This window comes from Mustela putorius, unplaced genomic scaffold (assembly GCF_011764305.1).
Source record: "Mustela putorius furo isolate JIRA1106 unplaced genomic scaffold, ASM1176430v1.1 tig00000129_pilon_pilon_pilon, whole genome shotgun sequence".
Classification (NCBI taxonomy): Eukaryota; Metazoa; Chordata; class Mammalia; order Carnivora; family Mustelidae; genus Mustela; species Mustela putorius.
In genome coordinates, this window is record NW_025421290.1 from 20,150,256 (window position 1) to 20,272,572 (window position 122,317).

Genomic DNA, 122,317 nt, shown 5'->3' on the forward strand with positions numbered 1-122,317 from the left:
CATTCTCTCTGCCTTCTACACCTGTTCCTCTGTCTGCATTTTGTTTTCTAGTCTACCCAGTTTCCCAAACCAGAAACCTCTGAGTCATTTTTTCTTCTCACTCCCCACATCCAGTTAGTCACCAAATTCTGTTAACTCTACCAACAGTTACTAAATAACCCTCTCCTTTCCATTCTCACTGCTACTACCTTGATCACTCCTCTGCCCCAAGAACTGCCCTCCCCAAATCCATCCTTCACACTGCTGCTAGAGGGATCAGTCCAGATCACAAACCTTCTCAGGCTAAGACTCTGTTAGAAAACTGCTGCAGCAGATGAGGGCCGAGCACCCAGTTAGGACATTCAAAGTCCTCCGGCGCTAGCCCCTCCCTCCTCCAACTCCACTGTTCGCCTCCCGCTCTATGTAACACTGGACCATTTGCAGTTACCCCTTCAAACCACGTCATTTTAAGCCTCCACGCTTTTGCCCAAGATGGCTAATCTTTCAAGATTTAGCTTGGACCTTCACTCTTCCAATCCCCAAATCTCCAAAATGGACTAAGTGCCCCCTCATCTGGCTCCCACTTATCACTGCATCTCGTTGGAATAGTCTGCTTATATGGCTACATTTAAAATATACCGTGATTTTTATTTCCCTCTTTTGTGATTTCTTCGCTTTTTAATACGCCAATAGCCTTAAAAAATGGAAGTGAGATAATACTGAAGAGTTTCATCAAGGTACATCAGAATTAATATCAACATGGAAAAGAGGAGAGAAGATTTATGCAAAAGTGTTTCCTGGCCTTGAAGCAGGAAGAACAAGAACATGGCAAAGGGTGATCATGCAATAAATTTGCTGAATGAAGAAATGGATGATTAGAAATCTAGTCAATGGTGCTCATATGATGAGAGGAAGAATGTTGCATGCGACAGAGGACATTCAGGATAGAAGACAGGAAAAGGAGTGTCTAATGCAAAGATAACAGGAAACCCTCTGAGCCTGCAGACTGAAGCAGCAGTTATATGCAGAGACCTCTCACTAGAGCCTGGTGCCTTTCAACATTCAAGTTATACATCCAGCCCTCAATTCTGCCTGCTATATATCCTACGAGTGTGGATGCCATAGCCTCCGTGACACCAACACCTGATCCCAAATTAAGTTATAGTTCTTGAAGAAATGGGAATACAGTCAACCTCTCAAAACCTAGCATGGTTCATGTTTATTCTGAAAAACTGAGTGTTCACTGGGCCTTGTCAAAAGCAAGTGTTTAAGTCTAGAATACGGTGACCCAAATGAAGTAAATTCACTAAGGTAGTGGGCTCCGAGGCCTGAGTGGTCAGTTAGTATCCTCCTGTGTCCCTCCATCCTCATGAGCAGGCAAGGGGGTGTGTAGGTAGGTGGGACTCTGAAACGCTTGGCTAAAACACAAGGATGAAGAGGATGTTCTGATAGGGAAGAGGAGAATCTTCTAACTATGCAGAAAAGCAGAGACGAGCAACCTAATCACATGTAGCAGTCTCTCCTTATCCTTGGGGGGTGCACCCCACCACTCCCTGTGGGTGCTTGAAAACAGGGACAGTACCACACCCTATATTAACTCTTTTTTTTCCTGTACATACATACCTTTGATAAAGTTTATCAATTAGGCTCAGTAAGAGATTAACAACTAATACTAAAAATAATAAAATACTAATACTAAATACTAAAATAAAATAACTAATTCTAGTTTTGCATAGAACTATAGCAATGTACATAATAAAAGTTATATGAATGTGGCCTCTCTCAAAATATCTTGTTATACTGTACTCAACCCTCTTGGGATGATGGGAGATGATAAAATGTCTACATGATAAGAAGGGAAGAGAGTAATGGCATTGTGATGTAGTGTTAGGCTACTAACACTAATCATCAGATGAAGAATCATCTGCTTCCAGACCAGACCACTGGTAACTGAAGCTGCAGAAAGGAAAAGAGGGATGACTGTAGCCTTGAGAAAGAGGAAATGTTTAGAGAGAAGTCCATGTATTCTTTCATATTCATTTTTTCATCCAACATATAATGACTGAGTGCCTCCTACAGCACATGTCCAGAATACACTGGATGCTGGAGACAGGAAGATGCCTCTGCTCTCTAGGAATGCTACATTCTCTCGAAGCTTTGCTTTATAGAAGCTCAAAGTGACTTGAATATGTTTAAGTCTCTGAAAATTGGGATCTAAGGAAATTGGTAAATTATGAATTGAGCACTAAATGATATAAGGTGTCTTCAACTTTCTCAGTATGAGATCTTTGTCTGCTAAGTTGACTTTTCTCTCCAAGGAAGCCTCTATAAACCTCACACCATGACCCGGATCAGAACTACCACTCCCGAGCCACCTGGGCTCCACATGAATGGGGGCAACACTTGATCTCAGTGGCTGAGGTCAGGGCTGCTGGGTCCCAGCAGTCTCCTCTTACTTCAGAGACTATGTCAGCACATTGTGATGCAGGAGCAGGAGCACAATGCCCAGAGCAGCCAGGCCTCCTGTACTTCTTTTACTAAGTGGTTAGCTGCCTGCCCAATAGACATAAACACCTTCTGCCAAAGAAATGTGAGAAGTGTTGGAAACCTGCTGTTGGGAGACTATTCTCCTGAGTAGACATCCAGGAGATCTCCAGAGATCTATTTCAGCCTCACGTCTATGTAAGTGACTGTGTGATTACTGCGATTTTTAATGTGAACCTGAAGAAGAAGGAAATGGACAACAGTTGAATGAATTCTAATCATTCAAGGACAAAAATGTCTATTTCCTTTCCAACTTTCTCTTTTCCTCTTAGTTTCATATCTTACACTGCAACTAAAACAAGCAGAAAAGCTCAGAGACTTATATCTATCCGGTTACTGCATCTTTCTTGAAAATGATTTCATTGAGAATTTGAGTTAAAATGAAAACAAATTTTCCAATTGTTTTTAAATTTTGGTTTTCCAAACCATTAACCCAATTTTCTCTCATGAGTGAGAACTGAATGAACTTATAGAAAGACAGTCATTTTTAATTATTCAAATGAGAGAGAAGATCCAGAATATAGGGCTTTTCTGTTCAAAGCTGAAAGGTTAGCGGGGTGGGGACCCATGGAGAAAGACGGGTCCAAAACTGCCAAACTTTCTCAAAAAGTTTGCACTCTAAAGTGCAACCAGAACTGCCACATCAAATTGCGATGGACCAATCCTGAAAATATGTTTATTGGTGTGTTAAAAATCTTGTGAAAAACTAAGGAAATGTCATGTTTCATAGGGCTATGCAGAACCAATCTCAAAGCACATGTACCACAGAGAACAGTTTTAACAAGTAATGGGTAAATACTGCCATTTAAGACCTTTTATGTAATTATGGGCAAGAAATAACACACAGAAGAAAAAGACAAGAGAATGTAGGTGGTCAGAATTCTCTCAATGCTGCTGTAGGTTTGAAAAAAACTTGATAATAAAAAATCGGTGGGAAAAAGCCAAATGAGAATGGTAAATAGCAAATAATTATAGACAACAGTTAAGGGGTGTTTATAGACACCCCACCAAATTAAGCAGTCAGAAAAGTCCCTGAAAACATTTCCATGTTGGCTCCCAGACTCCTTCACCCTCCCTATCCCAATTTCCGTTAAACTCAAGCTGTCACCAGTTCAAAAAAAAATTCCCAGTCTTTGGTGAGTGCTGTGAAGTGTGTAAACCTGGCGATTCACAGACCTGTACCCCTGGGGATAAAAATATATGTTTATAAAAAATAAAAAATTAAAAAAATTCCCAGTGACTACATTTAGTCCTGGGAAAATCAAGACATCCCACCACCGCCCACTGGTGAATATACTTCATATCCACACTATTCTTAGCCCTAATGGGGCCTTCGTGATTTTGAAACAATTACTCAGATAGGGATGTCTGGTGATGTCACGGAAAGTCTGGAGCAAAGCTGAAGAAGTTCCACCCCTGAAGTGTAGACAGCTCATTGCTTCTCTCTGCTTGGTTTCCCAATTAAACTACAGGCATTCGTTTCTGGCCTGTAATCAGATTTAATATGGGCTCTCCCTACCTTTTCCTTTACTGAAAGTAGCTAACAGTGCTTTTTTGAATGACAATAATAGTGTAATTCTGCAGGAAAAAAATGCAACCTTTTTTAAACTATCTGCTGAATTCATCTCCATTCAGTTAAAGCTGCTAAAGAGAGAAGAGGATGGGGAGGGGTGTTCTAATTAAAGGAAATAACAAAGAATGTAAAGAATCTGCCAGTGACCTAGTAAGCTGGGATCCATCTCAAATAGAATTAGATTCCTCTGTGCTCTGTAACACAGTTAAAAACCTTATACATGCTCTCTGGTACATTGCTGGCTTAATTAGAAGTATAAAACATTTAGTGAGCCCTAGTGAAAGGCAAAAAATTATTGGGAAAATATAAACTGTGATTGTGAAAACGAATACACAATTCTGGTAGAACAAGTTATAACAAAAGATTCTGTGTATCTGTGAAATGAAGCTAAGTTCCCAGGATAGCCTATAGCAACTCTGCTTTGTTCCTCTGTTCTAATTCATATAGTCACTCAAACCATATTTATTGTAATTCCATAACATATACATTCATTGGCCCTTTAATGTGATTAATCTATTTTAATACCTAAATTTACTTTTTCATTTATGAGTTTCATATTGCATTACTTTTCATTTATGAGTTTTTTTTTATTTTAATTTTTTATAAACATATATTTTTATCCCCAGGGGTACAGGTCTGTGAATCACCAGGTTTACACACTTCACAGCGCTCACCAAAGAACATACCCTCCCCAATGTCCATAATCCCACCCCCTTCTCCCAACCTCAGTTTGTTTTGTGAGATTAAGAGTCCCTTATGGTTGGTCTCCCTCCCAATTCCATCTTGTTTCATTGATTCTTCTTCTACCCACTTAAGCCCCCATGTTGCATCACCACTTCCTCATATCAGGGAGATCATATGATAGTTGTCTTTCTCTGATTGACTTATTTCACTAAGCATGATACGCTCTAGTTCCATCCATGTTGTCGCAAATGGCAAGATTTCATTTCTTTTGATGGCTGCATAGTATTCCGTTGTGTATATATACCACATCTTCTTGATCCATTCATCTGTTGATGGACATCTAGGTTCTTTCCATAGTTTGACTATTGTGGACATTGCTGCTATAAACATTCGGGTGCACGTGCCCCTTTGGATCACTACATTTGTATCTTTAGGGTAAATACCCAGTAGTGCAATTGCTGGGTCATAGGGCAGTTCTATTTTCAACATTTTGAGGAACCTCCATGCTGTTTTCCAGAGTGGCTGCACCAGCTTGCATTCCCACCAACAGTGTAGGAGGGTTCCCCTTTCTCCGCATCCTCGCCAGCATCTGTCATTTCCTGACTTGTTGATTTTAGCCATTCTGACTGGTGTGAGGTGATATCTCATTGTGGTTTTGATTTGTATTTCCCTGATGCCGAGTGATATGGAGCACTTTTTCATGTGTCTGTTGGCCATCTGGATGTCTTCTTTGCAGAAATGTCTGTTCATGTCCTCTGCCCATTTCTTGATTGGATTATTTGTTCTTTGGGTGTTGAGTTTGCTAAGTTCTTTATAGATTCTGGACACTAGTCCTTTATCTGATATGTCGTTTGCAAGTATCTTCTCCCATTCTGTCAGTTGTCTTTTGATTTTGTTAACTGTTTCCTTTGCTGTGCAAAAACTTTTGATCTTGATGAAATCCCAATAGTTCATTTTTGCCCTTGCTTCCCTTGCCTTTGGCGTTGTTCCTAGGAAGATGTTGCTGCGGCTGAGGTCGAAGAGGTTGCTGCCTGTGTTCTCCTCAAGGATTTTGATGGATTCCTTTCTCACATTGAGGTCCTTCATCCATTTTGAGTCTATTTTTGTGTGTGGTGTAAGGAAATGGTCCAATTTCATTTTTCTGCATGTGGCTGTCCAATTTTCCCAGCACCATTTATTGAAGAGGCTGTCTTTTTTCCATTGGACATTTTTTCCTGCTTTGTCGAAGATTAGTTGACCGTAGAGTTGAGGGTCTATTTCTGGGCTCTCTATTCTGTTCCATTGATCTATGTGTCTGTTTTTGTGCCAGTACCATGCTGTCTTGATGATGACAGCTTTGTAATAGAGCTTGAAGTCCGGAATTGTGATGCCACCAACTTAGGCTTTCGTTTTCAATATCCCTTTGGCTATTCGAGATCTTTCATTTATGAGTTTTATATATATATTTTTTGTAATATTAATAAAGCAAGATAGTATGGAAATTTCACAAACAATTTGCATAGACAGGCCTTGCTTTATTTTTAAAATATATTTATGTAGAGTCTACAAATGTTGTGCTTATTAATGTGAATAACATTGTGGCAAATTTCACACGCAACATTTATCTGCAGACTCCTCATCATAATGACTATGGTCATGTCATTCTCTATCCAGCAGTGGTCATGCAAAAGAAACAAATGCACTAACGCATTGTCTACATTTATCCTTATTAAAAAGGTATCCACAGAAATGGTGAAAATGTTCTAAGTTAGATTATGGTGGTGGTTGCACAACTCTATAAATACCCTAAAAATCATTCAAATATAGCCTTATTCTTTGTTGTTGTTCTTGAAGATTTCAGTTATTTATTTGAGAGAGAGAGCATAAAGGGAGAGGGAGAGGGAGAAGTAGACTCCCCACAGAGAGCCCAAGGCAGGGCTCAGTCCCAGGATAATGGGATCATGACCTGAGCGGAAGGCAGACACTTAACCCACTGAGCCATCCAAGCACCCCCAATTATAGCCTTTAAATGAGTGAGGTTGATGATATATAAATTATATCTCCCTAAAGTTATATTAAGAACTGATCCATAGATTAAATTTTTAAGAAAACAAAGCTATCTGTAAAAGTCCAGACACACAAATTGGAACTGTTTTTGAATCATCAAAATTAATAACAATTTCTCAGAAGGGGTTGCAGATTGGTTGGATAGGAGGACTGGGGAGCTATGAGCTGTCAGCTGCTCTTCCATGGTCTTCCCACAGGAAATCCCAGCAGAGCACGGGGAACTTGTCAGTTGAGGACCATGAATTACTTACTGCTTTGTAAGAGAAAATCATTTCTCAAGCATCAGTTTAGCCACTGGACACAATTAATTTTGGTACCTCTTAGAAGAGATAGTGATGTCCCAAATAGATTCACACCATGATTGGTAATTTCTGCTTTTAAAAATATTTAAAGTTGTAGGAAAACACTAATTATATATAACATCCAAGATATAGATAATATACAATGCTGTATATTTTATGTATTATATAACTATAATATGTATAAATTTATAAAACTAGAAAGACACATATATACCAAAACTTCAATACTATCTCCAGATACTGAGAGCAAACTAGTAAACAGTTAATTAAACAGGAGATAATTTTGCTTTTGGACTTTTGACAAAATGTGTAGTGGTGTGTGTGTTTAGCCAAAGTCGGTTTCAAAGCACAATTCATATGTCTCAAGAACAGTGCACTCTCAGGATATTACCAGACTAATTGGGGAGGTGGGAGCAGGGTTTGTGGTGTACAGATCAGTAATCTCAAATGGCAGTTACAATAAAAATAAAACTAGTTAAAATTCAGCACGCACTTACCATCTCTGCATGGAATTCAAAAGTGTCAAAATAATTCTAGAACAAATGTTTAGAAACAAAGAACCACCACACCAGTGAAGACAAAAGATTCTGTTACATGTTTAGCTTCTTAGCTGACCTCCCCTTTGTTCTGGAGTTCCAAAGGGATGAGAAGGGCAAGGCCTGATAAGGCTGCAAACTCACTGAAGCTTTTTCCTGTTCCTTCCCTGTGACCCTAAACCCACAGTAAAACTTCCTCCTTCAAGAGGTCATCCCTGATTGCTCTCTGGAGAGGCTGTTCTCACATGGAAGGGGTCCACATAAGGACTGTGCTGGGAAGGGGCATTCCCTAGTCCTGGTGTCCTTGGAACATTCACAGAGTAGCAAGAATTTGTGAACACCAGGCATACCACATGTGGTCACTTTCTTAGAGTGATTTTTTTTTTTAATATACACTATCACTCACTTCTGAATGAGCAAGAGTTGACTACTGCGTTTCCTCAAATCCAAGACCCATCAGTTAGTATACCCATTATGTTATGTACCACTGAGAAGGACAAAAATGCTGCCAATTACATAACTAAATGTTTTCTTATTACTTAGACGTTTTCCCCACAATGTCTCTCATATTCCACTCTATCATCCTCTGTGCATTTCAGTGCTCCACTCCAGTCTCTGGGCACTTCTTCCAAGCCTTTGACATGCCTTTTGAAAGTTTTGTACTGGAGCTTTCTTAACCACACCAGAAGGTGTCAACAAAAGGTTTTCAGGTTACTATTAGAAACACATTTTATTTTTATTTAAGTATGAATTAACATACAATGTTCTATTGGTTTCAGGTGTACAATAGAATGATTCCACAATTCTATACATTCCTCAATGCTCATTAAGATAAATAGACTCCTAAACTACCTTTATCTATTCCACCCATCCCCCACAAACACCTCTCCCCTGGAGACCACCAGTTTGTTCTCCATATTTAAGAGTCTGCTTCTTTGTTTTGTTTTGTTTCTTTACTTTTACATATGAGTATATGGTATTTGTCTTTCCCTGAGTGATTTATTTCACTTAGCATTTTACTCTCTAGTTCCATCTATGTTGTTACAAATGGCAAGATCTTGTTTCTTTTTTATAGCTGAGTTATATTCCATTTTATATATCTAGATATCACATCTTTTCTTTTAAAGATTTATTTATTTATTTTAGAGAGAGAGCATGCACTCTCAAGTGGGGGAAAGGCCAGAGGGAGAGGGAGAAAGACTCCCTGCTGAGTGTGGTGCCCAACATGGGACTCAATCCTACAATTTGGGATAGTAACCTGAGCTGACATCAAGAGCCAGCCACTTAAATGACTGAGCCACACAGGAGCCCATATATACAACTTTATTCATTCATCTATCAATGGGCACTTGGGTTCCTCCCACATCTTGGCTTTTATAAATAATGCTGCAATAAACATAGGGGTGCATATATCCTTTTGAATTAGTGTTTTTGTTTTTATTGGGTAAATACTCAGTAGCAGAATTACTGATCATATGGTAATTCTATTTTCAATTTTTTTAGAAGATTTTATTGAGTTATTTGAGATAGAGACAGTGAGAGAGAGCATGAGAGAGGAGATGATCAGAGGGAGAAACAGATTCCCTATGGAGCTGGGAGTCTGATGCAGGACTCGATTCAGGAACTCCAGGATCATGATTTGAGCCAAAGGCAGTAGCTCAACCAACTGAGCCACCCAGGTGCCCCATATTTTTAATTTTTTGAAAAAGCTCCATACTGTTTTGCATAGTGCCTGCACCAGTTTGCCAACAGTGCATGTGGGTTCCTTTTTCTCCACATTTTCACCAATATTTGTTATTTTTTGTCTTTGATTTTAACCATTTTAATAGGTGTACAGTGATATCTCATTGTAGTTTTTGTTTCCCTGATGTAATTTGTGTTTCCCTGATGACTAGTAAGGCTGGGCATATTTTCATGTGTTTGTTGGCCATGTGAATGTCTTAATTGGAAAAATGTATATTCAGGTCCTTTGACCTTTTTAAATTCAATTATTTGAGGGTTTTTGATGTTGAATTGTATAATGTTGAATTGTATAAGTTCTTCGTTTATCTTAGATATTAACCTCTTCCCAGATATACCATTTGCAAATAAATTCTCCCATTCAGTAGACTGCCTTGTTCTCCTACTGGTTTTCTTTGCTCTGCAAAACTTTTTATTTTAGTGTAGTTCTGACAGTTTAATTTTGTGTCTGTTTCCCCTGCCAGAGGAGACTTATCAAGAAAAAAATATTTCTACAGCTGATGTCAAAAAAATTACTGCTTATTTTCAAAGTAAGTTTGTAGTTCCAAGTCTCATATTTAGGTCTTTAATCTATTTTGAGTTTATTTTTGTGTATGGTAGAAGAATGTGGTCCAGTTTCATTCTTTTGCATGTAGCTGTCCAGTTTTCCCCACACCCTTTGTTGAAGAGACTATCTTTTTCCCATCTCATATTGTAGATTAACTGACCATAAAAGTGTGGGGATCAATTCTGTTCCATTGATCTATGTGGCTAGTTTTGTGCCATACTGTTTTGATTATTACAGCTTTGTGTAGTATATCTTGACATCTGGGGTGTGATGCCTACAGCTTTGTTCTTTTTCAAGATTGCTTTGGCTATTTGGGGTCTTCCATACAAATCCCATACAAATTCTGGGATTATTTATTCTAGTTCTGTGAAAAAACTTTGTTGGTATTTTGATAGGGTTTGGATTGAGCATCTGTAGATTGCTTTGGACAGTGTGGACAATTTAACAATATTCGTTCTTTCAATCCATGAGCATGGAATATCTTTCCATTTGTTTGTGTCCTCTTTGCTTCATCACCAGTGTTTTATAGTTTTCAGAGTTCAAACCTCTCACTGCCTTGGTTAAGTTTATTCCTAGATATCGTATTCGTTTTGGTGCAATTTGCTTTACAAATTGTTTGTTTTCTTAATTTCTTTCTGCTACTTCGTTAGTAGTGTACTGAAATACAACAGATTTCTGCATATTATTTTTTTACCCTGCAACTTTACTAAATTCATTGATCAGTTCTAATAGTTTTTTGGTGGAGTCTTTAGAGCTTTCTATTTATAGTATCATGTCATCAGCAAATAGTGAAAGTTTCACTTATTCTTTACTAATTTGAGTGCCTTTTATTTCTTTTTCTTGTCTGACTGGCATGGGTAGGGCTTCAGTACTATGTTGAAGAAAGTGGTAAGTGGTAACAAATGTGGTAACATCCTTGTCTTGTTCCTAATCTTAGAGGAAAATCTCTTAGTTTTTTTCACCATCAAGGATGATGTTAGCTATGGGTTTTGCATATGTGGACTTTATTATGTTGAAGCATATTCCCTCTAAATCAACTTTGTTGAGGATTTTTATCATGAATGGATATTGTACTTTGTCAAATGCTTTTTCTGTTTCTTTTGAAATAATCATATTTTTTATCCCTTCTGTTATCAATGTGATATATCACATTGATCGTTTTGCTAATATTGAACCACTCTTACAGTCCAGGAATAAATCCCACTTAATCATGATGAATGGTAAGTAATTTTAATGTGTTACTGTATTTGGTTTGCTTATATTTTATTGAGGATTTTTGTATCTGTGTTCATCAAAGACATTGTAGCTTTATTCTTTTTATAGTGTCTTTCATTTGGGTATCAGGATAATGCCAGCCTCATAAAATGAATTTGGAAGTTTTCCTTCCTCTTCTATTTTTTGAAAACGTTTGAGAAGAACAGGTATTAACTCTCCTTTAAATGTTTGGTAGAACTTACCCGTAAAGCCATCTAGTCCTAGACTTTTTTTGTTGGGAGTTTTTTTACAGATTCAATGTCATTGCTAGTAATTGGTCTGTTCAAATTCTCTATTTCTCCTGATTCAGTTCTGGAAGGTGATATGTTTCTAGGAACTTAACTGTGTCTTCTATGTTTTCCAATTTTTTGGCACATAATTTTTGATAATCTCTTACAATCATTCATATTTCTGTGATATCCATTGTTCTTTTTCCTCCATTTCTGACTTTATTTATTTATTTTTAAAAATATTTTATTTATTTATTTGATAGAGAGAGAGAGAGACAGTCAGAGAGGGAATATAAGCAGGAGGAATGGGAGAGGGAGAAGCAGGCTTCCCACCAAGCAGTGAGCCCAATGCAGGGCTGGACCCCAGGACACTGGGATCAAGACCTGAGCTGAAAGCAGACGCTTAATGACTGAGCCACCCAGGTGCCCCTGATTTTATTTATTTAAGTCTTCTCCTCTTTTTTGACAAATCTAGCTAAAGTTTTATCAGTTTTGTTGATAAGAACTAGCTCCCAGCTTCATTGATCTGTTCTGTGATTTTTAGTCTCTATTTCATTTATTTCTACTCTGATCTTTATTAATTCCTTCCTTCTACTGGATTTGAGCTTTGTTTGTTTAGGTTGGGTTTTTTTTTTTTTCCAGCTCCTGTAAGTTTAAGGTTAGGTTGTTTATTACAGATTTTTCTTGCTTCTTGAGGTAGACCTTTATTTCTATGATCTTCCCTCTTAGATCAGCTTTTGCAGCATTTCAAAGATTTGGGGATGTTGTTTTCATTTTCATTTGTCCCCATGTGTTTCTTTTACTTAAGGACACATTTTTTTTTTATATTTTATTTATTTGAGAGAGAGAGAGAGAGTATGAGAGGAGAGATGTCATCTGAAGAAGCAGACTCCCTGCCAAGCAGGGAGCCCAACCTGGGACTCAATCCTGGGATTCCAGGATCATGACCCGAGCCAAAGGCAGTCTCTTAACCAACTGAGCCACCCAGGCGCCCTTAAGGACACATTTTAAATGACAGTTAAATGCAACCTGTAGAGTACAATCAATGTACTTAATTTAATAGGAACAACCATGATTGAGTTTGTGCCTGCGCAGCCAAATAACCACCACCATGCAGTTCCCTCCACCCCTCACCGTCAGAGAGTGATCATAAGGAACATTCCATTTCAGAGTTGTTAAGCTGAGGAAAATTATGTTTCTTAGAATGAATAACTCAGGAAGTATGAAACTGTAAGTGAGCAAGAGGGAACCCAGCCTAGCAAATGCTGAGTAAATTATACCTTTTTTTTGATAGATGGGCAGGTGTTGGTAGACCAGTATAGATATTCAGGTGCTCACCATGGGATAGCCATGGTTTTCACTGTTTCCTATACATCACTGCTTTGAGTTGGGTCATTTTATCTTCATCTTACAGATGAGGAGATGGAGCTCAGAGATGTTAAGTAACGTGCCCAAGGTCTCAAAAGTAGGTGACAGAGCCCAAATATGAACCTAGATGTGTCTGACCCCAGAGTCCTTTATATTCCCACTATACCAGTTTCCATACTGGACTTATGGCACTTTAGTCCTGATCATGATTTGGTTGCAGTTCACCTGGCCCAGGTAATCCTGAAGGGATTATTTAAGCCAGAATTTTATGAAGAGGAAAAAGTATTGTCTATAGTGACAGCAAGCACAATATGGAGGACTCTACACAAGGGATAACATAGTGAGTATAAGCATATGTAAGTATATTCATTCATAAAACTATGAACACCAGCTGAAAAGTTAGTAATAGAGGCTACACTGGCTTTTTACAGGAAGAAGATAACTTGGGCTTCTTATGACCCTCCATTTTACAATAGTTATTTGAGTCTGTATTTCTTTCTTTGTCATGTTATCAAATGTCTTCCTTGGCCATAAGGGCCCAGGATTTCACTGTTTGACAGTTTCAGGCCGACCCTAAGCTATGAACTCATGATTGTCTGGCTCCACTCATCAAAATACTATGATTAGAATCATTGACAACAGCTTAGCTCAAATATGGACAGCAGCCCTCTGAGCATTTCACCCACACTGCTTAGGTAGGAAAATTCTTTCTAAGGCACGGACCTCTCGGATATGAAATAAAATTAAGGATTTGTACTGTTTTTCCTTTGTATGCACTTTATTTTCTATTTTTGTTCCCTTCACAAAAGACTTCATCATGAAAAGGAGGAAGCCCAAACTGAAATGAGTTAAGAACTTTGTCTCCAAGAGAAGACTGTGGCTTGGCCCTGCATTGAGGTGAGATATGTTGGTGTGTACTGATAAGACCAGATTAAGCTCTACCTTGTCACACCTTCTCCTTCCCTTTCTCCATTCTCTCTCCATTCCATCTTGACTTACTTTTCAAGCTTTGTTTGCCTCTTTCCTTCTTCTGGGAACTCAGTGTACCAAGGATGCTGCTTATAGTGATCAAGTTTTCTAGATCTCCAGAGGAGGCTCTTGAACTGATACGAGAGAGTCTGAGCTTCGAAGGACAAAAGTGTAAGAAATCACAGCTGTCCTGGAAAATGAAGGGCGGACAATTGCTGTGACTTTGCTTGTCACCCTGACCCAAAAGGCTGCTGACCTTTGTTCCCCTTCTGCCAGCATACCTTGCTCTCATCAAAAAATGTTCTTTTCTAATGATTTCTCTTGTTATGCTCCAGGAGATTCCCTATATATTTAGGCCCCAAAGGTCCATCTGATGCTTTGATCACTTGCTATGTCCTCTGGTTCTCTAAGGCACCTTCACTGTCTGTCTACAAAATGATGATAGAATAGATACCTTGTGCTATTGGGTAAGTCGTGAAGGAGAGAAAACATAGATGACAACAAGGCTTTCTGTCTTTTTTTCCTATCATGCAATCCCTATGAGGACTCTTCCATTGCTGTTGCAAAGCTCTTTTCTTGGAAACCTGAGGTGACTAAAGGCCTTTTCACATGTTACCCTCAGACCTTGTTTATCTCTTTCTTCCATACCCCCTTTTACATCCCCCATCCTCTCCTCCATATCTTTTACTTCCTCTTTCTTTATATTATTACTTCCATTAATTTCTTTAAAATAATCACAAACAATAGAAATATGGCAAGTACAGTACAAAAAACTTTCCCCCAAAATCTTTTAAGAGTAATTTGCCAATTTGATGCCCTATGACACCCAAATACTTGAGTTTCTGTTTCCTACAATCAAGGACATTCTCCTACGTAGCCAAAATTTAATCATCAACATGAGAACATGTGCATTGCATAATATCATCATTTAACCCTGAAAACCCCATTCGATTTTTAATATTTGTCCCCATAATAGACTTGCATAGCTAACAGATCCAGTTCAGAAGCACAGTTGCAGTGAACAACTACCTCTCTTTAGTCTCCTTCAGTCTGGAACGGTTTTTTAGTCTTTCTTTGACTTTCATTATGTTGACATTTTTTTTAAAGATTTATTCATTCATTTATTTGACAGAGAGAGAGATCACAAGTAGGCAGAGAGGCAGGCAGAGAGAGAGAGAGAGGAGGAAGAAGGCTCCCTGCCAAGCAGAGAGCCCGATGTGGGACTCGATCCCAGGACCCCGAGATCATGACCCGAGCCGAAGGCAGCAGCTTTACCCACTGAGCCACCCAGGCGCCCCTATGTTGACATTTTTTAAGATCACAGGCCAGTTATTTTGTCAAATATCCCTCAAATTGGATCTGCCTGATATTTCCTAATGGTTGGATTCGGGTCATGCATCTTTGGGAGCGATATCACAGGAGAATGCTCTGTGCTTGTCATTGCGTCTTACAAGGTGATGCACCGTTTTGATTTGTCCCATTATTAATAGTGTTCACTCATCGGTCCACAAGGAGGGTGTCTGTGTGACTTCTTCACTATACTTTTTCCTGCTTTGAAATTAGTAAGTATGCTGGTGGAAGGTGCTTTGAATTATGTAAATTCTCTGTTCTTCACCAAGCTTTTAATTTATTCCTTTATTTATATCAGTATAGATTCTCATGGTTTCCTATTTTACGTGATCAATTCCCCTGTATGGAACTAATTACCCTCCTCTTCTACCATCCTCTCTCCTGTCAGACACTCTCCCCACCCTGCTAGGCTCTGATTTCTTATACTGCACCTCCCGTCTGCCCAACAACAGAGGCCTCCTTGCCTCCTTTGGGGTCTGAGCTAAGGCTCCCCACCCTCCCCAGTACAGATTCCTGACTCTCTTTGTCCCAGCGAATCGATCTAGGACAAAACTGTTCAGGAATAAAAGAGTAGGAAGAAAAAGGACACCTTTTGGCTTCTCTGGTGCTCCCTCCCTTTCCCCCTTTCCATCTGTCCTGACCTGTTCTGGCACCTCTCACTCTTGCCACTTCTCACGTCCATCTTTCTAAGCACACAAGACAATACTGAACCATGGGCAAAGGCATAATCAGTCAGACTAATCAGACTGTGAAGGTTTGAATCCTGCCTTGGGGACTTGGGTAAGTTACTTCCCCTGTATAAGCTTCAGCTGTGTGGTGTATAAAATAAGCATTATTTTTAAAAGATTTTTATTTATTTATTTGAGAGAGAGACAGTGAGAGAGAGAAGCAGACTCCCCACAGAGCTGGGATCCCGATGTGGGACTCGATCCCAGGACTCCGGGATCATGATCTGAGCCGAAGGCAGTTGTCGAACCAAATGAGCCACCCAGGAGTCCCATAAAATGAGCATCTTAAGAGTGCTACTTCATAGTATTTTCAGAATTAAACAAGATAGTGCATGTAAGGTCTGGTGCCTGCCACATATCAAACACTAAATAAATTTCATTCTTTTTTTAAAAATATTTTATTTATTTATTTGACAGAGATCACAAGTGGGCAGAGAGGCAGGCAGAGAGAGAGGAGGAAGCAGACTCCCTACAGAGCAGAGAGCCTGATATGGGGCTCGATCCCAGGACTCTGGGATCATGACCTGAGCGGAAGGCAGAGGCTTTAACCCACTGAGCCACCCAGGAGCCCCTAAATAAATTTCATTCTTATTTCCCATCCCCTATGTGTGAGGTGGTGGTGGTGGTGGTGCTTTTATCTCCCCCTCTCTCTTTTCCTGAATGCTTTTTCTTTTTGTCTCATTCTTTTTATAATTAGCTTTACTGAACTATTTTACTTTCTTGCTTTTCCCGATTTTTCTTACTTTCCCTATGTTCATGTATAGCTGTGCTGAAGGGAGGCATTGAGTTGCCGCTAGCAGAAGGTCTGATGGGGAATTCCCATGCCAAGAGTCATTGCTCATAGGATGTCAGGTAGCTGTGGTCTCTGCTTTCTATGGCCCAGGCTGGGACAGCAACAAGACGTGTCCACTACTTACCCCGTAGCTTGAACAAAAGGGAAAAAAAAACCTCTGAGAAAGGACGGAGGTGGAACTATGTATTCGCAGTGGAATACAGGAGCAGCTGCTTGCCAGTTAAGGGCCCCTCCTCTAACTGGCATGGGATTTGTGAAGAGGGAAGGAGGAGATCTTTTGAAAATATAAACAGAATTACATTCTGAGGCCTTGTTCCCTTCTTGGAATTCTGTCATTTCTGGTCAATAAAAGGTAAAATCCAGTGATGCCAGCGCCACTATTTTTTTTGTTGAAGCAATTTCTGGAGAGAGTCAGAGAAACTGGCCACTATTTACCTCTCAACCAAGAGCTAAGCATCAGTCAGGGGTGAATGGTCAGGAAAACATGTTCTCAGTTTAGTATGGTTTGATACCCTATTTACCAAAAAATAATAATAATAATAATAATAATAAGGGAAGGGTGGTAGTACCATTAATTATGAAGACAGAAAATGATGGTTTGCGGAATGTGGCACACATGTTTCATGACCTTCTAAAGAGGCCTTTCCTAATTGCCTTCATTAATTAGGGTTACCAGCCCCACACCCCAGACTGTGTAGGGACAAAGATCTTACCAATCATGTTCAGATATATCCCCAGTGCCCAATGCAGTGTCTGGCATATCATAGATGTTGATAAAATTTGTTGACTCAAGGAGTAAGGAAGGCAAATTTATTATATTAAATTTTCTCTGTATCTGTTCATTGTGTTCCCATTCCCTCGACTCTCTGACGTTTGTATGTAAGCACCATGAAGAAGAACAAGAGGAACCCCACCACAAGGATCAATGAGCGAGACGCCATCTCTATCCCAACCTCCCAGGATCCAAGAAATCTTCAAAATATGTTGGATGGAGGAGAGTATGCCCCTTTTGTATCTCCTCCCATATTAGAGAGCAATTTTATCCAGGTAAATAATATTTGAGCCCTGAATTAAGTTCCAATAACTTCAGTGATTAATTTTCTCAAAGAAATTGAGAAGATTAAGAGGAGAATTATTCTAAATGTGATAAAGGAATGCATGAGACAATTAAAGGGAACAATTTGGGGACTTTAACCAACCTAAAATAATTATAATGTTAAAGGAAAATTCATTTCAAGTTTTCCCAGCAAACTCTCACCAATGAATTCTGTTCTAATGCCACCATAATTGTCATTCTATCATAATCTTCCCAAGATGTCATGAAGAGATTACAGTGAATTCAGAACATCCTGACAGGAAAGCATTCAGATAGCTCCTTTCTTAGATCTAGTAGACATTTTAAAGAATAACATCTATGACACAACTGAGTATTATAATGAATTTTGGCTCTAGCTCTGAAAGTAAAAATTGTCAAATTGTCAGAAGAGATTTCTTCTCACAGAAATGTACCAACATCATGAATGAAACTGCATTTCAACACAGTTGAGAGCAGTTTTGCTTTCCCTAGACATTCAACATGAAAATCTCCAGACAAAGAAATGGGGAAATGAGTTCACTGTTGTAGGCTGTACCCTTAAACTCCATAGTAAGGCCATGACCGAGACTAATACAAAACACCCATTCAAGCAGTCCCTCAGCTGATTCTACAGAGGGGAGACAGGGAAGACAACAGACACTTCCATAAACGTGTTCTTTGCCCTGATGTCTGGGTTCTAGGGAGACCTCTTCACCCTCCAGAACACCAGAGTCAGGTGTTTAAAGAACACTAATGTTTAAGTAATGCCCAGAATAGATGTGATAAGTAATGTTTTGATGATTTTACCTTCTATATGTTTCTTTCCTACTAATAATCTTCTTAATTTTTCACACTTCTTTCCTACCTGCTTTTCAAACATTTTGCATGTCCTAACGAACCCTGAGGGAGGGAGGTAGACATGCCCCTTATCATAATTGGGTGAGTTATTTCCTTCAACATACACAACCTTTTATGGTTAGTATGTCTTTGGAAGCAAGTTGCAACAGTTGCCCCTGACCCAACTTTAAACAAAAAAGAACAACAGTTATCTCAAAGTAAAAGAGCCACAGGGCATCGGCTCCCTTGCAGGGAGTCCTGGAGGACCCAGGTCCTCTCTTGTGCTCTAGCCCCCCACAAGTTAGCTCCCCTCAGGACATTACATGCAAACAGCTGCCAGAAAGAGAAGAGGTGCTTTCCTCATAGCAACTTTTTGTGAGGACTGAGAAACCTTTCCTGGAGCCACCAGGAGGCCCCCCACTGTGTCTGATTGGCTGGGCCTAGGTCACATGGCCCTGTTGAAAGCAAGCACTGGCAAGAGGATGAAACCACAATGACCAAGGTTCATCAGTATTTAACCCTTGGGCCAGAGCACCATCCCTCAGGGGCAGTACTGGATGGATTCTGGATTCTGTTAATCAGGCATGGTTCTGAGCGGGTCTTTAGTGTGGGCTACAATCTCTTTCAGAGGAGATATATATATAGATATCTATCTATCTATCTATATATATATATATATATATTTGTTTGTTTTTTAAGTGATTTTTTTGTGTTTTTGAGTTAACATACAACTGAGAAAACCACCAAGTTTTGCCCCTCTCTGGCTTCCTTCACATCCCTGTCTGGCACTTTCCAGCCTTCTTTTCTTCCAACTATCAGAGACTTTACTGGCCAAGATTCTTGGACTTTTAAAGATTTTATTTATTTATTTGACAGAGAGAGACACAGTGAGAAAGGGAACACAAGCAGGAGGAGTAGGAGAGGGAGAAGCAGGCTCCCTACTAAGCAGGAAGCCCAATGTGGGGCTCGATCCAGGACTCTGGAATCATGACCTGGGCCAAAGGCAGACGCTTAACAACTGAGCCAACCAGACACCCCACATATTATTAAAAATTAAATCACATTGGGGCACCTGGGTGGCTCAGTGGGTTAAAACCCATTGTGAACCAGAATGTCTGTGAGGTCAGATTTGATATGTGTTTGATCAAGATGATCCAATCCCATGGGGCGCCTGGGTGGCTCAGTGGGTTAAGCCGCTGCCTTCGGCTCGGGTCATGATCCTAGGGTCCTGGGATTGAGCCCCGCATCAGGCTCTCTGCTCAGCAGGGAGCCTGCTTCCTCCTTTCTCTCTGCCTCTCTGCCTACTTGTGATCTCTGTCTGTCAAATAAATAAATAAAAATCTTTAAAAAAAAATTAAATCACATAAGCTCATATACTCAAAACTTATTTTTCCTATTATATTACTACCTTTTACTGTTTTTATGCTCTTTAGGTTACAGACAAATGTCATTGAAGACTGCTGTGAGAATCAATTGACTACACTGAATTTAAAATAAAGTTTTGTGTATATTATTATTTATAAATTGTGTGTTACTCATCTTTTTTATCATTAAAATATATAATAAACGTGTATATCTTCCAACAGATATTTGTTACACATTTACCAGCACATCACTATTTGTATCCCCTCTTAAATCAAGTCTCTTGTTATATGCCTCACAGCACAGCACGCTGAACTTGTACTTGGTAATATTTCCTGCAATAATAATTAGTGACATACTTGTTTAATGTTCACCTTCCCTGATAGAATCCCCATGGTCCAGGGTCTGTGTCTGTCCATTCACTGTGATAATCTCCAGGAATTCGCATCAGCGAGTAATGGAACAAATGCATCATCACGGTTCATTTCTCCTTTATTTCCTGCACTGCTCAGGTAAGCACAGTTGTCAGGGCCATGCACTTTAGCAGAAAACTCCTCTTCCTGTTCTCTACCCTAGGTTAACAGGAGAGGTGAATCCATTTACCTTCATAACCGAGCCAACTGGGTGACTGTAGGCATCTGCTCTTCCAGTGAAACCCGCAAGACCCCCAACGTGATGCTTCTGGCACATCTGACACCTGAAGCTCAGAAAAATACAAAATCCCTGTTTCAGAGTCTCCTGACATCTCCTTCACCGCAGAACCTGGTGCTCACCAGGTGAGTTACAAAGGGAAGAGGTTAAGGATATCTCCGAAAAGATGCTTTACCCCTGAGAAGCTGAAAATAAAAACACCAATGACATTTGCTCCAAAGGAGCATCTCATTTGCATCCTGCTACAAATGGCAAAGAATCATGTCCTTAAAGTCTGGGAAGGACAGACAAGCTGGCAGTCAAACAGGTAGTTAATTTTTTAAAATCAGACCCAAGTAACAGTAACTGAAGAGTCATTAGAAACTGGCTGTCTAGAACATGCTCTTCCTTCCCCAGCATCCCAGTTTCCATCAGAATTCACTCTGGTCTTGTCTCAAGCCACTAACTTGCCATATGACCTAGAGAAGTCACTCAAATACTCTCAGTTTTGCAGGATTAACAAAGTGGGAAAACCCCTCACAATAAACAGTTGATACTCTGATTTTTTTTTTTCCAGTTCGTCAGAGTCTTAGGAGTATAATTTGAGTGAGATAGCCCTCAGCAGCCTGGCTCCATGTACTAAAAAATCAAAGTTTTGAGGCTCAAAACTAAAAGCCAGATGCAGGAACATGGTGGCCACAAGAAGGTTCTGCCCAACCCTATGCCTGCCCCAGCCCAGGCCTGTCTAGGAGAAGAGCCTGCTGTCCTTCATCTCACTCTGCAAACTGCTACACAACACAAAAGGAAAGGCCTTTCAGTAGGTCTCCAGTCAGGCTCCCAGATGACCTTTGTGATTCTTTTCAGGTTCCTCCCTCTGCAGTTTGTGACCCTTTCTGTGCACGATGCTGAGAACATGCGCCTCAAAGTAAAGCTGGTGAGTGGTCGAGCCTACTACCTACAGCTCTGCGCCCCTGCGTGTAAACAAGACACCCTCTTTTGTCAGTGGGTAGAACTCATTTCCCTCTTGAATGAGGAAAAAGCCAAAGTTTCCAAATTGTCAGAAGTCTCAAGCCTCTCAGAAATCACGAATAGCACCGACATCACGGGCTCCGGGGACATCATGGATATTGCAGCCTGCACAACCCTACAGAGCCCACCCTTGTGCTTGTGTTCAGAACCTGTACATGCTGTAGAAAGCACTGATTTCTCAGATTTCACCGATGTCACCGACGTCACTGATGTCACCGACGTCACAGATGTTCCAGAAAATGAGGACACAGAGGCCCCAGATATAAATATTGTCACAGAAGTCACAGAAGTCACAGACCTCTGTGACGACCCAAACTGCTCGGAGGTCACAGTGGTGTTTGAAAATGATGACATACTAAGGGCCAAGCAAGAGGAAAAGGTAAGGGACATAGCAGACATTCATTCCTTAATAATTAAGAATAAGAGTGATAACCAACATCACTCTTCTTGGTTAACTCCTGAATACTGCTTATCAAAATACTGTGGAATGTGCTCTGAGTAACCTAATTTTAAATAATGGGATATTAGCCTTAAGCACTGGTATAAAGGAGTTACAGGGGGTATCCTGAAAGAGGCAGGGACCATCCTTACCATCACATTTAACCCAGTATCATAAAGCTATGGTGAGGGGCGCCTGGGTGGCTCAGTGGGTTAAGCCTCTGCCTTCGGCTCTGGTCATGATCTCGGGGTCCCAGGATCGAGACCCGCATTGGGTTCTCTGCTTGGCAGGAAGCCTGTTTCCCCCTCTCCCTCTGCCTGCCTCTCCGCCTACTTGTGATCTCTGTCTGTCAAATAAATAAATAAAATCTTTAAAAAAAGGAAAGAAAGCTGTGGTGAGATGGAGGGAGCTTCGGGACCAGGGTCAGAAGACCCGGGCTGGACTCTTGCCCTGCTGCATAACTGTTTGGCCAAACCACTGGAGCTGTTTGAGCTGCATGAGTTTCCTCGTCTCCAAAACAAGGATATTAATGTCACATAAGGGCTATTTTAAGGTTCAAATGTGTATAAATGCACTACATTGAAGGATGGGGTGAAATTTCAATCGGTAAAAGTGAGGATGGAAATAGAAAAATAAAGTGCCAAAAGAAGTGAGTGGGTTTAGAAAAGGCTAGAAAGCGGAAAAACACAGCGGTATCTAAGAATGGTAGTTCAGTTCGGCTGGAGCATAATATATGTGGAAAATATTAGGTTATAGGATTGGAAAGTTGTTTGCAAACCTTGAATGCCAAATCAAGAAGTATAGACATTTAAAAAAAATTTTTTTTAACTAAATAAAATAAAAAAGAAGTATGGACATTGCTCTCTGGGAAAACTTTAACCACAAAAAACCCTCTGTGTGAGGGAGCGAAGGAACTGTGCTTTTAGAAAGATTACTCTGATGATAGCATGGATTGTAGATAAAGGCTTAAGTTTGAGGACCTACTGCTGGAAATCCTCCATGGGGCCCATCATAGAAAAATCACAAAGGGCAAGGATAGACAGTTTACAGAAGAAGAAGACTGCCAATAAATACACTGGAGAAAGTTTAACCTCACCAGCAACCAAAGGAATGCAAACTTAGAAAAAAAGCCTATAAAACTGTTAATTGAATGAATAAAGATAGTCAGCATTAGTAAAGGTGTGGTCAACTTGGAAGTCACATAGATTCATGGTAGAGATAAGAATTGGCCCAAACTTTTTTGAAATCATTATAATCAAGAGCCTAAGGGCACCTGGGTGGCTCAATAGGTTGAAGCCTCTGCTTTCAGGTCACGTCATGATCCGAGGGTCGTGGGATCGAGGCCGTGGGATCGAGGCCCGCATTGGGCTCTCTGCTTGGTGGGGGGTCTGCTTCATCCTCTCTCTCTGACTGCCTCTCTACCTACTTGTGATCTCTGTCTGCAACTAAATAAATAAAATCTTTAAAAAAAAAAAATAGCCTAAAAAAGTTTATTCCCTTTGCCCCAGTGATTCCATTTCTAGGAATCTTCCTTAAGGAATTAATCAGAATGAAGAGTGAGGATTTAGCTATAAAGATGTTAATAATACTGTATATCACGTTTGTCAAAATGAAATAATGAAAATTTAAAAGGAACCTAAACACCCACCACAACGGAGTCAATAAATTGATATAAATCCATGAAGGGCAGGTGCTGTATTAATCTTTTTTAGGAGCGATCATAGTATCTGGCAAGATCATAGACAGTCAACATATTTGTTAAGTGAAAGACTACTCTGTAGTTATTAAAATTGTTGGGAAAATTTTTCTTAACCTGGAGAAATTTTCATGATTGAAAAAAGTTGAGTGAAAAATTAAATATGATCCCTATTACATAAAAATACATGTATAAGCTCATAAGCAATGTGGGGGGGGAGAAGTCATATTATTAACAGCAGCTTATTTCCAGATCGTGGAATTATAGGCAATTAATGTTTTTCCTTTTTATGTTTTTCTGTTTCCTACAATAAAATAACTTTAAATCCAAAAAAATTCAAGCAGTTTTTCACACAATTTGTAATGACATGAGGAAAATGCTTTTAATAAATCAAGTGAACAATGTAGGATATAGAACTGAAATGTTATCACAAAGCAGACACATACAAAATAAAAGGACAAAAAGCCTGAATGAAGTGTGCCGTAAGAGTAGTTATTTCTGGCCAGTGGCCCCAAGAAATTAATAGTTTTCTCCCTTCCACTTTATATCTTAGAGGATCTTCTAAATGATCTATAATCAATGTGTAAATATGTGTTACTTTCATTGATGGAAAAAAAGTTTTTCCCTTAAGGAAGAAGAGTACTGTATTATTTTCCAGGGAAGTTAATAGAGGTGGTAAATGAGGCGGTGACCATGGGAGGAAGGAGGAGGTGAGAGGGGACAGTAGAGAGACACAGTGTTTAGGACCAGCTGACCCATTGATCAGAGGCCTAAGACAGATTCTGAGGAAGGCAGTGAGTGGCTAGAGAGGTGGTCCATTGATAGAACTCAGGAAACTAGGAGAACAGGAGAGATTTTACCGTTTTAGTTTTAGGTGTGGGTTCTAACTCTTTTGAAAAATGAACTCTTTTGCCTCAAAAAACATGACTCATGTCACCTATTAGATACTCTTAAAAAAAAAAAGATTTATTATTTATTTGAAAGAGAGAGAGAGCATGCATAAGCAGGGGGAGGGGGAGAGAGGGAGAGAAGCAGACTCCCAGCCGAGCAGAGCCTGACACGGGGCTTGATCCCAAGGCTCTGAGATCCTGACCTGAGCTGAAATCAGAAGCTGGACACTTAACTGACTGAACCACCCAGGCGCCCCCTCACCTATTTGGTACTCTTAAATTAAGAGCAACATCAGATTGGGGAGTAGGTGGCAAGGTATTTCTAGACAACCTTCTTTGCCCCAACAATTCAGAAAAAGGAAATGCTGTAATTAAGTACTAATATTCTGGGGTAAGCTGACAGGGTTGTACCCAAACACATGAGCTTCTGAATTTGCAGTGTCAAGTCCCAGACTATCAGCTTCCACACAACACCAAGCCTCATTCCCTCAACCTTGCACTTGTGAACTTGAGGGCACCCAGTAGATACAGAATGAAATGATTGCTGTATTAGGTGTTTTTGCTCCATAAATTATCTATTTTTGTGCAATGCTCTCCTGTTACCTAATTCGCTGCTATTTATTTTCAAAGGAAAAAATGGGAAACACTCTGAAGCCTGGGTGTCTACGAGATACAAAAATTAAGAACGAGTTCAGAGAACCCTCAAAACATGTCACCATCTCAAATGTAACGCTGACTTTCCAAGGTGAACGATGTTTTCATACTACCTTGACTCAAGAAGAAAGTGACACGAGTTCATCCAACCAGCTGAGCACCAGATCCTCTGAAATAAGGACAACTGAATTTAAAAACCTAGCTCTCAAGGCTGAAGAATCCAGGTATGTGAGGTGGGGAAACACCCGGGTGCTAAGACGTGAGGTAACATGAGTAAGTGTATGCGCTAACGTCTCTGCCGCTCTGGCATTTGTTGCTGAAGATTCTCAGCTATAGCTATGATGTAATCGAATGATGACCCAGTCGTCTCTTCATTCTCCACATTTGGTTTTAACCTTGCCTAATTTTTATCCTCCTGTCAACTTCTCACACCCTTCAGTTCACATTCTAGGCTCTCTGGTGTCAACTGCATGTGTTGAAGAATATAGGATAGAAGCAGAGTGTCCACATTTGGAGTAAAGGCACTCTCTCCCAGAGTGACTATGGGCACTCCTGCTTTTACTTTATACTTCTCTCCATGTTCTCTACATATTTCTTATGCTTTTCTACATTTCCAACAAATAACTTCATCATCAAAAAAAAAAATACTTTCATAATTTTATTTATTCTTTTTAAAGATTTACTTATTTAATATTTTAAATAGAGAGTGCAGGTGGGAGAGGGGTGGGAGGAGAGGGAGAGAGAAAGAGAGAATCCTGGAGCAGAACCCCCTCACCCCCCACCTCCCCACAACCCCCCACCAGCTGAGCACAGAGCCTGACTCACGCCTCTGTCTCACAACCTTGAGATCATGACCAGAGCTGAAATCAAGCATTGGATGCCCAACCGACTGAGCCACCCAGGTGCCCCTGTTTTCATCATTTTAATACTCAAGTGCAAGCTAAATATGTGAGAGAACTGTTGTATTATAAAGATAAAAGTTAATCCAGTCATTTCAATGTAACACTTGAAAAGAAACCACAGAAACACCTAGAGATTTAAATGTTTACTTGAGCAAGAATGAATTAGGGAATGTAATGAATTATGTCTAAAATCATTTTAAGTATAAAGAACAAACAGGAGAAAAAAAATTTTTTTAAAAAGAAAGAAATGAGAAAGATTAAAAGTAATTTGAAGTGCTACAGAGTTTGGTTGATTCTTCAAAAAGAATGACAAAACAGGCAAACCACTGGACAACTCTTTTAAAAAAATTTAAAAATTAGGGACGCCTGGGTGGCTCATTAGGTGTCTGCCTTCGGCTCAGGTCATGATCCCAGGGTCCTGGGATCGAGCCCCACATCGGGCTTCCTGCTCAGCGGGGGGTCTGCTGCTCCCTCTCCTCCCTGCTCATGCTTTCTCTCCCTCTGTTTCTCTCTCTCCCAAATAAGTAAATAGAATCCTCAAATAAATAAATGAATAATAAAATTAGAAATTTAAAAGGTCATCATATGAGAACAATAGTAAAATGTTACTGAGAAAGATTATATACAAGTTTTCTTCAATAACTTTGAAACCCCAAGTTAAATAAATGACTTCAACAAAAAGGCAAGGAGGAAAACTGGCACTTGAGAACAGAAAAAATTTATCCAAGAGCTCCCATTAAAGAAAAAAAACACAGCTGTGACTTTTACTGGACAGTGTTTTAGACACTCTAAGAATTACCTCTATTTAATGTAAAGTTTTCTTTTAAATATAGAAAAATTATGTTATATTCTCCTAATTTTTTGAAGCAAATAATTTGTCCGGATTATAAAGCCGGAAAGACAACACAAGAAAGAAAAGTCTCGATTAATCTTCCTTAAGACAATATATGGTAAATTCATAGAATCTTAGCATGCAAAACGTAGTGAGCTTAATATAAAATTAAGGAAATATAATTTCCTTAATATAAAATTAAGGAAACTGTCAGTATAAGTCATTATTCGAAAGAAAAGCAGAAAAAAATCATAGATACTTAAATACATTTGAGAGACTTTGATATTCTTGATAAAGATCCACAAAATGCAGAAGAGTTCTCCTTCAGCACAGTGAAAAATATTTATTCCAAACTGGAGCCAAAATTGTTTTTAAAGAAGAAATTTTAGAATTGTGCTACTTAAAACTTAGAACAAATTAAGGATGTTCTTATTAACATTTCTATGTGATATAATATAAGGGAGTCTAGCAGTTGCAATAGAACAAAGAAATATGATGGATAAATAAGAGGTTTTTTAAAAAAAATCACTCTTTGCAAATGGAAATTTGTATTTAGAAAATTTGAGAATCAACAAATATCTTGGTTTGTAAACAGTTTTAGGAAGGTCACAGATTATAAGATAAACTCACAAAATATTGTTCGTTTCATGATTTTTATTAACAAACAAAAAAAATGCACTGAAAAAGAATGTATTTTTCAAAAGCAGCAATAAAATTCAGATATTTAGTGAGAGTGATAAGAGACCTGTATATATAGAATTATAAAACTCTAATGGCAGAAGCACAAGATGACCTCAATAACGAAAATAAAGCTCTCTATCTGGGCAGCTATATTTAAGACAACAGAGATGACAAGGCCTAAATTAATTTATAAATTTAATACAGTACCAATGATCTAAATAGCATATCTCAGAGAAATTATACAATTATAGAAAGTATGTGGAAAAAATAGGGGTAAGAATCTCAAGGAAACCACTGGGGCTGGAAAATGTCTAGAGGTTATATAAAACCTTAAGCCATATTATAATTAAATGGCCACCAGTGAAAAGTTTAGGATATAGAAATTATGATAGTAAAATAGATTCAAACTGATAGAGGTCTGAAAGAAACATGAGAAAAAGCAAAACTCTAGAATATGTTGGTTAAAGATCTATGCTGTACTACAAAAAATAATTTCAGATGGGTAAAGAGTCAGATATTTTAAAACTAAAATAAACTAGAAGAAAATGGAATGGTTGAATTGCTTCAGTAGCAGAAAAAAGATCACTTTCCCTTTGAAATAACAAAAGATATTTTCGACAGCAAAGTTTGATCCATTCATTCAATAATATTAACTGAGCACTTTGTATGTGTTAGGCACTAGGGGTACAGCTGTGAAAACAAGTCAGAGGCTCTTTCATTCTAGTGGAGAATATAGATCACACACAAACAAAATACATTATGCCAGCTGGAATGTACTGTGATAAAAACAAAAATGAGTTACAGACTAGAAACAGGGATTCGAGGAGGAGGAGGAAGGATATCTCTCAGTGGACAGCTGTCCCTGGACAGCTTCTCTGAGGAAGGGCAGAGGTCTGAAAGAAGGGTGGAGCTCTTGGGGAACAGAGTTCCAGGCCAATTGATTATCTAACAATTATAAACATCTATCTCCCAAAAATCATTTTAAGTAAAGGAATACATAACAGTGGAACAAGGAAAGAGTAACTAGATGATCTATAATGGTTTTACCTCCAGAGCTAGATATAGCTGATGGGAATTTGTAAAGGATCCAATTAGCAAAGGGGCATCGCTTCTCGGCCTTTTGGCTAAGATCAAGTGTAGTATCCAATTAGCAAAGGGGTTAAAGTTATGAGTAGAAAATTTCCTCCAGAAGACAAACACTTAACAAGGAATCAATCTCACTAATAATTAAAGAAATATAAGTTAAGCAATTACCAGTTGGCTTCCAATTAGATGTTAACTGTAACACTGAGTGGGTCACTGTAAATGGTGGGAACTTTCTCAAGAGTGATGGCAATTCACACTACAAATGATTATTCAGCTTGACTTAAAGGAACATGTGTCAAAGAAGTAATTCAAAAGGGAAAATAACGTAATTGAACACGTGTTTTATAGTTAAAACCTGAAAACAATCCAAACCATGACTGGTAGAAGAAGAGCTAACCAGAAAATATTATGTTAATTTAGTGAAACAGCAGATCCCCATTAGGAAAAGAATAGAAAATTTCAGTAAAAGACCTATATGATTAAAAAGGAACTGCAAGCTAGAAAAGTGAAATTCTGAAAAATGTATATACAATGGTATTTTATTTCTACAAAAGGATGATAAGAAACCACAGTGCTTGGGCATAGTTGATGATTAATTAATATATGTTGTAGCTATTGATAGACGTTTCCATTAAACTTTTATTGTACATAACCATTATTATGATTACATGAATGTTTTAAAATCAAAACTGATGCTAGGAGGCATTAATTAGAGCATTAATTGGAAGACATAGCAGCTAGAGAATGAGCTTTGCTTTCAGACAACCCTGGGTTCAAATCCTGCTTCCTCTATTTTGGGGCAAGTTAAATTAATTTTTGTCAGACCTCAATTTCCTCATTTGTAACTAAACACAAAGAGGATTTACAAACAAAGCAAAAAACAAATTTTGGCTCCAAGCAATCCTCTTAAGCCCAACTTAATCAAGGATGGATTCTTTTTTATTGCATATTTGCATCTGGAACATAATTACCAGCTAGAGCCTAATTTGAGAATCTTCATTATTAATGAAAGATGTTATATCTAAGAACAGAATGGACTTCAGTTTATTCCTTGGATGTTTGTAGGGTTAAGACAATACCCTATGAAAGTGATAAGTAATTTCTTTCTATTTCTCTTCTCCAAGACCATGGATTTCAGTGACGTTTTATAATGGTATACTTTGGGAAAATGAAAAAGAAAAATTAAAGGATGACCTTGTTGAATATTTTTATCTTCAGATTTATTAGTATTTACAATGTAAATTTAACAGTTTCAATATAGATGAGTGAAAGACTACAGAGACATCTATAATATCACTTTAGGTCCTTTAAAAGTGAAGGATTTACTTTATGGAGCATTTATATTCCCTCTCATACCCTGACAATAGTGCTACTACGACTCTTCCCTTTGTTTTAAAGAGGATAATGTCAGGCATCACTTTAATCTGCACCTATTTTTTTAAAGTACATTTACTTAATATTTCCCAGTCTCTAAAAAACTTTTATCGGTAAGCTCAACCTTCATGTCAATCACCAGACCTATTTGGTGATGGCTACATGAACACTTATTTGCCAGCTCCTTAGAAAATTACTAATTTAACCTCTATTTCAGAAAGATCCATTGTAGACCTCAACCTGGATTTCTTTGCCAGGTCCCTTTTTTTTTTGAAGATTTTATTTATTTACTTGACAGAGAAATCACAAGTAGGCAGAGAGGCAAGCAGAGAGAGAGGCAGGGAAGCAGGCTCCCCGCTGAGCAGAGAGCCCAATGCGGGGCTCAATCCCAAGACCCTGAGATCACCACCCGAGCCGAAGGCAGAGGCTTAACCCACTGAGTCACCCAGGTGCCCTTGCCAGGTCCCTTAAAATGGATCCTAATTATGTCTTTATACATTAATCTGGGAAGCTATTGTATGAGGGTAATTATTCTTCCCAAGTGTTTTGTTTTACTCGAACAGAAATGCTTCCAAAAAATGTATTGAAATTGTAGCCAAGAAACAAAGATTTGGTGAAAATTAAATGACTGAAGTTTGTGTTTCAGATGCTAATGAGGTTAAGAAAACAAGTATTTTCATTATTATTATTAACTTTATAAAAATCAGGAATGCAGAAAATTTCTTTATCCAAAGGCATTTCTGAAAGTGAAATGATCTGAAAAACTGACAGCTAGCCTCTTATTTGATCCAGTGAACTATAAGAAATGCAGTTACTTGAGTAAATAGCTGGGCATGTTATTTGCCTGCAAAATTTCCTAATGCTGTCACCCTCCCATCAGGGCCTTAGAGATTATGATGAAGAAGCCAGCAGAAGTGGGCACCTTCTAACCCCAGGCATCCAGAATCTTGCCCACGTCTCTATGAGAACCTATATTCCCAACACAAGAGACTCTACGTAAACCCCTGATTAGCAGTAATTAGCTCAGTCTCAGCCTCAAATGAGTTTTTAGACACGGGAGAGGCAGTAGGAGGGTGATGCCCACAGCCTCACGGAGTGCCAGGTGATAAAGAAAATAAAAATAGGTATTGTGTTATTATATACTATTCACTTCTATGGCTTTTACAGGTTGGGTAGCTGGCATGTTAACAGAAATGTAGGTAAATTTTACTCTAAAATGTGTTATTAGGTAATACCTTAGGCTTGCTAAACATGTTTCATTACTACCTACAAAGCATTCAGAGAATGGCCAGTTATCTCATACCTAGTCATTCTCTTCTAAATATTTGTGGTTACACTGGCAAAATTTTGAAATGTGCTGTTTGCTTTTACAGGAGCATGAGAACTGACTCGGTCACCTCAGGTATGGAATGAATCCCTCTACGTTTCTTTGTGGCCTCTGGTATCCAGGAGTCACCTCTGGGTGCAGGAACAGAGTAGTTAAGAGCGAAGGAATGCGGCTGGATGTTTTAGTGCATTCCCTTTGCTCCACTCCGAGAGTCCCACAGTGCAGGAACCCGTCTTCAAAGCTTGTCCGCATACTATCTCTCAAGGAGTAGGCATCACAGTACTTTTGTCTGTCTGGGCAGAGTACTGAATCCGACTCACTGGGTAGGAGCCACTCCCAGACCAGCTCTGCAGGCAGAACCCCAAAAACAGGGCCTTTTGTCCTTGCTGATTTGGAAGGGGAGTGGTCTACAACCAAATTTCTTGGTAAATCTAAACTCATCTAGCCCCTCTTTTCTTCTTTCTTGTGTCTTTGGCCTCTGCTTGTTTACCTATTCTCATGACTCAGGATCTTTTGACTTCTTAACAAGTTTTTGACACAGGAGTTGTCCTATAGGCAGCAGTGGACATTGTGTCCTCTTGCTTGCTGCTGACCCACCTCTCAACTACTGTCTACGTCAGGGGTTGGGGAGGGGCGGGCCTCAGCTCCAGTCATACGCATCAAAGAACATCATGGAAGGAACAGAGAGGCCCATTTCACTGGACTTAAATGAAAAGAAAAAAATATTTCTTCTTTAAAACCCAAGACCATGGGAAGGGAATTCTTAGTCACATTTGCGAGAGTCCAACCCAAAAAGAAGCAAACAGTTAGAGGATAGGTGTTTCTATCAGTAGGATTTTTGTCTGTAGGCCTTCCCACTGGGCTTTAGTGTCCAAAAGTACCAGGTGAACTTCACTGAGATGTGGTTTTGCAGTCCAACCTACAGTACTGAACCTAAAAACACTGTAAGGAAATGCCATCATAGTTTAGAAGAAAAATGTAAAGTCTCCTTTGCAGTATATAGAATTTTCACCTATCAATTCCTACTCCAAATTTTATTTCAAAAAGAAATCGCAGTTAATTGTTAGAATTAGAAATTCCAGAGATGTCCAACAGGCAAGCATTTTCTTCTTGCTTCCTAAAAGCAAGGATTAGTCGTGCAGCAGCCTTATCACTAATAGTTAATTAGCATGTGAGCATGTAATTAGTACAATAGCATATAACATACATCCCAAAGCACTAGTTGTTCAAGCCTTGGGAATTTGAAATTAATGTAGAATGCTGATTTAGTTTCATTCTATATGTGACTGATTCTTTCACCTGTCTTCTGGCACAAACTCAATTTTGTTCAAATGAACAAGAATTTGATGCCCATCTAGTATATCTGAGGCTCTGTAGAGAGATTAAAAATAGGTAACAGGACATTGCCAGGCCTCAAGACATGAGCATAAATAACATAAAGTGGAATCTTATGGGTGCTTTAAGAGAAGAAAGTGGAGTGCCTAGTTTTAGCTCAAGAGAGAAAATCATGAAAGATTTCTGAAGGAAGGAGACAGTCTCTGAGTTAGGAAAGGGAAATAAGAGTATCCTGGATATTAGTGTGAGCAAAATCAAAGAATAGGACCATGCTGGGCATATTCCATGTAGGAATAGTGAGAGAGGCCACTGGAAAGCTAAGCAGGAGCCAGATTCCGGAAATCTTGAGCCATGCTGGGCAGTTTGGAAAGTACAGTTCAGTAGGGAAGGAGGAGCCACTGGAAAACAGAACTAACAAAATTAGTGCTGTATTTTGGAATGATTACTCTAACCGCCATCTCTAAGAGACCCTGAGGAGGCTACAGATAGGAAGTCATTAGAATCGTCCAGGGTGAAGGTGCCAAAGTCTTGAACCAGGTGTAAAGGAGTCGGACGGCAACAAGGACATGAATATGTAGTTAGCAAAGTTTGTTGACTGACTACCTGTGGGGACAAAAACAAACAAACCACAACAAACAAGCTAAACAAACCTGAGGATGACAGTTTGGGAAACAACATAAGCAGGAGGTAATGAGTCCATGATACATGCTGAGAAAATGAATTCCAGGAAATCTGGAAGGAAACTATGAAGAAACCAGCTGTTAAATACTTCATCTAGAATGAAAAGTCCCAGGTTTGAGTTCTAAATGCACTTCCTCTGTTCCACGGGTATGAGGTCTCTGGACCTCAAGCTTCTTCAGCTATCAAATATGTATGCATATAGATGAGGAATCTATATGTGCATGTTTAGCTGTCCCAAGGCCCTCTCAGCTGCTATGATGTCATAAGCTGATACGTGTGGGGTCCTGGTGACCCCTCTTTGTATATTCAGCAGGCAGCTTGAAATCAGGTTCTGGAAATCGGGAGTTAAGCAAAGATACAGCCGACATGCAGTGAACTTCCGCTCTCAGCTTGTTAAATCTCAAGGGTGGTACAATGTACAAATTTAGCTTGCAGTTGTCACAAAGTATTAATTATTTTCCCCGTTTGTTTTCTTTCACATACTTTCTCATTCTTCCCACTTCTCTCTCTGTCTTCCCATGTTTCCTGACTTAGGCTTACATAGTTTTTCCATTTTCCCTCTGATTAGCATTTCCTTACCTGTTGCCACACTCCTCTGAATCACTTCTTTCCCCTTTCATACTTACTTACTCACATTTTCCACTTCCTACCCCAAGAAGAGCAAAGATTAGTAGAATCTTACTTCCTTGTCCCTGGAATTTAGACTGAATGTAGATGAAAAATGAGTCGGTGAATCTGATTTCTATTCCAGGCAGTTCCCATAGCAATTAAACAAAACAAAACAAAACCAAAAAAATGGTACCATTAACCTATTCAGGTTCACCATCACCCAACTCCTTTACACCCATGCCTGGGGACCATGGTCTCTTATTCATGTCTCAAATCTCTCAGCAGTTTGACACTTTGCTCCTTTCTGAGTAAGGCTTCATCAAGGGGCATTGCGCACATACTCTTTTTATGACAAGCCTACAAGGCATAGCTCAGGCTGACACTGTCTCTCTGGATCTGGGCCCACCGCTCCCTTTTCTTGACTTTTAATTTCTTACCTATCTAGGTATTACTCACCTTAGCTCTGCTGATCTCTTTGTGGGAAGCCCAAATTTAGGTTTACCTATGGTCCAATGTTATTTTCCCAAGATGGTAGGCAATTGGACAAAAGACAGAGAGCTGAGAAAGACCCACAGGGGAAAATGGCTTATGAAATCTGGGGCATGTGCTCTCCATCCAAACCCATCTTTCTTTTCCACTTTTCTCTGAACTATTGCAAATCAAATTCCTTGAAATCCTAAATAGCCAGGTTCAGTCTCTGTTTATAAAACACCATCTAAAAAAAGAAAGGGTGGGGGGACCCCAAAAGGGAAGCTGTTTGTGAAATCTAACAATGGGCTCCATTGGAAAGAATAAAGACATTTTTTTTTTATTTAAGACCAAATTAAGTTGTCTCTCCTTCTGTGCTTTTTTTCTCTCCTGCTTCTGGCTTTTTCCTTTCTTCCTCACTTCCCTCTCTCTTTTCCACTCTCTCCACTATTTTTCATTTGCCCTCTGGCTCCCTCCTCTTATGTCAATCTACTTCCCTCAATCTCATGCCTTATGTGTGTCCCCTTTTCTCAGGGGAATGGATGTGAGGAAAGGAAAGTAAAACAGGAAAAGAAAAGGCCAATGGAAAAAACATGTAAGACAACCAAAAGGTAATTTTTTTTTTACAATTATAAATCACTGTAGCTATAAAGGTCAGATATGACGCTTGCACAAAAAGTTGTCAACAAATTGAATCTTTGAGCAGGGAATCTTATTACTTCTATTGTAGTAACAATAGAGGTGGAATGGGATGTTGAGGGTCTGCTGTAGTTTCTGCCCTAGAATCTTCCAAGGATCAAAAGGTAATATCAGCACAGAGGTTAGAGCCGCCCAGACACTCCAGAAATAGCTGTTAAAAACAAAAATTTTAAGAAATTAAGGAGTTTCCTTTAACATCACTTCAATATCTAGATTTCAAAAATGAGATCTTATCCGTCCAGAGGATCTTTATTGTTAGAATAAGAAGAGAAGCTATATTAAAGATGCAATTTTACTTATTTCAATCACTTATTTTACTCATATGTAGTTTTTAATGTTTTTTACTTACCAGTAATAACTTTTAAAATATTCTGTATTTTTAGACCTTTGAATTGAACTGACTTTTCCTTTTTTTTTTTTTTTTTGTTAGATAAATACAAACTACTAAACTAAAAAACAAGCATGGCTCAAGAAATAACAACCAAGACAAGAGGAAAAAAAAAGCAGTGTCTTCCATGTGGCAGAAATAAAGGCTACTACTAATCAATCACTGAGCATTTAAGTTCATGCTAATCTAACTTCTTAAATCTTGGCTATTATAATTGTGGATATCAATTTTAAAGGAAGGTAGAGAAATAGAACTATTAAGGTTTTCAATTCATAAACTCAATTTTTATCTGTAGGGCTTCTTTTCTTTGGGGTTGTTGGATAAATTTGTTACTCTCTTTGGTTTTCCTTTTCTCACTTGGACCTTAACCCAACACCTTGTTGTTTCTAACATTAAGCACTGTAAGGTTCTTGACGGTGGGGACTGTGTTCATTCTTTGTGTTTTAAGTGTTGAGCACCTGACCTGAGAGATAGAATTTGCTGAATCAGTGAATGCCATTTCCAAACAGGATTTTAAAAACATCTACTCCTTTTTTTTTTTAGATGATTTTATTTATTTATTTATTTATTTATTAGATAGAGAGAGAGAGCGAGAGCGAGCACATGTAGGCAGAGAGGCAGGCAGAGGGAGAGGGGGAAGCAGGCTCCCCTCTGAGCAGAGAGCCCCATGCAAGGTTTGATCCCAGAACGCTGAGATCATGACCTGAGCTGAAGGCAGGTCAGGTGAGCCACCCAGGTGCCCCACTTCTACTCCTTTAAATATAGAAGAAGAACTATACATGGTCCCCATCCAAAGAATAATTTGGATTTTTAAAAGCCACCACTTATTCCTTTTCAAAAAGCTGCCAGTCGTTCTACCATGTGCTTTGTGTGCCTTCTCAAGCTTCACAACAATCTGAAGGGTGTTATTACTTTCCTGTTTTACAGACAGACGGTGAAAGTGGAGTTACAGAGGTTAAGTTACTTGTTCAAAACAATGCAGCTAGGGAAAAAAGATATATATAGATATCTATTTCAAATTTCACACTAATAGCAAATAGTACTGGTATTTCTACTCTGACCTGAGTCACAGCAAGCAATAAGTCTCAGCTCCATCTTCTCCTTCCCGTCCCACAGACAAAACTCTAGAAATATATGGTAGCAACCGGGTATATGTCACCACTGAGCACTTGAAACGTGGCTGGTTCAATGGAGAAACTGAATTTTAAATCTTTTAATTTTAATTAATTCAAATTTAACTTTAAAAATTGAAGCAGTGCTGAATATTTTTTGCATTAAACATCAACGTGTTGTTTTGGTAAGGCTACATTTTTTTTCACTTCAGCTGCTGAAAATTTAGCATCTGAATTGAGATATACTTTTAGTATAACATATACAGCAGATATTGCAGGGTTGGTATAAAAAAATAGCAAAATAACCCAATAATTATATTGATAATGTGTTAAATTATAGTATTTTGGATGGATCAGGTTAAAATTTATAAATTAATTTCATCTGTTTCCTTGTAATTTCTTAGCTAGCTGTGAAATAATATCTCACAAAATTACTTATGTGACTCACATCATATTTCTGTTGGACAGGAAAATCCTCTACCTTTGGCCCACATTCCCAGGGAACTCCTCCTCCTCCTTTCTTTGCTCCAAAAATGAAAAGGATTTTTTTCCCATTTCCACAATCAAGAGTAAAATAGGAGTTTTCCACGCAACCTTTATGGGATCACCATTAGGGCCATTTTTAAGTTATGGGTATATATAAACCAACAGTTTCTAATTTGGAGATGGCTGTCTCATAATAGAAAATGTCTCCTTGAGAGAGATTATCTGGAACAAATTGATTCTGTGCTGAAGAAAATCACAACTAAGACTATTATTACCTAGTAACGGAGTCTGTCAAGAAGCAGTGCCAGTCCACACCAAGTGTAGATGACTATGTGGAACAATTAGATCTCTCATACATCATGGTAGCTAAACAACCACTTTGGAAAACAGGAAGTTTCTTACAAAGTTAAGATATCATATCATATGACCAAACAATTCTACTCTAGATATTTACTCAGGAAAAACTAAAACGTGTTCATAAGACATATGTTCAAAACAAGATTTGTACACAAATGTCTGCAGTTTTGTTCATAATAGCCCCACATCTGGAAACACCCTGAATGCTCACCGACAGGTCAATGTTTCAACAAGCTGTGGTATATCCATACAGTGTACATGTAGTATATTCCTACTACCTAATAACAACAAAAAACAAATAGTGCAACAACAACACGAATGACTCTTAGAAACATCCTACTGAGGGAAATAAGTCAGATATAAAAAGAAAACATTAGGGCACCTTGCTGGCTCAGTCAGCAGAGCATGTGATGCTTGATCTCCAGGCTGTGAGTTCAAGTCCCACAATGGGTGTAAATACATCCTATGTGATTTCATTTAAGCAGATCACTTTCCTTGTACCACTTTGCAATTAATTCCCTCCAGCTCGCCTTCACCCCATACAACCACTGCTCTGATTGGTCTTTATAAATTGGTTTCACCATCTTAAACAGGTCCTCTGACCCTCTCATTTTATTTTGGTTTCACCTTCTAAAGGTGAAGACTTTCCCATGAGAAAAATTTTGTAAGTCCCAGATATCGTTTCTACTGAGGCTTTGCAAATTCCTAGTTAGAACTATTTCCTTCATCTGATCTGTAATTTCCACTGGAAACTGGTTCTGACTGACTTCCATGGCAAGGGTATGTATGCTTTGAACCAACATGTCCATTAAAGGGTCACACATATAATAGTAATCTGTTAGATGTTAGAAACAAGATATGGTGGAAGTTCAGGAATAAAATGTAAGTGCAACTGATTTTGACTTTTGAAGGAGCTTTCTGCTTTCTAATTTTCAGCTGTATTAATTAAATGAGGGATTATTACAGTGGCTGGAATGAACCATGAAGCATAGGAGGCAGGAGGTAGTGAGCAAGTAGTTTTCTTTTCCCTTTTCTCTTTGCATTTGCCCTGCTCTCTTCTTCCTTCCCCATCCAGACCACCTCTTAGGAACAAAAATAGTCCTGTTTAGACAGAAGTTATTCCTAAGATAGGCTAGTCACAGGCCAAACATTGGACAAAGCTGAAGTTTTTTCTTTGACTTTTTTGTCATCCCTATTCCACTTACTTATGTCTGTTTCTTTCATTAAGTCATTAATTCAACAAATATTTATCAAGTACCATCTACATGTCAGATACTGTTTTTAGATTCTTGGAAATTGTAAAAATAAGTAGTGATGCATAAAATAAGCAAAGTCCTTGCCCTCATGGAGTTTACATTCTACTTTGGGGAGATAGATAATATATAATATGTCAGATGGTGAATAATTACAATGAAAAATAAAATTGGGGAAGGAGGGTAAGGAGTGCTGGGAGGTAGGGCATGAGAGATAATGGAGCTCACTGATAACATTTGGAATGAGACCTAAAGAAAGTGAGAGAGAGTAGGCATGTGGAGATTGGATATTTCAGGGACAAGAAATACTGAATGCAGAGGTTTCAAGGCAGAGCTGTGGGAATATGTAAAGAGCAGCACAATCACCAGGGTGGCTGGTCTGAAATGAGAAAGGAAAAGAGCAGAAAGGTGAGGTCAGGGAGATCATGTCGGATTATACACTATTGAGCGCAATAGTGATTTGATTTCACTTTTAGTTTAGCAGAATCACTCTGGCTATAGTATTAAGAGAAAATTTATGGGCGGGAAAGAGCCTATTGCAGTAATCCAGACGAAGGGTGGTGATGTCTTTGAGTAGGGTGCGAGCAGTGGGGTTGGTGAGAAGTGTTTAGATTCTGGGTATGTCTTAAAGGTCTAAATAAAAGGAATTCCTGGTGGATTCGATGGGCTGTGTGAAGGAGAGCCAGAACAACTGAAATAGGTAGCATCACCATATACTGAAATGAAGAAAAATGGTCAAAAATAAAAAGTTCTGACATGTTAAATTTGTAATGTTCATTAGAAATCCTAATGGAGATGTTGGGTCAGCAGTGAACTGTATGATTCTGGAGTTTGAGACAGTAGTTCAGGCTAGAGATTAGTTTAAAGTTGACAGTGTATAGATGGGATTTAAAGCCATGAGATGAGACAAAATCATGTAGAGAGTGAATGATAAAGAGCCTGATAAAAATAAGGACAAGTCAGGTGCCTTGGTGGCTCAGGCAGTTAGGTGTCTGCCTTAGGCTCAGGTCTAAGTTCTGCATCAGGCTCTTTGCTCAGCGGGGGGTCTGCTTTTCTCCCCCCCCCCCTTTCAAATAAACAAAAAAATATTTTTTTAAAAAATGAATAAGGGGGACTACTGGGTGGCTCAGATGATTAAGCCTCTGCTTTCAGCTCAGGTCATGATCCCAGGGTTTTGGGATCAAGTTCCGCATCGGCTCCTTGCTCAGCGGGTGGCCTGTTTCACCCTCTCCCTCTGCTGCTCCCCCTGCTTGTGCTCTCTGTCTGTCTGTCAAATAAATAAATCTCTTTAAAAAAGAATAAGGACAAATTGTTAATGCATACATTGAAAGGCACTGTTTTAAGCACTTCACATATATAATTCATTTAGTATTCACAACCATTGTGGGAGGTTGCAACTTTCATTATCCTTAATTTATAAATGAGGAAACTGAATCTCAGAGAAATTAAGTGATTTCCTTTTGATCAAAGGCCCCAAATGATAGAGAGGGGATTCAAAGCCAGGCAGATAAGTAAATATTGACTGTTTAGAGTCCTGGGTCACTCTAATTGTTAGCATTCAGGGAGATAAAGAACCAGCAAGGAGATGAAAAGGAGGTTCCAGTTGTGTGGAAGAGAAGCTTGAATGATGTTTCCAGAGCGCAGAGGACAAAATGGAGAAAATGCCCCATACCATCAAATGCTGCTGGCAGATAAGGAAGATGAGAAAGCTCAACACCGACCTTTGCATTTAACAAAGCGGCTCTAATCAGTGACTTTGACAAAGGCTGTTTTGAAGCAGTGGTGGAGTTAAGGCTCAGAGTGGGTCCAAGAGAGGATAAAAGAGGCAATGAAGTTCAACCCTGGAGTTCAGCACAGATACCATCCCCTACCAAGTCATAGGTATTCACATATTAATACAAATTAAAGCAGCCGCTGAGATTTGTTGTACAAACAAAACAGGGATTTGATTGGGAGCTTGGTGAAGAAAAGATAGGGGTAATTTTACAGCCATTTTCAAGGAGAACAAACATGATTTCTCTTATCTTGGCATTCAGTTTTGGTCTTTCCTTCATTAAAAATTACAAAGCTCCAAATTTGCCTATCTCCTCTTTTCAGAATCAGATTTCCCTAGGACCATGTTTTATTTGTCTACTCATCCCCCTCATACCTTCCTAGGACCGCCAAGGAAGGTACCAATGCAAGTGTGATAAATGACTAACATCCTAAATGTTGAATATCCTACCCTGAAGTTATTGTTGACTACTTGTTGTTCCCATAATAAGCCCATGCTTTTCTTTGTGTACTTTCACTCATTCAGATCGATAAAAAGTTTTATTCCCATCTTTTTAAAGCCATGCACAAGATCTTGGTTTTCCTTTTATTGTGTGTATTTTCATAATAGCTTTTTACCTGTCCCTTTCTCTCTTCCCGTCATGAAATAGTAAAGCTCCTCCCAGTAAAAGACTTTACCTTTGAATCCACAGAGAACTTTATTTTCATTTTCCATACTTTCCCTTGTATTTTACCTATATGGACTTGTCTTGTCCCTTTCTCCAGCTTCCTATAAATTCCTCCAGGATAGGAACTATCACATGTTTTAATTCCTTACAGCACAGTGCTTAGCACATAGGAAATACTCAGTATACGTTTTTTTTAATTAATCGGTGACTATTAAAGTTATTTGAGTTGAATGATACTGACCTGTACGAAATTATACTGCTGCTAACCTTAGACAGTGGGACCTCCCATTCCACATAGTAACAGCTGCATAATGTCTTCAGCTTAGAGACAATTATTTTTTTGCTAGATTTAGGAAAGGTTAAGAAATAGTATAACACATCAAAATAATAACTAAACCCAATGAAATTTGAAGTTTAAGATTTGTTGGTTTTCTTTTTTAAATATTTTTAACACTTTTTAAGATATGTAGTTAATATACCTACTAATTGCTTTTTTTTTTTTAAGATTTTATTTATTTATTTGACAGACAGAGATCACAAGCCGGCAGACAGGCAGGCAGAGAGAGGGAGAGGAGGAAGCAGGCTCCCTGCAGAGCAGAGAGCCCAATGCGGGACTCGATCCCAGGACCCTGAGATCATGACCTGAGCCGAAGGCAGCGGCTTAACCCACTGAGCCACTCAGGCGCCCTAATTGCTTTTTTTTAAAGATTGTATTTATTTATTTGACAGAGAGAGAGATCACGGGTAGGCAGAGAGGCAGACAGGAAGAGGGGGAAGCAGGCTCCATGCTAAGCAGAGAGCCCGATGCGGGTCTCTATCCCAGGACCCTGAGATCATGACCTGAGCCGAAGGCAGCGGCTTAACCCACTGAGCCACCCAGGTGCCCCTAATTGTTTTTTTCATAACTTCTCATATACAAATCAGTGAGTATTCTTTTAATTTACATTCTTTTGGGGTGCCTGCATGGCTCAGTCATTTAAGCGCTGCCTTTGGCTGCGGTCATGATCCCACGGTCCTAGGATTGAGCCCTGCATTGGGCTCTCTGATCAGCGGGAAGCCTGCTTCTCCCTCTCCCACGCCCCCTGTTTGTGTTCCCTCTCTCACTGCGTCTCTGTCAAATAATAAATATAAAATCTTTTAAAAAAGAAAAGCCTTTCTTTCCCTCTCATATTTAAAAAAATCTACATTCTTTCTTCTTCTTTTTCTTTCTTTCTTTCTTTCTTTTTTTTTTTTTTTTAAACAATCTCTACACTCAGTTTGGAGCTAAAACTCACAATCCAGAGATCAAAAGTTGCATGGTCTTCCGACTGATCCAACCAGACTTCCCTTTTTAAATTTACATTATTTCTGATCACCTGGTTCATAAGATTATAAGAAATTAGGCTGCTAATTCAGTTATGAAAACTCAGCTTTCACTAGTACATAGAAGTGATACAACCAAAGGGATATAACCAATAGTTTTAGTCAAGGATTTTACATATAATAGTGAGTGGTAGAATCTTGAAAACTGAGATTTCAGACCTGTTGCAAATGGCTGAAATGAAATGTTAATATATTTCCCCAAGCCTTGAATAAAATAAAATGGTATAACATTGGTATAACATTATATTATATAAACATATAATAGAGATTGTTGGTAAAGAGTGGGTTAAGCAGGTGCCAAAATGAGGGAGGCAGAAGGATATTTAACTCTGGTTGCTCTCTACTATACACTTGACTTTTCTACTATACACTTGACAGTTTGGCTTTTACTACTCACCCAAAATACTTAGTTACAAATTTGCCAGAGTAACTCAGTGGGTAAACTGACTTGTGCCAAGAATGAATAACTCTCTTTGGATGTTTTAAATCACAGAATACCACTTCATTCTATTTGAGGATGAATATTTTATTTTTTTGACCCCCCTAAACGATCTATGTTAGATTCCATATGCAGAGGCTACTAGCAAATAACAACAACAACAAGAGGTAGTTAACTCCTTATATTACAGATGAGAGAATTTAGGCCCAGGAAACCTGTCATGCATCCCATGGTTATCATCAGATCACAGAACTAGTAATCTTCAAAACTCTATCTCAAATCTAATCACCTTGCCTCCAGTTTCTGTATCTTCCACTCTTCCAGCTTTCATTTTTTGTTTACGAGATCAGTAAATTGAATGATTTGAGGATTTGGGGAATGTCTTTATTTAGCAGAGAATAGATTTTCTTTTTTTTTTTTTAATTAATTAATTATTTATTTATTTGAGAGAGAGAGAGTGAAAGAGAACATGAGAGGGGAGAAAGTCAGAGGGAGAAGCAGACTCTCCAAGGAGCAGGGAGCCAGATGTGGGACTCGATCCCAGGACTCTGGGATCATGACCTGAGATGAAGGCTGTCGCTTAACCAACTGAGCCACTCAGGCGCCCCACAGAGAATAGATTTTCTATCTGCCATTGGATCTATCTTCTTTTAAAATGAAAATGTCTCAGGGTGCCTGGGTGGCTTAGTTGTTTGGTGGCTGCCTTGGACTCAGGTCATGATCTCAGAGTCCTGGGATGGAGCCCTTGCTCAGGGGAGCCTGCTTCTCCCTCTCCCACTCCTCCTGCTGTGTTCCCTCTCTTGCTGTCTTTCTCTCTCTGTCAATAAATAAAATCTTTAAAAAAATGAAAATAGCTTTAGGAATTAAAAGTAGTATTTGTATAACATTTTACAAAGGCATTTCCACATATTTTGAGATCAGTAGCTGCCATTTCATACAGATAGTGATCATCATTTTATTAGGGTGGGGTCCTGTGACAGAGGAGTCCGAGCAGCTGGGGAAGCGAGTCTAGGTAGCTGGAGGGTTCATTTGGGTGGGGCTTTTTGCAAAACTGCTTGGGGCCAAGCAATTGGAATTTATTGGTAAATAGTGACTATCTTTTTAAAGAGGCCTTTTCTTCTTCTCCCCCACCCCCACCCCTGGCCCAAGATTTTATTTATTTGAGAGAGAGAGTGAGCGAGCAAGAGCACAAGCAGAGGGAGCAGTAAGCGAGGGAGAGGGAGAAACAGCCTCCCTCTGAGCAGGGAGCCAGATAAGGGACTCCATCCTAAGACTCTGGGATCATGACCTGAGCCATAGGCAAACGCTTTACTCACTGATCCACCCAGGCGCTCCAGGTCAGTGGTTCTTAACAGAAGGTGATTTTTGCCACCCAGGGGACCTTTGCCGTTGTCTAGAGATATTTTGATGGTCACCAATGGGGGTAGTGGTGCTCTTGGCATCCAACAAGTAGAGCCCAGGGATGCTGCTAAACATCTGACAACGTACAGAACAGCCCCCACAACAAATTATCTGGCCCAAATGTCGGTGGCCCTGAGATTGAGAAACTCTGTACTAAGGAAAAACTCGTGGAGGAGCTAGAGGAAGCTTCTTGAATTATTACTTATTTTATGCACAGAAGAGCAAATAGGCCACATACACACTACTTTTTTTTTTTTTTTTCTTTTTGGATGAAGCTAACAGTTCCTAAGAAATCTGGAAGACTTTATCTGGCTTTCCTTGCACTGCATGTCAGTTGGCCCAGGTCACTAAGTTTTGTGAAACTGCTGCGGCCCTTGGCATCCTTCCTTTCTGGCTTTCAGAACTCCATCCTAGCTGCTACCTTTTTGGCGTCTTCTGCGGTAGCAGAGAATCCTGCGGGGACCTTATACACATCCAGGTGTTTTATTACGTCGTGGTTCTTTTCTTTCTTTTTTTTTTTTAAATAAAGATTTTATTTATTTGAGAGACAGAAAGCGAGTGTCGTGGTTCTTTTTTAAACAAATATTAGATTGTGTGACGTGCCTCACAGGACACAGGAGTTGCCTCACGGGGAATCAGATTTTCTTCAGGAACTGGCGGACCTCGAGGGAGAGGAAGGTCAAGGGCTCTCCCGACAGCAGCCCGCCTCCGACTGCGTCTCGGGGAGACCTCACGTCCGCACACAGCCCCTGCGCCGGCGAGCACGAAGCCGTTCCAGCCTCACTCAGAGGTGCGCGAGTGCGCGCGACCCGCCGCTGGGGCTGCGGAGGAGACCAATGAGTGGGCCCTCTCTCCACGCCGGCGCGGGATTGGGCGAGCCGCGCCAGCCTCTCGGCCTAGCAGCGGGCGGGGCGCGCCCAGAAGGAGCTGGGATAGGCGCGCCCGCTGCGCCAGCGTCCCGGGGGCGCGTGCGCGGTCTCGCGGCGGCCGCGGGGGCCGGTCTCGCGCGGTCTCGAGGTGGAGTGAGTCGCTGGCGGCGGCGACGGCGGCGACTGGCGGTGGGGCGGAGGCGGGGTCTAAGGCTTGTGAGGTGGGGAATCGGGAGTTTCTGGATTCTTTATCCGGTATTTTAAGTGCCGCAGGGGAGCTGTCGTTTGTTCAGTGTGTGGGAGCGGCCGGGGCGGGAGGATCGGCGGCCCGCGGTGGCGCAGAGGTAAGAGGCAGACCTGCGTCGTCTGTGTGGAGATCTTAATCAACAGGTCCCGGGGAGCGCGTGGGGGGGAGGGGCGGCGGGGCTCGTCCCCTCCCCCACACGCCGCGCTCTCGGCCCGAGCGGGATGGGGGGCTGCTCCGCTGGCTGCCCCGGACGGCGGGAGCCGCGGCTGGTCGCAGAGGGCGTGAGCCCAACCTTTGTCCCTCGGCGGGGGACGCTGCCCGGCCCCGCCCGCTCCCTCTGCCTTGGCGTTGGGACCACCTTAGCGGGGGCTGCCGCCAGCCGGGCCCGAGTGACGGGGGACGAGCCAGGGACTTCCTTGCCCTCTGCTTCCCCCGCACCCGGGTTCACAACTCCCGGGACTCCCTCTAAGGCCCGGCGGGGGAAATCGGTGGGACGAACACTTTCCTTTGGGAGACGGAATGTAGTCAGCGTTCCTCTGCCTGACTCAGCTCCTGGTATTCGGTGCTTATTGCGTCCTTTAAACGAATAAACAGTTCCTACTTCCTTGTGTCCACTTTTAAAGAAAAACCTAACCTTAATGGTTTCTGATAATTTACTTGAAGTTTGCAAGGTGAACTTTGAAGCCTGTAAATTATTGTAATCCTCATTTAAGGGAAGACGCTTTAAAAACAATGTTTGGCGCAAATTATGTAACTTCCTAATAATAATAACTCACCTTCTGTTTAGTTGATTGGCTTACAGTAATGTGTGCCGAATTTAGGTTTCGGTAGGAAGGTTTTTCTTGGCAGTTGGCGCTAAAATTAAAATCTGATAGCTGAGAGGTTTTAAGAAGTAGCATACAGTGTGTGTTTTGTCCCGTACTCCTTTAGAATTGTGAGAATTTAGATTTGGAAATCCTGTGAAACGGGACTTTGGAAATTTTTATTTTCCTGGCAAGGTAAAAGGTGTTAATGTTTCTGATTTTTTTAAAAGTGATTTCATGCTTTAATTATGCCTTTGGATTATACCAGAAGTTAATAACCTATTAAATTCTGCAGTAGGAACAAATGACATGTGGTTATTGGTGCCTTTGAAGTTTAAGTATTGGTGGTAATGAAATTGTTAAGTAAGCTTTTTTGGATTATGAACTACTGGTTTTTTACTAGTTCCCTGTGGACATGGCATGTGAAGTCTTAAAAGGCTCTTTAAATTGTAGTAGGCTGAAGCTATTAAATTATAATGTAAGATCTTTATAGATGAAACAGGCAAAAATATGAAAAGCAGTTCATTGTTATCTTTGCTAAGAAGGACCAGGTAGATTTTACCATGTATTTAAATGACTTTTGACTAGACACACCTGAACTTGACAAGTAAAGATAGACTCATTATAATATTAACTTGCTTTAGAATATTGAAATGGGGGGCGCCTGGGTGGCTCAGTGGGTTAAGCCGCTGCCTTCGGCTCAGGTCACGATCTCAGGGTCCTGGGATCGAGTCCCGCATCGGGCTCTCTGCTCGGCAGGGAGCCTGCCTCTCTCTCTCTCTCTCTCTCTCTCTGTGCCTGCCTCTCAGTCTACTTGTGATTTCTCTCTGTCAAAAAAAAAAAAAAAAAAAAGAATATTGAAATGGGGGACGCCTGGGTGGCTCAGTTGGTTGAGCGGCTGCCTTTGGCTCAGGTCATGGTCTCGGCGTACTGGGATCGAGTCCCGCGTCGGGCTCCTTGCTCAGCGGGAAGCCTGCTCTTCTCCCTCTGCCTCTGCCTGTGTTCTCTCTCTCTGACCAAAAAAAAAAAAAAGAATATTGAAATGGAAGAGTTTTACTTGAAGGTGACCTATGCTGGGTTTAGGTGTTTTTATGCTCTTTCTGACTTATGATATTGATTTAAAAGTTCAACACAAACATAACAAGAAATTTGATCCATTTTATGTATCAGTATACTAAGATGCTCTATTTCTCTGATAGTTTCTGATTGCAGGGTGTCTGGGAGAAATAATTTCTCAACATAGGTTCTTTACATATAATATTTGACTATATATTTATTGAATCATGGGATTCCTGAGTTAGGAAGTAATCGTAGTGTTGTATAGCTTAACCTCTTCATTTTCCAGGAAAAGGAAGTGAGGTCTGTAGAGTTAAGTAGCCCATAGTTTGACTGCTTTTTAGTGGCAGAGTGGGAACTAAATGCTAAAATTCGTGTCTCCAGATTCCAAGTACGGTGCTCTTTTCACTGTATACTGTTATTAGATAAACCAATAAATTATTCTTCTCAAAATCCTGTATTTATCTAGCAGGATTGATTCTTTTCATTTTCTTTCTTTTCGTTTCTCTCTTATTTTAATAACCACTGACAACCATTAGTTCATTCCCCTATGAAAGGGCTGTTTTCAGGTTTTTAGTATTTTAGGCAATGTTTAGTGAATATCTTTGTGCATGTCTCCTCTGGCACATGTATGAGGGTTACCTATCCTAATTGGAATTGCTGGGCCATAGGTTGTGCATTTTCAGCTTTACTAGCTGCAGCCAAATTATCCTCTAAGGTTTAACAAGTTACGTTCTTGCTGACAGTATGTACATCATCTTTGCCCACACTTAGAGTTGTCAGATTGGTATGGTCAGATTTTCAAATTTCTGCCAATCTGATAAATGTTTCATTTTCCTTGTTTTAAAAAGATTTTAACTTTATTTTTAAGTTACATGAAATGAAATTTTGTTTTGTTTCTGTACAGTTTTTGTTGTACAATTGTTTTGACAAATGCAGAGCTGTATAACTACCAAAATCAAGTATAGGTTCAGCACCTATAAAATTCCCTTAAGCAGCTGCTCTTTGTTCTGTAATCAACCCTTCCCTCCATCACCTGTAATCCTTGGCAATTAGTGATCTACTGTCTTTCCCTGTAGTCTCTCTTTTCTAGACTATCTTATAAATGGAATCATTCAGTATTTAGCCTTTTGAGTCTGGTTTCTTTCATTTAGCATAATACAGTTGAGTATTCATGTTGTGAGCATATCAGCAGTTCCTTCTGTTTTACTGCTGAATGTAGTATTCCATTGTAGGGATGTCCCACAGTTTGTTCACCAGTTGAAGGAAAGCGGAGTTAGTTTTTAAATTAAAAAAAAATTAACTCTGAAAAAGTTGCTGTTGCTATAAATCTCTGGGAACAGGTTTTTGTGTGAACATAAGTCCTCCTTTCTGGGTTATATGGTAAGTGTAGGTTTACTTAAAAAATGGTCTGTGGTAGGCAGTATAAGGGCCCATAAAAATATCCTAATCCCTTGGACCTACGAATAAACTAGGTTATAGCAAAGACAAATTAAAGTGGCAGTTAATCAGTTGACTTTAAAATAGGGAGAGTATGCTGGTTTACCCACAGTAGTAATCCAATGTCCTTAAAAGAGAAAGAGAGAAGAAGTAGTAGACTAGGGAAAAAAGATCTAACAACAGAAGCCACTCCAGAGAGATGAAGAGTTCCTGGTTTTGAGGATGGGGAGAAGAGCTGTAAGCTAAGGCATGTGGTGGTCTCTAGAAGCTGGAAAAGGCTAGGAAGTGGATTAACATTTGGAGCCTCCAAAAGAGAACGCAGCTCTGCTAACATCATGATTTTAGCCCAGAGAGACGTAGGTCAGATTTTTAATGTACAAAGAGTAAAATAATAAATTTGTGTTGTTTTTAAATAGCTAAGTTTGTGGTAATTTGTTAAAACAGCAAACTGTTTTCCAAAGAGGCTGAACTGTTTTGTATTCCTACCAGCAGTGTATGAAGAATGTTGCAGTTACTTTACATCCTCATCACTTTGTGTGGTCATTTTTTTTTGTTTTACATTTTGATAGATTTGTAGCAGTTTCTCACTATGGTTTTTATTTGCATTTTCTCATTACTGATGGTGTTGAGTATCTTTTCATATGCTTATCTGCCATCTAAAACAGAGGTTTTAGATTTTGATGAAGTCCAAAGTATCTGTATTTTTTTTATGGATCTTTTGACATTGTATATAAGCAGTTTTTGTCTAATCCAAGTTACAGAGGTTTCTCCTATGTTTTCTTTTACAAGTATTATAGTTTTATATTTTACATTTAGATCTGGGTTTCATTTTAAGTTAATTTTTATATAAAGAGAATTTTGGGTCGAGTTTCATTTATTTGTCCAGTTGTTCCATGACCATTTGTTGAAAAGACTCTCCTTTCTCCATGGCATTGCCTTTGTGTCCCCATCAAACACCATTTTGCTACATTTTTCTGGGTCTGTTTCTAGACTCTTGTGTTTAGTTGAAATCCTTCTCTTTTGCCATTATCAGTGTCTTGACTGCTGTAGTTTTAGAGTCTGGAAATCAGGTAATGTGAATTCTCCCAACTTTATTCTTTTCAAAAAATTACTGTAGCTATTTTAGTTCTTTTGCCTTTCCATATAAATGTTAGGATTAGCTCGATATCCACAAAAAAATCTGCTAGGGTTTTGATTAGGATTGAGTTTAATCATTAGGTCAATTTGAGGGTAATTGACATTTTAACAAAGTTGAGTTTTCCAGTCTATGAAATAGTATTTTTCTCCACTTATTTAGGTCTTTGCTTCCTTTCATGAGTGTTTCATAGTTATCAGCATATAGATCCTGCAACTATTTTATTGAATCTATACCTAAGTAATTCAGTTTTTTGGTCCTATTATAAGCAGTCTTTAAAAAAAAAAAGTGGGTTTTGGGGCACCTGGGTGTCTTAGTTGGTTAAGCATCTTCCTTTGGCTCAGGTCATGATCCCCCAAGTCCTGGGATGGAGCCCTGTATCCCCACAGAGCAGGGAGCCTGCTTCTCCCTTTCCGTCTGCCTGCTGCTCCTCCTGCTTGTGCACACGCACTCTGTCAAATAAATAAAATCTTTTTTAAAAAGTGAGTTTATAATTGATCACTGCTAGTTTATGGAATTACAGTTGATTTCTTTTGTAGTGACTTTGTATCCTCGGTTTTTACCAAACTTATTTATTAGTTCTAGGGAGTTTTGGGGGGGGGTAGATTTCTTAGGATTTTCTAAGTAGACCTCTCTGTGAATAAAGAATTGTTTCTTTCTAATGTATATGCTTTTTTCTTTTCTTGATTTATTACACTTACTGCACATCTCACATTCTGGTGAAATGTTTGAATAGAGTAATGAAATGATACATCTTTGCCTTGTTTGCAGTCTTAAAGGGAAAACATTTAGTCTCTCACCTTTAAATATGTTAGCTGGGGCACCTGGGTGGCTCAGTCCTTTAAGCGTCCAACTCTTGATTTCAGCTTGGGTCATGATCTCAGTGTCCTGAGATTGAGACCTGCCCTGGGGGTCCCTGCTGTGTGGGTAATCTACTTGAGATTCTCTCTTTCTCCCCCGCTGCCCCCACACTCATTTGCTCGCTTTCTCTAAAACAAACATATATTTTTAAAAAATTATAAATGTGATCTTAGCTGTAGGTAATTTAATAGATTCTCTAAATCAGGTTAAGGAAGTTTCCTCCAAGGTATTGCCTAGGATTTTTATCATGAGTAGATGTTGAATTTTGTCAAATGCATTTTCTACATGTATTGAGATAATCATGTGGAATTCTTATGTTAATATGGAGACTTACACTGATTAATTTTCAAAATTTGAACTAAGATTACATGTGATTCATCTAAGGATTATACAAGTTACCTGCAGATGTTTTTCAAAATGATTCACTTTAAAAGTAATCAATATATGAATTTATGAAAGGAAATTTTGATAATTCTTTGTAGGCATCTTGAAGGGACAGTGTGCTGTATATATCTTAGCCATTTACATATTTATAGCTTCTCCTTTTACACTTAAACTTTATGGTAAGAGTAGTAAGTGATTTGACTAAATCACAGTATTTTCTGCTTTCCCCTACTGTTACTATAACAGTATTCCTTGCTCTGTCTCTTAATGTGTTATATAGTATATGTCCTTTGTATATATTTTAAATATAAACTGCAGCACTGTAAGGTTTTTATCCATATTCTCCCTTTTACAAGTAAGGAAACAGGCTCAGAGAGATTAACTGTTTTATCCAGAGTCTTATTGCAAGTGATAGCAAGGATTTGAATTCAGTTTATATGACTCCAGCGCCCTTGGATTTTTCTACTTTGCCTATATTTTAGCCTATCATAAGGCTTGTTTTAACAGTGTCTTTTTGGTAAAATGAAAACTTTTGGAGGAAAGCTGCTTCTGATTTAGTGTTTAAGACATACTTGAATTAAAGTGAATAATCTTGAATCTGTAAATTGCAAGCTCCTTAAGGATAGGAGGTGTTGTCTTTATCTTAGTATCTCACTGCTTAAAATGACCCAGAGTAGATGCTTGTCCCAATTTGCACTTTTATCATTTACTTGTTTAAACTTCAGCTTTGCTTGTGAGCTTAATACTAGAGACTGCTCTAAACTAGTCACCCCCTATAATGTGATAGAATTTGAGATTCAAAACACAATTCCTTTTATCTTATGTCAGCCATAAATGTGTTTAATTGAGTGGGTCTAACTTTCACGGGTTCTTGATTGACTTCTCTATAAAGGTATAGATGCTAATGGATAAATTTGCTAATGGCTTTTTTTTTTTTTTGCTTTTCCTGGGGTCTTTACTGACAGGCATTACAGTGCAATTATAGTCCTTGTGTGGATTAAGTACTCAGGCTGTAGAGTCAGATTTATGAGGCAATCCCTTCTTGCCTTGAGTGTGACTCTGGGCACCTTAACTTATCAAAGTCTGACTCTGTATTTGCAGAATGGGGATTGTATTAGTGCCTGATTCAGAAAGATATAGAGGTGGAAAAAAACTTTTTCTATCCTCCTAGGTTCACTGAGACAAAGATTAGCAAGAAAAATGACCTATTACTAACTGTGCATTTGGAGACCTTCATAGAAAAGAATTGACCCAAAGAAGCAGTGAGACTGAGCAATAAATTGTGGAGAGGTGACAAGGCAGAGGAAAAGACATTTAGACCTTTAGGGGATGTAAATTGTGGGAAGGTAAGTATGTGGGGAAACTAATGGAAGATAAAATTTATTTTTGTAAGATTTGTTGTACAGATTTAAGTTGGTGCCTTCTCCATTGATGAGAGTAACCTCCCAGGATTAAGTGTCCTCTTCCTGGTACCTTTGCAAAAGAAAACTTATGCCCTGCAAAATTTTTAGCTGGATAAGGGGAGAGGCCAGAGTTCCTGCCCCCCCCCCACCGCCCCGTCCCTCTGTCTGCTGTTTCTTAATTGCCTTTAGCTCAAGAAAATCTTTATGTCAAAGTGTCACATTTTGGAGTGGCATATTGTGATCCCCTTCAGAGCCTTATTTTGAGGATTAACTGAGATGCCATATCAAGAATGTTTAGCACAGGTGACTTAGATAAGCTTCTGACTCTTGATCTCGGCTCAGGTCTTGATCTCAGGGTCTTGAGTTCAAGCCCCTAGTTGGGCTCCATGCTGGGTGTGGAGCCTACTTAAAAAAAAAAAAAAAGGAGGGGAGGTTAGCATAGTGCCTTGGTGTGTATTAAGCACTCCATAAATGTTAGATAAGAGGTAGGTGGAATATAAGCCTAGTTCGTGACATTCACATAGAATAGCAGTGAACTGCATTTTAGTAAGTTATATTTTAATATATTTTGGGTTAATTGTGTGATTATCAATAATCTGATTAAGCAATTTTATAGGAATTGTGTCAGGTGTTATAGACTGAGTCAGTAATGAAGAATTTTACTGTGTGTTGAAATAAAGTTCTTTTCATCTCTGAAATAACAGTGAAAGTCAGTGGGGGAAATAATGTTGCCTTAAGCAGCTTACATATGTAGTGAGATTAGGTTTCACTTTTTTTTTTTTTTTATGATTTTATTTATTTGTCAGAGAGAGCACGAGCAGGGGGAGCGGCAGGCGGAGGGAGAAGCAGGCTCCCTGCTGAGTTAAGAGCCTGATGCTGGACTCTGGGATCCTGGACTCAGGGATCGTCATCTGAGCTGAAGATGGGTGCTTAACTGAGTGAACCACCTAAGTGTCCCAAGTTTTACTTGGTTTTATCAGTTTCTCTTACTGACTCAGTCATTCTAAAGTGTTTTTCACTAGGTCATTTTTGCTACACATTTTTAAATAGGCATTGATAGAATTGAGTTTCATTACCATAATTTAAAGTCTTATATTTAAATAAAGCATTTGTCTAATTTTGCAAATATTGATGTGCTTGTCTTAATATTTTGCTTACATTTTTTCCTGTTGTGTGATGGATGCCTTTCATATCTGTCTCTTATATTCTTTCCCATTTATACAGGTTTTCTTAGGATGCACTTACTTTGCAGGTAGTTCTTGTAGCATTTTCTGCAGTTGGAGTACAGCACTTATCAAATAGCATTGCAGTATATAGGGGTCTTGTTTATTTGCTTATCTGATTTCCGTTCTAGATTTTTAAGTTCTTAAGGATAAAAGCTCTGCCTTAGCAGTCTTTTTATTATCAGTGACTATCCAAGATTTTTTACCAAGTGGGTACTCATATTATTGAATGAAAGTGTACATTAGTAACCCTTTTTAGCTCCAGGATTTGCAGTACAGTAATCTTAAAATTGACCTTTTGTTCTTGTTTCTCTTGTTGTGTAACATTCCCTTTATGTTTTCTTGCCTTCTAATACTATCTGGTCAAAGTCAGAACATTATTCATGCCCTCCATAGCAAAGCACATTATTGAAAGTTCAGTGGATTCTAAACTTGGTGACGTTTGTATCATAAGTCTTCTTTTTTAGATTATTCTTTCCTGTTGTGATGATAAAACCCTACTCCTGGTCCTGAAAATACTCTCCATTGTTCTTTCTTTAGTCTAATTTGTAGATAGCAGTAGATACAAATATTTATTATCAAATTTGCTTAATATTCTTGTTCGGATAACTCAGAAATGATTATTAGGCAGTTTTTTAAGGACAAGGCAAACTGTTCTCTCATTTTTTTTTTTTTATGGCCAGTTGAATTGCATACCAATAAGCCATCTAGGTAGAGGTAATCATCTACTAATTTGCTGACCTTTAGAACATATATTTTTTTCTAGTAAGCTGTAAATCACTTGAGGTCAAAAGTTGGAATCTCTTACAGTGTTTTTACAGACCTAAAAGTCATGGTATATGTTTCAGGGAAAGTAATTGACTAAGGATTGACACCCAGGATTAGAAGGGATGGAGAAACTATATGGAAGAGGCATAGAAATAGGTATCAAGAAACCAAAGTAACAGTCATGTGAGTCTAGTTAATTGGGATTTTTTGAGAGTTTGTCATTGTGCGTTATTAACATGATGAAAGAATCAATGCTATCAAAATTATGAACCTGACTTTTAAATTTTAAAGTATAGGTAGTCCCTTTTGAAATTTTTCGTATAATTATTGCTCTTATTCTTATGGTAAACTGGTTTCCTCTCATTTTTAAATTAAAGATGTAATATATTCATTGTGTGGTAGAGGAAGTTTTGAGTATGAAAGAGTCATGCTCCTAATGATTCCTAAAGTGCTTTAAGAATTTTTTTTATGGAATTCTTTATTGTTGTATTATTTGTGAACTTGTTTAGAACTGTGGGGATAATATTTTGGTTACTTCTTTTTGTGAAAAGATTCTAGAACTCTTGAAAGCCCTTTGTTGCTGCTGCTAATTTTTATAGAAGGTAGCTATAATTTAAAGTTTCTGTGGTCTTTTTTTCCTTTCAAAGAGGTAATATCTTTGTGTTTTTCCTCCAGATTTTAAAAGTAACACATTTATTTTGGTCAACATTTTGTAAGATACTCAAATAGTACATAAGTGCAAAACCTGAGAGTTCTGTTATCTTTGCTTTTTCAGAGATATTAAGTGAAGACAGTATTGTGCATATTCTTTTAGATTTTTTGCTAATAACTTTGTAAATACCCTTTATGTGCATTTGTAAAAGTGATATGATATATAAACACCATTCTGAAGCTATCTTTATTCACTTGCCTTTGTTCCATTTCAGCTCATACAGAGCTTCAACTCTAGCAGCCACATTAAAAATTTTAAAAGAAATAGTTGATATTTATTTAATGGTATATTTTATTTAACATAATGTATAAAATATTACCATTTCCACATACATTAAAAATAATGAGAAGTGTTACATTCTTTTTTTTCTGTATAAAGTCTTTGAAATCTAGAGTGTATTTTACACTGACGCACATCTCAATTAGAGTGATAAATTTGCATGGAAATACTTGATATGCTTTTAGATTTTGTTAAATTTGCAGGTGAAAACATAGATTACCATGCGTTGTTCCAAAGACACTTTGTAGGATAAATTTCTAGAAAAAAAACTGATAGATCAAATGTTTATTTTAAATTTTTGGTAGACTTTGCAGAATTGTTCTTCATATTGTTGTCCTGGTTTATAGAGGCAGCAGTACATAATGCCTGTTTTCCTTTGTTGTCTCCAGCATGGGACAACACAGGATTGGTCCTCACACAGACACACAGAAACCTTATACCAAGATAAATATTTTTACATGTTTATGCTACTTTTATTTACTATAAATATTTTCTTGGGGAGAACAACAGAAAGCCAGACCCAGAAGTCCTGAGAAGCTGTGAGGAATTAAGGTTGAGGGTGAGGATGCAAAAGAAGAACTCAAAGATGTAATAATCTGCTCTGGTACCAAGTAAATCAAGGTCTTAAAAAATTTACCCCCATGTACACTTTCTTAGGACATTTGGAGGTCTCTCAAGGAGAAGGGAATAGATGAAGGGGAAAGAGGTGAGGAGAATTTCTTAGGGTAAAGATGAGTGAATGAAGATGATTTAGAGAATCATTCAGATTGGAGCATGTTTTTGACCGATCCCATGCAGAAAACAGATGGTAAAATCAACCTGAGCAATAGGAGAGAGTTTAATGAAGGGACTGTTTGCAAAAATGTGAGTGAGTTGAGATAAGGGAACTGAGAAACATCTCTGGGTTAGCAACAGCCGGATACCCGCTAAGCCTAGGCCTGAATGGGAAAGGAAGGGGATAGTTACTGGAATTTATCAGTTACTACCTTAGGAGGGGAGCCACCTAGTGGAAACTGTGGCCTTAGAGGAACCTAACCTCTACCAAATCACAGGAAGAAGCTTGGGGGGATGAAGAACCCAGTCCTCTCACTGCCTTCCCAATAGTCACTTCTCCCTAGCCAAGCCCACTGGAAGTTAGAAGATAAGAAAACAGGAATAATGCAGTCTGTGGAGGTCAACATTCTTAGGCCTGGAGCAAATGGAAAAAAGACAGTGAATCTGGGCACAAAGAAAATATCCAGCTTAGAGCTAGAGAATGGAGGACTCCAGAAGGATGGAACTTTAAAAAAAAAAAGAAAAAGAAAGAAAGAAAGAAAGGAAGAAACTGATACATTACCTGATTTATTTGAATATGTATAGTAAAGAGTATGTTGATTTTTCTACCAGAATGTATGGGGATATATTAGTGATTTAACTAAAAAGGGAAATATAACTTATGGGGAGAAGGAAATGTATAAATAAATGCTACAGCAGGGACATAGATTAAGTACCCTAGAAGTGTAGGTTGTGGATGGAGTCGGCAGGAGTAAGGAAGATTTTGTAAGACTCTTAATGGTAGAGGGAAATTTTAATAGATAAAGAATTGAACAGGAAGGATTTTTATTTCTGGGTATAAGAAAACAAGTATGTCAAAGCTGTGGACTTGGGAAAGTGCAGGGCTTGTATTAGAAATAGCTAGAAGTTTGATTTGGAAGATAAGGGAGGGAGAAACAAGGGAAAAATATTCTAGTACTAATTCAGGGGTAGCCATTTGAATGACAGGCTATGGAACTTGAAATGGGTTTTCCAGAAGTTGTTAAAGGACCCTGCAGTCAATCAGAACTCAGTTTGAGGCCCAGCTGTACCATTTAGCTTTTGACATTGGGCAAGTTAGTGTCTTTTACTAAGGTAATTAGAAAATTCATCAAGGAGATGGTTGTGGGGGTTAAATGAGATAATGCACACTAGGTGCTTAGCACAGTGGATGAATGGTACATAGTAAACCCATGGTAAACAGTAGCTTAAGGAAAGGGAAAGGCAACAAAAACTTTTGAAAAGAGACATTCATGGTAATAGGTGTGCTTCAGGAAAATTTATTCAGCAGTACAGTTGACCCTTGGACAACACAGGTAGAACTGCCTGGGTCCACTCATATGTGGGATTTTTTCCCCCCTGTAAATACAGTACAGTCCTATAAATGTATTTTCTTCTCTTTATGATTTTCTTAGTAACATTTTCTTTTCTCTGGCTTACTTTATTGTAAGGTCAGAGTATATGATACATGTATCATACAAAATGTGTGTTTATCAACTGTTTATATTATCAGTAAGGCTTCCTGTCAACAGTAGGCTGTTAGTAGTAACTCTTTACCCCCATGTTATTTCAAGGGTCATCTGTGTAAAGTGAGTGGCAACTAGATCTAGACCAAGATTGGGGTGACTTGAAGTTCATAGAAAAACCCATGAGAGAGATAATATGATGTTAAGATAGTGGTATGAGAAGCTAGGGGTATATGTAAGATATAATGGAGGGATATTTTATGCGGGTTGGTATAATTAATTATTAACATATTTAGGGGTATTACAGTTATGATTTGCAGTACTTATATTTGACCCTGAGGGATAGCTAATTTATCTGACAAGATTAGTCTGTCTCGTCTGTTTTATTTTTATGCTATTCATTTTTCAAGGTATAAATAAATATTATTAAAAACAGTTTGTCAAGGTAGGACATGTGGCTCGGTTTGGCAGCACATACTGAAATTGGAACAATAGAGTAGAGAATAACATTTTTTAAATGTCACTAGGAAACTAAAATGTAGCTTAGTGTCAGTTTTCAAATTAGAATTTCCATGCATTTCTACCATTTCTCCACTTGACTGCCTCTCCTCTGCTGAGTATTTAGAAACTTTGAGCAATAGATGGTATGCTAGCAGTCTGATGTTAGAGTAAACTTGTAGTTTGTTAATATCTAAGTGAAATTAATTAATTACTGTCTCATTTTATGGAGCAGTTGAAGAAAAAAGTGGGATTCTAATCATTTTAAAAGTAAAAGAATGATGTAATTATGTGATTTTTTGAAAGAAGTGTGTAGTCAGGGTGGTTTCAGCTTACAGGAATGTAGCTGACATTGTATTGTGGATCCACATAGGGGTTCACTGATCTGGATTTTAGTTTCTGTTCATTGTAGCTCTGTGACTTATCCTGCAATGTCTGTGTATTTTCTGGAAAATGGAGATTTCCAACCTACTTATCTTTCAGGGAATCTGGAGAGAGATCAAATGAGATAATGTGCTTGAATTTATTATGGAAACTTTAAAGCTTTACAGATGTAAGCCATGAATATGTAAATTACTTATTAATTTTTATTTCTAGCCTATTTTCTTTGGTTTCCCTGTCTCGCAGTAACAGCCTGCTAAAAATTACCCTTTAAAATGGATTTTATCATCTTTCCACTTCTCCCCATCCGCCTCTTCTCCCTCCCAAAGAGAAAAACCTTATTCTCTGAATTCTTCTATTTTAAGGGCCCATAATTTCTCTCAGTTTCAGTTGTCATGCTCAATATTTTAGAATTCTCTTTGGCTACTGGTCTCCTAGTCCTGTCAAGTCATCCTTTGTAATAACCATTATTTGAAGTTACCCCTTTTTCGTTCCTTCTGCTACTTCCTTTATCCTCCCAATGCATAAAGTATTAAAACATTATCTCTATTGGCTGGCTGCTCTACTCACTTTTCCCCTGGTCAACTCTGGTTACAGTGTAGATACAACTTTCTAAAAAGCCAATTTTTGGTTCTTTTTTTTAAACCCAGAAACCCATAGTTTCCCATTGCCTACAGGAGAAAATTCAAACAGTTTAGCTTAGCATTCAGAGTCAACTCTCACTTTATCTTCTATCTCTTACACTGGCTCTGTTCATTATCAAGACTGTTCTTATTCTCTAACTAGGCCATATATATTCCTGATTGGTAGCAATGTACTGGAAAGCCATATTACAAGTAACTTTATACCACATATTTAAATATCCTTTTCTGGTCAGTTTGAAAATGTTATAAATTACCTTTTGTCCTGGTACCTTTACAAAAACTTGACTAACCTTTTGGACATACTTAATCTTTTATTACCAAGTTGTTGAGATGATAAAGTAACCAAGTAACCAACCACTTGATATCTTTGATACTACTGTTTGGCTTTTAACCAATTCCTGCTGTGAATTTGTGGTCTTGAATATCTGCAAAGACCTTCAACTTTGTGTTTAATATAAGCAAATGGGACGTTTTTCTCACTGAATTTACAAATAAAAAGTCAGCAATAACTTTTGAGCTAAATACTTTACATGAGTAGCCCAAATGTATTTGAGTTGTAATTCATACTTACTTAGTTTTAGATATAGCTAAAGTTTCTTCTTTAAGAAGATGGTATATGGGCCATTCTTTCATTTTGTAGAGTTTTTTTATATGGTGTGAATACATGATTTGTTTTAAATACACAATGTATGTGAATATACATTAGTCTTTTAAAAAATAATTTTTTTGAGGGATGCCTTGGTGTGGCTCGTTCATTAAGCATCTGCCTTTGGCTCAGGTCATGGTCCCACGGTCCTGGGATGGAGCCCCACATCAGGCTCCCTGCTCAGTTGGGAATCTGCTTCTCCCTCTCCTTCTGCCCATTCTCCCCGCTCTTGCACTCTCATTCTCTCTTTCAAATAAATAAAACCTTTAAAAAAAATAATTAATTTGAGTATCTTTCCAAGTGTTCATTTCTGTCACTTGTATATCTTCTTTCATAAATTGGTCAAAGCTCTTGCCCTGTTGTAAAAAATTAGATTTTTTGATTTAATGAATTGTAAGAGTCTTTATAGTGGTCATAAATATTTTGCAAATATTTCTCCCTTTTTTTAGCATGCGTTTTCATTTTCTGAACGTGATCTTCTAGTGGGATATTTTGGGGTGGCATATTTTGCCACCCTTCAGTAGATTCTAAAAACTTTGTAAAGTCCACAGATCTTAACAACGTACTAGATAATATGGCTTAAAAAAGATCAAGATCTTGAAGATAGTGGTATAATTAACAACAATAGGAAAGTTGAGGTCAGTTTGGGATATATTGAAATTGAGATTCCTGGTGGTATCTGTATAGAAATGTACTTTCTGTCCCATCAACCTTTATTTCCGGATCTTCCCACAGCTGACTTTTTTTTTTGTCATTTAGGTCTCAATGCAAATATCACCTCCTAAAATAGGCCTTCCTGGCCTTCTTATCTAATGCTGCCCCTTCCAAACATCACTGTTTATTATAGTTTCCCTTTCTCTCTAGCTCTTTATCTGAAGTCATCATGTTTGTTCTTTACTATGTTACTCTGACGGAATGTAAGCTCTGTTAGGACAGCAGGATCCTCTCCTTAGTCCAGTGTAGCATCACAATTTCCCCCTCTGAATTAACTGTGGTTCCTGTCAAATTCTTTTGTATCTTTTTGGATCTTTCTCATTTTCTCAGCATCGTAAGCTATTCATAATATTTAAAATTGGTCCAGAGGTTGTAGTTAAAACTAAGAAAATACATAAACTGCATTTTTGTTTGACCCTTAACCTAGAGTTCAAAGGTATCATTAAAAATAATCTGCAGGGGCACCTGGGTGGCTCAGTTGGTTAAGCTGCTGCCTTCCGCTTGGGTCATGATCCCAGGGTCCTGGGATTGAGCCCCTTGTCAGGGTCCCTGCTCAATGGACAGCCTGCTTCAACCTCTGCCTCTGCCTGCAGCTCTCCCTACTTGTGTTCTCTCTTCATCTCTCTCTCAAATAAATAAATAAAATCTTAAAAAAAAAAAAAAAAGCCTGCAAAGGTTCTTACCAGTTATGCTTGCTTCTTTTTCCTCACTGATTTCAGGTAACTTACACTGAATTTAATTGAAGCCCATTAAATACTGGAGGAGATTGGGGTGCCTGGGTGGCTCAGTGGGTTAAAGCCTTTGCCTCCGGCTCAGGTCATGATCTCAGGGTGCTGGGATTGAGCCTCGCATCGGGCTCTCTGCTCAGCAAGGAATCTGTTTCTTCTTCTCTCTCTGCCTGCCTCTCTGCCTACTTGTGGTCTCTTTCTCTGTCAAATAAATAAATTATTTTTAATAAATAGATAAATATCGGAGGAGATTAACATTTTTACTACTTCATACCAAGAAATCCTAGCCATTTGCAAACAGTTAGGTATCATACTGAATTACCCATTTTCTCTCACTCTTTCCCTCTAAAAAATACGGCAGACCTTTATACTTGTCTCTCCTCTGTTTTACAGAGTAAGAAAGTTAGCCTGAGTTCCGTGAAAAACCAGAGAAGAAAAACTAAGAGGATAGTAGACCAGTTCTTTCCAATTTGCATAACGTAAGTTCTTTTCACTATTCTTGGCCTGAATCTTCTGTTAGCTGACAAAGCTGTTTCTATGGAAACAAATAGTCCAACTTCTTAGAATGTCAGAGGAATGCTGATCACTTAAAATGAGACTTCCCAGCTGCTAGTCAAAAGGCACTGCTTGTGGGAGAAGGGGAGGAAAGATGAATTGTAAAAAAAACAAAACAAAATAAAAACAAACTTGAGTTCTGGACACTAGTGTAGACTACCATCTTCATGTTTCCCAGCTGTCACACAATGGTTCTATTTCTTCATGTGGCATTTTCAGTGGGCCTGTATCCTTCAGGCTATTTCCGGTCACCCAGTCTCAATCTTTTTTAATTATTTGAAGCTTATTTAACTTCCTTTTACCCCCTTCTCCTATAGCCAACTCACATAACCAAGGCTCTTTCTTCCCAATTGGTTTGAAGTTAGCATTGAAACAGCTTTGGCCTGCCAACCTAAAAATTTGTTTTCTTCTTTTTTCGACTTTGTAAAGAGTTTTGACTTCTTTCTTATTTTTATTTTTTTCTTGGTTCGGGGTATGAGATGGAACTCTGATGAAGATGTGAAATGTGGGCTTTTGAGGCATTTTAAAAACAATTTATAATTAGAAGGTTGAGAAGAGAGGAATAGAGTACTCTTAGGGCCAGGAACCTGTTAACTCTATTATCTGCATAAGATGATCTTTTATTTACACTTAAGGAGGTAATTCTCTAGATTTCCCAGCTTCTGAATTGTCAAACAAGACTTTTTTTTCTTTTTCTTTTTCTTTTTCTCTTTTGCTTTTGTGTGTGTGTGTGTGTGTGTGTGTGTTTTGGAGAGGAAGAATATAATTCCTTTGGACTGCCACATTTTATTGATATGTATTGATTACATATATGATGTAGAATATTCATGGTTTGCCTGTTTAGGAATTATAATGAGCTGGATGCTGGAACTGTAGGACATAGCATAATATTTCTTTGATTCTGGAAAGACTTTTGAATCTTTGATGGCTTTCATGAATTAACTTGTGACCATTATAAAGTCTTTTGGAGTGTTCTTTTGTGAGGTCATTATTTAATCGAGGTGGTTTGGAAAGATTTCTTGAAGGAAATGGGAACTTGTGGTAGATCTTGAAGTCAGAAGATGAAAAGAGAAGCAGTTCATTTTCTTATTTCATAAGGCACTTGGGCAGGAAGAAGAAAGGTAATAGGCATAATTGAGGAAGCAAACTTTGAAAGTTTGTGTTGGAAAATAGTAAAAGAAAGTTTGGATTTACCTTGTGAGTCCCAACTCTGTTCTCTAGGCAATATGAAAGCCTTAGAGGTATTGAACATAGAAACGATTTACTCATATACTTAATTTATGCATTTGTCCTTTGCTAGATATCAGGACTATAGAGATGAATAAGATAGATCCTTGCTAATAGGTAGATCATTTATCCATGTGACCGGCAGTCACCTTCAGATTGTGTCCAAAACAAAACCTATATTACCCTTTAATTTCTGTCCTCTTCTATCTAATTCTTCTTCCCCTGTGTTTTCCATCTTTTAAGGATATTTGCCATCCATCTAGTAACCCAAAGATAGTAGTCCTGGAGTCACACTTCTTATTATGAAGCCTCCCTGCTTGCTTGGTCCCTCTGCTGGACAGTATCATGGATCCAGAGATGAGTCAGTATGGTTCCTGACCTTTAAGGGCTTCTGGTCTGATGGCACAGACAGACAGAGATACAAATAGCTGTAGTCTAGTTTGATCAGAGATCTGACAGGGACTGTGGGATTTCAGAGCAGTCACATAACCAGTCTGGGGAGTCATGGAAATCTGGGGGAGGATGTATTTCAGCTGAGACTTTTAAAAGGAGTAGGCAAGGATTAGGTCCTAGGCATTCTGATTCTGGAGCCTGTTCTTTGAAACATTATGCTGTCTTGGGTAACAGGGAAGGTATAATGGCATTAATTAGAACTGAAAGTGGAGGAAGAGGATTAAGGAGAATATGAGGGGATTAAAGGGAAATAATAAGTTTAACTCTAGACATGTTAATTTCTAGATCCCTGTAGGACATTTTGGTTGATAGGCTAATGGGCAGGGATCCCATCTCTAAAACCTAGTACTTATCCAAGAGTAAATGCTCAGTTACATAAACATAGGAACGATTTACTCATAGACTTAATCTATGCATATGTCCCTTGCTAGATATCAGAGATATAGAGATGAATAAGATCCTTGCTTAATAGGTAGATCATTTATCCATGTGACCGGCAGACACCTTCATTCTTCTTTCTTCTTCTTTACTAAATCTTTGATGACTTAGTGTCTTGAGAATTAGGGACTTATTTTTAAGGCCTTTTTTTTTTTTTAATTTTTAATTTTTTATTGTTTAAGGCCTTTTATAAGTTGGACCCAGTCAGACTTTCTAGCTACTATTCTCTGGGACAAGCTGACTGCCTTAGTTCATCTAGCCTCGTTTGTACATTTCCCATACCTTTTATCTTCTGCCTTTTGTTCATATGGTCTCTTATTTCTCCGTTCTGTCTTCAAGACCTACTTCAGCCCCCATTCCTCGTCTACAAAACAGGCATATTTGGAACTACTTTTAGAGTAATAATGGGATTAAATGCATGAATATTGTGTGAAGTGTTTGCAATATTCTCCAGCACGTAAGTGCTCAGTAAATGTTAAAGTTGTAAGTGCTGCTCCTTCTACTGCTACTACTACTTCCTTCTCTTCTTCCTCTTTCTCAGCTCTCCTCTTTTTGGTGTATGAAAGGCAGACACCAAGTAATTCTGTAACCTATATGTTTTTCAACATGTAGTCTAAGTCCTTAGCTCTTCAACTCTGTCAGTCTGCCTCCCTGCTTGCCTTTCCAGTTTTTTCATTATTCATATATGGTATGCTCACATTGTCCCACTCAGCTTTATTGCATTCTATTCTGTTTCCTGAAAGTGCCATATTTTCATGCTCTTCATTCTTATTGGTCATATGATTCCCTCTGACTGGAACAGACTCTTCTATCTGGCTAATTTTTAGTTCTTTGAAATATTGTTCAAAGAAATGTATCCTTATGTTTTGAGTGTTTGCTCTGACTTCTTACCACATACTAAGTTTCAGAGTCTATATGGTCTGTGAATTTCTGACATTTTTAGTTCAACAGATATTCACTGGGCATTCTCTATATGATACGTATTGTGTTGAGCACTGGGAGGTATAAAAATAAGACTAGACTCTTATCTTTAATTAATTCAGAATCTAACGAGGAGAAACCAACTGGGGAAGAATAATCATTCATTTTCTTTGCTGTCTCTCCCAGTAGATTGTGAACACTTCAAGGGCAATGACCAAAATGGAATTTTAAGCAGTTTAATACCAGGTTACCGAAATTTTTCTGAGAGTGAAAGACTAGGTCCTGAAAGAGAAGCATGAAAACTCTGACCCAGATCACCAAGCCCAGCCTCTTTTGCATGAGCTGTAATTCCTCCCCTCCATGATCTATTATGGTGACTATGGACAAAGCCTTACAGTTTTGAAGCTGAGAGTTTTAATTTCAGATCATAATTTGTAGGCTAGCATATAAGGTAGGAAGTGCATTAGCCATTATTAAATGATTTTTAAACCCCAGTAAATATTATAATTGGAAAAAGTTGAGAGCTATAATTTTCTGGAAATAATTTTTAAAATCAAAATTAAGTATAGGATTACAGTAACTCCCACATACATTTCTAGTTACTTATAATGAGAACATTAAATAAGCTGAATTTGCATAACATGTAATCAATATATAAAACTTAAGAACAGCCTAATTTAATTCTAATAGTTCTCATTTTACTGAAAAAGAAGGCAATCCAATTATAAATAAGTTATCTGTGTGTAGATCACATAGTTACGAATAGAGAGGTTAAAATTTGGATACAAGACAGAAAAGTCTACCAAAATTCTTGTGAGAATGTGGGACGCCTGGGTGGCTCAGTTGGTTAAGCAGCTGCCTTCGGCTCAGGTCATGATCCCAGCGTCCTGGGATCAAGTCCCACATCGGGCTCCTTGCTTGGCAGGGAGCCTGCTTCTCCCTCTGCCTCCGTCTGCCTGTGCTCACTCTCTCCCCCCTCTCTCTCTCTGATAATAAATAAAATCTTAAAAAAAAAAAAAATTCTTGTGAGAATGTAATGCCTGGTGGCTTATGTAGCTTGTACCAGTATTCTTGCCTGCTGGTCTAGTGGTTTTCCTCTCAGTCTAAGTGGGATTTCAGAAATCTGAGACAAGATGTTGGAGAGAAGATTGGCTGGCATTTAGGAATATTGTCTGAAAACTCAGCTTTTGCTGAGTTGGCATATGCAAACAGCCAACCTGTTTACTGAAGTGATGCTAAACTCAAGGAGGTGTAGTAGGTTTATTATTGTAAATATTTTTAAAGTCTTGAACAGAGACGACTAATTGGATTTAATGTGTGGGTTTACACATATATAAACAATCTGCCTACTTATATCTAAGAAATGGCTTGATGAAAAGCTGGTGTCATCCAGTAAAATATTTTTCTTGTCTAAAATATGTTAAAGTGGGGAGCCTGGGTGGCTCAGTCTGTTGGGCATCCGACTCTTGATTTCTGCTTGGGTCGTGGTATGGGGTCGTGGGAATGGCCCTGAGTGGGGCTGTGCAGTCAGCATGGAGTCCGCTTTTCTCCCTTTCCCTCTGCACCTGCCCCTGCTTGTGCATGCTTTCTCTCTAAAATAAATAAATCTTTTAAGAAATAATGAAATATGTTGAAGGATTTTTAAAATAGGAGAATCAAGTTAATAATGGATTTTTAAAATAGAATCAAATTAATGCTAAGAATTAATATGCATGTATGCATTTTTTAGTTTTAAAACTTGCATACAGTATATCTCACTTAAAACTCAGAAAAAGCCTATGAATAAGTTTTCCAAAGAAATCCGAGGTTCAGAGAGAGAAACTGACTAGGCTTAAACCATAAAACCAGAGCAAGTGGCAGCAGCAGAATTAAAATTCAGTTTCTGATCTTTAAATCTAATATATTCTTATTTGCTGTGACTTCAACATTTTTTGGGTGGTAATAGATACTACCATTTTCTTGAAATGAATCCTCGTAAAGAATTAATTCTTAATTCTTTTATTATTGGGACTGGTTATAAGGACTGAAAACCCACGTAGTCTTTTTCTCACTTAATGTGATTTTATCCTATAGATGCCTTTGCTGCTAATTAAAGTTTCTTTTTCATTAGGTATCTCGTGCTTCTTATAAACTCCTAGAAGTGAATTGTCCCTGACAATGCTGCCTTAATCTCAAGTGAACCACCAGCATAGCTTGCTATATGCCCATTTCTTTAGCAGTTAACTAGGAAGCTATTTCATATCTCCTGTATTGAGTATAAAGTACTGTGTTGAGACAACTATATACATCTTTATACCTTAAGCAACCTATTCTCTACCAGACTAGTACCTAAAACTTTCTTACTTCCCACTTGGCTAAACTTCTAATACATGGTTTTTCTCAGCTGTAGAATTAAACAGTATGCTTCAAATTCTTGGGAGGGTTGTTGTTTTTTTTTAATACCTTGATTTTCTCAGCATTATCTATAAAATGAAAGTACTTAATCTATATAGCCAAATAATGTTATACACTTATAAGATACTATATTGTGTATAGATTGGAAGTGGGCTATGTAAAATCTACTTTTATATTTTAATTCTTATACTTTTTTTCCCCATCTTTCCCCTTAGATTTCCTTCATGGATACATTTCATAGCATTATTATGTGATGTGAGAAGTTTTTTGTTTTTTTGTTTTTTTTTTGAAGTAACATGGATTTTATACTACAGAATCAAGAGATTGGCTTTATAGGAGAAATTGATTTATAAAAAGTGGTACAGGTTTTTGTAGATAACCATGACAACATCCCATATGAATGGGCATGTTACTGAGGAATCAGACAGCGAAGTAAAAAATGTTGATCTTGCATCACCAGAGGAACCTCAGAAGCATCGAGAGATGGCTGTTGACTGCCCCGGAGATTTGGGCGCCAGGATGATGCCAGTGCGTCGAAGTGCACAGCTGGAGCGCATTCGGCAGCAACAGGAAGACATGAGGCGCAGGCGTGAAGAAGAAGGGAAAAAACAAGAACTTGACCTTAATTCTTCCATGAGACTTAAGAAACTAGCCCAGATTCCTCCAAAGACTGGAATAGATAACCCTATATTTGACACAGAGGAAGGAATTGTCTTAGAAAGTCCTCATTATGCTGTGAAAATATTAGGTAAGTAAGTACAGCAGTAGAATAGAAAATGCTTTACTTTTGTTTCTCTTGCCTTAACATGAATGTGTACAGGAAGGAAGAAGAGTATAATAAAATGTAAGTAGTAGCAGTTTGAATTCAGACCAAGATAAGTTCTTTTCTTGCAAAGGCCGTATAACCAGTCATCATCATTGTTTACTTTTAGTCACATAGAGCTAAAGCGTGTGGCTAAAATGTTCATTCATTACAACATGGATTTTAGATAAAATCTTTGAATTAATAATTTCCTCATGTGGGCTAACATAGCCTTGAAATTCACCTTTTATTTCAAACTCAAACTTTTATATCAAAATTACTGAAAAGCAGTTTCAGATTTTGAATTTCTGATTGCCTTGAAGTTCGTAAAATTGTAATGAAATTACTATCTGTAACTTATAATCTTTTTGGTTTTCTTTAATTAATGACTGCCAATAAGAAGTGGAGCTGTTCCTATGGCATCATATACATAAAACATGGCTCAAAACTTCCAAATTCCATTCTGTAGGGAAAAAAAACAAAACAAAACCTAGCGCCATGAGTTATTAGTAGATATAAACAAAAAAGAAATCTGTGACCAAATAAATTTTGAGAACAATGGGTTAAATAAGTTAAACCTCTTACTACAGGACTTCAGACCCTTTAGAGTGCTAATATGCATTATGAGCCTGCAAGGGAGATTCAAATATAATGTTTCCAGACTTAGAATATTTTATCATTGAATTTACTGTCTTCCCTTCCTACACATAAATGCACACATGCGTGCACACACACACACACATACACAAATTGATCAGTGAACTGGTGTTAGAGATGTATGTTAATTTGTGTTCTCTTAAAACCAGGCTAACTGGGGGTGCCTGGGTGGCTCAGTGAGTTAAAGCCTCTGCCTTCGGCTCCGGTCATGATCCTAGGGTCCTGAAATGGAGCCCCGCATCCGGCTCTCTGCTCAGCAAGGAGCCTGTTCCCTCCTCTCTCTCTGCCTGCCTCTCTGCCTGCTTGTGATCTCTATCAAATAAATAAATAAAATCTTAAAAAAAAAAAAAAAACCCAAGCTAACCGAAGTTAAGTATTCTATTTTGCATTTATTATTTATAGATGTGAAAATAGAGCTACTTCCACTTTTCTGTGGAAGGAGAGACTTTTCATTGTTGTTTTGCCATTCATTTAAGTGTCTATTGAGCTCTGTACTCATTCCATGCTGTGGGATATCTATAATAATTCTATTAACAGGACACTATAATCTTCATTTTGGAAATAAATTGAAATTGAGTTAACTCAGTGTTTAAGATTTCAAGCTAATAAGTGGTAGGGCCAAGTTTGAATTTGCTTGATATAGATATGCAGTTGGTGTACTTCAGAGAGTTTAAGAATGATGTCCATCGTGTTCTTCACTCACTGGATCAGAGCTCTTGCTAGTAGGAATGGAACACCTTTTTGTAGTTTTCCCAAAATAACCTTATATACTAGATTTGTATATATGATATTTTCCTCCCAAAGTCTCTTTGTTCTAAGTCTGAAGCAGTTTCTACTACATCCCATCATCATCTTCATTAAAATTTATTAAGGAACCATGTTTCGTGAGAGAAAGTAATGTGTATGCTTCTCTGTGTTTTAAATCAGATGTGTTCAGTGATAGTGAAGTCTGGTAAATGCCTTCAGGTATTATAATTATACTGAAAACAGGGAGAGAGCATCTCTCTTGTTGTCCTACCCACCGCTATCTTGCAGTGTATTCCATAAACCTCTCTCTCCTTTAAAAAGATAATTACAGTGAAAACAGAAAAAATACATATTTTCAAAATATATTTACCTGAAGGGATTTTATGCTCTATTTCCCAAAGAGTTCTGTTAGAGTAAAAATATTTAATTCCCGATTACCTCTTACTGGCCCTCATCTCCCACCACTCTGTTATTTTTGTTTTTGTTTTTATTTCTTTGAGATAGGGAACACAAACAGGGCAGGAGGGGCAGAGGAAGGCAGTGAAACAGGCTCAGCACTGAGCAGGGAGCCCGACACAGGCCTGGATCCCAGGACCCTGGGATAATGACCTGAGCTGAAGGCAGATGCTTAAACAGCTAAGCCACCCAGGCGCCCCTCCATTGTTTTTTATTCAAATATTGTAAATATTCTCTCTGACTTGGAAAATGATTACATTGTAATGTATCCAGCCCAAGCCTGGACTGATTTTTCCTTTTTCTTTTTATTGGTTTTTGTTTAAATTTCTTTCAGATTAATGTATTTGTCCATTTGCTTTATTTAGATCAGGCAGAAAAATCCATCTAATAGTTAATATTCATGTACCCTCAGTAAAGAAACAAATACAGCTTAAGCCAGATTTGCTTTAGTGAAACTTTTTCTTGCCTAAGCACAGAGGATTGGAGACATTTCTCTCAAATTTTTTTGCTTTTTCTGATTTCTGTTTATATGTTACTTATCTAACTTTCCTGCAAGTGTAGATTAAAGGACAGCTGTATTTTCTTCAGCTTGCATTCCACTGTGGTTTTCAGAAATACCTTTGTGCAATACCTTGAATTTAAGGTTATTTTACGTATTTTGTTTTAGAGTAGTTCAAAATGTAGTACCAGGGGCACCTGGGTGGCACAATTGGTTAAGTGTCTGACTCTCAGTTTCAGTTCAGGTCAGGATCTCAGGGTCATGAGATAGAATGCCCCCCCCCCCAGCCAACCCTCCGAATCCGGCTCCACGCCTAGCACAGAGCCTGCTTGAGATTCTCTCTCCCTTTCACTCTGCCCCCCCTCCTCATGTTCCCTCTCTCTTAAATAAATAAGTCTTTTATTATTATTATTATTATTATAACAGGTGTTTGTAATTCAATTTTTGAATAGGGGGATACTTAATATTTTGAGAAATAAGTAATATATTTAATGTTGATAGACTCAACACAAATGTGTTAATTTTAGGAAACAAAAAGTTAGTAAAAGTTACAGAGTTATTGCCAGTCAAAGCTTCACTTTTGGATGTACTGAGTTTTAAGTTTTCATTTTAAAATGAAGCGTAATAGCTTTGTACCAAACATTTTTTCCCTGTACAATTTGCTAACACATCAAACTACAACAGAAGTACTCCCTTAAAGTTATGTCTCCCTGCCAGCATTTTGATTAATAAACACATGCCAGAGGCAACTTCTCAGCCTCTTTCACAGCCAGAAACAGCCAGCCACCTTTGTTTTAAATGAGGAAAGGATGCAACAACTGATTTCTTTCTTTGAAAGAGAACCATCAGTTTCCAATGATACATCATCATTTATCTGTGAGTAGAGAAAATACTGTATTAAGAATTGAAAATGTGTTTGGAAGGTTGGATACTTTGGGTAGTTGTTTTTAGTGAAAGGATTTATAAACTAGGCACTGTTTAATAATAAAAATGCAGGGATGGAATTGATAGAAAATATTTAGAAAGGATGAACTGAACTTGCTTGTTTAAAAGCAGTCAGAATCTTATTAAAAGGGGCACCTGGGTGGCTCATTCTGTTAAGCATCTGCCTTGGGCTCAGGTCATGATCCCAGAGTCCTGGGATCAAACCCCGAATCAGGCTCCTTGCTCAGCAGAAATCTGCTTCTGCCCCTGCCCCTCATCCTACTCGTGCTCTCTCAAATAATAAAATCTTTTAAAAAAATTTTAGAATCTTATTAAAAGTTAGAAACTGGTGATTGAGAATTTAACTTCAAATAAATAATATTAATATTCTAAATTATAAGAATTTTGATATATTAGGGAAGCTTTCCCTAAAATTGGCATGAGTTCTTAAAACTTGGCTTTGCTTCAAATAAAATCTCAGTGTCTTTGTTCTCTTTCATAAGCAAAACAAACTACTTTGTGAGGGAAATTCTGAGAAGATAACAAAGCAGGTTAGAGTAGGATGAAGTAAAGTAGAATCATTTTTCAGATACCTCTTGATTGCACGTGCCACTGCTTTTGTTTTTTATTCACATAGAAATAGTTTTGGTCCAGGGTTACAGACAAGTAAATAGAATAGAATATTTAAAGGGAATAAAGGAGGAAACCTTGTCATCTGTCACATATGAAGAGACCTTAGGAAAGGCATATCCACCCACCCACACACACCAGTGATGAGCTATCTGTTTTGTGGTTAATAAGGAGACCCTTGAAATTTGTAATTAGGGGCTTTCTAATTCATACTGGATGCTATTAATATGAAGATAAAAGGTACCCCAAGGGGCAGAAAACTAGGGTGAGTAAAATACTTCATTATATTAATTAATAGCATGTTTCAGTCTTGATTAGTGTCTACATATTTTTGCTATGTCTCTGAATATTCAGCAGTAAAGACAGTAATAGTTTTCCTGTATGTGATGTTAACAAAGTAAAACACATCTTCCAGATTTCTTTCTGTTACTGACTTCTGACTAACCGTGGGTTATACTAGAATTGTGATAAACGTTTTTAAAGATTGGCTTTCAGTAAAGTTTATTTATTTAAAGTCAATAAACACAATTCCAATGCCAATAAACCTTGAGTTCAGCTTACTTCTGAAAAGCTAGTAATTATTAAATTTTTCCTCAGCTGCTATAGATGTTTCCAGGCTCTTTTAGTCATACTTTGAGGAAGTTTATTTTCCTGGGAGTAGCATAATTAGACTTATGAGTACTAGATTTAATGTTTAAAATGTTGGGTCTGTTTGAAAATTTTCTGATTTGTTCAGATTGCTAAAATTAGGGCTAATCTAGAGTAAAGATTAGGAAAATTAATTATAATATATGTAGTCATGTAATGTTTGGTTGTTAAGTGTGCGCAATTCTGAGAAATAATTAACTGCTATATCAGTCTTTGACACATTGCATCAAAACTTCATTTTACTTATTAAGTAATAATTGATTTTAGTTTTTGCCCTTTTGCAAAGACTTGCATCATTATATCATGATATGTTCAAAAGTGCAGGACATCATTCAGTATTGGAAAGTGATATCTAGAGTCAGATGTAGAGTTTAAATACTTTTTATTTTCATATAGTTGCTATTGACTTTAGACAGTTTACTTAACTTTTCTAAGCCTCAGCTTCTGGATTTTCTTGAGAACCAAGTGAAAAAATGTAAATAAGTATGTGGCACACTGTACATTTGACTAAAATTTAGTTTTTTTATTTTATTTATTTATATGGGGGGCAGGAGGAGGAGCAGAGGGGAAAGAATCTCAAGCAGATTCCATGCTGAGCGCAGAGCCGAACGTGGCCTCAAATCTCACAACCCTGAGGTCATGACCTGAGCAGAAACCAAGCAGCATTTAACCAGCTGAGCTACCCAGGCACCCTAAAATTGAACTTTTGTAAGAACTTGAAGCCATCAGAGATCATCTAACCTTTTAGTCCATGAAGTTAATTTGTGGATCTTAACCAGTAAATTTTCATTTTTTTTTAAAGATTTTATTTATTTATTTGACAGAGAGAGATCACAAGTAGACAGAGAGGCAGGCAGAGAGAGAGAGAGGGAAGCAGGCTCCCTGCTGAGTAGAGATTCCCGATGCGGGACTCGATCCCAGGACCCTGAGATCATGACCTGAGCCGAAGGCAAGCGGCTTAACCCACTGAGCCACCCAGGCGCCCTCATTTTTTTTTTTTTTAAATAACAGATTTATTAAGATATAATTCATATGGTGGCCTGGGTGGCTGCTAATCATCCAACTCTTGGTTTCAGCTCAGGTCATGATTTCAGGGTCATGAGATTGAGCCCTGTGTTGGTCTCTGAGCTTTTCTCCCTTCCACCCTTTCCCTCTACCCCTAAACCCACTCACTTGCACACTTTCTCTCTCTCTAAAATAAATAAATCTTTAAAAAAAAAAAAAAGATATTCATATACAATAAAATTAACTCTTTTAAAGTTGTGTAATTCATGAGTTTTTAGTATATTCGTAAGATTGGCAACCATCACCACTGTATAATTTCGGATTGTTTTCATTAAAAGAAACTACCCATTAGCAGTCACTTCTTAGTCTCTCCTCTCCCTAACAACCCTAGTCCACTTCCTTTTTATAGATTTGTTTATTTGGGACATTTTCTATAAGTCAGTCATACAATACATGACCTTTTGTGACTGGCTTATTTTTATGTAGCATATTATTTTCAGGGTTCATTGTGTTATAGCGTAGACTAGTACTTCATTCCTTTCCATGGCTGAATACTCTGTTTCATGGACATGCCATATTTTGTTTATCCATTCATCTGCTGATGGAACATTTGGGTTGTTTCCAGCTTTTGGTTTGTTGTAATAGTGTTATGAATACTCACATACAAGTTTCTGTTTGAACACCAATTTTTTATTTCTTTTGGGTATATAATAGGAATGGAATTGCTGATCATATGGTAATTCTATGTTTAAGTTATTGAGGATTCCAGAATATCTGTATTGTTTTGTGTCCTTACCAGCAATGTGTGAGGATTCCAGTTTCTGTACATCCTTGCTTCTACTTGTATTTTATGTCTTTTAATTTTAGCCATCCTTCCAATCAGTAACTTGTTAAGAGCTAGAATAAACTATAAAACATTAAAATATATTGCACATAGGTATTTATAAATCTTATATTTCAAATAGGTTTGTATATGCTGGGTTAAAATAAAATATATATACTTTTTATTTATTTATTTTAAAGGTTCTATTTATTTATTTGACAGAGAGATCACAAGTAGGCAGAGAGGCAGGCCAGTGGGGGTGGGAGGCGGGGTGGAAGCAGGCTCCCTGCTGAGCAGAGAGCCTGATGCAGGAGTCAGTCCCAGGACCCTGAGATCATGATCTGGGCTAAAAGCAGAGGCTTAACCCATTGAGCCACCCAGGTGCCCCTATATACTTTTTAATGAATTGCCAACAGAAGTTTGAGAAATAATATACTACTCAAACCCACTCATTTTATAGAAAGGCCCGGAGACTTGTAGTGAGTTGTCCAGTGACAGATAATGCAACTAACAAGTGATGGAGCAATAATTAGGACCCAGGTATTCTCAGCCCAGATTTGGGGCTTTAGTTACAGTTTTTCATTGTCTTACCATTTTCAGGGGTAAGATTTTTCTGTGCTTTGTCTCTTAACTGTCGTTGCCTATATACTTAACTGGTATTTGTTTTTAATTTGTAACCAATTTTTTAATGAGTAATTACTGTTCAGGATTTTTCATGAGCTTCTGATATTTTTTTTTTAAATATCATTTTGACTTGGCCCACTAATGACCAAAATTCAAAGATCTGAATTTTTTGTTCTTAAATTTGAAAAAAAAAAAAAAGAAAAAGTCTACCTTTGTTTAAGCAAAGCTTTCCTGAATGAATGTTCTAATTTTGATTCAGCAGATAGATATACTGGAAACTGATACAATGTCTTCATACTCAGAAATACTAAGGTCCTCATCTGAATATTCAGTTTGACTATCTAATTTAGGAGAAAAGGAGAAATATTTAAAAGTTTCAGGAAAAAAGTTATAAAGTTAGTTGAAACCTAGAAATTTCTGAGGATAGGTTAAATAAATTGTATTATCTGAACAATGAGATAGAGGATTCTTACGCTAGAATAGATCTCTAGGAACTGTCTCCATTGGGGTAAATGATAGCATAAGTTAAAATAAGCAAAGTTAATCCAGATAGGTGGTTATCACCACTACTTTGAAAGTTCCTTAGAACTTTCAAGATGGAGATTCCTTAGCTTCTTTGGTAATTTTATTTTTTAACCTTAAAGCCAAAAATTTCTCCCATATGACTGTCTAGAATCTTGGGTATTTAAAGATAGAATTCCAGATAGAGCAACTCTTGGCTTTTGCTTACTGTTGCCTAATTTAAATCTTCATTCTTGGATCTTAGGCTACCAGGAGAAGACCAAAGGGAAAGGAGAAGATGCAGGGGATAGATTTATGTACATGTTTGTATTTATCTGATTAATTGTATTCCAATGCCAAATACAATTTTTAGGTAATATGTAACAGATAATATAATAATAGGTAATATGATACATTTAGATAAATAATTTAAGTGTTATAAGAAATGTTAGAGAAGATGATGGGAACTTAAAATAATTTCTACTGAGTATCAAGAAAGAGGAACTAGATCTAACTGTGGGACAAAGAATTTAAACTAGAGCTAAAGAACTTTCTTGTAGGGAAGCTGTAGCTGACTAGAATTTATCATCAAAGCCACATTTGCTTGCCTTTGCCTTCTCCTCTGCCGTGTCCCCTTTTCTGCCCTCCCTCTCTCCTGCCTTACTATAGTTATGTCTCTGCTGCAATACTCCCTTCGTTGTCCACTTCTCTCTCTGCACTGTGTCATTCTTTCTCACTAGCCCTGTGATTCTCCTTATATCTTTCTATTTTCCTGTCCATCTCATGTTTATCCTTTTGTTTCCCCTATTGTGTCTCTGCTTATGGGAGTGGAGTCTGTATTCTCTGGATTCTGCCCTCTCTTTATTGTGTATCTTCGTTGTTAATTACAGAAGAGGGTGTGTATTTGACAGAACTGATGTAGTTGTATCTGATTGGATTTTTAAAAATGCCTTCTGGAATTGTACAGAATGTTTCATTTGTTTTAAGTGAACAAATATAACCTGCATCAGGCAATGGAACATTTCTTTAAGTGTCTACAAAAATAACTGTTCTTGAATAATGATTATTTGTAAAGTGCTTTTAAAGATGTACAATATAAAGGTGCCTGGGTGGCTCAATTGGCTAAGCATCTGACTTCAGCTCAGGTCATGATCTCAGGGTTCTGGGTTCGAGCTCCACATCAGGCTCCCCACTCAGCAGAGTCTGCTTGTCCCTTTCCCTCTGCGCCTCCTCACACTTGAGCTCACTCTCTCTGTCTCTCTCTCTCTTTCAAATAAATAAAATCTTAAAAAAAAAAAAAAGATATACCATATAGGACCTAAGAGTTTTTTAACCTACAACTAAATATTCTGACCTTTGAAATTAATTTTATATGAAACTTTTTGAAATGTGAATGAGAATGTGTGTCAAAGTGAGAAATCCCTGCATTGGTGTTACAGTAATTTTTCATTAGACATCAACTTTAATATCAAAGAAAAGACCCTTTGTCAGAAATACATTGAGAATTTTCTAGTAAAGAACTGAGTAAAGACTGAACTCATTTCATTTATCATGATCAGTATTTTAAGACTAATGCTGTAGGTATCTGTTGCTTCTTTGTGATTTTAAAACTTACTGGATAGAGGCAGTATCATTTTTAATGTCTTTTAAGTTGATAAGCCTTTTTTTAAAAAGGCTTTTAAGAAAACACTGATTTCATCAGAGGGTTTGTATCACTTAGTATTTCGTATTTTGTCTTTAAATACTCATTTGTTTCAACTACATATAGTTTAGTCCTTATCTTCCAGTCAATCTACATGTATTTAATGAAGTTTTAAAAATTCACTGAGTGTCTGCTAACTTAATCTTTTCTACTTGTTCACCAAACATTTTTAATGGAAGTATTTGGATCTGAAGGATGAGAGTACTTTAAGCAGCTTTCCTGCATGGTATTATAAAAGTAGCATTTGCAGGGTGACTAAAACACATGGATTATATGCATTATATGTATGAAGATGCACAAACAGCTAGAGAAAATTCCTTCTAAACATATGTGGTAAGATAGCTAGAAGGAATAAGCTCCTCTGAATACTGACCTGGGTACATTACATGCTGCTATACTGGGCAAAAGACATCTCGGGACAGCTTTTCCAAAACAGATAAATAACATAAGCAAGTCCTAGAATCGGGGTGGGGCGGGGGAAGGAGTTTATCTTCTTTATTCCCTTGGTGTGGCAGAAAATCATTGCCTTAAAAGTTTGAAGAAGTGGATTCTTCCGGGTGCCATTTTTTGTTTATGGCTTAATTTTCTTCAGAGATTTGATCTGAATTACGTATGTCTCTAGTTTGGAGAGTTTGAGATTGTTTTTTAAATTGGGAAATGTTTGTCAGGGGTGTTATGAGGATTAAATAAAATCCCACATATGCATATAATATGATATTCTATATCTTATTACTTAGTAATGGCAGTGACTAAAATGTAATTTGGGCCAAATATATATTTGTAGTTTTTCAAAAATGGTTGTTAGTGTTTAAAAGCTGAGCTTAAGTACAAGTGATCTCAATTCAGTCTGATAATATTGATTAATGTAATAAGTCTAAAGACAATTCCTAAGAAAGATAATTTCATTGGAAGATTTTACTAATTAAACAACAAAAATGTGACTAGGACTTAAAGAGGTGAAAAAGAATGTAAAAGTTGGAAAGAATGTTTAAATGTTTAAATTGGTCTTGATGTTAACCTAATGATCTCGAACGTTGAGCCCCGTTAAATGTTTTTATATTTCTGGCATTGGCAAGGTCCTTAGGTTTCCCACAATGCATCACTTATGTAGGTAGGTACTCGGTCATTAGCCTGTTTGGGACTCTTTTGTATTATTATGCATTACAGCTTTTCTGTTCCTGTAGATCTGATCTTATTCCCTGACCTACTGAGTGAAAAACATTTCCAGTTTGGCCTGGAGTTGTTTGGGTTTTTTTCCTCCTGAATTTTAAATTGTTCCATGGTCTTTGTGGCTTTAGAATTCATTATGCACAAATAGCCAGATTTCATCTTTCTCTGGAACCTGCATTCCCTTACACTCTCCGTTTTTGGGCTAACAACAAAATTTCCTATTTCCTATCTGAGCAGTGTCTGAACTATGAATTGATCTGAAATAAGGTCATTGATTTCAAGTTGCATCTCTCATTAAGTCGTTCCTAGTTTGAGTTACTCTTTCTTACTTTTCCTAGTTTTTCTCTATGACATATGACTACACTATCTTATTTTATACTTAAAATATTCTAAATATGAGAATTATATGCTGTGCTTACCACAGAGCAAAAAAGGGCAACAAAAACTATTTGTCAACAAGGAAATAGAATAACTATAAAAAACAGACACAAAAACTCAATATAGCAGTCATTTAGTATAGAAGAAAATACTTCGTCTTAAGTATACCATGTCTTAAAATATTATAGTAACTGATGTAATAAAGCCTTTAAGTTAGTGGTTCTTAACCAGAAGGGTACATTATAATAAACTTAAAATCAATACATAATATTTATATTTAATGACATATCATTCAGGAAGACACAGGAGATTCTGATTGTATTTGAGATAGAACTCAAGACTTATCTTTGCAAATTCTCTTATTCTCATAAATATCCTCGATTAAAAAATCATTGCTCCAGGGGTATCTGGGTGGCTCAGTGGGTTAAGCCTCCGCCTTCGTTTGGCTCAGGTCATGATCCCAGGGTCCTGGGATCAAGCGTCACATTGGGCTCTCTGCTCAGCAGGGAGCCTGCTTCCCTCTCTTTCTGCCTGCCTCTCTGCCTGCTTGTGATCTCTTTCTCTGTCAAATAAATAAATAAAATACTTAAAAAATAAAAAATCATTGCTCTGATAAAGTAAGAAAAGGTAGTTACATTCAGTATGTTCTGCATAACACTTCAGGGATATTTATATAATCAGTATAATTCCAGTCATTAAGAAAAAAAAGAAAACTAAGAAAAACAGGCAAAAGATAATTAGAAAGTAGATGAAAAAAGAAATACGAATGACTGCTAACCTTGTGGAAATATATTTAATCTCACTATTATTCAGAGAAACATTTTCTTTCCTAACCAGATCACAAACAATGGAAAAATTAATAATCCTTAATTTGGCCTGTTTGTAGGAGCAGGCGCTCAAGTTAATTACTGGTAGGAGTATGAGTTAGTAGCAGTCTGGAGGGCAATCTGTGAATATGTACCAAAGTTTTAAATGTTTTTATTATCTGATCCGTAATTTTGGGTATTTGTTCTAAAGAAATGGAAAATAACAGATTGCAAAACATTTACTATGTAACCTATGTAGTTAAATCAGCATTTTTAAAAAAAAAAGTTTGAAAGGCTGTATGGTATAACAAATTAACACCAGTAATTATAGCTGGAAGATAAAACAACAGCTTTTTTTTTTTTTTTTTTAACAATGTCAGTATCGCAGTGTCCTTATGGGTGACTTTGGTACCAGGAGAGATTAACACAGAAGTTCCTTTCCTTTAAAAGTTTCAATGTTCTTGGGGTTGAAGAAGACAATAGAGAGGTAGTTATATTTGGGGCTGACTAAAGTTGCTTATTGGTTACAGTCAGTAGTGAGATCTGAAGCCCTTGGTTTTTCTCATTGCCCTGACAACCAGTCTGAGCTCTTTTAAACGATTACTGAAATTTTAAACAGGAATCTCGTTATCTACCCAGTGAAGTCTAAGTCCTAAGATTGTAGACAATTACTGCCTTAACTACTTTGTTGGTCTTGTGGTTCTTTTTCCTTTTAAGATTTTTAAATGTTTTCCTGTTTTGCTCTAAAGATACTCTAAGCCCATTGAATTCTTTATACTCTTAGGAATTCTTTATACACTTAGGTAATTCTGTGCTAACCTCTTTGAATTTGATGGAATCTGATGTTCCATATTCTTTTTTTCCTCCCAGGTTTACTACATCATATTTGACAAATAAAATTTAAATGTATTTAAAGTGTACAATATGATTTGATGTATACATTGTGAGATATCTAGCACAACTAAGTTAATTAACACAACCATAACTTCAGTTACTGTGTTTGTGTGTAGTATGGGAATGCTTAAGATCTACTCTGAGCAAAATTCAGGCACACAATGCAGTATTATTGACTATATAGTCATCATATAGATCCTCAGAACCTCCCTTAAAAGCAATAGTTTGTACTCTGACAAACATCTTCTAGTTTTCCCTATCTGTATTCTTTCTGTCTAGTGTTCTAGATATTATCTTAGCTTGTGGTTAAATTCTAGCTACTTTTCAAGTTTTATTTAGCTCTGGGTCACATGATTGACAGTTTCGACTTTCCAGTTTTTCCCCCTAGTTATTTGCTGCTTTTTAAATTACTGAAGAGCATATCTATGTATTTTATAGAGGCTAAATCATATCTATGTATTTTATAGAGGCTAAATCTGTTTTGATTTGGGAGGAAAAGGGTGAGGAACCTCAAGAATCAACTGAAGAACTATTCAAGTCTGTGAAAGAATTTAAAGTAGTAGTATTTAAGATACATGTATAAGAATCAGTAGCTTTTCTGCAAACTGTATGAAGAAAACTAACAAGATTTAAGGTGAGAGGGTTTTTTCCATATGACTGTGTATAAGACAGTAGTGCCCACTTTAAGTTTTTCCAAGACTCATACAGGTTTAATTTCAGTCAGAATCTCAATAGACTTTTCTTTTTGGAGGAATGGGAGAGTGTGGGTGTACCTTGAGAAAATTATTCTGTTACTCATTTTGAATAGTCAAGACATTTTTGAAAGAGTAACGAGCCAAGTACTTGTCATACCAATATGAGGAAAGACTGTAATGCTACTATAATAAGATATTGTGGTTTTGATAGACCAATGGACTAGAAACAGACCCTGTTATATATAAGAATTTGGTGGTATCATGAATCGGTGGAACAGTTAAGAATTATTCAATAAGTGGTGTTAGAATAATTGATAATCACTTGGAAGAAAATAAATGAAGTTAAAGTTTCCCCTTAAATCTGTACCAAAGTAAATTCTAGATGGATTAAAGTTAATTATGAAGTAGAAGCTGTAAGAAGCCAAAAAAAAATGTAGGCAAATATTTAATGACCTAGCAGGAGTTTATAAGCACCAAAACAGTGAAAGAAATCACACAGGAAAGGTGGATCATTCTTAACATATAAGAGTTGAAAACTTCTATAATAAAAGCTACCATAAGTATAGTTAACAGATACATGAAAAAACTGACAGACTATTTCTGACAAATGTAACAAAATGTATACACACATGCACACATCTACCTGTTGGGCAGAGAAGAAACAACTTGTGGCTCTTAAGCATTTTGGGATAACACTGTCCTGGAAAAATGCATGTGCTGCAAAAGCAAACTAACAGGCATGTACCACACATACACATGCCCACAGCTTTCAATATAATTTTAGGAGACTCAACAAGTTTCACCAGAGTTTTATGGACCACAAAGAAGTGCCTGGTAAATATGACTAAACCTCACCCTCTCCATTAAATAAATTTGTTTTATAGATCTGTAATGTTGAATATTGTTGAAAATATTGCTAATGGGATGTAAATTAGTAGAACTTCTCTGGAAAGCTGTTTGGTTTTTAAAATGTCAGAATCTTACTTAAAAATTCTATTTCTAGGAGCTATTTTAAGAAAACTTCAGACTCTCAAATTTTTATTCAACTATGATCATTATGTATTGAAATGCTTATTATTTATAGTAGCAAAAAATTAGAAGGAAGTAACCTGAATGCTCAACTTTAATGTAATGGTAATTTAAAATATGGTTTAGCCATGCAACAGAGTATAAAACATTATATATAATGTTTTAAAAAGAGTACTTGGCAACGTGGGAAAATTATTAAAATAAAACTGTTAAATGAGAAAAGCAAATACTCAAAGATATTTTTTTAAAAAGTTGTTTCTAGGTGATTGGACTGTTGGTGGTTTTAAATTTATTTCTGTATTCCTCATTTTTATAGTGAGTATGTATTTTATACTTCAGATGCTTGGGGAAAATGTTACTCTATTTTGTATAATTTTTTGAATTTTACTTAAGAATACATAAAACGATAGTGATTTAATTCTCAAAAATATATGCAACGGTTTTTTTATTTTGAAAACTTGATGCTTCAAGAAAGTTTATCTTAAAACACGTGTTGAATTAAGACAGAAACAATTAATTTTTGGATACCTTTTCCTTCTCCTACTAGAAGTGGAAGACTTGTTTTCTTCACTTAAACATATCCAACATACTTTGGTAGATTCTCAGAGCCAGGAGGATATCTCACTGCTTTTACAACTTGTACAAAATAAAGATTTCCAGAATGCATTTAAGATACACAACGCTGTTACAGTACACATGAACAAGGCCAGTCCTCCTTTTCCTCTTATCTCCAATGCACAAGATCTTGCACAAGAGGTATGTATTCTGAACATCTGCTGGAAGTATACAAGCTAATTGTTAGTGATAGTAAGGGAGTATTATTGGAAAATACTGATGTGAATGTAAGTCTTGTTTGAATTAATTACTACTGAGCTCATTTTAATAACTTGTTAGGAAATTGCTATATGAATTTTATCCTGAAAAAATATATACTCAAAGTCAGAGCCTTGTTCCATGAGAAGTGTTTGTTCTATATATAAAATCACATGTTTGCATAGTAAGGTAAATATTTGTCTAACTTACTAAAGGGAAGTTTTTTAGTCCTTTTCTAAGTGTATAGTTTTATTTTAAGCATTATACATTATAAACTGAGATGAGTACTGATGAGATTAAGTTCTATATGATAAACAGGTGTCCTAAATGTATAACTTCTAAAATTTGTTGCTTGTAAATATTTTGAAGTTTTTCCTGTATACAAACTCTATAGAATTCCAAAAAATTAAATTTTAATGTATGGTGAGTTTCTTTCATTAACATTCTGACTTTGAAGTTCTAGTTTCTGCTGTTCGTTGATGTTGGTATTTCGGTCTAATGTATTCTGCAAATGTCTTTTAAATTGAAGATTTTAAAAAGATATAAATAAGCCATCTCCTGTTTTTTGGGGGGATGGAATGCTATCCATATAGGATTTTAAGTTACTTTGATATTATAAAAACTAAAAATTCTGGAAGCCTACCAAATAAATCTATTTCATTGAACCCAGACACAAGACAGAAAATGGGCTCTGGGGAAGGGTAGGACTTTGAGACCTACAGGCCTTTAAAATATCTTAGGAGGCATTTTTTCAGATGAGCACAGAATGCATTTTCTTTATTTAGGTACATACAATGGACAAAAATCCTACGTGCAAGAGTGGCTGAGAGAAGTCTGACGTTACCCAGGGTAGGAGAGTGTGACCTAAGGACATATTCTAGAGAGGAAATTTTCTATCCACTAGAATTTAAAAGAGCTAGTTGAAACCCATTCTTTGTGCTCATCTTTCATTATTGAAATTAAATATGCAAAATTTTTCAAAAAATTATTCCTGTCGTTTTACTTATCATAGTTGAAATGTTTTTTTCCAAAAATGGCTTTCCTTATAGAAATAAAAATAATCATTACTTTTATTTATTTATTCACAAATATAGGTAACTTTTATTGTGTAGGATAGGGAGGGATGCATATTAATTATGATCATTTCTTCCCTGTCTTTGTCTAACTGGGCCTTTGTTTTGTTGAATAGAGCAATGGGTGGGAAAGAGAATGAGATAAGAGAGGCAAAAATTGCTCCAATTAAAGAAAGTAGCACAGACAACAGAAAGGGTGAAAAGAAAAAGGATAAGAGAGGCGACATAGATTAAAAAGTTTTAGGAGTTGAGTGCAAAGAACTACAAATGGCTTAAAGAGTTAAATGCTTTGGGAAAGAAAGAAAAGGTTTCTTCAAAAGAACTTTAAAAAATTAATTTGAAAATTAGTTTTAAGATAGTCAACATATTTACAAGATTCACAATTTTAAAAGTAGAATAAAGAGGAGACTTTCTGAACGTTTGCTATCATATCCTTAAAAATATGTTCAGTAATACTCAAGAATTGTGTTGCTTGGATGGTGGTTAGATATATGGCTGATAGTCACCTTGGGCTGAGACTGCTCTCAAATGAGTACAAACTGACGGACCTATACAGGGCACAGTGTATGTGATTGTGCTGCTATGTGAATAACTTCCCCTGTTGCTGTGTCTGCACAACTGTGTGACAGCTCTAACTTAAGAGTGCATAACACTTAAGAAAAGTATATACTCATTTCATCTTTTTTTTTTACCTTTTTTTTTTTTAACTCATTTCATCTTAGCAGAGTGTTAAATCTGATGACAATCCTAAAAATTTGAATGGATTCGTTGCCTTTATTTTACAGCTGGAAAAATGTTAGCAATCACCTAATTTAATTCGTTTTATATTTCTGAATATTGATAAGTGAGGTCAGGTGATATTTCGTGAGTGGCTTAAAACTAGGCTGCTCATCTGCCCAGCGCCTACTGTTTACACTTTAGCTTTTATAATTCCAGCCATTTTAATATGCACTGAAGAAATTATCTCATGCGTCAGTTGTATCATTTTTAAATGAAAATTGAAGTAAAACAGGACCAAAAAAATACAAACCTAGAAATTTAGCAAAAGAATATCCTAAAACATTAGGAAGTATTCTTTGTTTTTATAGCTTTTTTAAGTAGTATTTTTATAGTTTTGGGGTTAAACAGTAGGTATTATGTAATAGATAATAATGCCTATGAAAACTTCTTATATTGAGATCCAGATTTAATCTTTGACAATCTAGAATATAAATAATCACAAATCAAGGGGTTTTTTTGTCACTGAAGTGCTTTTATCAAGAAAAGGTTGAAAACGTGGGTTTCATTTAATGAACTTGTGCTTATTCAGTAAAAATGTAAGCCAGCAGACTACAAAATAGTATTTTATTTTATTAGTTGATTTTTGAGATATTGAGATATATATACATGTGCATACATATATAAATACATATATATGTAACAAAAACTTGAATCTTAAAGAACTTTTATGAATTAATAAGAAAAAGACTATTCAGTTTTTTTTAATAGGCAAGGGACTTAAAGAGACACTCACAAAAAGAGAAAATCCAGATAGCCAATAAGGATGAAAAGGTGTTCAGATCATTAGCTAACAGAAATGCAAATTAAAACAAAATGAAATACCACTGCATAGACACCGAAATGACTAAAATTTTAAAAAGGGACTGACAATATCAAATATTGGTGAACTTACAGAATAGTTGAAACTCTTACACATTACTGGTAGAGTATAAATTGGTACTGCCACTGTGGAAAGTGTTTGGCAAACTAAAACTTAACATACCTATGTGTTATGACCCAGCAGTTCCATTTTGGGTATGTACCTGAGAGAAATGAAAACATATCAATACAAAGACTAAGTACAAATACTGGTTATAGCATTTACATAATAACTGGAGTCAACACAGGTGTCCATCGACCAACACAGGTGTCCATTGACCAGTGAAAGTTGAGTCTTACTGAGGAAGAACAATGAATAAAATATTACAGTCTGATGAGAAGTACTATGATGGCAGTGTTTGTAAGGTACCAAGAGCATGAGATAGGTGTACCTGATTTAAGGGGAGAGGATGGGAGAAAGGAAGAAATGTAGAAGGAAATTTAATTTGCTGAGTCTTGAAGGATGATTGATATATAGGAAGTCTAGGAAAGAGGAAAACCCGTTCCATTGGATTCGAAAATCATAGTGACTGAGGAAGTCTGGCGTATTTCTTCAACAATGAGTAAAGGGTAGAATATAATCTTAAAAGTTAGAGTCCATATCCTGAAGGCTGGATAAGCCATATTAATAAGTTTAAATTTAACTTATGATGGATCTATGTTGCTAAATATTTTTAAATAATTAATTTATATGAGTAGATGAAAGGAGAAAACTATATGATCAACTTGATGATGCAGAAAAGATACCTGAAAAAAATTTAGTACCTTTCCCTCGATGATGAAAATTCTTAGAAAGCCAGGCATATTGTGTTGACTTAATAAAAAAAATAATATCAGTTATCAAAAGGGAGCATCCTGTGTAATGGTGAAATACCTAACTTACTGCTTGGGTATATATATTCCAACTTACTGCCTGGAATAATACAGTCTACGACCCTCACCTCTACTATTCAACACTCTCTAGAGGTACTAGCTAGTGCAGTGAAACAGGAAGAAGTAATGAAATACAAAGTTTTGGAAGAACAGCAAACCTATGAAGTTGTTTCTAATTTGAATAGGCTGAATTAATTTAAGGTAGTAAAACCTTGGTTCATTTGATATTTAATACAAAGCCTGTTAAAATATGGATATAATTTGTACGCATGCAAACATATCCTATTCAAACATGCATGTCAGAAATGTTGAAGAAATAAATTATTCAGAAAGCTATCTTCAGGTGGTGGATAGATAGGTAATTTTCTATTTTGATGTGTTTCCCAAATAAGAAAAAGTCACTATAAAGAAAAGTTTAAAGCAAGAAATTTATAAGTTGTGTGAGGTCAAGAACGGAGGCATAAAGTATGGAGGCTGTTGTAATTGTCCAGATGTAAGATTTTGAATAGCAATTGAATAAGAAGTGAAGAAATATAGGAGACTAATAGTATTGGACATATTGTTCCTATATGGAGGATAAACGTAAAGGGGGCATCAAGGATGACTTCCTGCCCTCTCTGATTGAGGTCATCAAACATTGAGTGCTGTTTGCCAGGCATTCTGCAAATAGCCAAATAACAAAGCTGAAAATAGTAAGTTCCATCTTCAATGAGCTCAGTCTAATCCCATCAATAATTTTAAATGTGTTCAAACTTATTGAGTATACATGTTATCTAAGCAAATAGGATAGGACAGTTCGGGCAGCTGGGAGAGCTACATCATAGGGAGCATTCATAATCATCGTAGGAAGACAGCATGATGCATACAGAGAACGACAAACAGTTTAGGGCTGGCTGGTCCAAAAAGGTTAAGGCATGAGGAATGCCAGGTGATAGGACTGGAAAAGAAGCAAAAGTCAGATGATGCTAAGGAACTTGGGCTTGATCCTGTAAATGACAGCCAGCAAGACTCAAATGTTAATATTTCTATTCTAGAATTGAACAGGATATTTAATGACAAGGGAAAATAAAATATTTTTTAAATTAATATCAAATCAAAGGACTTACAGAATTGTTTAAATAGCATGATCACCTTTCACTAAAAGTAAGTGTAATGAATAAACAGATTTTCCCATAGTTTTGGGGTTACGGGCATATTTTTTTTGGTAACCAACTTTATTGATACAATTTACATATGCTTAAAATGGGCGCATTGATTGAATAGTTCAGTATGTTTTGACATATACACCTGTGTTATCAATCTGTCACCAGATTATAGAAACATTCGTGATTCCACTAAGCTCCCTTGTGGCCCTTTACAAATAATAACCACCTCCCTCCCACTCCCCAGGCCCTCGGCCTTCACTGATTTGTTTTCTGTTTTTACAAATTTGCCTCTTCTGGGCATTTCATATAAATGCAGTAAGATAATACGTAGTCTTTTATGTCTGACTTTTTCAAATTCATCCATGTGTCACATATATCAGATTTTGTAACTTCTTGCTGAGTAAGTAGTATTCCATTATATAAGTATCCCATGGTTTAACCACTCACCTATTAATGGATGTTTGAGTTATTTCCTATTTATCATTCTAGTGGATGGGTAATGGTATATCATTTTAGTTTGTACTCACATATGTTGAGCATTTTTCATAGGCTCTTGCCCTATCTTCTTTTGTAACATTTTGTCAGATTTTTTCCCCTTTTAAAAAGTTAGATTCTTGGTCTTAATGGAGTTGTAAGAGTTCTTACTGCATTCTAGTTACAGGTCCTTTTGTCAGATAATATCTTGAGAATTTTGGTAAAAACAAAGATAAGGATAGTATAGGAGGATATATACCAAATGAGTCTCTCTGGGTTTGAGGGTTATTATAATGACTTTTATTTCCTTCTTTTTGATTAACTATTTTCCAGTTTTTCACATTTAACATGTACCATTTCTATAATTTAAAAAATTAGTTTAAAAATGAAAAACAGGGGTGGGGGGTATCAATAGGGTACCTGGGTGATGGGCATTAAGGAGGGTATGTGATGTAATGAGCGCTGGGTGTTATATACAACTGATGAATCACTGAACTCTACCCCAGAAACTAATAATACACTCTATGTTAATGAATTGAATTTAAGTAAAATGTTTTCTTAAAGAAAAAAAGATTTTGAGTCTGAAAGAAAATAGAGAAAAATAGTGTAATTGGAAAAGGGTATTGGCTCAGGACAGTATTTCCTTTCTTTCTTTTTTTTTTTTTTTCCCTAAAGATTTAATTTATTTGAGAGAGAGAGTGTGTGTGTGACAAAGAGCACAAGCGGGGAGGAGTGGGAGAAGCAGGCCCCCACTGAGCAGGGAGCCCAATGTGGGGCTCAATCCCAGGATCCCAGGATCAAGACCTGAGCGGAAGGCAGACACTTCACCAATTGAACCCCCAGGGTGTCCCAAGAGGTGTTTTTTGTTTGTTTGTTTTGGGTATTTTCTTTTTAAAGATAAGAGATTAGAGCATTTTTATAGGCCAATGGAAAGGAAGCAGTACAATATAAGAATAGCCTTTTAATTCCTTAGTCCTTTGTAGAAGTAGTTGATGATATGTGAGGACACTAAAATAGGTAGCATCTGGACTAATAGGGAAAGGAAATAAACACTTACAAGGAGCTCTACGTTTCTATAGAAGGGAAGATCTCAGAGATGTTTGGGAAAGGATTTAAAAGTAAAAGGAAAAGAGTCTATATACAAAATTATTATCGAGTTGATTTGGTACACACTGGGTACCCTTAGTACGTTTTTAATCCAGAATTTTCTTTTCAGAATTAATTTTTCCAGCTATCAAAAGTTCAGGATCAGGGACTATAAAGTTTATTTTATTTTATTTAAGATTTTATTTATGAATTTGACAAAGAGAACGTGTGCACAGCAGGGGTTGCAGCAGGGAGAGGAAGAGGTTCTGGCTCACAGAGCGTGGAGCAAAAGACACCTTATCTGAAAAAGCAACATTTAATTGCCCACAGTTTTGGGTTACTGCACTAGTCCATTAGTAAGGCTTTAATAGAATTCTTGAAGAAGGTAATAATTGCTATGCTAGCTATGCTGTTTATACATACAGAACTCTACAATTAGAAACATGTTTGTCTAGGAACCAAAACAAGAAACAGGCTGGTTTGGGAACTGTCATTGCTTTGATCCACTTGTGGTCAAATGAGGTAATCCCCAAATAATCATCTCTTAGGTTTGATAGGGGAATTACTAGTAAAATGATTTAAAATAGCCAGAAGAAGTATTAGAGAATTACTGTTTTAATCGTGAGTTATTTACATAAAAAACACTATGTATGAATTTATATGTTTTAACAAATGGTGATAATTTTGTTTTTGTTAGCTGAATTATTGCATAGCACTCTTTTTGGTGGGTTATTGAGTGGTATTGATAACAGAGAACATATATAGAATCATATTTGGGGAAGAATAGTCCACAAAGCAAAATTTGTACCTTTAAATATTTGTGGTAAAAGAAAGAAGATTGAAAATAAATGAACTGGGGGTGCCTAGGTGGCTCAGTTAAGCATCCAACTCTTGATTTTGGCTCAGGTCATGATCTGACCTGGATGGGATGGAGCCTTGCATTGGGCTGCAAGCTCAGTGGGGCATCTGTTTGAGATTTCTTTTTCTCCTTCCCCCGGGCCCCTCCCCCACTAGCACTCTTCTAAATTACTAAGTAAATAAAATTTTAAGTGAACAGAATATCCAGCCTAAATTAGAAATTTAAAAAGGGAATAAATTACAGCAGAGGAAAGGAATTGGATTATTTAAATAATTATTTAAATAATATTATATAAATAATTATTTAAACAACAGATTTAAACTTAGAAGCTGGGTTTTTGAAAAGTATAAGAAAGTAGAGAAACTTTTGACAAGTTACTATAAAGGAAAAAATTCCAGTAACATTAGGAAATCCACCCTTAAAAACTCTACCATGCCTAGATGATTTTATGTACAAGCTCTATCAAAACATTAAAGAACATATAATTCTTGTGTTAAACCATTTTAATACAGACTATTTCCGACCCAATGTACTAGGATAGTACAATCTAGATCCTAAAACCAGACCAGTAGTTTTGTAAACCAGTGTACATAACTGCACTCAACAAGTAGAGGCCGATCCAGTTTAGGCACCTTAACATAGAAATCTTAGAATAAATGGAACTATGAATAACTCACATCTAGAAATATATTAAGGTAGTAATTTATTGTGTGCCTAGGTACCATGCTAAGCAGTTTATATGGATTATCTGAATCTTTTAAGAACCTTGAATGGTAGGTGCCATTCTACAGATAAGGGAATAAAGGCTAAAAGAAATTCATCATAATCAAGTGGCATTCATCCTAGGAATACAAGAATTGCTCAACCTCAGATTTTTTAATGTAATTACCAGCACCTGTGACATGGTAGTTCCATTACTCTCATGTAAGTTATCTCGTTAGTCTGTGAGGCTTTAAAGTGTCATCTCTGATTTAAAATATAATTGTATAAACATATGATTTTATTTTATTTTTTTAAAGATTTTATTTACGTATTTGTCAGATCACAAGTAGGCAGAGAGGCAGGCAGAGAGAGAGGGAAGCAGGCTCCTTGCTGAGCAGAGAGCCCAATACAGGGCTCGATCCCAGATCCCTGAGATCATGACCCAAGCTGAAGGCAGGAGCTTAACCCACTGAGCCACCTAGGCGCCCCTAAATATATGATTTTGAAACTATAACCATTAACTGTTAGAATAGTTTTTCTTCTCTTATGTAATCATTATTAGTCTATTTTGTAGTATGCTAGAAAACCTTTCAAGAAGCAAGTCATTCATAGTTGTAAATACCAAAATCTAGTCTAATGTGTTTTTTAAATAAAGAATCCTGTTAACAATGATAACAAGGTTGAAAACTGTGTGAGAAGAAATACATTCCTTTTTTCTCTCACAGTTCTTTGTAGTGCCTTTCTTTCTTACAAGTAGTTTCTTACAAGTTTAAATTGTACCTTTTTTTAATATACCTGTGTAGATGTTGGTGATACTTCCTATAATCTAGGAAAAATAATCATATGTTTCTTAGGTACAAACTGTTTTGAAGGCAGTACACCAGAAGGAAGGACAAGAATTAACTGCTTTGCTGAGTGCGCCACATATTCAGGTAGAACATGAACAGAATGATACATGTGATTTTTCCAGTAGTCAAAGTCTCTGATAAGTCTCCTGGGGCTTGAAGAGACCTCAGACATTACCTCTGCAGCCTGTTTGGTTTATAACTCACACTGCAAAATAATTACTGTGTTGGAATAAATGTGTATATATACACACACATTATTTTTTGATTATATACTTTTATATTTAAAATTAATCACATTAGTTTTGAAATAACTTTGTTTTCTGTACAAAAATTCTTCCCTTTTTTGGTTGTATTTTCCATGTTGGGCCTTTAAATTGATTTTGTTATTATGAAATTCAATAAGTATTTAGGCTTTCATAACCCATCCCAGAGTTACCTTGCTATATGTAACACATTTTTTTTAATAGCTATAAGAACTACAGGGTTGCATCTATACTTCAATTAGAAAATTTGGAAGCAGATCTGAATATACAAATAATTATTTTTTGTATATATAATAATATATAATGTGTATATATGTGTAATATATGTGTAATATATATTACATATATTGCATATAATGTAATTAAATAATCTTCTAAAGCTTAGAATATTAGTCTGCGTAATTAGATTAAATTCTCTCTACAGAAATAAATCATGCTGCTACTTCAAATGCTGTGTATTTCTTTGAAACAGGCACTTTTACTGGCCCACGATAAGGTGGCTGAGCAGGAAATGCAGCTAGAACCCTTTACAGATGAGAGAGTTTATGAAAGCATTGGCCAGTATGGAGGAGAAACTGTAAAAATAGTTCGTATAGAAAAGGCTCGAGATATTCCACTGGTAAGTGCTCCACATCTCTGATCTGAGATCCTTTCTACACTGGGATCTTATGTATGGCAGACAGCTGAAGACCCCTGTACACTTCTAGTAGTTTTTCTTTCCTTTCCTTTTTTAAAAAGATTTTATTTATTTATTTGACAGAGAGATAATGCCAAAGAGGGAACACAAGCAGGGTGAGTGGGAGAGGGAGAAGCAGATTCCCCGCTGAGCAGGGAGCCCCGGGTGCAGGCTCCATCCCAGGACCCTGGAGTCATGACCTGAGCCAAAGATAGATGCTTAACGACTGAGCCACCCAGGCGCCCCTAGGTTTTCTTTTCTGAGGTTGATTTCCTGGAGTTCTTTTATGTCCTTATATTGTCAGTTGAGAAAAATTTGTTCATCTTTTCTTACCTATAATTTGATGAAAATAATAGCTTGTAATACAAAGAACTGTGAGAGAAAAAAGGAATGTATTTCTTCCCACACAGTTTTCAACCTTGTTATCATTGTTAACAGGATTCTTTATTTAAAAAACACATTAGACTAGATTTTGTAATAATAGCTTGTAAAAAAAAAAAAGGGGACAAGTTATCTGCTTCATTATTCTCCCAACTTTAAAAAAAAAAAAGTAATTAGAAATTCTCATCTTTGCACTTCATTAATTCTTTTGAAATACAATTACTTATATAGTTTACATATACTTAGATATATTCCTTAATGTTAATATTTGTTTAATTTAAAAAAATTTTTTGTTTTTGTTTAATGTTTTTATTTTTATTTTTTTCTTATATTCAGCTAGCTAGCATTTTTAGTGTTTTATATGTAAAACTTCTTCAATTGCTTTTCTAAGTCTGCTGCAGTTGCCTTAATTTTCTTTAATTTTCAGAGAAATAATCTTGAATCTTCATGTTTCAAATTAGGTCTTGAATAGTTTGGTACATAAAATAAGGACTGTATTTTATGGGCAGTTTATGTAACTAGGTTTTCCCCCCACCAGAAAAAAACAAACTGGGAAAGTTATAACAAAATTTTAAAATAAAAGTTTAGGAGAAAAATTTTACATATTCTGTCTACTTTTAAGCTTTATTCTGTGTTTCATATTTCAGTTTTTTAAGTGCTTATATTTCAGTTGTGAATAATACATTTTAATTTGAAATGGTGCTGCTATAATATTTAATATTTAATAATAAATGAGATTTTTCATCCCTTAATCATATTCTGAATTTTTAAAAAGGACTTTTATAGTTATGTCGTATACACTAATTATATCTTAGTATAACTATTTGAATAGCATCCAGCATATATAGAACAAATTTGATTTTAGGTCTTCACATTATTGTTAAGTAAGTGCATTTTTCTGTTGTTGTATACTTCAAAAATCTGCTTGATTTTAGAATTCAAATGAAAACAGCGTGTCAGAAGCAGAAACTCTTGTGAGGAAAATGGTCAACTTTCAAAGCTAATTATCATGTTTAGTTGTGTAAAGTTCATTTTTTTCTCAAGATAAATGAAGGCTAATATTGTTGAATAGAAACATTTAAATGAAGAAATGTTTAATTAAAACGTACATTTTAAAATTAGATACTGGCTTTTTTTAGGGTGCTACAGTTCGTAATGAAATGGATTCTGTCATCATTAGTCGGATAGTAAAAGGAGGTGCTGCAGAGAAGAGTGGTCTGTTACATGAAGGAGATGAGGTTCTGGAAATTAATGGCATTGAAATTCGAGGGAAAGATGTCAATGAGGTTTTTGACTTGTTGGTAAGTTGATACAGAAGAATGACTGATAGGTTCTTAAAAGCTGGGTTTTTTTTGTTATTTACTTAAAAATGCAATATTTAAAAAAATATTTAAGAACATTAGACAATTTCTAGCCTAAAATTCACATGATATAATTATTCCCACAATATTTATTAGTAGAGTTTTATTTTGGTGTGGTTGCGCTGATATTTTTTTATCTTGAGCTTTCTTACTTCTAGGTATATTTTATTTGCCTCTGAAATCAGTAATATAACTAATTATTCAACATGTATTTATTGAGTACCTGTTACATGCTAGCCACTACGAAAATAGTGACAAAACAAAGTCCATGCCCTCATCATTTTTTAAGTTCATTTTTTTTTTGTATTTTCTTCAACTGATTGGTCTTTCCTTAACAATATTAGGTAATAGCATGGTATTAATGTACACTGTCCAATATAATAGCCACTAGCTACATGTGCTAGTTATTAAGATTTAAATAACATTCTATTCCCCATTCTTACTGGCTGCATTTCAGGTATTCAGGAGCAGTACGTAGCTGAGGCCCTCTATATTAAGATACAGAACATTTCCATCATCGTAGAAGTTTTTGTTGGACAGTGCCAATATAATCAGAAAGCCATTTAAAGTTAGTCTTTGAGGGCAATTTATGATCACTTTGTATATATCCACACACCATATTCATAGTCTCATTTACTTAGCATCAGTGTTACAGTAGAATCTCTCCTATCTGCTGATGTTTGTTGAAGAATCTAGAAAACATCCTTACTTTCACCTATCCTCATTCATTGCTTTGGTAATGCAGTGTCAGTAGTTGTTTTTAGGCCTCGTTTTATTGGCTGTTGTCTCTCTTGAGCACTACTCCCTGCAATGTCAGGACTAGAAGTTGTGATTACTATTCAGGCTGGAGGTATCTGAACAAGTCAGTCAGTGGTGTAGTGGGAAATAATAGTTTACAGTAACACTATTCAGTCAAAAAAACTGGGTGACAGAGACCAGGTATCTGGGAAGTAAGAGTATATTTTTGTGTATTTGCATCACTTTTCTAATCCTGGTCACAATTATTATTTCAAATTCTACTGTATTAAAATTGATGTTTGCCAGAGTAGATAACCCAGAACTGTTACAGCACTGTGGTATCTTCCAAACCTTCACTGTGAAATCTTCCTAAGTTTACACTAAATGGAAGACAAAAACCAAAGAGTTCTGGGCTTACGTTGCTTTCTCCAGTGGATCAGAACTACAGAATGCCACATTCCTGGGTAGCTCTACTATATAATGGAATCCATGGAAAGTCTAATTTATGCTCCCTGATGAAATGGCATTCATCTTTACCAACTTCTTAAGAAGTCTTCTAGGGTATCCAGAATAGTTCAGTTTAAGGAATATTCATCATAACATCATAGAACATTTTTATAAAGATAGATTTTTTAAATAACCTCATCTTTCTATTACAGTCTGATATGCATGGTACTCTGACATTTGTTCTGATTCCTAGTCAACAGATCAAGCCGCCTCCTGCCAAGGAAACAGTAGTAAGTGATTTTTTTTTAATGTTCATTATTTATTGTCTGATGTCTACTGTTTAATTAATAAACTTTATTTTTTAGAGTAGTTTTAGGTTCACAGCAAAATTGAACAGAAAGTTACCACATATGCATAACTGCCTCCATTATCAGCATCTTGTATCATTTGCTACATCAATGAATCGATGCTTTCATTATTTCTAATTAGGATTCACTCTTGGTATTGTACATCCTTTGGGTTTTGATGAATGTATAATTTATATGTATCCACCATTGTATCATACAGAATAGTTTGCCCTAAAAATCCTCTGTGCTCTGCCTATTTATCACTTCCTTTCCCTCCATAACCTATGGCAACCACTGATCTCTGTAATTTTGCCTTTTCCATAATGTCATATAGCTGGAATCATATAGTATGTAACCTTTCCAGATTGGCTTTTTTCATGAGTGGTAAGCATTTATGTTTCCTCCATGTCTTTCCTTAGCTTTTGGTAGCTTTTTTTTTTTTTTTTAAGCACCAAATAATATTCCATTATCTGGTTATACAATAATTTATTCACTTACCTACCGAAGAATATCTCTATTGCTTCCAAGTTTGGTAGTTACCAATAAAGCTGCCATAAACATCCTTGTGCAGGTATTTTTGTGTGGACATATTTTCATCTGATTTGGGTAAATACCAAGGAATCAAAAACTTAAATCCACACAGAAACTTACACATGAGTGTTTACTTTTGAGTATTAGAAATGCCTCTTTATTTATTTTTTATTTATTTATTTATTAGATTTTTTTTTAAATTAGAGCACAAGCAGCGGGAGGGGGAGTGGAGGAAAGACTACCCACTGAGCAGGGAGCCCAACATGGGGCTTGATCCCAGGACCTTAGCCGTGACCTGAGCTGAAGGCAGATGCTTCACTGACTGAGTCACGCAGGCACCCCTAGAAATGTCACTGTAATTATTTCTTTGATTCAACTAAAGGGTAAATTCAGAAGTTTCTATTTAAAGAAATATTAATATTTCAAATTTATTGAACTCTGAAAAGTAAAAAAGTAGAATATACTTTTCTTCCAGAATTTCTTATGACTTCTAACTTGTCAGAAATTTTCTGTCATTATAGGTTGTTTATTTCACTTAAACATACTTAGAGTAGGGAGGAAAAGTGCTTTTACAAAGTATGCACGACTTTGGGGTACCTGGGTGGCTCAGTGGGTTAAGGCCTCTCCCTTCGGCTCAGGTCATGATCCCGGGGTCCTGGGATCGAGCCCTGCATCAGGCTTTCTGCTCGGCAGAGAGCCTGCTGACCCCTCTCTCTGCCTACCTCTCTGCCTACTTATGATCTCTGTTTGTGAAATAAATAAATAAAATCTTTTTTAAAAAAACAAAAAACAAAGTATGCACAACTTTAACTCTAGAATATGTAGTGCTCTTTTATGTTAAACCTTTTTTTAACTAGCTGTAGTAACAGACTTAATTACTATAGGACCTAACAGTTCCACTCCTAGGTGGAGATTTGAAAACCTACATCCAAGAGAATTGAAAACTTACATCCTCACAAAAAAACATACATGAATGTGCACAGCAGCATTATATTATTAACCAGAAAATAGAAACAGCCTAAATATCTGCTAGCTGACAATTGGAAGTAAAATGTGGTATATCCATAGAAAGGAATATTATTTGGCAAACAAAAGAAATAAAGTCCTGATATAATCTACAACATGCATGAACCTTGAAAAAATTAGGCTAAGTGAAAGAAGCCAGTCACAAAAGGCCATGTATTGGTTCATTTATATGAAATGTCCAGAATAAGTAAATCCAGAGAGACCAAAAGGAGTTTAGTAGTTCCTTAGGTGTAGGGAAGGGGAGTTAAGAGAGCATGGGAGTGATTCCTAATGAGTATGGGGTTTCCTTTTGGTGTGATAAAAATGTAAAATTGTTCATGGATGCACAGTTCCGAATTTATTAAAAACTAATTGTATACAATAGTGACGTTTATAATGTATGAATTATTTCTCAGTAAAGCTGTTAAACTATAGACTTGGAAATGCTGAGTTACATGGAAGGCTGATGTATTGCGTCTGTTATTGTTAACTTTTACAAAAACTTAACACTTTGAAAGAGGACACAGTTTCATTTTTTTCCCCTCAATATTTCATCACAGTTATGCTTTATCTTTTGGCCATGATTCCACATCTTCCCTTTATTCCTTATGGAACATATTGAAGTTAATGTTGCATCTGCAACCTTCCTCCTGTTAAAGTTCTTTGTAAGAAGAAAAATTAGGAAATAGTTTGTTTCTGAATTCTGGCAGCCCCAGTCTCTGTGCCTTTTCCCATGTCTCTCCTGTGAACAAGAATTTGGCTATTAAATATAGTATCATGATCCAGTTGTATTTTAAAAAAAACATTTCTGGCTGTGTAGAAATTGAATTCGTAGAGCCAATAATGGCAGCAAGGAGATTTAGGAAACTGAATTTATTATAAAGTATGATGATGGCTTAAACTAGGATGATAGTATTGGTGGAAAAATGGATCAAGCTGTGTTCTAGAAGTAGAGATGGCAGGACCTTGTAATGAATGTGGAGGGTAAAGGAAAGAGGAAGTAAGAAGCTTGAGTAACTAACTAGGCAGATAATGGTGCTAATTATTACTAAAGGGAAGTCTGAAGGAAAAACAGATTTGGGGAAAAAAATAAAGAGGTCCATTTTCCAGGTTTGAGGGGCATTCTGGTAGACATACTGACTATATTGGAGTGCCTGGGTGTCTCCGTCATTTGGGCATCCAGTTCTTGGTTTCGGCTCAGGGCATGATCTCAGCTTCGTGTAGGGCTTTGTGCCTGTGGCGAGTCTGCTTGAGAGTCTCTTTTTCCCTTTCCCTCTGCCTGTCCCTATGCACTCTCTTTCTCTCTCACTCTAAAATAAATAAACCTTTAAAAAAGAATACGTCAGTCTGGAATTCTAAGGAGAGGTCTGGGCTGTAGTTGTATTTACTGTGGGGAGAGCAGGTCAGAGGAGCAGTCTGTTTATATGTACTTGATGTATTTGCAAAATTTAAAAATAACTGTTTAAGGATGTTCACATTCATAGTTTATGTAAAGAGAACTGGGTTGGAAGGACAAGTTGAGAACCTTTGCTGTCAAATGTATTCACTTTTCTGTTAAAGGTATAAAATGTATTATCTAATTTTCATCTTATTTTCTTTTTATTTGGAAGAGGATCTGGAATTTTATTATACAGTAAGGCTTTATGAATACATACTAGAAATACACAAAATACAGAAAATTTCAGTGTGTATTAGATGGACATCCGTTTTCAAGTTAGGGCATTTGCTGTATTAAGTTTGCTATTACCCTAAGGTTCATATTTCTGTCTGCCTTCTACTAAGTATCTTTTGGATGTCCCATTGATACTCCACTTCACATGTGAAAAAAATGGAAGCAAACAATTTTTTTTTTTTTAAGATTTTATTTATCTGTTTAAGAGAAAGAGCATGCATGCACATGAGCAGGGGAGGGGGGCAAGTGGCAGAAGCAAACTTCCTGCTGCTGAGCAAGGAGCCCAATGCAGGACTCCATCGCAGGACCCTGGAATCATGACCTGAGCTGAAGGCAGATACTTAACCAGCTGAGCCACCCAGACACCCAAAGATAATTCTTCTTGAGTGGGGATTGGGAGGTGCAATCTCAGGTTGGAGATGGATTTTGAAAACTGTTACTTGACACCGGAAAGGCTTTTCTTGATGCCACCCTTAATTTTACACTGTGAATGAGGGGTAAAGTTTAGGCCAAGCTAAAGGAAAATATACTCATTCTTTTCTCCCCACCAATAATTTAAAATTCAAAATAAATAAATCTATAATAAGATAGTAATAAAATAATAAATAAATAAATAAATAAGTAAGTAAAAACTGAAAAGGAAAATTATGTTGGAGCACTGACTCCCTTAGGAAAGATGTAAATAAATTGATGAGTCATTATCTCTTACCATATCCCCATCGTTAGGACTTAAGATGTGAATAGCTTACGAGCTTATGGGTACTAATAAAAGGCAAAGACAAAAATGTTAAGCTAGAAGATAATTGTCTTTAAACAATTCTATAATCCTATCATTTAAAATTTAGAAGATTTTGTTTTATGTAGAAAACAAACACTGTTTTGGTCAGATACATTGTACTGTTACTACAGTATTGTTCGCCCCTGGAGTTTTCTATAAGGGTCCTCATCTCTCCATTTTAAAAAGGGCTCTATTGGGGGCTCCTGAGTGGCTCCATTTCTTTATTTCTGCTCAGGCCATGATCTTAGGGTCATGAGATGGAGACCCTAAGGGTTCATGCGGCTCCAGGCTGGGTGTGGAGCCTGTTTAAGATTCTCTCTCCCCTTCTCTACTCCCCTCTCTCCGTCACTTAAAAAAGTGAGGAGGGGGGCTCTGTTTTCTTTTGTATGGTAAACTAAATTAGCCACTAACAGAGCTGGAGAAGAGAGATGGATGAAAATAACTTCTAGCACTAATTAGAATTGATCAGTTAAAGTATATGGATAGAAGTCACATAGAGCATGTGCTTGTGCTCAAGGTATTGCTCAGACTTTAACTCAGCCAAATGGGTCATATCTGATGTGAAATAAATCTTGCTCTTAATTTTAGGGGGTACATTTTAAACAGCACTAGATAAACTTGTTATATAAGCAAAGCATTTTTCCTCTGTACTGTTCTTAGTCTACAGAGAGACAGAGGCCCCATTCCAAACCAAGTCTGAATAGTCAAGTGGTGGCGACACCTAGGCAAGAGGAGAGAGAAACTCATCTCTGGCTGATTTTGTTGACCTTTGGCAAAAGTCACAAACCTAGATACAGCCTCCACAGCAGTCTAGTTTCCCTCAGGGTAGCAGTTCCTAAGGTTTTAAGGTACGCCTTTTTTTTTTTTTTTTTTTTAAGATTTTATTTGACAGCTCAAGCAGGGGGATCAGCAGACAGAGGGAGAGGGAGAAGCCGACTCCCCGCTGAGCAGGGAGGCTGATGAGGGAGCTCAGTTCCAGGACCTTGGGATCATGACCCGAGCCAAAGGCAGATACCCAACTGACTGAGGCACCCAAGCACCACTTATGGTACATTTTAAATTGCATGTATATAACTATTACCCAGGGAAGCTAGTTAAAGTGCAGAATGCTGAAGTTTGAGATGTGGCATAAGAATTTAGTATTTTGATAAACATTCTAGGCAGGTGATCTCAGCAGAACACTTTGAAAATGTGCTGGATATTGCTTTCAGAAAGTTACTCGATAAAATCATCAGTCAGGTGACCAAGTTAGTCTGATTTCACAGATCTCTAAAAGCCTGGTAACAAAAATGATACCTTCACTACCTTAAATAATTCCTGTAATTCCATATTTAGATTTCCAAGACTTTTTGGCTAAAAAGCAACAAATTTAAGCAGATTTTGGAAGCATTGATTGACAGAGATGATAAGCAGAAGTTTTTTTGATAATCCTACATATTAGGTACTTCTAGATTATACTACATCTTATGCCAAGATTACAAAATTGTATATATATAACCCAGTCTTCAACTCTGTTTTGATTCTCTGCTAACCTCATAGAACTCTCTAAAGTTCACTTTTGGTTTTACCTGGCAAAGTTTTCAAGATTTTAATCAAAACTCTGTTTTCACATCAAGAACAAGGCTCATTAGGGTACTCTGTAGTTGAAATTCAGCAGAACACTGTCAGAATGAATGAGGTCTCTTCATCATTAACCCGAGTGAATACTGTGTGATTGTATTTGTATGAAGTAAAATACCAGGGAAAGTAATCTGTGCTTCCAGGAATCAGGATGCTGTTTACTCTTGGAGGACATTAGGGTGGTTAGTGACTGAAAGGAGCATGAGGCAGGGCTTTTGGGGTTGTTGGTGATATTCTGATTCTTGATTTGGGTGCTGGTTAAACAGGTATGTTTCATTTGTGAAAATTCACTGGCCATACACTTAATGATCTTTGTGTGCTATTGAACTTATGGAGTACATCCATGAAAAGCAACCCCCCAAAACAGACTAGCGTGTAAATTCTACATTTTTAAAAAGATTTTATTTATTTATTTGAAGAGACAGTGAGAGAGGGAACACTAGCAGGGGAAGTAGGAGAGGGAGAAGCAGGCTTCTCACTAAGTAGGGAGCCCAATGAGGGGACCCTGGGATCATGACCTGAGCCGAAGGCAGATGCTTAATGACTGAGCCACCCAGGCGCCCCTAAATTCTACCTTTTTAACTGGATCATTTAATTGCTTTACCTCAGTGTTGTTATTTGTATATATTAGGATTTCGATTTCTTCATTTCCTCTTTACAGTAGTTAGTAATACATTTTTCTGAAATTATAAAAATATCTAATGACACACAAGCATAATTTCTGAAAGAGGCTGCTGCTTCCATGAGAATTCTTGGTTATGCCTTACTGTAGAGGGAGATAATATATATCTTTATCACTTAGAAAGTATCAGATTTCATCTCCATCATCATTGATTGAGAACAGTCAGTTTTGTGTTTTAGGAGCTCTAAAGGATAGACTGTCTTATCATAAAACAGTTTTCGAGGCAGACCATTATTATCTTTATGATAGGTGGCCTCAACTATGACAAGGGTTAAAAGGCTTAGTTAAGGAAAGACAAATAACAATTGGATAGAAAAGGACTCTGGATTATAAAATTCTTAGGATGTCAATCAGTTGCTTGGCTCATTGAGCTGCAGTTTAACTTATATGGGGCAGAAACACTCATTGTGCACAGGTGTTAGATTTCATTAGGTGAAAATGGACTATTTATAGATTTTGGAAAAGCCACTTAACCAGGTGGGATGAAAATTACAGATGGAGAAGTTGAAAAGAATATTAATTCCTTCATAACTTCTTAGAATTAAGATGACTTTGTTATATCTTACGGAGGTGTTTTGGAGCAAGGAAGACAGGCAGTAACTTAGCTTTCAAGAAGATACATGTGAATTCTTACCTACCTTTAATGCTGTAAGTCTCACACATTTTTGGATATGAAAAAATATATTGTTAGCAAAAATTATAACTAGTACCATTGTTAAATCTCAAAGCCTACAAATAGAACACAAAAGGAATTTATTATAAATTTGGTTGAGATGATTTTTGCAGTTTGGGGTGTGATTGTTTATGAACCTAAACACATCCCTTTGAAAGAACAGAGAAGTCAAAGGCACAGTTACACTGACCGTGTATTCAAGAAGGGAAGACAGCACTGGGGAAACTGACACTCTCCTATAAAGGTGACAGATGTGGTTAGGTGTAGTCTACCTTTCCACGTGGTTGTGGTTTAGAAATTACATACCTTATTGCAGAGTCATTGTTTTCAAAGGTCAGGGAAGGAGAGTGAAAGGGTTTCGGTTACATTCCCTCCTGCTTCTCTCAAGCCTTTGAGGCCCCTGAGCACTTCAGGCTTGTTAGTAGCTAACAGTGTGATGCTCTGCTTACTCTCATATGGTTCTGTTTGTGTGTTTTTTACTCTTGTACATGTTTACAGTCAAGAGAGAGATGAACTTAATTGCAGAAAACAGAGAAGCCTGAGAAAATACTGCTGTTATTTAACTAAACCTCCTCGCTTTCAACTCATAATTGCTTTACACTAATGGAAAATTATAACATTTTAATGTTTATGCTGAATATTTTGTGTTATCATATCATCATTACTGTTGTTTTGAATTTTACCCTTTTCATCTTTTAGATCCATGTGAAAGCTCATTTTGATTATGACCCCTCGGATGACCCTTATGTTCCATGTCGAGAATTAGGTCTGTCTTTTCAAAAAGGGGATATACTTCATGTCATCAGTCAAGAAGATCCAAATTGGTGGCAAGCCTACAGGGAAGGGGATGAAGATAATCAGCCTCTAGCTGGGCTTGTTCCAGGTAAAAGACAATATGATAGAACATATTTAAAAGAACATTTAAAATGCAAGCCTTCTCAGGGAAAAACTCACTTTTTCATGTCTTTTAAAAAACGATGTAATTACTTTTTCATGCAGTTGGGTCTTTATATATATTAATAAGTTCACAGAAAGCTCTATTTTAAAACCTAAAAACTAAAAACAAATTTTATCTATCCTCAGTTCAGAGAATGAGGAATGGGCTTCTTATGTTAACTTTAAAGGATGATGCTACACCCTTTGGTTTTTCACAGTAACCTGGGACATTCCTCTAGAAACCCTGGAGTATTGAGTAGCCATCATGTTCTACTTGGTGCTTGTGCCAGATAGCAATTTGATATCTTCTCATGCCATCTTTAGCCCATAAATATTTAGAACTAGAGTATATTGACTGATTACATTGAGTTTCTGAAAGATTCATCAGGAGATTTGGGTGATATCATTTGTAAGTCTTTTATAGGACAAGTAAATAGATCTACCTTAGTTTGAGTTTCATGATGGTTTTAAGTGTTAGAAGATTTAAGAGGTCATATTGTCCACCTCCCATTAATGTCTGCCGCCATTACAACAGTCTATATACATATGTACTATAAAAATGTTCCAAAGAAGTACCTGACTCTAATGCTTTAAAACATTTTGATATGTAACTTATCAAAATTATTTTGTTCCTTATTTTTTTTCTTGAATGTCAAAATCAGATACTTATTTTTTTATTACTTATTTTTAAATTTTAATGCTCTTAAAATTTCCCCTCTAATAATAGTTACTTATTTTTACTAAGAATGCAGATCTGTATAGCATAAGATAACCAGGTTATCTTGAATACTTCTTATGTGTGCCAAACTCCGTGTTCATGTTTTTGCTGTGCTCTTAGGAAGTGCACTAAATTCTACAGATTATCCCAACATAGATGGAATTTGCTTATTGATTTCAAAGAATCCTTGGCTTGAAACAAAAAGAACTGGATATAAAAATTGTAGTAGAACTCTATTCCAGATTTTCTAAGTAAAACCACTTTTATCCTCCCGAAAAAATACATTTGATTTTAAGGTAGATATCTGAAAGAAGATGAAAGTCAAAAACTTCAAAAGCCTCCTATATTAAAATCTTAATTCTAAGAGGAAAAACATTGTATATTTTTTATTTATTTTTATCAGTGGTAGCTTAAAGGTGGAAATAAAAAATCATTAAAACATACCCATGTACACTGTATATATAGAAAAAGGGATTGAGAATAATAAATGCAAGGGGATATATTGAGTGCTATCTTAAAAAAGTGATGAATGTTCACATATTTTGTGAAGTTAACTCCTAGAATTAATTTGTTTGATTTGAGATGATTCTAAATGATCTAGCATAGTACTTTCCACATAGTGAGTACACAGTGAAAGCTTTGTAAAAATTGAACTATTAGATTTTCTATCACTGGTTTCTTATCTTTTCTAATAGATGATATGTCTATATTCTAGTAATACCTGTCCTAGGATTGGTTGATAGTGAGGTTGAAACCTAATACTTTAAACATTTGGAGGCTTATTATCATAGCTGACATACTTTCATATGGTGGCAGAAAGATTTAAAAGGGAATGTAACCAAAGAGTTGCTTCTGGTATTTTCCCTGGGTTAAAAAACAAAAACTTATATTCTTTTGTCTTATATTTTACCCTCTTTTCTTTCTGCTATTAAGGGAAAAGCTTTCAGCAGCAAAGGGAAGCCATGAAGCAAACCATAGAAGAAGACAAGGAGCCAGAAAAATCAGGTTGGACACTTAATATTTGACATTAATGAAAGGCTTCTTAGGTCTCCATCTGGATCTATGTTTAAATTTACATACCAGGGGGCGCCTGGGTGGCTCAGTCGGTTAGGCAGCCACCTCCTGATTTCAGCTCAAATTACGATCTCAGGATCCTGGGATGGAGCCCCACATTGGGTTCGTCACTCATTGGGGAGTCTGCTTGAGGATTCTCTCTCTCCTGCCCCTCCCCCTGCTCATGCTAGCTCACTCCTTCTCTCTCTCTCTCAAATCTTTTTTAAAGATTGCATATCAGTTAGAAGTGTCAAAAAATATGTGTTCATGGTAAGAGTGATATGAGAGGCAAAGCTAATTATCTTAAAACTTTAAAGAAAGGACTGGATTTAAGTACTAAAGATCATCTGTAGGGACGTCTGGGTGGCTTATTTGGTTAAGTGACTGCCTTCGGCTCAGGTCATGATCCTGGAGTTCCAGGATCAAGTCCTGCATCAGGCTTCCTGCTCAGCAGGGAGTCTGCTTCTCCCTCTCACCCTCCCCACTCTCATGCTCGCTTGTTCTTTGTCTCACTCTGTCTCTCAAATAAATAAATAAATAACATTTTTTAGAAATTAAAAAAAAAATATCATCTGTAATGTGAGACTAATGGAAAACTATAACTATTTCCCTGAAAAATAATTCTGTACAACAGTGTGTGTTTATAAATTTAAATGGAAAACTACTTGAGGGGCACCTGGGTGGCTCAGTGGGTTAAGCCTCTGCCTTTGGCTCAGGTCATGGTCTCAGGGTCCTGGGATTGAGTCCCACATCGGGCTCTTTGCTCAGCAGAGAGCCTGCCTCCCTCTTTCTCTCTGCCTGCCTCTCTGCCTACTTGTGATCTCTCTCTGTCAGATAAATAAATAAAATCTTAAAAAATAAATAAATAAAGCTACTTGAGTTTTTCGATTTCAGATATGTAGCTTTGTTCAAGGAAGCAAGTACCACATTTACAGTTATGCTTTTAATTGTTCAACAGGAAAACTGTGGTGTGCAAAGAAGAATAAAAAGAAGAGGAAAAAGGTTTTATATAATGCCAATAAAAATGATGGTGAGTTTGGGTGCACCTGGGTGGCTCAGTCAGTTGGGCGTCTTTTTTTTTTTTTTTTTAATTAACATAGAATGTATTATTAGCCCCAGGGGTACAGGTCTGTGAATCACCAGAGTTTACACACTTCATAGCACATACCTTCCCCAGTGTCCATAAATCCACCACCCTCTCCCGACCCCCCTCCTCCCAGCAACCCTCAGTTTGTTTTGTGAGATTAAGAGTCTCTTATGGTTTGTCTCCCTTCCGATCCCATCTTGTTTCATTTATTCTTTACTACCCCCCAAACCCCCCACATTGCCTCTCAACTTCCTCATATCAGGGAGATGGGCGTCCAGCTCTTGATTTTGGCTAAGGTCATGATCTCAGGGTTGTGAGATCAGCTCTGAGTTGGGCTCTACACTGGGTGTGGAGCCTGCTTAAGATTCTCTCTCTCCCTCACCCTCTACCCCTCTCTCCCCCCACCACATCCCCGTTCCTCCCCCACCAAAAATGATGGTGAGTTCTACTAGATATAGCTGGATTTATATCTGAAAGAGGTCCATATCTAACACTTGAAATAAATTAAACTTCTGTTTTTCAGAGAGTTATATTTCTTATCCTCTTTTGCTTCTTAATGTAAGATGTGCTTAAGAAGGTCATTTCACAGAAATTTTTTTTTTTTTTTTGAATCCTAGGAGTAATGCAGCATTTTGAACTTAGAGAAAAACTGACATAAAAATTAGGGATGCCTGGGTGGCTCAGTTAGTTAAGCAGCTGCCTTCGGCTCAGGTCATGATCCCAGCGTCCTGGGATCGAGTCCCACATCGGGCTCCTTGCTCGGCAGGGAACCTGCTTCTCCCTCTGCCTGTCATTCTGTCTGCCTGTGCTCGCTCTCTCTCTGATAAATAAATCTTAAAAAATAATTAAAGTACAGTTTAACATTATACAGTGTTAATATTAATAGTTTCCTCTGTTTATCCTACTTAAATTCTTTGTGAAATTAATAGATGCCTCTAAACAAAACCTAACAATATAATTTTATTTTAAATAAAAAAATGATTATTTTGTGTATAATAACTCATGTCACTGAGGCAGCCCATTCCACAGAACCTGCTCCCTGCTGGCTGAGTCAAGTACATAGAGTTATTTTGTTTTATTACTAAAATTAAAAAAATGTTTAAGTGTAATGTCTCTTCATATCAAAGACTCTAATAACACAAGGCATGTATTCCCAAGTGACAGCTGTCTGCTGGACCTCAGTGATGACGTTGTCTCTTTATTAGGTACCTACTATCTTAGTTCAACAGTTTCCACCACACCCAGTTTTTATAAACTCAGCCTGATTTTACTGCTTTTCATTACCTTCTTGATTCATCCTTTAGTGCATTAGAATTGTCTGCTCCTGCTTCAGTTCTTGTCAGAAAGAAGCCAAATAAATTAAGCAAAGGGACTCCTTAACTTCCATAAGCGAAGGATCTTAACTTATGAGGAAATGTCATTTTATCATCAGCATTCATACAGTTTATAAGTCTTATTCTCTCAATACCTTCAGATTTTTTTTTCAGGCAGCATAAATTAAACATGAAAATAAAATATTATAGATTATTGAAAAACCCCATTTAAAACTAAATCTGCAGTTCAATTTACTTTTTTTCCAAATAAACATCATTAATACTAACTGAAACATTGTGTAGCTAAGATTTATTGAATTTTTAATCCTTTTCTCTGTATTTGGATAAGTGATTAGTATCTGTTTCTTCATCCTTTGAAACATACTACATTGGTTCTGCTTTAACAGCTATTACTCTACAGAAAACCTGCAAATCTGAAGCTTACGGATGTATAAATAAAGCGTTTATAAATAAAAATGCCGCCACAATCTGATTGAACATGTTACAAGAAAGAACTCTGATTTTTCAGAGGACGGAGCATTTTGGGAAGGGCAGGAATTACACTTTCGTTCATAATGGTGTCATCATAATGAATAGTTTTTATTAATAATAACTATCATTTATAATAACCATTCTTTTCCAGGGGCAGAACTATATGCTTTAGATGACTTCATCTGTTTAGGTTTCACAATAAATTCCTTGAGATTATGGATTAATAAATTGAGGTTCAGATGTTAAAGATCTTCTTAAGTTCTCTTAAAGCTAATACAGAGTTAGAATTTAGACAAATACAGTTTGAGTTCCTGCTTTGCACTCTGTGCTAAGCACTGGCAAGACTAAAATGATTGCCTGGCCCTGTGGAACTTACAGCTGAGTGTGACTATAACAGCTGATGCTCTTCCCTGGTCGGGGGAAGTAATATGAGTGGGAAGATGACAGGCTGCTTGTTGTCTGCCTTTGTTTCTTACTACTTGACCGTTCTGATTTCATCTGGATTATGGGCTTTAGGAATGTTACCTACCTATCACAATTTATATCTCTTTTTGAATCATGACCTCAGGTTAGTATTAGTATTCTAAGTTTGGATAGCACAAACTGTTTTCAAGTTGTAATCACAGAAAAGTGTTCCTACTTTCTCTGATAACACTAGTTTGTATGTAGCCACTATTTTAAATATTTGTCTATGCCAGGTATTACGCTTAGCATATATATTGTGTCTGATCCTTAAACCAACCCTCTTAGTATTTGTATTCCCGTTTAATGAAAATGACAGACCATACTCTCATTAGTTCATCCCCTGGTGCCCCATTCTCTGTCAGAATATGGGCTCCAACCAGCTGTTTTACAGTACCAGCAGTACAAGTAGTTTTACTGTCTTAAAACTATGAAAAAAGAGAAGCAATAAAGCCTTCTAGAAGGATTAATATATTGTCTTATTTATTTTCATAGTATTGGGAAGTATAATTGACATTGGAAAGTATTCATATAATCCTACCCAGTTATTACTTCTCTTGATTAAAAAAGTTAAGTGTTTTTAATAATAAATTTTGCTTCTTTCCAATTGTTTTGTAAGATCTGTGTCTTTATTACATGGCAATAATTCTACCTGAAGGGCTTAACTTTTTTTTCTCCAAAGATTATGACAATGAAGAGATCTTAACTTATGAGGAAATGTCACTTTATCATCAGCCAGCAAATAGGAAAAGACCTATCATTTTGATTGGTCCACAGAACTGTGGCCAGAATGAATTGCGTCAGAGGCTCATGAACAAAGAAAAAGACCGCTTTGCATCTGCAGTTCCTCGTAAGTTTGGATGCATTCCCATTTTTCTGTGCTTTTCAGTTGACAACCTTAGAACCTCACTGGAGGGAAATTTTTCATCCAGTTCATCAAAACAATTTTGCCCAGGAAAGAGGAACTTTGTTTAATAAACTCTTTTGAGAATTTTTAACTCAAAATAGTCATTATTGAGAAACTTCAGTTTTTCCTATGGTACTAATTATTTTCTAAATGAATTTCAGTTTGGGCTTTATAAAATGACCTATTCAATACGGAATCATTTCCTGGTTTTTTTAAACTGATGCAGAAGAGAAAAATGTAGATCTAATCTCTGAACATAGAAGTTTCTGTTTAGATTATATAATACCCGGGGGGTGGGGAGGGTTAAAAAAAAAAAAAAAAACTTAATGGAAATAAACCAGGATAAGATGAGTGGCAGTGTTTTAAATGTGAGAAGTAATTTAAAGTGTAAGCATAAAATGTGTTTGGGCAATTAAATATGACTATTATTAAGTTACTAAAACCATACTTTTATTCATTTCTCAGTCTAGAAATAAAATGAATCAGTGTTAAACACATGGGCTCTTAAGATTTCCTCAATTCATCTTTTTATGTTTCCTCTATAATACAAAATTGAAATTTTCCCTAACTAGCAGAATTATCCCCCAGCCTTACTCTGATCCATGCCTGTTATTTTTACCTGATTTTGTTTGCCTAGATACAACTCGGAGTAGGCGAGACCACGAAGTAGCTGGTAGAGATTACCACTTTGTTTCACGGCAAGCATTTGAAGCAGACATTGCAGCTGGAAAGTTCATTGAACATGGTGAATTTGAGAAAAATTTGTATGGAACCAGCATAGATTCAGTACGGCAAGTGATCAACTCTGGCAAAATATGTCTTCTAAGTCTTCGTACGCAGGTAAATAAAGTATCATACATTTTTTTTTCCCCACTGATCCTCTACATTTTTTAATGGACAAAGAAGCTTAGTCTCTACTATTTTAGTTATAAACATTTGCTATAAGAAAAGTATAAATAGTTTTACCAATTGCCTTCAGAATTCCTTATATTACTTGGGCTAGCATATTTATCAAAGAAATTAGAGCCGTTAAGCACATTGTCTTAGTTAATGTTTTTAGATAGAAAAGGGCGTGTTTTTGTGATCCCTATTTTGGTAGAGTGCTTAAGTTTAGAAACACATAGTCACCCAATGGCAAAGGCAGGGAAAAAACCAGCCTCCTAAATTAAGCAGTCTGCTTTTCCTCGTGTGTACTTTTCTAGAACTTCTTTTGTGTATGTGTGTGTTTCTTTTTCTTTTCTGCTTGCATTTAGACTCTGGCACATGGTAATATTACTGCTTATTTCTGCTTCCTCCAAAATGGATTTTGAATATAGGTCTTTATAGTCTTTAAGTGATCTTATTAGAGGATATTTTAGCATTACAGTTGTAGACCTTCAGTGTCATTCATTTTTATTTATTTCATTATATAAAGAGGGCAAGCTGATTGTGTGTGTGTGTACGTGTGTGTGTGTGTGTGTTTTCCAGGTACACAGTATATTCTTACTGTGAATGGTAGGATCTGGAAATACTGTGAATTGTTACAAAGATGTTTGGAAACTCACTCATAGTTGATATTCTTTTTATTTTTTTAAATGACATTATTTTTCCAAGTATATTATTGGGAAGTAGTTAAATAATGAAAATTATTGTAAATATCCAGAATATCTTTTTTTTTTTTTAATAGTCCTTGAAGGCTCTCCGCAATTCAGACTTGAAACCATATATTATCTTCATTGCACCCCCTTCACAAGAAAGACTTCGGGCGTTATTGGCCAAGGAGGGCAAGAATCCAAAGGTAAAGTTATTACAGTGTTGTACTGTTCCATTGAAAGTAAACATGAAACAGTCATGACCTAACATGTCACAGTGCTTAAAAGCTACATCAGCTTGAGCTTTCAAACTGATTATTCTTTCTGCCATATCACTTTTCCCAAAATTGCTGTTGTTGCCTCTGGCTGGACTGTGGCAGCTCTCCAAAGCAGGGGCCTTCTCTTGTTAACACTCCATGTATTTCCTGTAGCCATCCCAAATGTATGGTTACCTTTGGCATTCCTTAAAACATCCTTAATCTTTTTCACATGGTTTTGTGTTATTTCCAATAAGGATTATGTAACCCCCTGCCCTCTACACCCAAGAAAAAAGTTCTCTGCAGATTCTTAGGAATTACCCACTTTTCTCTGCAGATATTCTGCATATGTGGGGCATCAGAGTTGGGAGCTCTTGCTTTTCTGTGGTTGAAATTTATGTTCTGTTTGTCTTCTCCCTTTGGTCTTCTCACATGATCTGAAATGGTAAATTTTTAATTATTTTAGATGCTGGACATGGTTGAGTGTAGTTCACATTTTACTAAACATTATTAATAAAACTATAATTAATGTGTTAGTCTGAAAGTATTGACTTTATTTAAATGTGTGAAATGAAAACTGTCAAGTGACTTCCTATATCAAAGTAACAAATACTTTTCCTTGTTTTTTGCTGATTTCTTAAATATTTGTTTTATGGAGGAATCACTCAGTTGTTCTCATTTCATTTGCTCTAAATCTCTTTGAAAGCCATAAACACACATCATAATACTCTTAAGATCCTTAAAAGTCATTAAAAGCATATCATTCCTTTCCCATGATTCTTGGCTGTGCACCATAGCCACCAACCTTCTTTCTTCCTTCCCAAGATAGATCTTTTTCCATTCTCGGTCTACTTATATTTCTTACTCAATCTGTATGTGGAGGTTTTACATTTCAATGTCTTCTTAAAGCTATTCACAGTCAAGGATTTTCCCATCCTCTGTGATGAGCATAATTCTGGTTGCCTTGTTCAGGCTAAATAGGTCCGCCAGTTAACGTAGTGTTCACCCCTTTTTCATGTTTCCAACACAGTCGTAAGCTCATAAATTAGTGGAGTCAGAGCATCTGCTGTTCTTGGCACTTGGGAGGATACAAAAAAAAAAAAGAGGCATGATCACTGGCTGTTCTTGAGGGGGATCACAATGAAGAAAACGAAACTAATGCTCTGTGAAACTTTGGTAGACCAGAGATACCATGGTTGTTTAAGGAGAAGGATAGACTGGAGTGTACTTCCTCCTATTTGTTCAGCCTAATTTTTCTGTTTTCTACTAGGCACACTTATTTTGTCGTTTTTCTTCTCCAAGGATTCAGTATCATGCAAGGACTATATACCATTCAGAAACATGTTAGGTAACTTTGGGTTGGTGGTCTCAGGCAGGTAGTGTTCTCACGGGATTATTTATCCCATTATTTTGAATTAGCTGTCCCAAATTGAGTAAGGTCTAGAAAGATACCAATTATACGTATTTTTTAAAGGAAGAACTTACTCAGTACCAAAATGTTTTAGCATTTTACAGTATGCATGATTTTCTAATGAGAGTTCTCTAATTTTTAAAAATTAACTTCATTGAAATTATTTTATATACAATAAAATGCATGTGTTTTATTTGTATAATTCAGTGAGTTTTGGCAAAACATATACCATGTCACTGCCATGCCAGTTGAGATTTAGAACATTTTCATCACAGAAAATTCTCTCGTTCTTTGAATTTAATACCCTTCCATTCTTCCCTAGGCTACCACTAATTTGCTTTCTGTCACTATAGATTTATGGTGTCTCTTCTTGAAGTTCATATAAATGGAACCATAGGAGTTTGTTTGCATCTGGCTTTTGACCAGCATGTTTTTGAGATTCATCAATGTTGTATCTAATAGTAGTAGTTCATACCTTCATACTGCTGAGTGGTAGACCATGAGTTATACATGTATCACAATTTATCAGTTAAAAATTATCTGGGATGGGGCACCTGGATGGCTCAGTTATTAAGTGTCTGCCTTCAGCTCAGGTCATGATCCAGGGTCCCTGATCAGTGGGGAGGCTGCATCTCCCTCCCACTCCCCCTGCTTGCATTCCCTCTCTCACTGTGTCTGTGTCAAATAAATAAATAAATAGATAGATAAATAAAATCAATCTTTAACCCACTGAGCCTTAGTAGCTCAGTGGGTTAAAGCCTCTACCTTCAGCTCAGGTCATGATCCTAGAGTCCTGGAATTGAGCCCCGCATCGGGCTTTCTGCTCAGCAGGGAGTCTGCTTCCTCCTCTTTCTCTCTGCCTGCCTCTCTGCCTACTTGTGATCTGTCAAATAAATAAATTTTAAAAATAAATAAATAAAAATCTTTAAAAAAAAAGTAATTTGGGTTGCTTCCAATTTTGAGCCAGTGTGATTAAAGCAGCTGTAAACATCCATAGTCTCGTGGTGGACATCTGTTTTTGTTTCTCTTAAATTGCTGGATCAAATGGTTAAGTGTATATTTTAACTGTATAAAGCTGCCAAACTGTTTTAAATCAGTTGATTCCATTTGTTCCCCATCCTTATTAGATTTTGCTTTTGTTGGTTAACAATTTTTGCCATTCTAGTTAAGTGTGAAGTGTTATCATTAAGCTTTTCATTTGCATTTGCCTGATGACTAATGATAGTCATATCTTTTCATGTAGTCATTTAGGCATATTCTTTTGTGAAATGTCTTTTTTTTTTTTTAGTTTTCTTACGGAGTAGTAAAAATTCTTGTATATATTCTGGATATATTTTCTCAAAGTGCTTAAAGAAGCACACTTTTTTACTTTTCTTATGGTTAATGATTTTTGTGTACTGTCTGAAACAACTTGCCTGCTCCAAGATTACAAAGATTTTATCCCATGTTTTCTTTTAAAAACTTTCTTGTGTTAGCTTTTACTTTTAGGTCTGTAATCTCTCAAACTAATCTTTGTTTCAGAGTGAAGCAAGGGTGGTAGTTGGTTTGGTGTTTTTGTTTTGTTTTTTAACAGATACAGATGTTCCATTGCTCTAGCATCATTTCTTGAAAAAGACTTTTCTTTTTCCCATTGAATTATATTGGCACATTTTTAAAAAATGACCTCCCCAAATATGAACAGGAAGCAGAGTGGGGGTTATTTCTGGACTTGATCCCATATTTATGCTAGTATCACAGTCTTGATTACTGCAGCTTTATTAGAAGTCTCAAAAAAGTCATAAAGGGGCGCCTGGGTGGTTCAGTGGGTTAAGCCTCTGCCTTCAGCTCAGGTCATGATCTCAGGGTCCTGGGATCAAGCCCCACATCAGGCTCTCTGCTTAGCAGGTATCCTGCTTCCTCCTCTCTTTCTGCCTGCCTCTTTGCCTACTTGTGATCTCTGTCAAATAAAATCTTTTTTTAAAAAAAATCATAAAAAGGAATGACGTACTCATACATGTTACAGACATTGTAAGTGAAAAAACCCAGTCACAAAAGACCATATGATTCCATTTTATGGGATGTCCAGAATAGGCAAATATATAGGGACCTAAGTAGATTACTGGTTGCGTAGGGCTGGGGGTTGGGAGAAAATGGGGAGTAGCTGCTTATAGATAGGGGGTTTTTGGCTGCAGAGAGGGTGTGGGTGATGAAAATATTCTGAAATTGTGATATTGATTGCACAGCTCTGTAACTATACTAAAAACACTTGAAATCATTCACTTTAAAATAGGTGAATTATAAATGAATTCTAATTCAAGAAAGTCCCTACCAAAAAAGAAAAATCCCTGCAGGTGTTTCTATAGAAATTGAAAAGATGATTTTTTAAAATTTATATGGAAATTAAAAGGAGTAACTAAAATACTTTAGAAAAGGAACTAAGTTGGGGATGGAGGGGTACCTGGGTGACTCAGTTAAGTGTCCAACTTTTGGTTTTGGCTCAGTTCATGATCTCAGGTCGTGGAATGGAGTCCCCGTGTCAGGCAACACACTCAGCAGGAGTCTGCTTGAGATTCTCTCTCTCCTCCTCCCTCTGCCCTTCCCCCCATCATACAGGTACTCTCTCCCTCTTTCAGATAGATAAATCTTTAAAAAAAAAAAAAAAATTAAGCCAGAGACCTTTTATCTTTAATTTTCTTTACTATTTGACTCTTTTCTATTTAATTGACTTATTTTATTCTTACATTTTGGCTTTAATTTGCATTTGCTCTAGTTTCTGAAGAAAACTTAGATTTTTAAGTCTTTTTTTTTTTCCTTTCCCCCCCCCCCCGCCAAGATTTTATTTATTTGACATCACTAGCAGAGGAGCAACAGGCAAAGGGAGAGGGAGAAGCAGGCTCCCCACTGAGCAGGGAGCCGGATGTGGTTCTCAATCCTAGGACCCTGGGATCATGACCTGAGCCAAAGGCAGACTCTTCACCGACTGAGCCACCAGGCACCCCTCATCTTTTCTAATACAAAGTTAAGAAGTTTCCCTCTAAGCATTTCCTTAGTTGCATTCTACAAATTTTTACATTTTTTCTGTTCCCTTTGTCATTTTCTTCTTGAACACATGGGTTATTTAGAAGTATGTAATTTTCTAATTTCTACATATTTGGAGATTAAAAAAAATTTTACTAATTTATAATTCCATTGTGATCAGAGAACATATATAAAGATGTGAATCTTTCAAAAATGTCTCAGCCTTATTTTATGATCCAACATCGGTTCTGTCTGGGTGTATGCTCCATGCACACCGATAAAGGGTAATGTATCTTACAGCCTTTTTATTCCACAAAAACATTTTGTTTTATCTTAGTCATGAATTATAATTTGAAAAACAGAAAATTAAAACCTAAATTAAAATAAATGGTATAAGCCATTTTGGCAAAAGAGAAAATGCCTTAAATTTAATAAAGAAAAACTAGGTGGATTTTTTTCTTTATGTGAATCTATGTGAGATGTAGGGCTTTACATTTCAACTCTAGCACCACAAAGTTTAGATTCTGTTTTGACTTTCTGGAATGTTGTGTCAGTAGTCTTGAGATTTGAATAGACCCTAAGCTTTAGTAAGAATGTTACAGTGTGTTTAGTTACTTATAATGGTGTAGTAGAGTCTCTAGGAAACAAAGGATTCTGTGTACCACAGCCAGATGCACAACATTCCAGAATGAAAATTAAGAGAGCCACACAAGAAACTGCTTTTAGGACAGGCCGGATTAGTTGTATTTTTAGTAGGTCTTCCTACTGTTGCAGAAGATCAACCAGTTGAATAAGTTGTTTTGTATTGTGGGTCCAATATAATATTGGTGTGTGACTTTTTTATCAGAAATATTTGGACTTACGAGTGAGTTCTCTTCATTGATAAGTGCTTTGGGGGTAGTTTTACTTTCTTTAACACATGTGCCTGGTAATCAGGGGATTCTGCCCAAGTTTCATACCCTTCCTCACTACCTGCTCATCTTTGTGAAACAGCTGTTTCCTTTACCCAGTGTTTTAAAGTAGCCTGCTCTGTGTCATTTCCCAAACTCTCCTTAGGATACTTTGTGTACTGCAAACAGAGAAGCTAGCCAAGTAACTCCCCCAGAACATTAGATGATTAAATTTGGGTTGACAGGCAGTGTTTTCATGGAAAGAAACCCATTCTATTGGTCCTTTTCTTTCCCCATGATATTTACCCTGCCAAACTCTGCAATAGATCTAAAAGGACAGCAAATCTTTATAAAGCCAAGAGTAGATGGCATTTTGGGTCCTACCAACCTTGCTTCAACCTGAAAGGTTTGCTCTGTATTACAAAAGATGTTTTTGTTTTTGTTTTAAAGAAAAGGTGGTGATGCCCTAAAATGCTCGAAAACAAATGCTTGTAGGGGATTCTTATTAACAGTCTTTGCTCTTGAAGCCTCTAGTGAGTAAAACAAATACAAACTTGAGTAGCAGTATGAACAGGTTGTACTGAGTCCCAAATGATTCCATATGGGTCCTGAAGACACCAAAGCAAAGGAAATCAGAGGCCATGAGAGGGCTGAAGAGGAGCTCCTGAAGTGGCATATTTTGACAGACAGTAAGCAATAGGTGGCCATGTTTTGTTCTTCAGTCACCTGTGACTCATTGTGTATTTTTTAAGGAATGGAATTACCTGTTTTTGTATTCTCTTTACAGCCTGAAGAGTTGAGAGAAATCATTGAGAAGACTAGAGAAATGGAGCAGAACAACGGCCACTACTTTGACACGGCAATTGTGAATTCAGATCTTGATAAAGCCTATCAGGAATTGCTTAGGTTAATTAACAAACTTGATACTGAACCTCAGTGGGTACCGTCCACTTGGCTGAGGTGAGGGAAACATCCATTCTGTGGTATGACTGGACTTACCTGGCAAACTGCCACTAGGAAGAGAGCCCTGATACTTCAGCAAGACCCTGAGGTAGCAGGCCAAATAAGCTGTAGACCTGTTCTTTGATCTCAAACTAGTGAGAAAATCCCCTTGGGCAATTTGTGCATAGCAGTCTTTATTCTCTGGACATGGCTTCAGAGATTCTTGCCTTCTCTTGAGGATTCTAAATGGAAGCTTTCAATAGACCAGTTCCATTTTATCCCTGTAAAAATGTTTTAATTCTGTTTTCACCTAACTAAATCTTTACTGCCTGGTCCTATTTCCATGAAAAATTTGTCTGTATATATACAATGGTCCATGTCTCACATAGTTATAAATATTGATGCTATTTAACAGTTAACTTAAAGGACTTCATGGGAATGGGGTAAGGTGGGGGACGACTGTGCTTCTGTGTACTGGGCAGGACAGTATTTGGTTAGAAGGCTTGTTTTGTCATCAGAAATACTTTCCTAAAATGGTGCCACTTTGGTCTCAAACTATTCTGTTAGGCTTAAATTCATTTGTGTGTCTTTTAATTCTGAAACATTCCATTAGAAAGACCAGTTTTTTAGCTCAGACTATGGATCAGATTTCATGGCACACTCAACAGATTCTGATCTAATTAAATATCTTTTTAACGATTTTCTGAAGTTTTTGCACAAGTGATTGGTTCTATAACCTTGCATCATTTCTCTGATCTGCATAGTACAATAGAATGTGTAAGTTATACTTTTATGAATGGCAGATGGTCATATAAACTGTTGATGGGTAGTTTTTCCTCATGATGCAAATCATTTTTCATATATATGAGAGGACATAGCACATTTGACAGTTTTGCGTTTTTTATATATGAGCACAGTATAATTTGACTGTGCCATATATAAGTAATAAACTGGAATTGTGGGATGAAATGTGGGATGAATATAGCTGCTGTACTGTATACTAATATTTAATAGGTTGACAAATGGTCATTGATAACTCATTTAGCATTGGAATAAAATTATACCCAAAGGAAGATACTATAACAACTGACTTTGAGATCACAAGGAAAGGATGACCTGAAAGTCATTTGAACATTATAGGAAAAGAACATAGGTGGGGGCGGGGAGTTAAGCATACAGAAGCAAGTTTTTATCCTATCAAGTTCTGCCTCTTAACGACCAGAATGCAATGTCTTGTTAAATCATAAATGTTTAAGCTAATGGGATTTTCATACTGTCTCTATAGCTGTAGCTTTAAAATTCAACTTCTGTAATTGGTATGGAAAGTGAATTTGTAGTCTTTTCAAGCCTTTAGGGATGGTGTGATGTGTGTCAAACAACCTCAAATGTGAATGTCTTGATTTTATTTTTATGACTTTAGCTACAGCATTTCCTGTTCCCAAAGCGAAACACTGGAATAACATGGAGTTGTCACTTAATTTAACGTAAACAATTGTTTTTAATGAGTAGTTTGTTTCATTGTTGTGTATATATTTGATTTCTATGTAATTTTACTTGAACAAATGTAGATAGTTTATGTTGCCTTTTCTGTTCAAATTTGCATGGCCTTGAAGTTGGCTGCAATGTGTCTTATATGGAAATACTTTCAAGATAACCGTTCCTTAGAAAGAAAGTAACATTCCTGGGTCAGGGGAAGAGTTGCCATACTTTTTTTACAGATCTGAAACACTCCAGTTAAGGACAGAGAAAACCAACAATATTAGCACTTAATCTTTTCAGTTTTCCAGTTTACTTTCTCTTAAGGAATGAAAGGTAGTCTACGGTAGACAGTGGAGTTTTATGAGCTGCTTTTCATAACTGACAACTGTTTTCAGCCCTAAGATCTAAAAGATTGACCGTTTAAGCAGCTGTTGTGCCAGTTCCGGAGTTAGCCTACAGACTGTTGAGCCACATGAGGGCCATGTGCTTTCACAAACAAAGCCCCTACCAAGGCACATGCCATGTCATACAATACTCTTAGCTGACAAGAGAATTTGGGAATCAGTGAAGTCCTAGAGTTCTTATCAGCAATGGGAGAGATAGAAATTTTTATATCCCAAACTTTTCTCAGTCTCAGTGACAAGGATGTGTTGATATTCAACACAATCCCTGAACAAAGTGAAAACTTAGTGGCTGGCTTCCTTAAGGAAAACAAGCCTTGCTAATACACCCAGTTATCCAGCCTCTCTGGCCAGTTCCATTTCCTGTCCTTTGTGGCTCTGACTGGAGACCCCAATGTGGGAGAGGCATCATCCATTTATTGGAATGACGCAGTAGCTCATGAAATGCACATTAGCTCAAATAAGGAAATACCTTCCCTTGCTAAGTTTTCATAAGTCAGAACAAATGCAAAAGAATAGTATTTAGACTAATCCAGATTTGCTTTACATGAAAAATGTAATGTCTGGATTTTCTTTTTTCTTTTTCTCATGGCCCAAGGAATAAGTACTGATAAGGAATAATTTGAATGTAATTTTGTGAATGTGTATGGAAACTATAAACCAGGGATTTAGCCTTAATAAAAGGTAACCTTTCTGACATCTATTGTTAATCCACCTTTGTACTCTTACTTGTATCTGCACTCTTATTTTGAGTTGTCATACTGCACACTGTATTGTGAAAACAAAGTAAAATTATATTTCAAATAAAACCACTGAGTACGCCCTGTGTTTATGTCCTCTGCTGTTCAAGGTTTCAACTTGCCTAACCATTCGGTTTGCAAGTTTTTGCCAGAAATAAGTCCACTTGGAACCTCTGAACCAACCATAAAATACCTTTTAATTTATTCATGGTGGGGGAGTGCCCCCTATTGGCACAGATGTAGGTTCTGGTTCCTTGTTTATTAAAGATAACACTGTGAACTTAAACATTTTCAAGGAAAAAAAGAACATATGTAATACTCGACCAAACTCCACTTCTGTGTAGCCAAGGATCTGAGGGGACAAAGACTAGGATGTGAGTTGACAAATACGTAACATTCACTTTCCTACCGCACCACTACATTTCCCAAAGGAGGCAATCGTACCAGCAAAAAGTGGCACACATACACACCTGCTACCCTTCTGGCTATTCCTGATCATTTCCTTCCCCTATGGATCACAGCACTCCACACAACAAATCTGGTTCACTGTTTCCTTCTGATTTCTAGTTAACAGTATGCTAACACCACAAAGTCATTTGCAGTTTTGTAGGGAGTTTAGCCAAGGCCAATACAAAAGAGCTTTAAGAAGCCACAGGAGAAATCTAGGTACTTCTCCTGCCTCAGCAGGTGAAGATGAAGACAAACTTTACCTGAGTGAAAAACCATTAAGTAACCGGGGCTCTCATACTCTTCGAGCTATTTTTTTGCCTCCTAGAGAGGCAGTACATACTGCTTAAGAACCAAGGCCTGCATCCTAGCTCTGCTATCTGACCTGACAACGCCTCAGTTTTCTTTTCTGTAAAATGGAGAGAATAATACTTACACTTCAGTCCAGTGTTGGGAGGATTAAATGTTAAGCCTTGAAAATAGGTTAACACTGAACTGCTTAGGAACTCACTTGGTTTTCCAATCACTGCTAAGTTACCTACAGAATAAAATGTCCAATTCAAAACAGGACTTGCCAAAACTCAGCTCCTCCAGAACAGGCCTTGGGATCTTACCTTTACCCAAAGTTTTAAATATAGGGGAGGCAAAAAAAAGAGGGAGGGGAGCGTGGTTAGAAGAACATAAAAATACTGAAGGTAGACTGCCTGGATTTAAATCCTGGCTTCACCACCTTATAGCTTTTTGACCTAGAACCAATTATTCTAGCTCCCTGTGCCTTAAAAATTTCTTCCATGAAATGTGGGATTAAAATAACATGCATCTTATGGTTGTTGTGATAATATAAATAAAATACTTAAAAGAGGGCCTGACACATAACTAAAGATTATTTTGTAGCAGGTATTAAATGTCTGCAAAATTGCTTGGGACTTTAAAAAGCCTAGGCTTGCAATATCAATTGACTTAACATACAATACTGATAAGCCAAGTGTTACCAATTTCACCAAAAACTGTCCT

The 122,317-nt window shown here is 37.0% G+C and overlaps 2 protein-coding genes and 1 pseudogene across 8 annotated transcripts; all 3 read left to right on the forward strand.

The window, feature by feature from the left end:
* The first annotated feature begins 2,159 nt into the window (after positions 1 to 2,159).
* FAM71D (family with sequence similarity 71 member D) lies at positions 2,160 to 35,742 on the forward strand. 4 transcript variants are annotated; one of them, XR_006603917.1, is made up of 9 exons: positions 2,160 to 2,661; positions 13,613 to 13,700; positions 17,528 to 17,690; positions 20,494 to 20,693; positions 21,412 to 21,955; positions 25,232 to 25,479; positions 31,504 to 31,532; positions 34,008 to 35,161; positions 35,680 to 35,742. XR_006603917.1 is itself a non-coding variant. In XM_004738968.3 (9 exons), exons 3-8 carry the CDS (start codon positions 17,532 to 17,534, stop codon positions 35,096 to 35,098), a joined length of 1,194 nt encoding a protein of 397 aa, XP_004739025.1. In that variant the 5' UTR covers positions 2,161 to 2,661; positions 13,613 to 13,700; positions 17,528 to 17,531; the 3' UTR covers positions 35,099 to 35,145; positions 35,680 to 35,742. The 4 variants fall into 4 exon arrangements, 1 of the variants encoding a protein (XP_004739025.1); XR_006603918.1 differs by having other exon boundaries at positions 34,008 to 35,145; XM_004738968.3 differs by having other exon boundaries at positions 2,161 to 2,661; positions 35,085 to 35,145.
* On the forward strand, positions 28,775 to 28,929 carry LOC123390605 (annotated as a pseudogene).
* A 9,735-nt stretch (positions 35,743 to 45,477) lies between the features above and the next one.
* On the forward strand, positions 45,478 to 120,925 carry PALS1 (protein associated with LIN7 1, MAGUK p55 family member). 4 transcript variants are annotated; one of them, XM_004738969.3, is made up of 15 exons: positions 45,478 to 45,701; positions 61,931 to 62,016; positions 67,741 to 68,273; positions 83,063 to 83,271; positions 92,033 to 92,110; positions 92,762 to 92,908; positions 94,486 to 94,647; positions 96,105 to 96,182; positions 103,900 to 104,083; positions 105,788 to 105,859; positions 106,866 to 106,937; positions 109,944 to 110,111; positions 110,806 to 111,008; positions 111,835 to 111,945; positions 118,082 to 120,925. In XM_004738969.3, the coding sequence occupies exons 3-15, from the start codon at positions 67,907 to 67,909 to the stop codon at positions 118,256 to 118,258; spliced, it is 2,028 nt and encodes a 675-aa protein (XP_004739026.1). In that variant the 5' UTR covers positions 45,478 to 45,701; positions 61,931 to 62,016; positions 67,741 to 67,906; the 3' UTR covers positions 118,259 to 120,925. The 4 variants fall into 4 exon arrangements, with proteins under 4 accessions (XP_004739026.1, XP_004739027.1, XP_004739028.1 ...); XM_004738971.3 differs by having other exon boundaries at positions 45,479 to 45,701; positions 67,986 to 68,273; XM_004738970.3 differs by lacking the exon at positions 61,931 to 62,016.
* The last annotated feature ends 1,392 nt before the right edge of the window (positions 120,926 to 122,317 follow it).

What these genes read in the sequence shown, in the direction of transcription:
- FAM71D (XM_004738968.3), top strand. Translation starts at nt 17,532, where the DNA reads ATGAAGAAGAACAAGAGGAACCCCACCACAAGGATCAATGAGCGAGAC. An exon ending in TAGAGAGCAATTTTATCCAG is followed by an intron (nt 17,691 to 20,493) that starts GTAAATAATATT and finishes TCTCTACCCTAG; the next exon opens with GTTAACAGGAGAGGTGAATC. An exon ending in GGGCCAAGCAAGAGGAAAAG is followed by an intron (nt 21,956 to 25,231) that starts GTAAGGGACATA and finishes TTATTTTCAAAG; the next exon opens with GAAAAAATGGGAAACACTCT.
- PALS1 (XM_004738969.3), top strand. Translation starts at nt 67,907, where the DNA reads ATGACAACATCCCATATGAATGGGCATGTTACTGAGGAATCAGACAGC. An exon ending in TCTAGCTGGGCTTGTTCCAG is followed by an intron (nt 104,084 to 105,787) that starts GTAAAAGACAAT and finishes TCTGCTATTAAG; the next exon opens with GGAAAAGCTTTCAGCAGCAA. An exon ending in CTTTGCATCTGCAGTTCCTC is followed by an intron (nt 110,112 to 110,805) that starts GTAAGTTTGGAT and finishes TTGTTTGCCTAG; the next exon opens with ATACAACTCGGAGTAGGCGA.